Here is a 144,179-nt window from a genome sequence, read left to right as displayed (position 1 = left end):
TCCCGTTTTGTATCGCTTTGCTCGCCCTAAGTAGGCAGGGTATGCTCAGACGTGAGTCCTTTGCTCACTTGGCCACTGGATTCAAGATAGCCTGGCTAATGAGGATTATGAATCCGAAACGGGTCCCAGGATGCTTGTTTCCGGTCCAGGGAAGACATGGCTTGGCAGTTCGGGCTGGACTGTTCCCATGAGGCACAGGATCAGACTGATTTGCATATGGCCATGTCTGAACTGGGGTGGCTGAGTGAGCTAAAGAATGGTGATGGATTAAACCCAGATCAGTTGACTGGGGGTGAGTGTTTGATTTGCTCAATCGCTCCGTCCATCATCCCCTTTTGTATCGCTGTGTTTGCCCTAAGTTGGCAGGGTATGCTCAGACGTGAGTCCCTTGCTCACTTGGCCACTGGATTCAAGATAGCCTGGCTGATGAGGATTATGAATCCGAAACCAGTCCCAGGATACTTGTTTCCGGTCCAGGGAAGACATGGCTTGGCAGTTCGGGCTGGCCTTTTCCCATGAGGCACAGGATCAGACATATTAGCATATGGCCATGTCTGAACTGGGGTGGCTGAGTGAGCTAAAGAATGGTGATGGATTAAAGCCAGATCAGTTGACTGGGGGTGAGTGTTTGATTTGCTCAAACGCTCCGTCCATCATCCCCTTTTGTATCGCTTTGTTCGCCCTAAGTTGTCAGGGTATGCTCAGACGTGAGTCCCTTGCTCACTGGATTCAAGATAGCCTGGCTGATGAGGATTATGAATCCGAAACCGGTCCCAGGATGCTTGTTTCCATTCCAGGGAAGACATGGCTTGGCAGTTCAGGCTGGACTGTTCCCATGAGGCACAGGGTCAGACTGATTTGCATATGGCCATGTCTGATCTGGGGTGGCTGAGTGAGCTAAAGAATGGTGATGGATTAAACCCAGATCAGTTGACTGGGGGTGAGTGTTTGATTTGCTCAAACGCTCCGTCCATCATCCCCTTTTGTATCGCTTTGTTCGCCCTAAGTTGGCAAGATATGCTCAGACGTGAGTCCCTTGCTCACTTGGCCACTGGATTCAAGATAGTCTGGCTGATGAGGATTATGAATCCGAAACCGGTCCCAGGATGCTTGTTTCCGGTCCAAGGAAGGCATGGTTTGGCAGTTCGGGCTGGACTGTTCCCATGAGGCACAGGGTCAGACTGATTTGCACATGGCCATGTCTGAACTGGGGTGGCTGAGTGAGCTAAAGAATGGTGATGTATTAAACCCAGATCAGTTGACTGGGGGTGAGTGTTTGATTTGCTCAAACGCTCCGTCCATCATCCTCTTTTGTATCGCTTTGTTCGCCCTAAGTTGTCAGGGTATGCTCAGACGTGAGTCCCTTGCTCACTTTGCCACTGGATTCAAGATAGCCTGGCCGATGAGGATTATGAATCCGAAACCGGTCCCAGGATGCTTGTTTCCGGTCCAGGGAAGACATGGCTTTGCAGTTCGGGCTGGACTGTTCCCATGAGGCACAGGGTCAGACTGATTTGCATATGTCCATGTCTGAACTGGGGTGGCTGAGTGAGCTAAAGAATGGTGATGGATTAAACCCAGATCAGTTGACTGGTGGTGAGTGTTTGATTTGCTCAAACGCTCCGTCCATCATCCCCTTTTGTATCGCTTTGTTTGCCCTAAGTTGGCAGGGTATGCTCAGACGTGAGTCCCTTGCTCACTTGGCCACTGGATTCAAGATAGCCTGGCTGATGAGGATTATGAATCCGAAACCGGTCACAGGATGCTTGTTTCCGGTCCAGGGAAGACATGGCTTGGCAGTTCGGGCTGGACTGTTCCCAAGAGGCACAGGGTCAGACTGATTTGCATATGGCCATGTCTGAACTGGGGTGGCTGAGTGAGCTAAAGAATAGTGATGGATTAAACCCAGATCAGTTGATTGGGGGTGAGTGTTTGATTTGCTCAAACCCTCCGTCCATCATCCCCTTTTGTATCGCTTTGTTCGCCCTAAGTTGGCAGGGTATGCTCAGACGTGAGCCCCTTGCTCACTTGGCCACTGGATTCAAGATAGCCTGGCTGATGAGGATTATGAATCCGAAACCGGTCCCAGGATGCTTGTTTCCGGTCCAGGGAAGACATGGCTTGGCAGTTCAGGCTGGACTGTTCCCATGAGGCACAGGATCAGACTGATTTGCATATGGCCATGTCTGAACTGGGGTGGCTGAGTGAGCTAAAGAAGGGTGATGGATTAAACCCAGATCAGTTGACTGGGGGTGAGTGTTTGATTTGCTCAAACGCTCCGTCCATCATCCCCTTTTGTATCGCTTTGTTCGCCCTAAGTTGGCAGGGTATGCTCAGACGTGAGTCCCTTGCTCACTTGGCCACTGGATTCAAGATAGCCTGGCTGATGAGGATTATGAATCCAAAACCGGTCCCAGGATGCTTGTTTTCGGTCCAGGGAAGACATGGCTTGGCAGTTCGGGCTGGACTGTTCCCATGAGGCACAGGGTCAGACTGATTTGCATATGGCCATGTCTGAACTGGGGTGGCTGAGTGAGCTAAATAATGGTGATGGATTAAACCCAGATCAGTTGACTGGGGGTGAGTGTTTGATTTGCTCAAACGCTCCGTCCATCATCACCTTTTGTTTCGCTTTGTTCGCCCTAAGTAGGCAGGGTATGCTCAGACGTGAGTCCCTTGCTCACTTGGCCACTGGATTCAAGATAGCCTGGCTGATGAGGATTATGAATCCGAATCCGGTCCCAGGATGCTTGTTTCCGTTCCAGGGAAGACATGGCTTGGCAGTTCAGGCTGGACTGTTCCCATGAGGCACAGGGTCAGACTGATTTGCATATGGCCATGTCTGATCTGGGGTGGCTGAGTGAGCTAAAGAATGGTGATGGATTAAAACCAGATCAGTTGACTGGGGGTGAGTGTTTGATTTGCTCAAACGCTCCGTCCATCATCCTGTTTTGTATCGCTTTGCTCGCCCTAAGTAGGCAGGGTATGCTCAGACGTGAGTCCTTTGCTCACTTGGCCACTGGATTCAAGATAGCCTGGCTAATGAGGATTATGAATCCGAAACGGGTCCCAGGATGCTTGTTTCCGGTCCAGGGAAGACATGGCTTGGCAGTTCGGGCTGGACTGTTCCCATGAGGCACAGGATCAGACTGATTTGCATATGGCCATGTCTGAACTGGGGTGGCTGAGTGAGCTAAAGAATGGTGATGGATTAAACCCAGATCAGTTGACTGGGGGTGAGTGTTTGATTTGCTCAATCGCTCCGTCCATCATCCCCTTTTGTATCGCTGTGTTTGCCCTAAGTTGGCAGGGTATGCTCAGACGTGAGTCCCTTGCTCACTTGGCCACTGGATTCAAGATAGCCTGGCTGATGAGGATTATGAATCCGAAACCAGTCCCAGGATACTTGTTTCCGGTCCAGGGAAGACATGGCTTGGCAGTTCGGGCTGGCCTTTTCCCATGAGGCACAGGATCAGACATATTAGCATATGGCCATGTCTGAACTGGGGTGGCTGAGTGAGCTAAAGAATGGTGATGGATTAAAGCCAGATCAGTTGACTGGGGGTGAGTGTTTGATTTGCTCAAACGCTCCGTCCATCATCCCCTTTTGTATCGCTTTGTTCGCCCTAAGTTGTCAGGGTATGCTCAGACGTGAGTCCCTTGCTCACTGGATTCAAGATAGCCTGGCTGATGAGGATTATGAATCCGAAACCGGTCCCAGGATGCTTGTTTCCATTCCAGGGAAGACATGGCTTGGCAGTTCAGGCTGGACTGTTCCCATGAGGCACAGGGTCAGACTGATTTGCATATGGCCATGTCTGATCTGGGGTGGCTGAGTGAGCTAAAGAATGGTGATGGATTAAACCCAGATCAGTTGACTGGGGGTGAGTGTTTGATTTGCTCAAACGCTCCGTCCATCATCCCCTTTTGTATCGCTTTGTTCGCCCTAAGTTGGCAAGATATGCTCAGACGTGAGTCCCTTGCTCACTTGGCCACTGGATTCAAGATAGTCTGGCTGATGAGGATTATGAATCCGAAACCGGTCCCAGGATGCTTGTTTCCGGTCCAGGGAAGGCATGGTTTGGCAGTTCGGGCTGGACTGTTCCCATGAGGCACAGGGTCAGACTGATTTGCACATGGCCATGTCTGAACTGGGGTGGCTGAGTGAGCTAAAGAATGGTGATGGATTAAACCCAGATCCGTTGACTGGGGGTGAGTGTTTGATTTGCTCAAACGCTCCGTCCATCATCCTGTTTCGTATCGCTTTGTTCGCCCTAAGTTGGCAGGGTATGCTCAGACGTGAGTCTCTTGCTCACTTGGCCACTGGATTCAAGATAGCCTGGCTGATGAGGATTATGAATCCGAAACCGGTCCCAGGATGCTTGTTTCCGGTTCAGGGAAGACATGGCTTTGCAGTTCGGGCTGGCCTGTTCCCATGAGGCACAGGGTCAGACTGATTTGCATATGGCCATGTCTGAACTGGGGTGGCCGAGTGAGCTAAAAAATGGTGATGAATTAAACCCAGATCAGTTGACTGGGGGTGAGTGTTTGATTTGCTCAAACGCTCCGTCCATCATCCCGTTTTGTATCGCTTTGCTCGCCCTAAGTAGGCAGGGTATGCTCAGACGTGAGTCCTTTGCTCACTTGGCCACTGGATTCAAGATAGCCTGGCTAATGAGGATTATGAATCCGAAACGGGTCCCAGGATGCTTGTTTCCAGTCCAGGGAAGACATGGCTTGGCAGTTCGGGCTGGACTGTTCCCATGAGGCACAGGATCAGACTGATTTGCATATGGCCATGTCTGAACTGGGGTGGCTGAGTGAGCTAAAGAATGGTGATGGATTAAACCCAGATCAGTTGACTGGGGGTGAGTGTTTGATTTGCTCAATCGCTCCGTCCATCATCCCCTTTTGTATCGCTGTGTTTGCCCTAAGTTGGCAGGGTATGCTCAGACGTGAGTCCCTTGCTCACTTGGCCACTGGATTCAAGATAGCCTGGCTGATGAGGATTATGAATCCGAAACCAGTCCCAGGATACTTGTTTCCGGTCCAGGGAAGACATGGCTTGGCAGTTCGGGCTGGCCTTTTCCCATGAGGCACAGGATCAGACATATTAGCATATGGCCATGTCTGAACTGGGGTGGCTGAGTGAGCTAAAGAATGGTGATGGATTAAAGCCAGATCAGTTGACTGGGGGTGAGTGTTTGATTTGCTCAAACGCTCCGTCCATCATCCCCTTTTGTATCGCTTTGTTCGCCCTAAGTTGTCAGGGTATGCTCAGACGTGAGTCCCTTGCTCACTGGATTCAAGATAGCCTGGCTGATGAGGATTATGAATCCGAAACCGGTCCCAGGATGCTTGTTTCCATTCCAGGGAAGACATGGCTTGGCAGTTCAGGCTGGACTGTTCCCATGAGGCACAGGGTCAGACTGATTTGCATATGGCCATGTCTGATCTGGGGTGGCTGAGTGAGCTAAAGAATGGTGATGGATTAAACCCAGATCAGTTGACTGGGGGTGAGTGTTTGATTCGCTCAAACGCTCCGTCCATCATCCCCTTTTGTATCGCTTTGTTCGCCCTAAGTTGGCAAGATATGCTCAGACGTGAGTCCCTTGCTCACTTGGCCACTGGATTCAAGATAGTCTGGCTGATGAGGATTATGAATCCGAAACCGGTCCCAGGATGCTTGTTTCCGGTCCAGGGAAGGCATGGTTTGGCAGTTCGGGCTGGACTGTTCCCATGAGGCACAGGGTCAGACTGATTTGCACATGGCCATGTCTGAACTGGGGTGGCTGAGTGAGCTAAAGAATGGTGATGGATTAAACCCAGATCCGTTGACTGGGGGTGAGTGTTTGATTTGCTCAAACGCTCCGTCCATCATCCCGTTTCATATCGCTTTGTTCGCCCTAAGTTGGCAGGGTATGCTCAGACGTGAGTCTCTTGCTCACTTGGCCACTGGATTCAAGATAGCCTGGCTGATGAGGATTATGAATCCGAAACCGGTCCCAGGATGCTTGTTTCCGGTTCAGGGAAGACATGGCTTTGCAGTTCGGGCTGGCCTGTTCCCATGAGGCACAGGGTCAGACTGATTTGCATATGGCCATGTCTGAACTGGGGTGGCCGAGTGAGCTAAAAAATGGTGATGAATTAAACCCAGATCAGTTGACTGGGGGTGAGTGTTTGATTTGCTCAAACGCTCTGTCCATCATCCCCTTTTGTATCGCTTTGTTCGCCCTTAGTTGGCAGGGTATGCTCAGACGTGAGTTCCTTGCTCTTTTGGCCACTGGATTCAAGATAGCCTGGCTGATGAGGATTATGAATCCGAAACCAGTCCCACGATGCTTGTTTCCGGTCGAGGGAATACATGGCTTGGCAGTTCGGGATGGACTGTTCCCATGAGGCACAGGGTCAGACTGATTTGCATATGGCCATTTCTGAACTGGGTTGGCTGAGTGAGCTAAAGAATGGTGATGGTTAAACCCAGATCAGTTGACTGGGGGTGAGTGTTTGATTTGCTCAAACGCTCCGTCCATTATCCCTTTTGTATCGCTTTGTTCGCCCTAAGTTTGCAGGGTATGCTCAGACGTGAGTTCCTTGCTCACTTGGCCACTGGATTCAAGATAGCCTGGCTGATGAGGATTATGAATCCGAAACCGGTCCCAGGATGCTTGTTTCTGGTCCAGGGAAGACATGGCTTGGCAGTTCTGGCTGGACTGTTCCCATGAGGCACAGGGTCAGACTGATTTGCTTATGGCCATGTCTGAACTGGGGTGGCTGAGTGAGCTAAAGAATGGTGATGGATTAAACCCAGATCAGTTGACTGGGGGTGAGTGTTTGATTTGCTCAAACGCTCCATCCATCATCCTCTTTGGTATCGCTTCGTTCGCCCTAAGTTGTCAGGGTATGCTCAGACGTGAGTCCCTTGCTCACTTGGCCACTAGATTCAAGATAGCCTGGCTGATGAGGATTATGAATCCGAAACCGGTCCCAGGATGCTTGTTTCCGGTCCAGGGAAGACATGGCTTGGCAGTTCGGGCTGAACTGTTTTCCATGAGGCACAGGGTCACACTGATTTGCATATGGCCATGTCTGAGCTGGGGTGGCTGAGTGAGCTAAAGAATGGTGATGGATTAAACCCAGATCAGTTGACTGGGGTGAGTGTTTGATTTGCTCAAACGCTCCGTCCATCATCCCCTTTTGTATCACTTTGTGCTCCCTAGGTTGGCAGGGTATGCTCAGACGTGAGTCCCTTGCTCACTTGGCGACTGGAATCAAGATAGCCTGGCTGATGAGGATTATGAATCTGAAACCGGTCCCAGGATGCTTGTTTCCGGTCCAGGGAAGACATGGCTAGGCAGTTCGGGCTGGACTGTTCCCATGAGGCACAGGATCAGACTGATTTGCATATGGCCATGTCTGAACTGGGGTGGCTGAGTGAGCTAAAGAATGGTGATGGATTAAACCCAGATCAGTTGACTGGGGGTGAGTGTTTGATTTGCTCAAACGCTCCGTCCATCATCCTCTTTTGTATCGCTTTGTTCGCCCTAAGTTGTCAGGGTATGCTCAGACGTGAGTCCCTTGCTCACTTTGCCACTGGATTCAAGATAGCCTGGCTGATGAGGATTATGAATCCGAAACCGGTCCCAGGATGCTTGTTTCCGGTCCAGGGAAGACATGGCTTGGCAGTTCGGGCTGGACTGTTCCCATGAGGCACAGGGTCAGACTGATTTGCATATGTCCATGTCTGAACTGGGGTGGCTGAGTGAGCTAAAGAATGGTGATGGATTAAACCCAGATCAGTTGACTGGTGGTGAGTGTTTGATTTGCTCAAACGCTCCGTCCATCATCCCCTTTTGTATCGCTTTGTTTGCCCTAAGTTGGCAGGGTATGCTCAGACATGAGTCCCTTGCTCACTTGGCCACTGGATTCAAGATAGCCTGGCTGATGAGGATTATGAATCCGAAACCGGTCACAGGATGCTTGTTTCCGGTCCAGGGAAGACATGGCTTGGCAGTTCGGGCTGGACTGTTCCCAAGAGGCACAGGGTCAGACTGATTTGCATATGGCCATGTCTGAACTGGGGTGGCTGAGTGAGCTAAAGAATAGTGATGGATTAAACCCAGATCAGTTGATTGGGGGTGAGTGTTTGATTTGCTCAAACCCTCCGTCCATCATCCCCTTTTGTATCGCTTTGTTCGCCCTAAGTTGGCAGGGTATGCTCAGACGTGAGCCCCTTGCTCACTTGGCCACTGGATTCAAGATAGCCTGGCTGATGAGGATTATGAATCCGAAACCGGTCCCAGAATGCTTGTTTCCGGTCCAGGGAAGACATGGCTTGGCAGTTCGGGCTGGACTGTTCCCATGAGGCACAGGGTCAGACTGATTTGCATCTGGCCATGTCTGAACTGGGGTGGCTGAGTGAGCTAAAGAATGGTGATGGATTAAACCCAGATCAGTTGACTGGGGGTGAGTGTTTGATTTGCTCAAACGCTCCGTCCATCATCCCGTTTTGTATCGCTTTGTTCGCCCTAAGTTGGCAGGGTATGCTCAGACGTGAGTCCCTTGCTCACTTGGCCACTGGATTCAAGATAGCCTGGCTGATGAATGAATGAATGAATTACACATTTGTTACGCGCACAGCTACCCGTAGGCATCCCGGTGCCCTTTGCTCATTCATTCACAAAGTTAGGCAAACAGGTGAGTTTTAACTAGCCTCCTGAATTTTTGATGATTGGGTTCCAATCTAATGGAATCAGGAAGACTATTCCATAGTTTGGTTGCCTGTAGCGAAAAGCATCTCCCACCCGTACGTGTTCTTTTTGTTTTAGGGACCACTAACAGATTCTTGTTATTAGATCTGAGGGTCCGTTGATGGCAATAGGGGGAGAACATGGCTTGAATTAGTACGGGGCCAGTCTTATGGAAAGCTTTATGTACCGTGGTCACGGACTTAAACTCCTCTCTCCTTTGCACTGGAAGCCAGTGTAACTGGCGCAAACCAGATCTGGCGGAGGTCCATCGTGGGATGTCCAGTAACAGACGTGCGGCACAGTTTTGGACCATCTGGAGGATTTTAATAGCGCCTTGTGGAGCTCCCAGATAGAGTGCATTGGAGTAGTCAAGGCGCGATAATATCAGGGATTGTACCAGTATTCTCCTGGAACTGAACGGGAGGAGTTTAATGGTTTTCCTCAGTTGTCTCAGTAAGGCATAACAGATCGCTGCTACCTTGCGCACCTGTACTCCAAGATTAAGGGCAGGGTCGAGCCAGACCCCCAAGCTCTTGATTTGGCTTTTTGGTGGGGGGGGCTGTCCAAGGCAAGGTGGCCACCAGTTGTCAATGGTGGACGGAGGCTTCTGTCCCAGTAACATTACCTCTGTTTTCGCACCATTCAATTTAAGAAAGGATGTCTCCATCCATGCGTGGATATCCGTTAGACAAGAGGAGAGATTTTTATAGGGGGCATTCTGAGACGATAGTGAGATGATCAATTGCGTATCATCTGCATACGTCACCAGCTGTACTCCCCAGGGCAGAATCACCTCAGCCAAAGGCCTCATATAGATATTAAATAGGGTAGGGCTGAGGGAGGAGCCCTGGGGAACACCACACTGGAGACGCATTTGGGGTGAAAAAGCGTTATCCTCAAAGACCGTGAAGGACCTTTCCGTTAGAAAGGAACACAGCCAATTGAGCGCTTGCCCCCCAACCCCTACTTCTCTCAGCCTCTGCAGCAAGATGTTGTGATTCACGGTATTGAATGCCGCACTGAGGTCTAAGAGAAGTATGGCGGCATTGCAGCCGGTGTCAAGGATCTTCCTAGTCTCCTCTACCGCCGTAATAAGGGCGGTCTCTGTTCCCTGAAGGCTCCGAAAGGCTGTTTGCGTAGGTGCAGTACATTCCTTTCCTCCAGAAATGCAGAGAGCTGGGCATTTACATACTTTTCCGCAAGCTTACTGACTGTTGGCAGCAAGGATATAGGCCGATAATTTGCCCAGTCATCTGGGTTAAGGTTTGATTTTTTTAAAAGAGCCTTTACTCTGGCTTGTTTCCAGGAAGGGGGCACCGTGCCAGAGGCCAGTGAGGAGTTTATCACCTCCTGAATAAGTGGAGTCACCGTCTCCGATACCAGCTGTAAAATCGTAGGGGGTGCTGGATCCAATGGGGACCCGGATTTTAAGTTTTTAAGCAGTCCCTGAGTAGTCAAGACATCCATGGGAGGAAATTCTTTGAGCTCCGCCATGTCTTCACCCACAGGAGTAGCCGGTTCTGTGGGGGCGTGGGGGAAGGAGGAATAGATATTTATCACTTTTTCCGAGAAAAATGTGGCCAGCTCATTACAACGTAGTTGCGCTTTGTTGGGATCGGCCAATGAGGTCGGTGGTGTAATCAATGATTTAAAGATTTTAAACATTTCGCGGGGAGCGTTGGCTGAGGTATACATTTTTTCCTGGAAATACTTAGATTGTGTATTTTTAATTTCCCGTTTGTATTTCCTAAGAGCAATCTTATAGTTCTCCTTCGTATCTGGAGTGGAGTTCTTCCTCCACTTTCTTTCCTCCTGTTTACAACACCGCTTGAGTGCCTTTAATTCTTCGGTGTACCAAGGTTTCTTATTCTCCCCACGTCTGTGGGAGAGTTGGGATTTAGGGAGGGTAAGGTCTAGGGAATTTTCTACCCACTGGTTGAACTGGGCATTAGCTTCTATACGGTCATTCTTTAAGCTAGGTAGGGATTCCCTAAGATTAAGGTTCCAGTTATCCACTGGAAGCTTAGACCATATCCGGGTTATTCTCTTAGATGTTGTTGCAGGTCTGTTTTGTTCTGTCAAAGGCAGCGTGAAGAGTAGCAGATAATGGTCTGACCAGGGGACCCTGATTGAATTGGTAAATTTAAGGTTACCCAGATTAGTATAGCAGTGATCCAAGGTATGTCCTGCTTTATGAGTAGGGCCTAGTACCAGTTGAGTGAGCTGAAGTGCTTCCAAGCTAGAGGTTAATTTAAGACATGCGGATGAATCCGGTTCGTCTAAATGTATGTTAAAGTCACCTAAAATGGTGAAATTGGGGGAAGCACTCGCTAGGGTAATAGCGTTCGTAAATAAATCCTCACAGAATTGCCCATATGTGCCAGGGAGTCTGTAAACTAACAGCCCCGATAGTGTAGAAGTGGAGGAGAGGGTAATGGTAAACAAGAGACCTTCAGCTCCAGAAATGTTTACTTTCTCGATTCTAGCTGCCATTTCCCTCCTAAGGATAATACCAATAGCTCCACCTCATGTATCTACCCGATTCTGCCTCAGAAAGGTGTAATCAGGGGGGAGTGCCCGAACAATATCAGGGTCAGAGCTTTCGGAGGTCCATGTCTCCGTGAGAAATAGTACGTCGAGTGCTTGCTCCTCCACAAGAAGGTGGAGCTGAGTAGCATGTGCAGGAAGGGATCTGCAATTAAGTAGCCCTAAGGAGATTGGGCAGGAGGTGGTCTTATTATGGCCAGACGTCTCAGAAATTAAACGATACCTACATCCTGTGCAGGGAGGTGAAATTCTGGTGTGTACTCGTAGTTTGCTGCATTGCCCAGTTACACTCTTCCTTAACGCTAATAGAGCGTTGCGACTATACGTTAAGTGAGGGAGTTTGGACTTGGGCGACGCAGAGTGACTGGGCCCTGGGTCCGTCCTGGCCCGGACGGGCCCAGACGGGCTTACCTCAGGCGCACCTCCGGCGCAATTACGGCGCGTCCGCATAGCGCGTCCGCTTCGCGGAGGCAGAAGGGCGTGTTTAAGTAACAGCACGAGTGCCTGTGTGCTGATGAGCTAGAGCTCCAACTGACCAGGGGAATACCTCCCCAAGATGGCCGACGCCTAATTCCCCTCGCCTCCTAGTTCGAGGCTGGCTTGAGAACTTAGATCTGTCCCAAATGTCCCAATGGAATTGCGCTAGTAATTTTAAAAGTGCCACTAAGCAAAATGAATAATAACAGAATGATAAAATGCAATTTTTAAAAAACGATCTTTTCACTTTTTTAAAGCAATCTAATCAGGCTATCTACAATGTGTAGAGGAGTGAGGGAGTAAGTGTAGCTCTTCCGGCAGCCGCCTGCGAAGAGTGAGCAAATTATGATGAGGATTATGAATCCGAAACCTGTCCCAGGATGCTTGTATCCGGTCCAGGGAAGACATGGCTTGGCAGTTCAGGCTGGACTGTTCCCATGAGGCACAGGATCAGACTGATTTGCATATGGCCATGTCTGAACTGGGGTGGCTGAGTGAGCTAAAGAATGGTGATGGATTAAACCCAGATCAGTTGACTGGGGGTGAGTGTTTGATTTGCTCAAACGCTCCGTCCATCATCCCCTTTTGTATCGCTTTGTTCGCCCTAAGTTGGCAGGGTATGCTCAGACGTGAGTCCCTTGCTCACTTGGCCACTGGATTCAAGATAGCCTGGCTGATGAGGATTATGAATCCAAAACCGCTCCCAGGATGCTTGTTTTCGGTCCAGGGAAGACATGGCTTGGCAGTTCGGGCTGGACTGTTCCCATGAGGCACAGGGTCAGACTGATTTGCATATGGTCATGTCTGATCTGGGGTGGCTGAGTGAGCTAAAGAATGGTGATGGATTAAACCCAGATCAGTTGACTGGGGGTGAGTGTTTGATTTGCTCAAACGCTCCGTCCATCATCCCCTTTTGTATCGCTGTGTTTGCCCTAAGTTGGCAGGGTATGCTCAGGCGTGAGTCCCTTGCTCACTTGGCCACTGGATTCAAGATAGCCTGGCTAATGAGGATTATGAATCCGAAACCGGTCCCAGGATGCTTGTTTCCGGTCCAATGAAGACATGGCTTGGCAGTTCGGGCTGGACTGTTCCCATGAGGCACAGGATCAGACTGATTTGCATATGGCCACGTCTGAACTGGGGTGGCTGAGTGAGCTAAAGAATGGTGATGGATTAAACCCAGATCAGTTGACTGGGGGTGAGTGTTTGATTTGCTCAATCGCTCCGTCCATCATCCCCTTTTGTATCGCTGTGTTTGCCCTAAGTTGGCAGGGTATGCTCAGACGTGAGTCCCTTGCTCACTTGGCCACTGGATTCAAGATAGCCTGGCTGATGAGGATTATGAATCCGAAACCAGTCCCAGGATACTTGTTTCCGGTCCAGGGAAGACATGGCTTGGCAGTTCGGGCTGGCCTTTTCCCATGAGGCACAGGGTCAGACTGATTAGCATATGGCCATGTCTGAACTGGGGTGGCTGAGTGAGCTAAAGAATGGTGATGGATTAAACCCAGATCAGTTGACTGGGGGTGAGTGTTTGATTTGCTCAAACGCTCCGTCCATCATACCCTTTTGTATCGCTTTGTTTGCCCTAAGTTGGCAGGGTATGCTCAGACGTGAGTCCCTTGCTCACTGGATTCAAGATAGCCTGGCTGATGAGGATTATGAATCCGAAACCGGTCCCAGGATGCTTGTTTCCATTCCAGGGAAGACATGGCTTGGCAGTTCAGGCTAGACTGTTCCCATGAGGCACAGGGTCAGACTGATTTGCATATGGCCATGTCTGATCTGGGGTGGCTGAGTGAGCTAAAGAATGGTGATGGATTAAACCCAGATCAGTTGACTGGAGGTGAGTGTTTGATTTGCTCAAACGCTCCGCCCATCATCCCCTTTTGTATCGCTTTGTTCGCCCTAAGTTGGCAGGATATGCTCAGACGTGAGTCCCTTGCTCACTGGATTCAAGATAGCCTAGCTGATGAGGATTATGAATCCGAAACCGGTCCCAGGATGCTTGTTTCCATTCCAGGGAAGACATGGCTTGGCAGTTCAGGCTGGACTGTTCCCATGAGGCACAGGGTCAGACTGATTTGCATATGGCCATGTCTGAACTGGGGTGGCCGAGTGAGCTAAAGAATGGTGATGGATTAAACCCAGATCAGTTGACTGGGGGTGAGTGTTTCATTTGCTCAATCGCTCCGTCCATCATCCCCTTTTGTATCGCTGTGTTTGCCCTAAGTTGGCAGGGTATGCTCAGACGTGAGTCCCTTGCTCACTTGGCCACTGGATTCAAGATAGCCTGGCTGATGAGGATTATGAATCCGAAACCAGTCCCAGGATACTTTTTTCCGGTCCAGGGAAGGCATGGCTTGGCAGTTCGGGCTGGCCTTTTCCCATGAGGCACAGGGTCAGACTGATTAGCATATGGCCATGTCTGAACTGGGGTGGCTGAGTGAGCTAAAGAATGGTGATGGATTAAACCCAGATCAGTTGACTGGGGGTGAGTGTTTGATTTGCTCAAACGCTCCGTCCATCATACCCTTTTGTATCGCTTTGTTTGCCCTAAGTTGGCAGGGTATGCTCAGACGTGAGTCCCTTGCTCACTGGATTCAAGATAGCCTGGCTGATGAGGATTATGAATCCGAAACCGGTCCCAGGATGCTTGTTTCCATTCCAGGGAAGACATGGCTTGGCAGTTCAGGCTAGACTGTTCCCATGAGGCACAGGGTCAGACTGATTTGCATATGGCCATGTCTGATCTGGGGTGGCTGAGTGAGCTAAAGAATGGTGATGGATTAAAGCCAGATCAGTTGACTGGGGGTGAGTGTTTGATTTGCTCAAACGCTCCGTCCATCATCCCCTTTTGTATCGCTTTGTTCGCCCTAAGTTGTCAGGGTATGCTCAGACGTGAGTCCCTTGCTCACTGGATTCAAGATAGCCTGGCTGATGAGGATTATGAATCCGAAACCGGTCACAGGATGCTTGTTTCCGGTCCAGGGAAGACATGGCTTGGCAGTTCGGGCTGGACTGTTCCCAAGAGGCACAGGGTCAGACTGATTTGCATATGGCCATGTCTGAACTGGGGTGGCTGAGTGAGCTAAAGAATAGTGATGGATTAAACCCAGATCAGTTGATTGGGGGTGAGTGTTTGATTTGCTCAAACCCTCCGTCCATCATCCCCTTTTGTATCGCTTTGTTCGCCCTAAGTTGGCAGGGTATGCTCAGACGTGAGCCCCTTGCTCACTTGGCCACTGGATTCAAGATAGCCTGGCTGATGAGGATTATGAATCCGAAACCGGTCCCAGGATGCTTGTTTCCGGTCCAGGGAAGACATGGCTTGGCAGTTCAGGCTGGACTGTTCCCATGAGGCACAGGATCAGACTGATTTGCATATGGCCATGTCTGAACTGGGGTGGCTGAGTGAGCTAAAGAATGGTGATGGATTAAAACCAGATCAGTTGACTGGGGTGAGTGTTTGATTTGCTCAAACGCTCCGTCCATCATCCCCTTTTGTATCGCTTTGTTCGCCCTAAGTTGGCAGGGTATGCTCAGACGTGAGTCCCTTGCTCACTTGGCCACTGGATTCAAGATAGCCTGGCTGATGAGGATTATGAATCCAAAACCGGTCCCAGGATGCTTGTTTTCGGTCCAGGGAAGACATGGCTTGGCAGTTCGGGCTGGACTGTTCCCATGAGGCACAGGGTCAGACTGATTTGCATATGGCCATGTCTGAACTGGGGTGGCTGAGTGAGCTAAATAATGGTGATGGATTAAACCCAGATCAGTTGACTGGGGGTGAGTGTTTGATTTGCTCAAACGCTCCGTCCATCATCACCTTTTGTTTCGCTTTGTTCGCCCTAAGTAGGCAGGGTATGCTCAGACGTGAGTCCCTTGCTCACTTGGCCACTGGATTCAAGATAGCCTGGCTGATGAGGATTATGAATCCGAATCCGGTCCCAGGATGCTTGTTTCCGTTCCAGGGAAGACATGGCTTGGCAGTTCAGGCTGGACTGTTCCCATGAGGCACAGGGTCAGACTGATTTGCATATGGCCATGTCTGATCTGGGGTGGCTGAGTGAGCTAAAGAATGGTGATGGATTAAAACCAGATCAGTTGACTGGGGGTGAGTGTTTGATTTGCTCAAACGCTCCGTCCATCATCCCGTTTTGTATCGCTTTGCTCGCCCTAAGTAGGCAGGGTATGCTCAGACGTGAGTCCTTTGCTCACTTGGCCACTGGATTCAAGATAGCCTGGCTAATGAGGATTATGAATCCGAAACGGGTCCCAGGATGCTTGTTTCCGGTCCAGGGAAGACATGGCTTGGCAGTTCGGGCTGGACTGTTCCCATGAGGCACAGGATCAGACTGATTTGCATATGGCCATGTCTGAACTGGGGTGGCTGAGTGAGCTAAAGAATGGTGATGGATTAAACCCAGATCAGTTGACTGGGGGTGAGTGTTTGATTTGCTCAATCGCTCCGTCCATCATCCCCTTTTGTATCGCTGTGTTTGCCCTAAGTTGGCAGGGTATGCTCAGACGTGAGTCCCTTGCTCACTTGGCCACTGGATTCAAGATAGCCTGGCTGATGAGGATTATGAATCCGAAACCAGTCACAGGATACTTGTTTCCGGTCCAGGGAAGACATGGCTTGGCAGTTCGGGCTGGCCTTTCCCATGAGGCACAGGATCAGACATATTAGCATATGGCCATGTCTGAACTGGGGTGGCTGAGTGAGCTAAAGAATGGTGATGGATTAAAGCCAGATCAGTTGACTGGGGGTGAGTGTTTGATTTGCTCAAACGCTCCGTCCATCATCCCCTTTTGTATCGCTTTGTTCGCCCTAAGTTGTCAGGGTATGCTCAGACGTGAGTCCCTTGCTCACTGGATTCAAGATAGCCTGGCTGATGAGGATTATGAATCCGAAACCGGTCCCAGGATGCTTGTTTCCATTCCAGGGAAGACATGGCTTGGCAGTTCAGGCTGGACTGTTCCCATGAGGCACAGGGTCAGACTGATTTGCATATGGCCATGTCTGATCTGGGGTGGCTGAGTGAGCTAAAGAATGGTGATGGATTAAACCCAGATCAGTTGACTGGGGGTGAGTGTTTGATTTGCTCAAACGCTCCGTCCATCATCCCCTTTTGTATCGCTTTGTTCGCCCTAAGTTGGCAAGATATGCTCAGACGTGAGTCCCTTGCTCACTTGGCCACTGGATTCAAGATAGTCTGGCTGATGAGGATTATGAATCCGAAACCGGTCCCAGGATGCTTGTTTCCGGTCCAAGGAAGGCATGGTTTGGCAGTTCGGGCTGGACTGTTCCCATGAGGCACAGGGTCAGACTGATTTGCACATGGCCATGTCTGAACTGGGGTGGCTGAGTGAGCTAAAGAATGGTGATGGATTAAACCCAGATCCGTTGACTGGGGGTGAGTGTTTGATTTGCTCAAACGCTCCGTCCATCATCCTGTTTCGTATCGCTTTGTTCGCCCTAAGTTGGCAGGGTATGCTCAGACGTGAGTCTCTTGCTCACTTGGCCACTGGATTCAAGATAGCCTGGCTGATGAGGATTATGAATCCGAAACCGGTCCCAGGATGCTTGTTTCCGGTCCAATGAAGACATGGCTTGGCAGTTCGGGCTGGACTGTTCCCATGAGGCACAGGATCAGACTGATTTGCATATGGCCACGTCTGAACTGGGGTGGCTGAGTGAGCTAAAGAATGGTGATGGATTAAACCCAGATCAGTTGACTGGGGGTGAGTGTTTGATTTGCTCAATCGCTCCGTCCATCATCCCCTTTTGTATCGCTGTGTTTGCCCTAAGTTGGCAGGGTATGCTCAGACGTGAGTCCCTTGCTCACTTGGCCACTGGATTCAAGATAGCCTGGCTGATGAGGATTATGAATCCGAAACCAGTCCCAGGATACTTGTTTCCGGTCCAGGGAAGACATGGCTTGGCAGTTCGGGCTGGCCTTTTCCCATGAGGCACAGGGTCAGACTGATTAGCATATGGCCATGTCTGAACTGGGGTGGCTGAGTGAGCTAAAGAATGGTGATGGATTAAACCCAGATCAGTTGACTGGGGGTGAGTGTTTGATTTGCTCAAACGCTCCGTCCATCATACCCTTTTGTATCGCTTTGTTTGCCCTAAGTTGGCAGGGTATGCTCAGACGTGAGTCCCTTGCTCACTGGATTCAAGATAGCCTGGCTGATGAGGATTATGAATCCGAAACCGGTCCCAGGATGCTTGTTTCCATTCCAGGGAAGACATGGCTTGGCAGTTCAGGCTAGACTGTTCCCATGAGGCACAGGGTCAGACTGATTTGCATATGGCCATGTCTGATCTGGGGTGGCTGAGTGAGCTAAAGAATGGTGATGGATTAAACCCAGATCAGTTGACTGGAGGTGAGTGTTTGATTTGCTCAAACGCTCCGCCCATCATCCCCTTTTGTATCGCTTTGTTCGCCCTAAGTTGGCAGGATATGCTCAGACGTGAGTCCCTTGCTCACTGGATTCAAGATAGCCTAGCTGATGAGGATTATGAATCCGAAACCGGTCCCAGGATGCTTGTTTCCATTCCAGGGAAGACATGGCTTGGCAGTTCAGGCTGGACTGTTCCCATGAGGCACAGGGTCAGACTGATTTGCATATGGCCATGTCTGAACTGGGGTGGCCGAGTGAGCTAAAGAATGGTGATGGATTAAACCCAGATCAGTTGACTGGGGGTGAGTGTTTCATTTGCTCAATCGCTCCGTCCATCATCCCCTTTTGTATCGCTGTGTTTGCCCTAAGTTGGCAGGGTATGCTCAGACGTGAGTCCCTTGCTCACTTGGCCACTGGATTCAAGATAGCCTGGCTGATGAGGATTATGAATCCGAAACCAGTCCCAGGATACTTTTTTCCGGTCCAGGGAAGGCATGGCTTGGCAGTTCGGGCTGGCCTTTTCCCATGAGGCACAGGGTCAGACTGATTAGCATATGGCCATGTCTGAACTGGGGTGGCTGAGTGAGCTAAAGAATGGTGATGGATTAAACCCAGATCAGTTGACTGGGGGTGAGTGTTTGATTTGCTCAAACGCTCCGTCCATCATACCCTTTTGTATCGCTTTGTTTGCCCTAAGTTGGCAGGGTATGCTCAGACGTGAGTCCCTTGCTCACTGGATTCAAGATAGCCTGGCTGATGAGGATTATGAATCCGAAACCGGTCCCAGGATGCTTGTTTCCATTCCAGGGAAGACATGGCTTGGCAGTTCAGGCTAGACTGTTCCCATGAGGCACAGGGTCAGACTGATTTGCATATGGCCATGTCTGATCTGGGGTGGCTGAGTGAGCTAAAGAATGGTGATGGATTAAAGCCAGATCAGTTGACTGGGGGTGAGTGTTTGATTTGCTCAAACGCTCCGTCCATCATCCCCTTTTGTATCGCTTTGTTCGCCCTAAGTTGTCAGGGTATGCTCAGACGTGAGTCCCTTGCTCACTGGATTCAAGATAGCCTGGCTGATGAGGATTATGAATCCGAAACCGGTCACAGGATGCTTGTTTCCGGTCCAGGGAAGACATGGCTTGGCAGTTCGGGCTGGACTGTTCCCAAGAGGCACAGGGTCAGACTGATTTGCATATGGCCATGTCTGAACTGGGGTGGCTGAGTGAGCTAAAGAATAGTGATGGATTAAACCCAGATCAGTTGATTGGGGGTGAGTGTTTGATTTGCTCAAACCCTCCGTCCATCATCCCCTTTTGTATCGCTTTGTTCGCCCTAAGTTGGCAGGGTATGCTCAGACGTGAGCCCCTTGCTCACTTGGCCACTGGATTCAAGATAGCCTGGCTGATGAGGATTATGAATCCGAAACCGGTCCCAGGATGCTTGTTTCCGGTCCAGGGAAGACATGGCTTGGCAGTTCAGGCTGGACTGTTCCCATGAGGCACAGGATCAGACTGATTTGCATATGGCCATGTCTGAACTGGGGTGGCTGAGTGAGCTAAAGAATGGTGATGGATTAAAACCAGATCAGTTGACTGGGGGTGAGTGTTTGATTTGCTCAAACGCTCCGTCCATCATCCCCTTTTGTATCGCTTTGTTCGCCCTAAGTTGGCAGGGTATGCTCAGACGTGAGTCCCTTGCTCACTTGGCCACTGGATTCAAGATAGCCTGGCTGATGAGGATTATGAATCCAAAACCGGTCCCAGGATGCTTGTTTTCGGTCCAGGGAAGACATGGCTTGGCAGTTCGGGCTGGACTGTTCCCATGAGGCACAGGGTCAGACTGATTTGCATATGGCCATGTCTGAACTGGGGTGGCTGAGTGAGCTAAATAATGGTGATGGATTAAACCCAGATCAGTTGACTGGGGGTGAGTGTTTGATTTGCTCAAACGCTCCGTCCATCATCACCTTTTGTTTCGCTTTGTTCGCCCTAAGTAGGCAGGGTATGCTCAGACGTGAGTCCCTTGCTCACTTGGCCACTGGATTCAAGATAGCCTGGCTGATGAGGATTATGAATCCGAATCCGGTCCCAGGATGCTTGTTTCCGTTCCAGGGAAGACATGGCTTGGCAGTTCAGGCTGGACTGTTCCCATGAGGCACAGGGTCAGACTGATTTGCATATGGCCATGTCTGATCTGGGGTGGCTGAGTGAGCTAAAGAATGGTGATGGATTAAAACCAGATCAGTTGACTGGGGGTGAGTGTTTGATTTGCTCAAACGCTCCGTCCATCATCCCGTTTTGTATCGCTTTGCTCGCCCTAAGTAGGCAGGGTATGCTCAGACGTGAGTCCTTTGCTCACTTGGCCACTGGATTCAAGATAGCCTGGCTAATGAGGATTATGAATCCGAAACGGGTCCCAGGATGCTTGTTTCCGGTCCAGGGAAGACATGGCTTGGCAGTTCGGGCTGGACTGTTCCCATGAGGCACAGGATCAGACTGATTTGCATATGGCCATGTCTGAACTGGGGTGGCTGAGTGAGCTAAAGAATGGTGATGGATTAAACCCAGATCAGTTGACTGGGGGTGAGTGTTTGATTTGCTCAATCGCTCCGTCCATCATCCCCTTTTGTATCGCTGTGTTTGCCCTAAGTTGGCAGGGTATGCTCAGACGTGAGTCCCTTGCTCACTTGGCCACTGGATTCAAGATAGCCTGGCTGATGAGGATTATGAATCCGAAACCAGTCCCAGGATACTTGTTTCCGGTCCAGGGAAGACATGGCTTGGCAGTTCGGGCTGGCCTTTTCCCATGAGGCACAGGATCAGACATATTAGCATATGGCCATGTCTGAACTGGGGTGGCTGAGTGAGCTAAAGAATGGTGATGGATTAAAGCCAGATCAGTTGACTGGGGGTGAGTGTTTGATTTGCTCAAACGCTCCGTCCATCATCCCCTTTTGTATCGCTTTGTTCGCCCTAAGTTGTCAGGGTATGCTCAGACGTGAGTCCCTTGCTCACTGGATTCAAGATAGCCTGGCTGATGAGGATTATGAATCCGAAACCGGTCCCAGGATGCTTGTTTCCATTCCAGGGAAGACATGGCTTGGCAGTTCAGGCTGGACTGTTCCCATGAGGCACAGGGTCAGACTGATTTGCATATGGCCATGTCTGATCTGGGGTGGCTGAGTGAGCTAAAGAATGGTGATGGATTAAACCCAGATCAGTTGACTGGGGGTGAGTGTTTGATTTGCTCAAACGCTCCGTCCATCATCCCCTTTTGTATCGCTTTGTTCGCCCTAAGTTGGCAAGATATGCTCAGACGTGAGTCCCTTGCTCACTTGGCCACTGGATTCAAGATAGTCTGGCTGATGAGGATTATGAATCCGAAACCGGTCCCAGGATGCTTGTTTCCGGTCCAAGGAAGGCATGGTTTGGCAGTTCGGGCTGGACTGTTCCCATGAGGCACAGGGTCAGACTGATTTGCACATGGCCATGTCTGAACTGGGGTGGCTGAGTGAGCTAAAGAATGGTGATGGATTAAACCCAGATCCGTTGACTGGGGGTGAGTGTTTGATTTGCTCAAACGCTCCGTCCATCATCCTGTTTCGTATCGCTTTGTTCGCCCTAAGTTGGCAGGGTATGCTCAGACGTGGGTCTCTTGCTCACTTGGCCACTGGATTCAAGATAGCCTGGCTGATGAGGATTATGAATCCGAAACCGGTCCCAGGATGCTTGTTTCCGGTTCAGGGAAGACATGGCTTTGCAGTTCGGGCTGGCCTGTTCCCATGAGGCACAGGGTCAGACTGATTTGCATATGGCCATGTCTGAACTGGGGTGGCCGAGTGAGCTAAAAAATGGTGATGAATTAAACCCAGATCAGTTGACTGGGGGTGAGTGTTTGATTTGCTCAAACGCTCCGTCCATCATCCCGTTTTGTATCGCTTTGCTCGCCCTAAGTAGGCAGGGTATGCTCAGACGTGAGTCCTTTGCTCACTTGGCCACTGGATTCAAGATAGCCTGGCTAATGAGGATTATGAATCCGAAACGGGTCCCAGGATGCTTGTTTCCGGTCCAGGGAAGACATGGCTTGGCAGTTCGGGCTGGACTGTTCCCATGAGGCACAGGATCAGACTGATTTGCATATGGCCATGTCTGAACTGGGGTGGCTGAGTGAGCTAAAGAATGGTGATGGATTAAACCCAGATCAGTTGACTGGGGGTGAGTGTTTGATTTGCTCAATCGCTCCGTCCATCATCCCCTTTTGTATCGCTGTGTTTGCCCTAAGTTGGCAGGGTATGCTCAGACGTGAGTCCCTTGCTCACTTGGCCACTGGATTCAAGATAGCCTGGCTGATGAGGATTATGAATCCGAAACCAGTCCCAGGATACTTGTTTCCGGTCCAGGGAAGACATGGCTTGGCAGTTCGGGCTGGCCTTTTCCCATGAGGCACAGGATCAGACATATTAGCATATGGCCATGTCTGAACTGGGGTGGCTGAGTGAGCTAAAGAATGGTGATGGATTAAAGCCAGATCAGTTGACTGGGGGTGAGTGTTTGATTTGCTCAAACGCTCCGTCCATCATCCCCTTTTGTATCGCTTTGTTCGCCCTAAGTTGTCAGGGTATGCTCAGACGTGAGTCCCTTGCTCACTGGATTCAAGATAGCCTGACTGATGAGGATTATGAATCCGAAACCGGTCCCAGGATGCTTGTTTCCATTCCAGGGAAGACATGGCTTGGCAGTTCAGGCTGGACTGTTCCCATGAGGCACAGGGTCAGACTGATTTGCATATGGCCATGTCTGATCTGGGGTGGCTGAGTGAGCTAAAGAATGGTGATGGATTAAACCCAGATCAGTTGACTGGGGGTGAGTGTTTGATTTGCTCAAACGCTCCGTCCATCATCCCCTTTTGTATCGCTTTGTTCGCCCTAAGTTGGCAAGATATGCTCAGACGTGAGTCCCTTGCTCACTTGGCCACTGGATTCAAGATAGTCTGGCTGATGAGGATTATGAATCCGAAACCGGTCCCAGGATGCTTGTTTCCGGTCCAGGGAAGGCATGGTTTGGCAGTTCGGGCTGGACTGTTCCCATGAGGCACAGGGTCAGACTGATTTGCACATGGCCATGTCTGAACTGGGGTGGCTGAGTGAGCTAAAGAATGGTGATGGATTAAACCCAGATCCGTTGACTGGGGGTGAGTGTTTGATTTGCTCAAACGCTCCGTCCATCATCCCGTTTCGTATCGCTTTGTTCGCCCTAAGTTGGCAGGGTATGCTCAGACGTGAGTCTCTTGCTCACTTGGCCACTGGATTCAAGATAGCCTGGCTGATGAGGATTATGAATCCGAAACCGGTCCCAGGATGCTTGTTTCCGGTTCAGGGAAGACATGGCTTTGCAGTTCGGGCTGGCCTGTTCCCATGAGGCACAGGGTCAGACTGATTTGCATATGGCCATGTCTGAACTGGGGTGGCCGAGTGAGCTAAAAAATGGTGATGAATTAAACCCAGATCAGTTGACTGGGGGTGAGTGTTTGATTTGCTCAAACGCTCTGTCCATCATCCCCTTTTGTATCGCTTTGTTCGCCCTTAGTTGGCAGGGTATGCTCAGACGTGAGTTCCTTGCTCTTTTGGCCACTGGATTCAAGATAGCCTGGCTGATGAGGATTATGAATCCGAAACCAGTCCCACGATGCTTGTTTCCGGTCGAGGGAATACATGGCTTGGCAGTTCGGGATGGACTGTTCCCATGAGGCACAGGGTCAGACTGATTTGCATATGGCCATTTCTGAACTGGGTTGGCTGAGTGAGCTAAAGAATGGTGATGGTTAAACCCAGATCAGTTGACTGGGGGTGAGTGTTTGATTTGCTCAAACGCTCCGTCCATTATCCCTTTTGTATCGCTTTGTTCGCCCTAAGTTTGCAGGGTATGCTCAGACGTGAGTTCCTTGCTCACTTGGCCACTGGATTCAAGATAGCCTGGCTGATGAGGATTATGAATCCGAAACCGGTCCCAGGATGCTTGTTTCTGGTCCAGGGAAGACATGGCTTGGCAGTTCTGGCTGGACTGTTCCCATGAGGCACAGGGTCAGACTGATTTGCTTATGGCCATGTCTGAACTGGGGTGGCTGAGTGAGCTAAAGAATGGTGATGGATTAAACCCAGATCAGTTGACTGGGGGTGAGTGTTTGATTTGCTCAAACGCTCCATCCATCATCCTCTTTGGTATCGCTTCGTTCGCCCTAAGTTGTCAGGGTATGCTCAGACGTGAGTCCCTTGCTCACTTGGCCACTAGATTCAAGATAGCCTGGCTGATGAGGATTATGAATCCGAAACCGGTCCCAGGATGCTTGTTTCCGGTCCAGGGAAGACATGGCTTGGCAGTTCGGGCTGAACTGTTTTCCATGAGGCACAGGGTCAGACTGATTTGCATATGGCCATGTCTGAGCTGGGGTGGCTGAGTGAGCTAAAGAATGGTGATGGATTAAACCCAGATCAGTTGACTGGGGTGAGTGTTTGATTTGCTCAAACGCTCCGTCCATCATCCCCTTTTGTATCACTTTGTGCTCCCTAGGTTGGCAGGGTATGCTCAGACGTGAGTCCCTTGCTCACTTGGCGACTGGAATCAAGATAGCCTGGCTGATGAGGATTATGAATCTGAAACCGGTCCCAGGATGCTTGTTTCCGGTCCAGGGAAGACATGGCTAGGCAGTTCGGGCTGGACTGTTCCCATGAGGCACAGGATCAGACTGATTTGCATATGGCCATGTCTGAACTGGGGTGGCTGAGTGAGCTAAAGAATGGTGATGGATTAAACCCAGATCAGTTGACTGGGGGTGAGTGTTTGATTTGCTCAAACGCTCCGTCCATCATCCTCTTTTGTATCGCTTTGTTCGCCCTAAGTTGTCAGGGTATGCTCAGACGTGAGTCCCTTGCTCACTTTGCCACTGGATTCAAGATAGCCTGGCTGATGAGGATTATGAATCCAAAACCGGTCCCAGGATGCTTGTTTCCGGTCCAGGGAAGACATGGCTTGGCAGTTCGGGCTGGACTGTTCCCATGAGGCACAGGGTCAGACTGATTTGCATATGTCCATGTCTGAACTGGGGTGGCTGAGTGAGCTAAAGAATGGTGATGGATTAAACCCAGATCAGTTGACTGGTGGTGAGTGTTTGATTTGCTCAAACGCTCCGTCCATCATCCCCTTTTGTATCGCTTTGTTTGCCCTAAGTTGGCAGGGTATGCTCAGACGTGAGTCCCTTGCTCACTTGGCCACTGGATTCAAGATAGCCTGGCTGATGAGGATTATGAATCCGAAACCGGTCACAGGATGCTTGTTTCCGGTCCAGGGAAGACATGGCTTGGCAGTTCGGGCTGGACTGTTCCCAAGAGGCACAGGGTCAGACTGATTTGCATATGGCCATGTCTGAACTGGGGTGGCTGAGTGAGCTAAAGAATAGTGATGGATTAAACCCAGATCAGTTGATTGGGGGTGAGTGTTTGATTTGCTCAAACCCTCCGTCCATCATCCCCTTTTGTATCGCTTTGTTCGCCCTAAGTTGGCAGGGTATGCTCAGACGTGAGCCCCTTGCTCACTTGGCCACTGGATTCAAGATAGCCTGGCTGATGAGGATTATGAATCCGAAACCGGTCCCAGAATGCTTGTTTCCGGTCCAGGGAAGACATGGCTTGGCAGTTCGGGCTGGACTGTTCCCATGAGGCACAGGGTCAGACTGATTTGCATCTGGCCATGTCTGAACTGGGGTGGCTGAGTGAGCTAAAGAATGGTGATGGATTAAACCCAGATCAGTTGACTGGGGGTGAGTGTTTGATTTGCTCAAACGCTCCGTCCATCATCCCGTTTTGTATCGCTTTGTTCGCCCTAAGTTGGCAGGGTATGCTCAGACGTGAGTCCCTTGCTCACTTGGCCACTGGATTCAAGATAGCCTGGCTGATGAATGAATGAATGAATTACACATTTGTTACGCGCACAGCTACCCGTAGGCATCTCGGTGCCCTTTGCTCATTCATTCACAAAGTTAGGCAAACAGGTGAGTTTTAACTAGCCTCCTGAATTTTTGATGATTGGGTTCCAATCTAATGGAATCAGGAAGACTATTCCATAGTTTGGTTGCCTGTAGCGAAAAGCATCTCCCACCCGTACGTGTTCTTTTTGTTTTAGGGACCACTAACAGATTCTTGTTATTAGATCTGAGGGTCCGTTGAGGGCAATAGGGGGAGAACATGGCTTGAATTAGTACGGGGCCAGTCTTATGGAAAGCTTTATGTACCGTGGTCAAGGACTTAAACTCCTCTCTCCTTTGCACTGGAAGCCAGTGTAACTGGCGCAAACCAGATCTGGCGGAGGTCCATCGTGGGATGTCCAGTAACAGACGTGCGGCACAGTTTTGGACCATCTGGAGGATTTTAATAGCGCCTTGTGGAGCTCCCAGATAGAGTGCATTGGAGTAGTCAAGGCGCGATAATATCAGGGATTGTACCAGTATTCTCCTGGAACTGAACGGGAGGAGTTTAATGGTTTTCCTCAGTTGTCTCAGTAAGGCATAACAGATCGCTGCTACCTTGCGCACCTGTACTCCAAGATTAAGGGCAGGGTCGAGCCAGACCCCCAAGCTCTTGATTTGGCTTTTTGGTGGGGGGGGCTGTCCAAGGCAAGGTGGCCACCAGTTGTCAATGGTGGACGGAGGCTTCTGTCCCAGTAACATTACCTCTGTTTTCGCACCATTCAATTTAAGAAAGGCTGTCTCCATCCATGCGTGGATATCCGTTAGACAAGAGGAGAGATTTTTATAGGGGGCATTCTGAGACGATAGTGAGATGATCAATTGCGTATCATCTGCATACGTCACCAGCTGTACTCCCCAGGGCAGAATCACCTCAGCCAAAGGCCTCATATAGATATTAAATAGGGTAGGGCTGAGGGAGGAGCCCTGGGGAACACCACACTGGAGACGCATTTGGGGTGAAAAAGCGTTATCCTCAAAGACCGTGAAGGACCTTTCCGTTAGAAAGGAACACAGCCAATTGAGCGCTTGCCCCCCAACCCCTACTTCTCTCAGCCTCTGCAGCAAGATGTTGTGATTCACGGTATTGAATGCCGCACTGAGGTCTAAGAGAAGTATGGCGGCATTGCAGCCGGTGTCAAGGATCTTCCTAGTCTCCTCTACCGCCGTAATAAGGGCGGTCTCTGTTCCCTGAAGGCTCCGAAAGGCTGTTTGCGTAGGTGCAGTACATTCCTTTCCTCCAGAAAGGCAGAGAGCTGGGCATTTACATACTTTTCCGCAAGCTTACTGACTGTTGGCAGCAAGGATATAGGCCGATAATTTGCCCAGTCATCTGGGTTAAGGTTTGATTTTTTTAAAAGAGCCTTTACTCTGGCTTGTTTCCAGGAAGGGGGCACCGTGCCAGAGGCCAGTGAGGAGTTTATCACCTCCTGAATAAGTGGAGTCACCGTCTCCGATACCAGCTGTAAAATCGTAGGGGGTGCTGGATCCAATGGGGACCCGGATTTTAAGTTTTTAAGCAGTCCCTGAGTAGTCAAGACATCCATGGGAGGAAATTCTTTGAGCTCCGCCATGTCTTCACCCACAGGAGTAGCCGGTTCTGTGGGGGCGTGGGGGAAGGAGGAATAGATATTTATCACTTTTTCCGAGAAAAATGTGGCCAGCTCATTACAACGTAGTTGCGCTTTGTTGGGATCGGCCAATGAGGTCGGTGGTGTAATCAATGATTTAAAGATTTTAAACATTTCGCGGGGAGCGTTGGCTGAGGTATACATTTTTTCCTGGAAATACTTAGATTGTGTATTTTTAATTTCCCGTTTGTATTTCCTAAGAGCAATCTTATAGTTCTCCTTCGTATCTGGAGTGGAGTTCTTCCTCCACTTTCTTTCCTCCTGTTTACAACACCGCTTGAGTGCCTTTAATTCTTCGGTGTACCAAGGTTTCTTATTCTCCCCACGTCTGTGGGAGAGTTGGGATTTAGGGAGGGTAAGGTCTAGGGAATTTTCTACCCACTGGTTGAACTGGGCATTAGCTTCTATAGGGTCATTCTTTAAGCTAGGTAGGGATTCCCTAAGATTAAGGTTCCAGTTATCCACTGGAAGCTTAGACCATATCCGGGTTATTCTCTTAGATGTTGTTGCAGGTCTGTTTTGTTCTGTCAAAGGCAGCGTGAAGAGTAGCAGATAATGGTCTGACCAGGGGACCCTGATTGAATTGGTAAATTTAAGGTTACCCAGATTAGTATAGCAGTGATCCAAGGTATGTCCTGCTTTATGAGTAGGGCCTAGTACCAGTTGAGTGAGCTGAAGTGCTTCCAAGCTAGAGGTTAATTTAAGACATGCGGATGAATCCGGTTCGTCTAAATGTATGTTAAAGTCACCTAAAATGGTGAAATTGGGGGAAGCACTCGCTAGGGTAATAGCGTTCGTAAATAAATCCTCACAGAATTGCCCATATGTGCCAGGGAGTCTGTAAACTAACAGCCCCGATAGTGTAGAAGTGGAGGAGAGGGTAATGGTAAACAAGAGACCTTCAGCTCCAGAAATGTTTACTTTCTCGATTCTAGCTGCCATTTCCCTCCTAAGGATAATACCAATAGCTCCACCTCATGTATCTACCCGATTCTGCCTCAGAAAGGTGTAATCAGGGGGGAGTGCCCGAACAATATCAGGGTCAGAGCTTTCGGAGGTCCATGTCTCCGTGAGAAATAGTACGTCGAGTGCTTGCTCCTCCACAAGAAGGTGGAGCTGAGTAGCATGTGCAGGAAGGGATCTGCAATTAAGTAGCCCTAAGGAGATTGGGCAGGAGGTGGTCTTATTATGGCCAGACGTCTCAGAAATTAAACGATACCTACATCCTGTGCAGGGAGGTGAAATTCTGGTGTGTACTCGTAGTTTGCTGCATTGCCCAGTTACACTCTTCCTTAACGCTAATAGAGCGTTGCGACTATACGTTAAGTGAGGGAGTTTGGACTTGGGCGACGCAGAGTGACTGGGCCCTGGGTCCGTCCTGGCCCGGACGGGCCCAGACGGGCTTACCTCAGGCGCACCTCCGGCGCAATTACGGCGCGTCCGCATAGCGCGTCCGCTTCGCGGAGGCAGAAGGGCGTGTTTAAGTAACAGCACGAGTGCCTGTGTGCTGATGAGCTAGAGCTCCAACTGACCAGGGGAATACCTCCCCAAGATGGCCGACGCCTAATTCCCCTCGCCTCCTAGTTCGAGGCTGGCTTGAGAACTTAGATCTGTCCCAAATGTCCCAATGGAATTGCGCTAGTAATTTTAAAAGTGCCACTAAGCAAAATGAATAATAACAGAATGATAAAATGCAATTTTTAAAAAACGATCTTTTCACTTTTTTAAAGCAATCTAATCAGGCTATCTACAATGTGTAGAGGAGTGAGGGAGTAAGTGTAGCTCTTCCGGCAGCCGCCTGCGAAGAGTGAGCAAATTATGATGAGGATTATGAATCCGAAACCTGTCCCAGGATGCTTGTATCCGGTCCAGGGAAGACATGGCTTGGCAGTTCAGGCTGGACTGTTCCCATGAGGCACAGGATCAGACTGATTTGCATATGGCCATGTCTGAACTGGGGTGGCTGAGTGAGCTAAAGAATGGTGATGGATTAAACCCAGATCAGTTGACTGGGGGTGAGTGTTTGATTTGCTCAAACGCTCCGTCCATCATCCCCTTTTGTATCGCTTTGTTCGCCCTAAGTTGGCAGGGTATGCTCAGACGTGAGTCCCTTGCTCACTTTGCCACTGGATTCAAGATAGCCTGGCTGATGAGGATTATGAATCCAAAACCGCTCCCAGGATGCTTGTTTTCGGTCCAGGGAAGACATGGCTTGGCAGTTCGGGCTGGACTGTTCCCATGAGGCACAGGGTCAGACTGATTTGCATATGGTCATGTCTGATCTGGGGTGGCTGAGTGAGCTAAAGAATGGTGATGGATTAAACCCAGATCAGTTGACTGGGGGTGAGTGTTTGATTTGCTCAAACGCTCCGTCCATCATCCCCTTTTGTATCGCTGTGTTTGCCCTAAGTTGGCAGGGTATGCTCAGGCGTGAGTCCCTTGCTCACTTGGCCACTGGATTCAAGATAGCCTGGCTAATGAGGATTATGAATCCGAAACCGGTCCCAGGATGCTTGTTTCCGGTCCAATGAAGACATGGCTTGGCAGTTCGGGCTGGACTGTTCCCATGAGGCACAGGATCAGACTGATTTGCATATGGCCACGTCTGAACTGGGGTGGCTGAGTGAGCTAAAGAATGGTGATGGATTAAACCCAGATCAGTTGACTGGGGGTGAGTGTTTGATTTGCTCAATCGCTCCGTCCATCATCCCCTTTTGTATCGCTGTGTTTGCCCTAAGTTGGCAGGGTATGCTCAGACGTGAGTCCCTTGCTCACTTGGCCACTGGATTCAAGATAGCCTGGCTGATGAGGATTATGAATCCGAAACCAGTCCCAGGATACTTGTTTCCGGTCCAGGGAAGACATGGCTTGGCAGTTCGGGCTGGCCTTTTCCCATGAGGCACAGGGTCAGACTGATTAGCATATGGCCATGTCTGAACTGGGGTGGCTGAGTGAGCTAAAGAATGGTGATGGATTAAACCCAGATCAGTTGACTGGGGGTGAGTGTTTGATTTGCTCAAACGCTCCGTCCATCATACCCTTTTGTATCGCTTTGTTTGCCCTAAGTTGGCAGGGTATGCTCAGACGTGAGTCCCTTGCTCACTGGATTCAAGATAGCCTGGCTGATGAGGATTATGAATCCGAAACCGGTCCCAGGATGCTTGTTTCCATTCCAGGGAAGACATGGCTTGGCAGTTCAGGCTAGACTGTTCCCATGAGGCACAGGGTCAGACTGATTTGCATATGGCCATGTCTGATCTGGGGTGGCTGAGTGAGCTAAAGAATGGTGATGGATTAAACCCAGATCAGTTGACAGGAGGTGAGTGTTTGATTTGCTCAAACGCTCCGCCCATCATCCCCTTTTGTATCGCTTTGTTCGCCCTAAGTTGGCAGGATATGCTCAGACGTGAGTCCCTTGCTCAATGGATTCAAGATAGCCTAGCTGATGAGGATTATGAATCCGAAACCGGTCCCAGGATGCTTGTTTCCATTCCAGGGAAGACATGGCTTGGCAGTTCAGGCTGGACTGTTCCCATGAGGCACAGGGTCAGACTGATTTGCATATGGCCATGTCTGAACTGGGGTGGCCGAGTGAGCTAAAGAATGGTGATGGATTAAACCCAGATCAGTTGACTGGGGGTGAGTGTTTCATTTGCTCAATCGCTCCGTCCATCATCCCCTTTTGTATCGCTGTGTTTGCCCTAAGTTGGCAGGGTATGCTCAGACGTGAGTCCCTTGCTCACTTGGCCACTGGATTCAAGATAGCCTGGCTGATGAGGATTATGAATCCGAAACCAGTCCCAGGATACTTTTTTCCGGTCCAGGGAAGGCATGGCTTGGCAGTTCGGGCTGGCCTTTTCCCATGAGGCACAGGGTCAGACTGATTAGCATATGGCCATGTCTGAACTTGGGTGGCTGAGTGAGCTAAAGAATGGTGATGGATTAAACCCAGATCAGTTGACTGGGGGTGAGTGTTTGATTTGCTCAAACGCTCCGTCCATCATCCCCTTTTGTATCGCTTTGTTCGCCCTAAGTTGGCAGGGTATGCTCAGACGTGAGTCCCTTGCTCACTGGATTCAAGATAGCCTGGCTGATGAGGATTATGAATCCGAAACCGGTCCCAGGATGCTTGTTTCCATTCCAGGGAAGACATGGCTTGGCAGTTCAGGCTGGACTGTTCCCATGAGGCACAGGGTCAGACTGATTTGCATATGGCCATGTCTGATCTGGGGTGGCTGAGTGAGCTAAAGAATGGTGATGGATTAAACCCAGATCAGTTGACTGGGGGTGAGTGTTTGATTTGCTCAAACGCTCCGTCCATCATCCCCTTTTGTATCGCTTTGTTCGCCCTAAGTTGGCAGGATATGCTCAGACATGAGTCCCTTGCTCACTTGGCCACTGGATTCAAGATAGTCTGGCTGATGAGGATTATGAATCCGAAACCGGTCCCAGGATGCTTGTTTCCGGTCCAGGGAAGACATGGTTTGGCAGTTCGGGCTGGACTGTTCCCATGAGGCACAGGGTCAGACTGATTTGCATATGGCCATGTCTGAACTGGGGTGGCTGAGTGAGCTAAAGAATGGTGATGGATTAAACCCAGATCCGTTGACTGGGGCTGAGTGTTTGATTTGCTCAAACGCTCCGTCCATCATCCCGTTTCGTATCGCTTTGTTCGCCCTAAGTTGGCAGGGTATGCTCAGACGTGAGTCCCTTGCTCACTTGTCCACTGGATTCAAGATAGCCTGGTTGATGAGGATTATGAATCCGAAACCGGTCCCAGGATGCTTGTTTCCGGTCCAGGGAAGACATGGCTTTGCAGTTCGGGCTGGCCTGTTCCCATGAGGCACAGGGTCAGACTGATTTGCATATGGCCATGTCTGAACTGGGGTGGCCGAGTGAGCTAAAGAATGGTGATGGATTAAACCCAGATCAGTTGACTGGGGGTGAGTGTTTGATTTGCTCAAACGCTCTGTCCATCATCCCCTTTTGTATCGCTTTGTTCGCCCTTATTTGGCAGGGTATGCTCAGACGTCAGTTCCTTGCTCACTTGGCCACTGGATTCAAGATAGCCTGGCTGATGAGGATTATGAATCCGAAACCAGTCCCACGATGCTTGTTTCCGGTCGAGGGAAGACATGGCTTGGCAGTTCGGGATGGACTGTTCCCATGAGGCACAGGGTCAGACTGATTTGCATATGGCCATGTCTGAACTGGCGTGGCTGAGTGAGCTAAAGAATGGTGATGGTTAAACCCAGATCAGTTGACTGGGGGTGAGTGTTTGATTTGCTCAAACGCTCCGTCCATTATCTCCTTTTGTATCGCTTTGTTCGCCCTAAGTTGGCAGGGTATGCTCAGACATGAGTCCCTTGCTCACTTGGGCACTGGATTCAAGATAGCCTGGCTGATGAGGATTATGAATCCGAAACCGGTCCCAGGATGCTTGTTTCCGGTCCAGGGAAGACATGGCTTGGCAGTTCGGGCTGGACTGTTCCCATGAGGCACAGGGTCAGACTGAATTGCATATGGCCATGTCTGAACTGGGGTGGCTGAGTGAGCTAAAGAATGGTGATGGATTAAACCCAGATCAGTTGACTGGGGGTGAGTGTTTGATTTGCTCAAACGCTCCGTCCATCATCCCTTTTTGTATCGCTTTGTTCGCCCTAAGTTTGCAGGGTATGCTCAGACGTGAGTTCCTTGCTCACTTGGCCACTGGATTCAAGATAGCCTGGCTGATGAGGATTATGAATCCGAAACCGGTCCCAGGATGCTTGTTTCTGGTCCAGGGAAGACATGGCTTGGCAGTTCGGGCTGGACTGTTCCCATGAGGCACAGGGTCAGACTGATTTGCTTATGGCGATGTCTGAACTGGGGTGGCTGAGTGAGCTAAAGAATGGTGATGGATTAAACCCAGATCAGTTGACTGGGGGTGAGTGTTTGATTTGCTCAAACGCTCCGTCCATCATCCTCTTTGGTATCACTTTGTTCGCCCTAAGTTGTCAGGGTATGCTCAGACGTGAGTCCCTTGCTCACTTGGCCACTAGATTCAAGATAGCCTGGCTGATGAGGATTATGAATCCGAAACTGGTCCCAGGATGCTTGTTTCCGGTCCAGGGAAGACATGGCTTGGCAATTCGGGCTGAACTGTTCCCATGAGGCACAGGGTCAGACTGATTTGCATAAGGCCATGTCTGAACTGGGGTGGCTGAGTGAGCTAAAGAATGGTGATGGATTAAACCCAGATCAGTTGACTGGGGGTGAGTGTTTGATTTGCTCAAACGCTCCGTCCATCATCCCCTTTTGTATCACTTTGTGCTCCCTAAATTGGCAGGGTATGCTCAGACGTGAGTCCCTTGCTCACTTGGCGACTGGATTCAAGATAGCCTGGCTGATGAGGATTATGAATCTGAAACCGGTCCCAGGATGCTTGTTTCCGGTCCAGGGAAGACATGGCTTGGCAGTTCGGGCTGGACTGTTCCCATGAGGCACAGGGTCAGACTGATTTGCATATGGCCATGTCTGAACTGGGGTGGCTGAGTGAGCTAAAGAATGGTGATGGATTAAACCCAGATCAGTTGACTGGGGGTGAGTGTTTGATTTGCTCAAACGCTCCGTCCATCATCCTCTTTTGTATCGCTTTGTTTGCCTAAGTTGACAGGGTATGCTCAGACGTGAGTCCCTTGCTCACTTTGCCACTGGATTCAAGATAGCCTGGCTGATGAGGATTATGAATCAGAAACCGGTCCCAGGATGCTTGTTTTCGGTCCAGGGAAGACATGGCTTGGCAGTTCGGGCTGGACTGTTCCCATGAGGCACAGGGTCAGACTGATTTGCATATGTCCATGTCTGAACTGGGGTGGCTGAGTGAGCTAAAGAATGGTGATGGATTAAACCCAGATCAGTTGACTGGTGGTGAGTGTTTGATTTGCTCAAACGCTCCGTCCATCATCCCCTTTTGTATCGCTTTGTTTGCCCTAAGTTGGCAGGGTATGCTCAGACGTGAGTCCCTTGCTCACTTGGCCACTGGATTCAAGATAGCCTGGCTGATGAGGATTATGAATCCGAAACCGGTCACAGGATGCTTGTTTCCGGTCCAGGGAAGACATGGCTTGGCAGTTCGGGCTGGACTGTTCCCAAGAGGCACAGGGTCAGACTGATTTGCATATGGCCATGTCTGAACTGGGGTGGCTGAGTGAGCTAAAGAATAGTGATGGATTAAACCCAGATCAGATGATTGGGGGTGAGTGTTTGATTTGCTCAAACCCTCCGTCCATCATCCGCTTTTGTATCGCTTTGTTCGCCCTAAGTTGGCAGGGTATGCTCAGACGTGAGCCCATTGCTCACTTGGCCACTGGATTCAAGATAGCCTGGCTGATGAGGATTATGAATCCCAAACCGGTCCCAGAATGCTTGTTTCCGGTCCAGGGAAGACATGGCTTGGCAGTTCGGGCTGGACTGTTCCCATGAGGCACAGGGTCAGACTGATTTGCATCTGGCCATGTCTGAACTGGGGTGGCTGAGTGAGCTAAAGAATGGTGATGGATTAAACCCAGATCAGTTGACTGGGGGTGAGTGTTTGATTTGCTCAAACGCTCCGTCCATCATCCCCTTTTGTATCGACCAATTCTGATGACGGCATTCATTAAGATCTCACAGACGCAAATTGCTGCTGCTGAGGTATGAGAGGAAACAACAGGCACGCAGGTAACATCCGATACGAACAATGCTGATGCGACCAATGCTGAAGGCGATAGTTCACATCTATGTGCAGTTAATCTTCTAAACGAGGTATTCTAACTTTCAACTACAACGGTAGACAACTTTTTGTCTACAGGACTAGACAATTTCATGTTTTCTCCAAGCCCTAATTCTGACTTTTGATTTTGGCACACAGTGTACTGAGAGACTCTGAATTTGGCCTTCGGTTTTTTCAAAACAAGGGACTAACTTTGGAACTTTTTTCCTATGATTATTTTTTTTTCTCCAAATTTGTATTTTACATTTTTGGCACAAGTAATCTGCTTATAGTAGAACTATTCATAGAGAACAGAATTATTTGAATACTCCCAGAGACAATAGGTAACCTTGTCCACAAACTAATTGATTTATGGAATCTGACATGAAATGGTTTCAGCCCTTTTTCTTCTGTATTTATGAGCCATTTCATTAATGTATATTTCATGGTTCATTCATTTAGCATTCAAATGTCAACATATGCTAAAAAAAAAGCATTGCTTTAATGTGTACAGCAACACTTTTAAATGCAATTTTTAGAAATATGTTTTTCGACATGTTTTTAGCAAATCATTTTAGATATGTTTAACATGATTAGGATTTAGTAATGTCATTCATGCGAAAGTGGCGTGGGTGTTGTGTGTCAATTTAGATACCGTATATAGATTTCCATAATCGTGCCCTTATATAGGTACAATTCACGTTGCCCTTATTTAGGCATAGAAATCCAGCCCTTATTTAGGCATTGCTCATGCTAACCAAATTCAGGCATGGTCAACTACATCCGTTCATCTTCGTCACAACGAGTTCTTGGAAAACCAGACTCTTAAGCCTTTAGGACTTCCTTTTGCCTTGATATTGATTTTTCCAAGAACTAATTTATTATGCATGAACATCTATCCTTTGGGGGTTCATTCATGAAGTTCTTATGCCCAACTTGTATGTCAATACCGGCATTCCTAAACATCTTCAAGGTATAAATATACCTTCACTTGCCATGGCAAACTACTGTGAAGTTTGTCTACCTACTTCCAGAATGCGACTCACCACAGCAAGTTCGGAAGGAAGCCAAGTCCCCAACTGACGCACTGACCAGACGCTGTCATCCTCCTTGCAGAGAATCCAGCTCCAGTGTTTCTGTCTCCCCTTGCGGGGTATTAGAGATCGAGTCCCGGGAAAGAGATACCAACCTCTCTCATTCTAAGGTATGGAGCAGACTAGAACCTAGAGAAACTTTTGGCAACTCTTGGCAAAACTAAACTTAAACTAAACTGGACTTTAGCTAAACAGCAGCTACTTCTTCCCTCGTTCTACACTTAGGTTAGGTACACTGGGGTAGGATTATTTTAGAAGCACCATTTGAGTATTTTAGCCTGTGCTATTTATGTATTTATTTTTATGTCATAGCTACAGACCATGCTATTGCAGTATTATTTTATCTTACTGATAACGCTGTATGTATTTTACTTCGCATTCTCTCTTACGATTGTAGCAGTTCATATCTCTTGCCTGAGAACTAAGACTGTTCAATAAACCCTTTTATTGAAACGCCCGTCTCTCTATTTCTGTGCAACTCTGTAGAAACAAAGCATGCACGATTGACTGAGTGAAACTGTTATTTATTGTTTCCACAATTCTGAGAATGTTCCGATTCTAAAGAGAAACAAAGTTGTCATGTTTATGCAGTTGTCAGAAACTAATCCCTTCTTGTTCATTCGAGAAGTTTCTAGTGACCTCCGAGTTAGCTGGCACACACAAGTAATAAAGTTTAATATACTCGATAGAGACATACTGGCCTCAGTCTATGTCAAAACTATAGTGTGAATTATTCCAATGAGCAGAGTCTATCAGGGATATAGGAACTACACTACAAGTTATGCAGTGATTGTTCAGGAGCACTGCAGGATCCTGCCTTGGGGATGGGTCGGACAGTGGTGGTTCCGAAGTGGAGTTGCAGGGAGATGTGTTGTGCTGCATCGGTTCTGCCCAAAACATCCCAGCATAGCAGGCAGAGCACCTTCAGGCCCACTACCAGGGTCCAGGACTAGCTTGGCACCACTTGAGGTACAAGATTCACAGCAGGCACAGTCAAAGTGCAGGGTTCAAGGTGGTTGGATCCTTTTCTGTCCCTGAGGCTTTGATAAGGACACCAGCCAACAACCCATTGGAGTCATTCTAGTGACCCTGGGTTCAAGATGCAGGTCCAGTCCTTCTCACTCAGGCAGCATGGCAGCAGAGTAGCAGTCCTTCTTGAAGTGGAGGAGCAGATCAGTCCTTCTTCTGAATCTTCCACAGGTTCATATGTGAACTGAAGGTTGGGCCTGAGGGCCCACAATTTATAGCAGGTGCCAGTTCTAAAGTTTGGGAAGCTTCTAGAATACTCTTCCTACAGAGGTGTCTGGAATTTCCTGCCTCACTGTCCGGGCCCCAGCTTGTCTAGGGACACAAAAGACGTGTGCGGTAGATGACAGCCCTGCCCCCCATCAAGTCAGAGATGGCCCATCCTGCCACCATCTATTCCCGTTTTTGTCTCAGTGTCTGGGAGCAATGCACAAAGACCAACTGCCAGGTACAGCTAGTCATGTGATCAAGGACACAGGCTGTAGGCACCGAATGGTTGGGACAAGAAAATGTCAACTTTCTAAAAGTGACATTTTCAAAATGTATCTTAAAATCCAACTTTACTAGTAAAGAGGGATATAAATTGCAATTTTTAGAGACTAAACTCGACCTTCCCATTTGTTCCCAACTGAAAATCGCTTATTGAATGTAATAAGGTGACCCAATGTTATTTATGGGCGAGGCAGGCCTTGCTTTGGTGTAAAATAAATTAAAGAGGTTTTCTCTACCAAGACATGTAAAAGTTAAAAGTACCTGTCCCTCTTTTTAAATAACACTGCACACTGCATTATGGGCTGTTTAGGCCTTTCCTAGGGGTGACTTGTATGCATTAAAAAGGAATTTTTAGGCCTGGAAAATGGTTTATTTTGGCAGTTTGAAAAGGCCTGCAACATGTTTAAAAGGGCTGTGCTAATGGGTAGCACTATGAATGCCACAGGCCCACTTGTAGTATTCAATATATAGGTCCTACGTTTATATAGTGCCACTTTTCTGGGAACCTACAAGTAAACTATATGTGCCGATTGGATATAGGCCAATGGTAAAATTGTTTTAGGTAGAGAGCACAAGTGCTTTAGCACTGGATAGTAGTAAGGTGTGGAGAGTCCTAGGGTCAGCAAAAACGAATTCAGCAAAAACAGTAGAATTGAAGGTACAACTCTGGGGGAAAGCCACGCCAATGTTGTCCCGTTCAAAAGAAGGCCTTAGTATTGAGACCCAAAATATAATGAAAATAAGTATATATAGGAAAGTATTGGTTTAATGTGCTTAACTGTATATATATTAACCATGGCAATATAAATGTCTACGGTATGTTGAGGTGGACAAAAGAAGAGTAAACATATTCTCACCTATGTGCACTTACCGTCTGAATATTTTAGCTCCACGCCATTTTTCTATTAGTTATTTTGACAAAGAATAACACAAACCTGTGTATCATATTCTAGACATAATTGTCCTGAATTCACAATGCAACCGCTTGCGTGTATGCTTCTTCTCTTTAAACTCATCCTAAGAGAAACTACACATGGACAAGACAAAGGCAGAGAAGCGAACAAAAGCTGCATGCGTGGCATCAATCAGTGTTATTTGAGTGGGGCATGCTGTGCTGCTGGTGATACACTTATACAGTAAGTGATAAGCCATAACATATGGTATTCATTTACTTTCGATTCTGAAAGCAATACAGTCAAGGAAATGAATGTTCCTGTTTGTTCTCTGACCTACTCTTTGCAGGTTAAGCAGCATGCTTTATCTGCGTTTGTCAGTTTTTACAGGCATCCAGTTCCTGGACTAGAGTATTGACGAATACTTAAAAATGGAGTTTTTAATAATGCATGGCGCATTAAACATGCAACCATTTTACTTGGCAAGAAAGGAGTGTTATATGTTTTCTCTGTTGTAGCTCTTTTATTTACAAACATATTTGTCAAGTCCTCCGCTAAGAATAATGCCAGGATGCAGTTCCACATCATTCTTGTTAATGGGGCTGTCTTAGTGTTACAGTAAACAACTATAACTCTTGTGTATCCGTCATCCTGAACATGGTTAGTTTTCCCAGCATCAAATTAGGGGAGCCTTAGATTTTTTATCTAGAGGCAACGGCAGTACCCACCCCGCTGAACACACCGAGCTTCAGGAAGTAGGGATTAGAGTGTTGAATAGCAGTATACCATGTGACGTGTTTGGGTGTTTTTATTGCACAACAGTCAATCGTTTAAACCCCCACCTTTCATAGGCAGAGAATGTTATTTCGAATAAATGACTTTCAAACGGAAATACGAATTTCAGTAGACCTGCCAAATGCAAACTCCATCTGATTGGACGCCTATTTACTGCCTGGTTTACTTACTTCAAGCAAATTAGTATTTCTGGATTTTAGTGTATTAGGATAAGGACTGACACGAATCATACTGCTAAGGTTTCCCATTGTCCTTCTTCACTTGTCCAATGAAAAGTAAAAGAACATTTAAAATTCTACTTTCAATCGATGGAAATAGTTAGCTCTACCTTAAGAGAACAGCTTCAAATATCGCACTTCAACAATCTTAAATCGCATACTAAATACAAACCTCACTTATCACCTTTGATATGACAGCTACAAATATACATGGCTTAAAACATTTTGCAAGCGATTACATTACCATTAATTCTGTCAATGAGACGGGTATTAATATAGGTTTAATTATTGGTTTCAGTGTGTGTTGTTCCATAATGGTCTTTTAATTTTGGGGCTTATTTACAAGCCGATTGCGCCACCCGTACATCACTTTTCCCATGTTAAAAATAATGCAAAAGTGGCGCAAGAGGCTTGTAAATAAGCCTCTTTGTATTTATTTATTGGTATGAATTTTGTGAGCTTATAATCATTGTATTTGACGGGGTTGTTTTGGTTTGCATGCTATTCTGGCAGTTATGTATTGAAAAGCTAACCATAACTGGCAAATTTCTTTTCAGAATTCTTTTCAGAATTGAGCCACAACCATGACTATACTTTAAGAGTATGTGTATGGAAATTTGAGTGACTGTATAAACAAACAATAAAGTGTTTTAACCAAAGCTTACCATAACTATATATTAAATTGCATTTATTCTATTCTTTTTGATAATATACTACATCCAGTTTGCAACCCACATTAATATACTGATGTGGAAAACCCTATGTTCAACAGCAACTGTGTATGGTCTTTGGACATTCACAACAGGGTTTGGTCGCACACTTTGCCCAATAGTTGCTTTGACTACCTCCTTCCAAACTTCAGTAGTACAAAGCCTTTGGGTGCTGCAGAGAAGAGTTGACAATGCCCGCTGCACTCAACCTTTGACCGAGTACAACTGAGGTTTGCCACAAAGCCTGACCAATAGCAAGAATGATCCAATTATCTACAAAAAACGTATTCTTTATACATAAAGTAGACATTTAAAATGCACAAAATATATATTATTTCAGGTCGAATTTTATGTTGAAATACTATTTATTATTGATGTATTGAAGATTGTAAAATGTATTAATTATAAATTCTCTTATAGTTAAAATACCATCCCTGTTATATCTACAATAGGAATCATTCAAACATAATATTGTCACTTTCTAGGGCCAACTAACAATATCAAAATAATATCCACAATATGGGGCATATTTAAAAACTGTAGATTGTAGTATCACAGATAATTTACACAAAGAGGCTGAGGCACTAAATCATTGCAGAAGCGTGGCTCAATGGTTAGAGCGGCAGACCCTGATGCAGAGGTCTGGCCCAGGACCAGGGTTTAATTCCCGCCTCGGCGGTTCTTGGACACAATTTCCCCGGACCTGATAATTCTCGCCTCGGTGCCTAGTCTAATCATGGGTCCCACTCTGTGACTCTGGGCAATAGCTTGCTTAATCTCCACAACGGCCCCAGGAGCGCTTGGATGCCTGGCTTCACCTTGGGGGTGCCCAGGAGTGGACATTTCTCAGGAAAGCCAGGAAGGGTTCCACAGCGGTATGAATACAGCGCTACGAGACCTCAGGGTAGAAGGCGCTATATAAATACAAACACATTTACATTTACATTGCACCTCCCACTTTATCGAGTAGAAATCACAATAGATCATATTGGTCCACAGACTGGGAAAGCCAGCCCCTTTTTCCTCTCTTTCAGGAAAAAACCAAACTTTTCCTTACACAAATTACAATTTTTCAATGGTCAAGCACAACACTTCAGCATACATTGTGTACAATTCCACACAATTTCACTTAATTGATTAACACAATGCACAGACTCCATATATTTGGTCTGAAGAAATTTCTTTATTCATGATCCTCTTCTTTTTTGTTAAATGTCTCTTCTTTAGTTCAAATGTAGCCAACGTGTTTCATCACAAAGAATTCTTCAAGGCTACAACAACATATATGAAATACAATTTTATAAAACCTATACATAGAATTTTGTTTTTTTAGAAATACAATAATCATATTTAGAATAGAAAAAAGAAGTGACAAGAGAACATTTAAAACACATTTACCATAAACAGTGAATATTACACACATTTAGTGACCAGCGTACTACAATACCCTAGACAACTGCCATGTAATTTGATTTGATGCTACCCCAATCTCTAATTAAACTATCACTGTGCATTAGAGTATAGCCAGAAACCAAAAAATGTTATACTCAAAGTTATATATTGTCATCATGGGGCCATTCTCCTCAGTATAATTATCAATACATGCTCAGTGTTTACAACCATCTATGTGTTATTCTAATTCATTCTGTATCTTGTTTGGCCTACAGGTTCCATTTAGGGTAACCATAGGGTTAGCCCCAAGATTGCATATCGTGTCATCATATGGTATAACAAACCTACCTTCATATGAAAGTTCTTCCGGATCGAAATAGAACAATGCAAACTTAAATATTTTTTATATTTGCCACTGCTTGTATATGTTGAATTAATCTTGACCTGAAATGTATAGAAAAGCATGTTTTACCTAAGTTTGAATATCAAGAAGCAGCATGGACTTTTTATATTAATGACAGCCGAAACAAAAACCGGGCACAAGTCATATCTCTATACCCAATGATACACGAGCCCCTCTGTACACAGAATCCAGCGCTAAATAGCTTTCTGGTTATAAATCCTACATAAAAATTTGACTGTGATAGTTTGCATTACATGGATCCCCAAAGCTGTCCTTATGTGGATCTTAGTGTCACTATACAGAAAATTAATTAAGTAAAATAATATGTCTATCTCAATTCTAAAATCAATAATTTTGATATCTCATATTTAGTTTATATTGCTTAATAGCACCCTCCAATGTCTTATTATCCTTAACTCAGTTTATTTAGTCAGGTTGGCCAGCATCTGGAGCTAATGTACGTTACAACTTTTATTCAAGAACAGCATTCTTTACATATAGAGGGAGGATTACTCAAAACTATTTCAATCCACATGTGATTCCACAGTGTTAATTTCAACATTATTATTCTCGATTAAACATTGAATTTTTACTTAATCATATGCTGCAATGCCATTTCACTAAGTGGATTTCTAGTGGTAGAACCCAAGACCTCAACTTATACACTTAGGATTTAAAAAACATATGTTGTTCTTGATAAAGAACAGAAATTTAACAAAAAAAGATGATCATGAATAATTACATTTCTTCAGAACAAATCTATGGAGTCTGTGCATCATGTTAATCAATTAAGTTGAACTGTGTGGAATCGTATACATTGTATGCTGAAGTATTGTGCTGGACCATTGAAAATTTGCATATGGTAGTACATTTAAGTAGTACTACTCATCTACTACAAATGGTATTCACAGAACTACATGTGAAGGTCACTGCCACCCCTTCCCCTATCTTTTATTTGTGGAGATCTCCACAATGACCGTGGATACTTCAGCACATGAAGATATTACATTTTAGTAACAAATAGGGGAGTAAAGGGTGGGGGAATGCTGGTAAATGGTGAATATTTATAACTTCTTTAGAGGGGTTTAGGGGCAAGGAAGAATGGGCTAAGTGAGCGCCAGGGATGGACTTAGGGAGGATTATGCACCCACCCACAAGAGAATAAGCCCATTCCTATTCACACACTGCACATCTATATTTACAACATTCAAAAAAGGATCCACAAGTCATGAATATACTACAGTTCAGACCTAGAGCATTACTAGGATTATGCATGTCCAACTACTGGTACTTCAACACCCTCCCTTTGAATAATATTCAAGGTAGGGATTAAATACAACCCCATAGAAAATATTGTTTCTATCAATAAGTTATTTTCTACTTCTTAAAAAGTATATGTACATTTAATGCTAAACAATTATATATCAATAAGACACACAGGGTATTTTATTTTAAAACATTTTAATATTCCTATTTCAGTTAAAAATGAAACGTGATTTTTTAAAATTATGAATATACATTAAAATAATTCTAAACATATATTTGATTATTTGAATACATAACATATAACTATAAGCATTTTACTTTAGCTACAATAAACAAATTAATACCTCTTTAAAAATAATTGAAACTTAATTTAATACATATATTTAATAAACTAAGCTGATGCAATGTTTCAGTACTCAAAGTTCTTTTTGTTCACATTCCTCATATCAAACGCATTTATATATAAATAGTCTTTACACAGAACATTCCTCTGAATGTTTCCACAGTAAAACTCATAACAATAAATCATAAGCCATGTTAATAAAACATCCCAACACTGACTTCATATTTCATAACACGTAGATTGCTATTTTGTGTATATGGGTACCTTGAGTTGGTAGCTAGAACTCATGAATGGTAATGTATTTATATTTATACCCAGTTAAACCTCATTCCTCCTATCTCATGTATATTCTCTACAAGGATACCTGTCAGTATTTTGTACAACCAACATAACCATTACTTTTAATTGTCCTCACATTCAAATTATATGTCATTGTTATTTTTACTTATAGTCTTTAGACACTTGAATAAATTCCTTAATATTATTTTACTAATGTTTCTTATTCTACCGAAATGTAAACATGGAAGAATTCCCATCTTCTCTGATCAAGGTCTTCTCCCATCCCATTTATATTATCTACAAAGATACCTCCCAATATTTTGTTCAACCACCATTTCCATTACTTTGAATTGTCTTCTCAATCTAATTATAGGTCATTGCAATTTGAGATTAGATACTTTCAACACTTAATTTAATTCCTTACTATTTTATACCAATCTTTCTCCTTCTATTGAAATGGAAATATAAAAGAAGTAACTTCTACGCTGTTCAATATCTCAATTTGGTACATATTATAATAATAGAAACATATTTGTACAGCTCACTAAGACCGTATGTCCTATTTAAGTTGATAGCTTTGAGGCATTTGTCACCATTATTTCATCTATTTTGGGAACATGCATGATTTAAAGACCTCAATGCTTATCAGTGTAGCATCTATGCAACCTACCAATTTCAAAAAGGGCATTTGATTTTTGTTAGTCTTGATAATTGCAGTCGAAAAAATGAGTTGGTCCATTCTTTCTTGCTAGCCCTCACTCGGTGGAAGATTTAAAATAAAACCTATGATGTGTTAATTTTTCCTTCTCCGATCATAGCATGCTCACCCACCAATTTGTCACTGCAGCCCAGGGCTTAATTTGTGACGGTGCTTTCCGGTGCTTAGCGCCGGCACTTACTTGACAGGGCCGGGTCTACGAGGCGCACCGTGCACATCACATTTCTCAATTAAATTTATTGCTGAACACTCGCTTCTGTACTGTCCTCTCCTGTCTCTTGTGCAGCTGCATCGTGTTTTTCACATCTCCCAAGCAGCCGGTGTTTAATAGTGCTGCTGAGTGTGGGACACTTAATGCCCCGCTCCAGCCCAGAGGAGATTCATATTCATCAAATATAAATGTTAATGGCGGCACGGCACTGCGCGCCTCGGGGCCTTTGCCTGTGGTTGGCGGGCCGGAGACACTGGTTTGGGCTGGATTTTTGTTATGATGGGGTATGGGCGGGCTGTGTGGCAACGTGCGCATTGCGCAGATTTATTTCACATTGCCAATTTGCCACGCCCCAGCATATCGGTTAACCACCATTCAGCAGGCAGCTCAGCACGAGTCATCGTGTTGTGGCGCTGTGAGAGCATCGATCAGTTAAGTTAATTTTATATCAAAATGTATTGACATTTCAGCAACCCATATCCTCCTCAGAGAGAGCCATGGAATGCTATCTGTGCATTACCAGGGGGCCGTACTTTAAGGGGGACTGCTTCTACTTTCTAAAGTGTTGGGCCCACAAGCAACAGTTTACATCTGCGTGCATTTGTTCATCAGCTCTGTTATCAATAGCCTTTCTGTTTTCAGCTCTACAAACAGCGAGGGAAAAAAAGCAATATTTTGGCAAGTTGGATATTCACTTCGCAGAGCTGTCTCCCTTGTCCGGATATTTATTATGCAGAAAGACAGTTATTCGTGCGACGCAGAGTTTCCCCCTGAGAAAAGATAAATACGTTAATATGTGGTTTTTCATTTGAATATTGAGAAAAGGCGCTGACGTTGGACAGCGTAGCCACATCCACTTGAGTACTGTGTCTGCTAGTATTAAGCAGCACCAGGCAGGCCTAATCAGTAATTAAAGAAAGGCCGTGCGACGTGCGTGCGCCGTGAAACCAGTGTGAGTGTGTCCCGAGTCAGTCCCTACCGGCCGGCCCACCACAGGTAACGGTAAGTTAAGACTTACTTAGTAGTACTCTGTACTGTACTAGAAAGTAGCTGCTACTAGCAATGCCAATATGCCATGATCATTGCCATAATAACCAACGCTGCTTGTTTTCAATTTGGAGTGTGGTGGTGGGGGTGGTGTGACGGCCGTGACGACCCGTCCGACGGTCACCAGATCACCGTAGTAGTAGGGGTGGCGGCCTGGTGGGGCAGATAGCCTCCGTCGGCCCGACATTAAAGATTTGATTATTTTACACACAGCAGGCTACAGGACCAGGCAAAACTCCTTCAACAATATTTAGTCCTTTCCTGCGCATGCTAGGGCCTCTGAACGTCGAGTAAGGGAGGGGGTGCCAGTCACATGACCGTACATTTATCTGTGTGTGAGAGATGAGTTCATCAATCACACTGAGTACATACTTGACAACACTTCAATAATATTGTGTGCATACTATATACCTGACTGATTTGTTGTGTGTTCACCTTTTATCAATTGTGCTGTCCTGTATCTATACAACATATCTCTTCGGCATGTTAGGTGCATGTTGGATTCCTAATTGATCATACCGTATATACAGGGGACGCACAACTTTTCATATGGTGTGCATGTTGCGTATCTCAATCATAATACTGTATACACACTAGTTCCCTACTCATCCATACTGTGTGCACACTAGATAGCATGGAAGCACGCTGTCTGCATGCTAGACACCTTGTCTATCAAGGATTCACCTGATGATTATATTGTTGCACACTAGGTACTCCATTGATCACAATGTGCAGAGTGGCTTCTTTGAAGCCCATTTTGCGTGAACGCTTGCTATCTCATTGATGACACTTTGTGCAATCTTCATTGTTGATTAATAGCGGGCGCTAAGAAGAGTTTAGAAGGGCCACCCTCAGTACTAATGGTGTTAGACCTCAAGTCGCTTTTGCGTCCAAGGATGGACATGTTGGAGGCTGGGGGTTGGTACAGGAGCTGGTATTGATTCAAAGGAGATCCGCCTGTGGATGGAGCCAACTTTATCACTGAAAGTCAGATATGTATTTTCCGGACTTGTCAAAATTCATATAGATTTGGAGACATTTTTGGACTGGTGTGCATGTTCGTGAAAACACATCTGTATTGATTGCAATCTCATGCACTGCGACAAAGGCTCGCCATTTTTGTTTAGTAACCAACCCTGATACCCACTTCTTCCTCTCACCTGTAGACTGTTTAGGGCAAGCATAAGGCCTTCTGTTTCCTACAGTTTCTTCAGAACACCTAACGGTGATGGGTGTACTCTTGGTTTCACAGTCTCACTCGTGGACAGTCTCAACTGCCCAATGACTTTAATGACTTTAATTAAGTTTTAAAGAACAAAGAAACCTTAAGGTGCACCCACAACAATCAACAGCAGGCCGTTCAGAATGCTCCTTTATTTGATATGTGTTTGGGGGCCTGCAACATGTTAAGCCGTTACCAGAGGTCCCCTTTTACATGTACACCTGTCAAGCAAGTCCAGGCGCTCTTGTTCGTTTCCACCCGACAGATGGGTGTAAGAACGGCTTCCTAGTCCCTACTATGATGAGCGAACAGGAATAGCCTGTGGCTTAAACAATCTATTTTTCAACACCAAGTTGAGCAGCTTGTGGTTTACTCACTGTTCCTACAGCACTGGCAGGTCTTTCTCTCTTCCATAGCCTGTGGTAACATTATTTGCTGGTTCTGCTTCACATATTCTGCTCCGTTTTACTGACAGGGACAACTTTGTTTTTCGGTGTGGTGTGTCCATAGGTGCGCCAAGGCATTGCCCCTTTGCACGCCTTCAGTTGTGCATATAATATATATATATATATATATATGCAGAATTAAGGTGAATTTTATTATGACACGGCCCAGCAGGGACTTCTATCACCACGGTGATGCCCGAGGACGTAATGTGGACTGTTCTGAGCAAAATGATTGGTAGCCACCGCCGCAGCAATGACCACTGCTCTACGCATTGTCTTGCTGTCATTCTGTTGGAATGTAGATAGAAGCTTTGTTGTTCAAAGGAGTAGAGGTCTGGGGTATTGGGCATGCAGAAAGAAGTGTCACCTTAGGAGCATGGTGTGCTTTTTATGACAAAATTAGTGCGCATCAGTGGTTGGGAAGGTAGAAAGGGGAATTACAGCAGAGGATTGAGAAGGTAGGTGTGCGTACCTAAGGGATCAGTGCATAGTGTCTGGTGGAGTAGCAAGCATAAGAAAGCAGGCTGCCTAGCTTGTGGTGAGATCCTTTACATTTAAGTTTCCAAGGTACCTGGCAGGAAATACAAAGATGTCTGCATTGCATCAAGTATCAGGTCCGGTTCTGGTTTAGATATTAGACTAGGTTGGGAACCACATTTAGGGATGCTGAAAGCTCTAATTTGCTGTGGTGTCTATTGGTCCTCAGTGTTCGACATGTGGGTGCTGGAAACAAAAAAAATACTTATGTTTGGTAACTTCTTTTTTATGATTGATACTCTGTCTTCCACAGCAGAACAGATGCATGGTAGCAAGAGGGAGGTGAGGTGAGGAATAACCTAGAAGATGCCAGTAGGGAGGAAAGGGTAGGAAGCAGAAAGAGAGGCAGAGGTATTAAAGAGGGGTGAGCCGTGTGGTCACATACCAAGAGAGAGATGACAGAGTTAGATATGGGTGAGGAGAGAAGGAAAGATATATAGAAAGGGTGTTGATGGAGGGATAGGTAGACTAAAGAGAAACTAAAGTAAAGACAATCAGAGTTAGAGGTAGACAAGGGGGCGTGGCGGTGACATTCAGAGAGTAAAATAGAAGCAAGAAGAGAGAGAATAGTGGGGACTCTGCTACATTATGCTCCCAAACAGGGCGTTACACATCTGTGATTGTTCAACAACTTTGAGTGATGTTTTAATATATGAGACAACAAGTTTATGGTAAAAATCTGACTTCACAGTGCCAGTTGAGGAAGTGGGTGATGCCAGTGTAGGACGTAGATGGAGCCATAGAAAAGTAGGTGTGGCCTTCGACATAGATTTGAGCACCTGCACTTCAAATTTTACAAATTAAGCACTGCTGCAGCCCAAATTAATCAATGAATCTTTTATAGTCCAAAGCAATAAAATATTTTAAAAGTAAACATATAAGGGGTCTGTTAGACTCAACATTTTTCTATGTCATTCCTTTAGTTAAATAAATCCATTACATGAACATTGAAAAATATAATATATTAGAAAAATATAAAATTATAATTATTCCATTAGATTGTCCAATTAAAAAGACTAACAAGAGAACAATAGGAAGGTCTCGATACAGATCCCAGACAAATGATTTTTTCCTTGCTGCTCTTAGCCTGAAATAGATTTTTTTTCCAAAGGCTCCTTGTCTTTCAATAGTTTGTTTCATTAGGCCAAACTCTAGTCATATTTGTGCAGGGATCAATGTATCAGTAGGCAAACTACCTTCTGGTAAACATGAATTATTAGGAGTTTGACCTCACTTTCATACTTGATTTCAGAGCCATAGGCAATTGCCAGGAGCAGCTTTGTGGGAATAACTGTTACGATTAGGTCAATGTAGCCCCCCAAACCTTTTTGTGGATGCTTAATAAAGCAATGCATGCAGCAAGGAAGAGCGTTTTGCTTTTATACATTTTTAAAGGGAGATGAATGACCCTCAACTGTCAGTTAATACTCTCGGATATTTCCATTCGGACAATTCTTTTAACTTGTATAACATTCAAGTGCTATGTTCCAGCTTCTTCATCTTTTTGCCACTGAACATGACGTTAGTTTTGTTCAGATTAACAGTTAATCCATTTGTTTTGCCGTATTCATTTAGCTTATTTAGTAGTCGCTGCACACCAATCTATTTTATACATAATAGTAGTTAATCATAGGCATAAAGAGGGCTTCTGATCGAGTAGCCTCCGAATTTGGAGGGTGCGTTTTAACCTTCTGATAAAAGCAGTTAATCCAATGAGAAGTTGGAGTTGTAGAGTAGCTTTAATGTACAACCATCAACAGGAGACAGAATCAGCAAACTGACATCTCAGTATTGGAATGTCATCATTCTAACAGTGATGTAATCAAGCAGGAGGAAGTCTTAAAGATACAGTGAACATAACACATCCCCCATTCATAGTAAAAGAAATAAATGGAAAAACAATGTAGAACATCCATGGAAAGAGAACACAGGAAAAGATTAACCTATAACACAGAAAACAATTAAACTAACGCAGAACATAATCATTGAACTTCCTAGGAAGCTGTATGGACCTCCTTGGGGCAGCTCTCTGGTGGCTAGTAGAAGGAGCAGAACTAGGATCAGTGGAGAGACTGGAATTGTTATTGAAATGATGTTTGACATCATTGCATTTGGCTAATTTGGACATGTTCCACGTGCAACCATTATCTAATGTGACAACATTTTTTCTAATGGAGACAATGGTGAAAGGCCCTGTGAAATTTGAAATACCTTTGTGACCAAATCTCGGTTTTTTAACTAGAACACTGTCACCTACATTCCATTTCCTAAGTTTGACAACCATCTTAGCATCATAGCGTTGTTTATATCTCTGCTGATAGTTAGTCAAAGCTTCTCTCCTTCATGCTGCCTTTTCAACACTGTCATCACCCCCTTTCTCTGGAAGCCATGCGGGATTGAGCTTAGAGCAAGCCAATCTTCCCCTCAAAGCTTCAAAAGGCGATCTCTGCATGACAGCATTGGGAGTCGTGCGATGTGCCCACCACGTCTCCCTCAAGACACTGGTAAAAGAAACTTTGGACTCTAAAGCCCTCTGTGCACAACTCTTCACCACTCTATTCATCCTCTCTGTGAGACCATTCGCTTGAGGAGAGTAAAGAGCTGTCTTCTGATGTATGATTCCCAAACCATTCAAAAAACAACTCATCTCATTGGAGGTGAACTGTACCCCGTTATCAGTGAGTAAAAACTTAGGCACTCCTTCAGATACAATTACTTCTTTCAAAAATTCAATCACAGTCTTAGAATTAACAACACCCATGCACTTTGATACCACCCACTTGGAAGTGTAATCCACCAACAACACAACAAATCTCTCATGAGAAGGCATCAGTTCAAACGGACCTGCAATATCCTGTCCTAACTTGGTCCAAACAGTAGTTGGCACCTCAACAGGAGAAAGCGGAGCCTGACTGGTGGTGTGTGACTTGTCATTGACAGCACATAGGTGGCAATCTTTGACTACGGACTCTACCATTCGGTCCATTCCAGGCCACCAGTATCCTTCTCTCAACCGGGCCTTCGTGAGATTACTACCCAGATGCCCTTCGTGAGCAAGATTAACCACCCTATCTCTCAAACCACTTGGAGACACAATTCTGTCACCTCTCAAAAAATTACTCTCGAAAAACGACAATTCATCCTTCACAGTCCAATAAGGCTTCAAAACAGACTCAAGGATATCATAACTTGGCCACCCGTTCATGACCACACTTTTCAACAAGCGAAACACATCGTCATTCTCAACACATTGAAACCATTCCTCCTTGGATATGCTAGACTCCAATACCCAATTTATACATGTTGTGACATCATCAACAACACAATCACTTTTGATGGGAAGACGTGATAAACAATCAGCAGGTTTATTATTCTGGCCAGGAATATACTGCACCCTGAAGTTGTACTCATGCAAACCTTCACTCCATCTTTTTAACCTAGGTGTCATATGATCACTCTGATGACAAGAGAAAATTTGGACTAAAGGACGATGATCAGATTTAACAATGAACGGTATTCCCCACAAGTAAAACTTAAAGTGGAGTACAGACCAAAATACTGCTAACGCCTCCCTCTCAATACATGAATAGTTAAACTCAGCTTCCCTCAAAGCTCTTGAAGCAAAAGCCACCACAACCTCTTCACCATTCACGACCTGAGAAAGCACAGCACCCAGACCCTTGAGGCTGGCATCAGTAGTCAAAATGGTCTTAAGCTTAGCGTCAAAATGACCCAAAGTGGGCATTTTGCCAATTTCTCTTTTTACCAATTAAAAAGCCTTGTCACAATCAACAGACCACAAAAAATCAACACCCTTCTTTAATAGAGATCTTATGGGTTCAACCAGACTAGCAAAATTTTTAACAAATTTGGAATAAAATTCCGCCATTCCTAAGAAGGATTTAACTTGTTCCTTATCCACGGGTGTATGTGCGTTCACAATGCTTTCCGCCAATTCTAACTTAGGCTGAATCCCATTCCCAGAGATAACATGTCCCAAGTACGTGACTGACTTCAAACCAATACGACATTTTTCTCTTTTGACAGTAAGTCCACTAACATTTAGCTTATCCAACACTGATCTTAAAACCCTGTCATGCTCACACTCATCCACCCCATGAACTAGAATGTCGTCTTGAAAAAACATTACGTTGGAGGTTGTGGATGCCTGTCCCCAATCAGGCCTTGACCCTCGTCGCCAGTGATAAAAGCAGTTAATCCAATGAGAAGTTGGAGTTGTAGAGTAGCTTTAATGTACAACCATCAACAGGAGACAGAATCAGCAAACTGACATCTCAGTATTGGAATGTCATCATTCTAACAGTGATGATATCAAGCAGGAGGAAGTCTTAAAGATACAGTGAACATAACACCTTCACCAATTCTGATGATAGGCCTGCTATAAATAAGTTGAATAATATGGGGTCCATTACACAGCCTTGTTTTAAGCCTGCCCCAGTATAAATGTTTCTTGTAACTGTACATCCATCCCTAATTTTGGCACAAAGCCATGTGTTGGTGGATAATACCATGATACGTCCAAATAGGATTTGGCATATTATATATTTCTTGGAATGGAATCAAAAGCTGCTTCGAAATCCACAAAGCAAAAGTATAACATGGATTTGGCTGCATTTGTTTTGTCCAAATGCATTGAGAGAGCCATACAATTTGCTGATGTTCCTATCCTTTCTCTAAAACCAGTTTCATGAGTGGGACTGTCCCCTGCTCGGTTGCCCATGACTCCATGTCTTTTAATAGATGCCCGCAAAATGTTTTGCTCGTTATCCAGAAGAGATATTACGTGTTAATTTGTTGGTTTGATGTTTTTACAATCTTTCAAAATCTGGTGGATAATTGCCCCACACCACAAGTCTGGTATTTGTTCAGTTGTCATAATATGATTGAATATTGGTGTTACAGCAGCACAGAGCTCAGGGTCTGATTTGAACAGTGTCTGGGGTAAACCGTTTAGGCCAGGAGTTCCATCATTGTGGCTGTTTAGGCAGGCCAATCAAACATGCACTGTTAGTTTTCTCCAACCCAGCTGTATGCACAGCCAGATTGGACAAACAGCACAGACTCCCTGTGACAGAGCTAGCGTTTTACCAGCCCATTCAGACCAATCTCTGTGCTGCTCTCATGCTTGGTAATAGCATGGGGATTGCACAAGGAGTCTCTGATGCAGTCTCAGTGTCTGCTGGGAACAGGAAGCAGATGAACAACGAGGCATGAGGTGGCCAGCAGCTTCAGGTAAGTCTTATTTTTAATATTATTAACCGCCTGCACTACTTCTCCCGCACTGCTCCCAAGTATCCTCCACCCGCCCGCCACTTTTTGTTTATGTCTGCCGCCACTGTTCTATATATTTATAGGAGGGGAAGCTGAGCACAGTGAAATCTAGAATCGCTTTAGATTTTGTTGAAATATGAGTGCGGTTAGGTGGTTGATTCTCATTAATCCTCCTTTTTCAATTCAATTCAATCTTTATTTGGATAAAAGAAATCCATAAAAGCACAATTCAATCACAGTCGAACTGAAATTTCCACGGTAAACATTGTATAAAAAAGCACAATAAAATGAGCACTGTCATATTAAAAGGTTGGCAAATAAATAGACCGATAGGGTAACATTTAAAAACAGTTGGACGGACATTCAAAAACAACATAGTGTAATAAAGTGCAAAAAAGTGTAAACAGTTTTGACCACGTAGTGCACATATGGTTAAGTATAAATACCAGCAGCAACATCATGTTAATATAAAGTGCAATATGATTGTGAACAATGTCCGCAACATAGTGCAGGATAGTTAATTTTACTTACGCCTCCACACCTAAAGGGTGCAGCCTTAGTAAATACTCAGATGGGGATATAATATTAGCTAAGTATGCCTAGACATTATTGAGTGCGTTTCTCGCATTATAAGTCACCCATAGAGGCGCGTGAGCGCACTGCCGCCACTAAAAACGAGCTTACTCTGTGGATCAAATCATCACTTCTCAGTTGTAAGATTTCAAGGTACGCTGTTTTGTGATCAGTGATGCTTGCTTCCTTAAAATACGGGATCAGATATTGTTTTGTATATTTACCATAGTAATTACAGAACAATAGGAAATGTACCACTGTTTGGTTACTGCCGGTGCCACACGGGCAAGACATCTGCCCAAGATTTTTATTAAATCCCAAAGGGAAACAAAGTGAGTATTTTATTGAACCATCTTTGAGGCGGAAAAGTAGACTCCTTTTCCAACGCCCAATGCTATTCAAAAGATATTTCGTTAGCAAGGGATTTTGGGGGCCGATTGCCTCCCTAAGGGGCATGTACCTGACTACTGATGGTTTGATGGACTCAGTGGCATGTCTTTCATTGTTATATAATTTATATAATGCTTCCATGAGTGATCTTTTATTCATACCCTCAGTTGCTAGTGGATGTAAGAAAACATGTCCAAAGTTCACACTAGTTAAACTTTTTTGTGACAGCGGAGAGCCAGGGTATACAGCCACCCTTGTCGCACTTAAGGCAGTCAGTGATAATCTCTCTTGCCGGGTTCAGCCATACTTTTAACCAGAATATGGCATGGTGCGACCTAATAAAATCTTCTATATAAAACAAGTTAAGTTCCCTGTGACATACATATGAAGGTGAGGAGATTTGAGCCCCCAAAATATTTCTGCAAAATCAATTTTCTTCCCTTTGAACCCCGCTGAAGTTTGTGAATCCCCAAACATCTGCACAATATGTGGCTGTCGGGATACACTGTAGTTTATATATCTTCGTTAAAGGTGAGACCACCTCTGCCTGTTTCGGCTGCTGAAGGCACAGGATAGAATTGATCACTTTTGAAAGTTTACTTCTACTGTGGGCAGCGTAATCTTGCCAAGATTCTTTTTCTGAAAACACTAGGTCCAAATAGGGGAAAGTGGGAGTGCATAATAGGGATTCAGTGCCAGATCTTATAGAATTGATACAGTATTTTTTCGGGCCACAACTCATTATGTACGTTTTTTTAAAATTAGTGCGGAGCTCCAAATCTGCCATGAAGGACACAAAACCCTTAACTAAAGTGTGGATTGAATTGGGGGTGCAGCCCATAATGACCGCATCATCTGCATATAGAAGGGCGGGGACTATATTGCCATTCATTTTTGGGATGTCGTTGGTCAATTTTGACAGGGTGTTGTGCAAATCGTTTATGTAAAGAAGAAAAATTAGGGGGGCGAGTACACATCCCTGTCTAATCCCTCTACCGATAACAATCTCCCCAGAGACCTCCCCATCATTGCTAATCCTGACCCATGCCTTCAAATCCCTATGTAAGTATGCCAGGAAATAAACCAGGTCCACGTCCAACCCATAATTTAAAAGGACCGACCATAAGCGTGACCTAGTAACAAAATCAAATGCAGATGTGAGGTCCATAAAACCCAAATAAATAGGTGAGTTTTGTGCAAACGTATATTTACCAAGAATTAGATTTAAATTCAGACACTGCTCGACTGTACCCAATTTACTCCTAAACCCAGCTGGCATTGGTTTAAATTTTGGTCCTTCTCCGCCCAGGTCCAGATTTTATTAAACACGCCCCTTCCTAGGATTTTCAGAGTGTTATTTATTAAAGAGATAGGTCGATAACAACTAGGGTCGGATCGGGCACCTTTTTTGAAAATGGGCACAATAATGCTGGTGGACCAAGTGCTCGGAATGGTTGTTTTAGACAAATTGTTAAAAACGTTACATAAAAGAGGTGCCCAAAATTCCGGTTCTTGTTTAATAAGATCGATATAAAGCCCATCAGGGCCTAGGGCTTTGTTCCCTATACTTTGATATAAGGCATCCTCTACTTTTGTCACTGATATGGATACCTTGGTGGATGGGGGGCTAATGCTAATATTCGCGATCGTTGATGATGCTGTATAGATCCTGATAGTGTGCCTCCCATGATTTGCTCGTTATATTACAGCTTATGGGGGTGATATTTAAACCCATCGATCTCATTGCTTTTACTGATGCCCAAAATCCGTTTCCAACATTCAGTATAGCACCACAGGCAAGGTTGTCCCAGCGTTCTTTTAGAATTTCTTCTTTTCGCAACCTGGTCACTTTCTTGTAACAAGATCTTAATGATCTGACAAGAGTTACATCCCTGGGTGAAGCCGCTAATGCTGCATGTAGTTCTCTATTAGCCCGCGAGCAGATGCCATCGAACCATTTGGGTTTTGTATTAGTTTTTAGAGCTGGTCTTGAGATCAAGTGTTTAATGCCTACGCATAAGCTACTAAACCTATCGATGATCTCTGCGCCAGAAACGCAGCATGACAGACAAGTTCTAATAAGTAGTGGATAAGATTTTATCATTTTGGCAAATAGAGCTTTATAATTACTCTTAGCTTATCAGTAGATGCCACTAAGTTGGTTGCCCCTGATTCTATCACGGGGTTAGGTTTGAGGGAGAAGCTAAAGGATGTTAAGATTGGGTTGTGTTCACCCAAAGTGGTACATAAAACCTCTGCCTTTACTAACAGATCCTCCAATGAGGCTGATATAAAAACATAATCAATTACAGAGGAGCATCCTCGGCCCCTGTAAGTGGGTATTATGCGGTTCTTGTTTTGATTTACATCAACTCTTTCCATTACATTATTTAGGTTGCAGGTGGATAAATGGTCCACTAGTTCCGCTCCTCTCTTACACGTAGGCTCCATGGCCAAGGAAATAGCAGATAGGCCAGTGTCGCTTGAAAGTCCTGCGTTAAAATCACCGCCTAAACAAATTCCAACCAGTTTATCATGCCCATTATAATTTTGTAAGTTGACGACAAACTCAAACAAATTAGTAAAATTCCTGTTTGGCAGAGTTGTGAAATCATTGTTATAAAAATTGATAAAGAAAATAGAAGCCTCACATGTATAAATTGTTCCTTGAAAGTTATCATTGTTTGTTGCCAGGGTTTTTATACTCCCCCCCTGCTGAAATATTTATCCAGGTCGAAAGACAACCGGATGGGAGACCCACCTTAGGACTAGGTACAATACTAATTTTGCACACGAAACCTTCTAAAAACAATTCCTTTGTACACCATGTTTCTTGAAACATTAAAATATCATGTTTTTTGACTAGGTCAACCCGCTTTGTCGAATTTAGTTTAGAAGCTAGACCAGCAACTTTCCAACTAAGCACGTCTAAGTTTAAATTAAGCAGTTCTGAGCCTGCGGCAATGGTAGGATCTAATAAAGGTCCATTATGCGCAGGAACGACAAGTGATGGACAAGGTGTTGGTCAATCTAAGCTCTCTAAGCCAGACAGTGCAGAAAACCGGTTATGCAAGGTGTATGTATGAATGGCAAAGGTATGAAAGTCTTGGGGTGGTTTATAGAAGAACCCCAAAGGTAATGACCAAATGAAGGTTGGAAAATTGTTATTAAATACCTGTGCTGACAATAACCATTTTACCAGCAATGGGCATCTAAAATTTACAGCGATGCAGTCACCTTTGATATTCTTTTGGGAGGAGCCAACCCAACCCACCCTGCGCACCATTAATATCTCATTGACGTTTACCATCTTTAAACCTTTGTGTTTGGCCATCCAGTCCGCACTCTTGTTCCTAAGTTGCTCCCATGACTCAGTTTGATCTTTCTTTAAGGGAGGGGCGCCCACTAAAACTAAAACATAAGGGAACGCTTCAGGGGGTAAATTAAGAACAACTGTGGATGGCAAGATGCCTTGGTTGTCTAAATTATGATTCATGATAGCGGTGTTAATGATTTTTGGTGGTGTGGGGTGCAAATTTCTAAGGTTTGCCGCTTCAAGATTACAAGGCAAGCTGTTACTTAAATTATTAATGCTGTTGTGGCTGGGCACTATGCCCGTTGAAAGGACCTTGCTAGGGATTGGTTTGGAAAGTAAGCTAGTGTTTTGATTGCCACACTTTACACAGGCGTTGTTACAAGGAATGGGCGTGGGATCAAAGGTCTGCTGGGAGGTGTTTAAATTGACTGTTCTCGGTGACTTTATAGGCATACCATCCCCAGTTTTGCCAATAGCACTAGATGAGCCTCTTTGTGTAGCAGGTTTCTTAATCAAGTTCTTCAACCGGTCTTAGCATTTCGAGAGGGCATTAAAATGCTTCTCAACCAGGTTTTTCAAGTGTTCATACACAGAGTCCACTATAGTGTCAATTGAAATGTCATCAGGTCTAGTCCGGGAAGTTAGAGTTATTGTATGCTCGGTTTAGGTCTGGATGGAGTAGACAGGGTGAGCTGTGGCTTCTGATACAGTTAGATCCACAGTGGTGTCAGTTGTTGTGACAATGGGTCCCGCAGGTATGGCCGTTGTGCCTTGTATCTAGGAGCTCAAGGCTGTGGGCTGTAGATTAGAACTAGGTGGGTGTTTTCTCTTGGTGGTGATTGGTTTTGCCACAGGTCTTTTCCTTTTAGCCCCTGTTAGGGACAACACTTTGGGCAAAGTCCTTGATGTAATTCGGAGATTGCCAGTCTGTTAAGACTTCAGTGATCTCATTACCCTCGGAGTCCATCGGCTCAGGGACAACTGGCTGGATTTGTGGATAACTCACTGTGCTGACTATGACATTGGGTGACAAGGGTATCAAGGAAGGGTCGCTAAAGTTTCCCCGCTCTTCTCCTTCCAACAGGGTGGAGTAGGGTACAGATAGTCCACAGAAAGTCTCCTCTCCGTTAACTCAATCTCTGTGGAGACAATACTGACTGCTCTCTCAAGCATACTATCAATGGTGGTAGTAGGCCGTAGGCCTGAGGTGGCCGTACGTCTTCCCATACTTCGGTCGTTGGTTAACCACTCACCTTTCTCATGTGGCACTTTTCAGGGGGATAGCCCGGCCCAGACTCCTCTGGCCTTTGACGGGCGCAGACCGGCCCGGCCCAGGCATGCTCGCGTGCGTCCCATGATGCAGGAGGGCCGGGCCGATTAAGAGGGCCTTTGGCGCCCTCCGGCAGCATCACGGGCTCTGCGCCTCGCAGGGCCCTCTGAGGGTTGTGGTTCAGGCCAGCCATTCCTCTCATGGATGCGCTGGTGGCTCTGAGAGTGCAACAACAACAGCAGCATCCCGCGCTAGCTCCCGCAGGCTCCCACAACAGTAGGTGGTGTTGGCCGTTCCGCTCACTGCGACTTCAAGCTGTGGAGTGTCCCGTGCTGCGGGAGGGCCGTGCTGATTAAGAGGGCCTCTGGCACCCTCCGGCAGCGTCACGGGTTCTGTGCCTCGCAGGGCCCTCTGGGGGTTGTGGGTCAGTCCAGCCGTTCTCCTCATGGCTACTCTGGTGGCTCTGAGAGCGTGACAACAACAGCTGCGTCCCGTGCTGGCTCCCACAACAGTAGGTGGTGCTGGCTGTTCCCTTCATGGCGACTTCAAGCTGTGGATCGTCCCTTTTATGAAACATAGCCCCACTTGGCACGAATTTCCCCCAAACCATTTCTTCTAGAATGTCTTGCCTTTTGGTGTCGGGAGTCAATAAGTGTGGCATATTTCACTATCCATCTTGTAGCACACAGTGTTATCCTTATAGGGAGCATGGAATACATTCAAATTGAAGTCAAAAGTTAGTAATATATTAGATGCAATCATAATTTTGGTGAGGTCAGTAATTGATGCTTGCAGTTGTGGTATAATTGCTTATTTCTGAGATGGAGCAGCTGTGATGTAAATGTTCACAATAATGAGAGTTGCCTTGTTGTCCGGTGCCCATGATTCTTTAATGTCTATTAGGTTAATATTTAGCTATAGATTGCCATTTCCCCTATAGAGATGCCTTTTTTCTTGATGTTCAATGCTGTGGTAATAGATAAAATGAAGCCAAATAATGGAATTGATCTGTCGCTCCATCTTTGTTGCAGGATGATCATATTGTATTGCTGCCAATAAGAAATACCGTCTGGATCATTTATTAGATGACCTAATCCTCCCGCATTCCACAAGCATATTTGTAGGCTAGTTGTGGTGGTGTTGATCTTTGCTCAATTGACATTCCCTTTCTGATCCTGAAGGATAGTGCAGTTGGTAACCAGGAATAGTCACACCAATTACATGTGATTGTTAGTTTATATGCATTCCCCAATGTCAGATATTCTCAAGAACCATGCAACAATCATCGCCAAAATCGGTTAACGCAATATTTCATATCGCCATCTATCGCAGGAAAATAACTCTGTGTTAACTTCCTATTCACAACATGCCGTCCCAATAACGCATCAAATGTCTGCAATAAAATCACCAGGATGGCGATACAAATCTAAACCTGAACGTGAAAAAAGTTACGATGGGCCCAACTGAGATAAAAAATGCAGTGATAAGCTCCATGCCTGCAAGTCAGGCGGGAACAATCACTCTAAAGGTATCAACAAAAAACACAAACAAAACACATACAACTGCAAAACACCATGGAGGTAGACAGGAGCAAGTACAAAGGACAACCAGAACCTCACAACCCCCACGGAAGACCAGCCGGGGGCCATCATTGGGGAGACGGTGGCAGGAGTTGGGAGACCGGACACTGCACAACATGACCTGAGCCAACAGCAACAGGGTGAGTAATGACCAGGGACTGGGAGGACGGGGGAGATGGGCACATGGGCACACATGCATAAGTAAGTATAGCACGTCTGCGGACAAACCATGCCCAAGAGTCACAACTCCGACCAAGAGCCCAATTTGCGCAAGTCTGCAACATCTCAGCACTGTATGAGCATAAAAGTGAAAGGCACCAAGCCTGAAAGGGATAAGGGCCATCCAAATCAGAGCCAAAGGGGCAACACACTCACAATGCAGCACTCACACATAAGATGCATAGCACCTCAACATTGACTGCTATGTGGTACAAACTGCAACAATTTCACAACAGAACAGAGGACACAAATGCTGCAGCTGGTGTTTAGAACATGGTCATTCACATTTGGCATAGCAGGAAACTGTGAGGTGACAATGTACGACTACAACCTCACATCACTGTGTGGTTCTCAAAAATCCGGACCCTGGTGTTTTCCCGATATCGAGGTCCAATACCCGTGTCACAAAACCTCAACACACCAAGACGATTTTGGTATCTATGAACCGATAATAATTAGGACATCATTTCTATGTATTTGCTTCACAATCGAGGGTTGCCAACACCCCAAAATCGTAGTTTCCGTCCCCATCCCTTAAACTCCATTTTGTGAACGGCATCCATCTTGCATCTTGCCCTCATGTTAAGTCAATTAAAGGTCGAGCTTGATCAAGAGGGACACGTCCACCTTTCCGTGACTTCCCCCTGACCTGTCCCAACTGACTCCATTGCCTTAGGCCAAACCTGTTTGGGCAGCTCCTCGCCCAGTGGCCGAATACGATAGCATCAATACATAACATTCCACAAACCATTCACTACATACAGACCATGCTTTCTGCAAACATGCACCTGTCCACATTCCTTGTTTATGGCCAGTTTTATGACTGGGTTGTACCTTTCTTTATTAAGGTTTCATCGATATCTGATGGGAGTTCCAGGCCTAACTGGGTAATCTATCAACAAACTGGACATCTAAAATATGGGCTTGCTTACATGACTCCGCTCTTTGTATTATTGTAGAAATATGTGTATAGCCATATCATAAACTCAGGAATTCTTGCTTGCAGCTATTATTTTTGTATATAAGGAGACGGCTGGGTCTGTAAAAACGAACAGTCTCCCGAGAACCTACTCTCCGTGTGGTGTACTTCTGGGACACGTGTTACTTGGTAGCTACCAATAAAACTTGATCTTTGACGGTAACTAGAAGACTCCGTGTTTCTGTGGTCCGGAACAAGGGAGAACTCAGAGGTCCTCGGGTGCTACCCCCTGGCACCACCGGGTTCCTAAAAAACCCGGCACCTCAGTTGGCGCCCAACTCGGGGCGATATCAAGCGGTGACGGTCCAAGCCAGATGTTCGTGAGGAGCTTCGTGTGAAAATTCCGGAGGACGGCCAGCCACTTCAGCGACCCCTGTATGTCGACGTGGTTCCGAAGGTCTTTGCTGCGAGGTTCCCCGTGTCCCGACGGCTACGAAGGACTGCTGCCCTGACTATCGCCTTGTTTTGGACCCAGTGATCCTTGGTAGAGCGAAACGATAGACGAGTCTTCTAGCGACTTCACAGATCTTCAAATACTTCAGTTAAGTATAAGTGGAGCGTCTCCCAGTCCTTAGTTTGTCCTTAGTTTTTGGTATCCTTGAGATACGCTTTGATTTGGTACTTGCAAGCCCCAAAGCCGAAGGACTCGTGTATTCACGAGATATATCGTAACAGATAATCCTTTGAAGTTTGAAGCTAGACTAGTGAGCGAAGATGCCTGGTTTTAGCAGACTTGGCAACTTGTTTTGTCTTGGTTGTAATAAGGACTCCCGATTAGAGGAATCTTGTCCGGTTCCTCCAATTGGAACTCCAACGTATGAGCTATATGTAAAGCACGGCGTAGGTCCTATAACATATAACGAAGTATGGATAAAATACACCCGCAAGGATGGTGTTTTAAAATGGCCCCAATATGGTAGTTTGGACTCAGAAGTTTTAGATAACCTAGAGGTCAAACTATTCAAGAAGAAAGCCCGACCGGCGATGTTTGACTCTTTCCGCTTATGGCGTAAAGAGGCCAAACAGAAGGAAATTAAATTAGAAAAGAAGAATAAGAGGGAAAGAGGTATTTCAGTAATGCAAGCCGCAATAAAATTTAAAGACAACGAAGAGGATCGAATAAGTGAGCAGTTGCACAGGCAACGTAAAATGGCAATAGATAAATGCTATCCCGTTTTGCCATCTCTTCAGCGAGAGACAGTAAAAGAGCATGAGAAAGATCCATTAATGGCTCATTTGCTAAGTTCGCCACCACCCTATGCACAAAATGCCACAGCACCTCCGCAACCTTTAGTTGCACCTCTGATAGCTGTTATACAGGCTCCTTTACCGCACTCACCGGCTACTCTTCAGCTGGCTCCTGTTTCTCTGGCGCAGCCTCCTCAAGGCTCACCGATCACATCTACTTCTCCTACTGTTCCTTCTAAAATTTCGCCTAGCACACTTTCTAGTCTCTCCGATACTCGTTCTACGAACATTTCTGTTTCTACTTTGCGTGACTCTGTTCTACCACCAGTTATTCCCCCACTTTCACCTTCCGTCTGGCATAAAATGGCCAGCTTTGTTACTAACTTTCCTTCACCACTTTTTCGGTCGCCTAAAACGACCCCTAACACGGAACGAAGACAATTACGAAGCCAAATGCCCGATTATCAGGAAAGGGAATCATTGAATAAGTTAGCACGAAATTGGGCTATGGACACCGCAAGATATGATGTAGAGTCTGTCATGAACGTTTTCCGTCAATGGGATGAACCAACGCAAAGATACGTCTTTGAGCAGATGTGTGTTTTCCTGTGTGAGGATTTGGTAGATAATGGTCAGAAGACCAACGAGCAAGAGTTGTGTAGTGTACGATTTAAATTTGGGGAGGGTATGATAGTTGGTCCCGACGTTGAAAAAGCAGTTGAGATATTATTATCACATAGAAGTACGGGTGGTAATTCTGGGTCATCCTCTGACAGTGGTACATCCAGCAGGAAAAGAGCGAGACAGTACCCCATGAGAGAGGTTCCTCCGGTCTGGAGGGAAGGTGACGCAACTGCCGTTCCACCGGTTCTGCCTCATTTCCAGCGTGTATGGGTACATGTCCCCTGGAAAAGATCCGAAGTTTTAGCACTCAAGCAGACACTACCCGATCCCCGTAAAAACCCGACTGGGTATTATAAGGAGTTGTCCCAAACTGCCAGCTCATGTATAATGAATTTAGTGGATATAGACATGTTGTTTGGGAACGTTGTTCCACATCCTTTATGGAGTAAGATACGTCATACAGATCATGACCAAGAATTAGGTGACTCGTAGGCAAACATTGCGACTACAGATGCTAGACAAGTCGGTGGTTTCAAGCCTGAGCCGTTGATAGCTGAACTTCCCGGTAGAATTATTGCATACATGAAGACAATTATGCCTGAAGTACGCGTAAACTGGGACAAGCTATCCGCGTGCAAGCAGAAGAAAGACGAGAATGTGTCTGACTTTTTCACGAGATTTGAGGAAACTTTCACTGACCATAGTGGTCAGGATATGGCTACCGAGGGTGGCCAAAGATTGTTTGTAGACAAGTTTGTACACAATCTGCTTCCCGAACTGTGTGCTAAACTAAAAGATTCAGAGAGTGCTTGGGCTGTCTCTACGTCAGCGCAGATTCTAGCAACAGCTCAGTACTACGAAAACAGGCGCAAAGACGAGCTAGACAAGGCAGACAAAAAGACGAAAGATTTAAAAACTAAAGTTCTTCTCCAACAGGCCTATCCGCCTCGTATGGCTAGCCAGCCCAATTATGAACAGAATAAGCAGTATTCTAGAGACGCGCAAGGAAACGAGTCTTCCCACCAGCGTGTTCCGTATGGCCGAATCAATGTGCGTATTGCAAGGAAGAGGGTCATTTTAGGAATAATTGTCCGGCTCTTGCGCGACGCTTAAACGGTGTTTCAGGTGTAAGAGGGAGAGGTGTTCAACATGCCCCCAGAGGTAGGGGCCGTGGAAATTTCTCCCAGAACACAGTTTCTTTTTCGCCTCAGAATTCCATGAATAGCTTTGACCAACAGAATAACGCATCGTCTAGGTCAGCTCAGTTCTATGCTGACGACTATTACACCGAACACGACAATGAGGGTAACTATCGCTAGGACAGCCATGGACAAAGAGAGGGAGTTGTTTCAGTTCCAGTAGACCGGGATGGACCTTATGTCGAGGTAATTACCTCAGGAGTGTCAGAGCCATTTCTGCTGGATACTGGTGCTACAAAAAGTTCTATTATGCACTCAAAACTTCCTGGCGCACCTTTGTCTGGCGAAATGAATGTCTCAGTAGGCTTCTCTGGCGCCCCTGTTAGAAACCCGATCTCTAGTCCTATATCCCTTTCTGTTGGCCCCTGTGAATTGGAAGCACCCCTCATTCTTACAACAGGTTGCGGTGAAAATTTGTTAGGATTGGATTTGCTAAAAAGGTTGTATGCGACTTTGTACTGTTCTCCCTCGGGAGTACAACTTACCTTAGGGAAAAAAGTCATTTCTCCAATGTATTTGTCGAAAGAAGGTATTCCAACCGAATTGTCATCACTTCCTGATATACTGTGGGCTAATGGTTCCAATGACGTAGGTCGTTTGGAGATAACACCGTATGTCATAACTTTGAAAGCCAACGTCGGATTGCCACGTATTCCCCAATACAAAATATCTAACGAATGCGAGAAGGCGTTGTTAACGATCATTTATGATTTGATCGATAAAGATGTTATTGAAGAAACAACAGGGAACGTTTGTAACAGTCCAGTTTTACCGGTCTTAAAACGTACTGATCCTTCACAGCCCCCTGTGTATAGGTTTGTGATTGACCTCAGAGAGGTAAATAAGGTAGTTATCCCACAGTTTCCAGTTGTCCCCGACATTACTGCTTTATTGACAATGGTTCCGGCTTCAGCAGACTGGTTCTCGGTGATTGACCTGAAGAACGCTTTCTTCAGCATCCAGATCGCCGAAGAGAGTAGAGACCTTTTCGGCTTCAATTTAGGAGGACGAAGCTTCCGCTTCAAATGCGCTCCTCAAGGCTACTGCGAAAGCCCATCTATATTCAGTCAGGCACTGAAAACACAACTAGACACGGTTGTGCTGCCAGATGGGTCAACTTTGATCCAGTACGTAGACGATCTACTGATCGCCGCAGACACTGAGGAGATTTGCAAACAAGCCACGTTGTTATTATTGCGTCACTTATGTGACATGAAGCACAAAGTCTCCCTTTCAAAGCTGAAATTTTGTCGACAAGAAGTAACCTACCTAGGTCACATCTTATCGAAGGAGGGAAGGAGACTGACACCAGAAAGAATACAGGCAATTACAGAACTAAGTGCCCCAAGGACTTAGAGAGAGGTTCGAGCCTTCTTGGGCATTACATCGTACTGTAGACAATGGATACCGAATTTCTCACTACTAGCCAAGCCCTTGCTGGCACTACTCCGCAAAGACACGCCTAATCCTATGCCTTGGTCTGAAGATTGTCAGACGAGTTTCCACGAGTTGCGTGATGCATTGTGTTCGGCCCCTGTGTTGGGAAACCCCAACTACAGTAAGCCTTTTACATTGTATGTCCACGAAAAGGAAGGTTGTGCATTATCAGTCTTAACGCAACACTTTGGGGACAAACAGCGCCCATGCGCGTATTTTTCGGCAACTCTGGATCCAGTGGCTAAGGCACTGCCAAATTGTCTAAGAGCAACCGCCGCAGCAGCTGTCTGCATTCGACAGTCTGCTGGATTAGTCATGAATAACACTCTGATCGTTATGGTTCCGCATGCAGTTGACATTTTGCTAAATAGGACCAAGACACAACATCTTACTAGCGCTCGACTATCCAGTTACGAACTTACCCTGCTAGCAAGTCACATCCACATAAAGAGGTGTGATACACTCAACCCCGCTACGTTATTACCCATCCCGACAGAGACAGACAAGATTGACAAACATGACTGCTGTTTCAGGACAGAAGAAGAGACAAAAGGGAGAGTAGACTTACAGGACACTCCCCTTCCCGAATGCAATGATACTTTATGGGTTGATGGTTCATGTTTCAAGTTGCCGAATGGTGATACGACCACAGCATACGCCGTAACGACATTACACACCATTGTAGAGACTGCACGCATTTCCCACAATTCTGCACAAGCTGCAGAGCTGATTGCGCTTACTAGAGCATGTGTGTTGGCGAAAGGAAAGCGAGTGAATGTGTACACTGACAGCCAATATGCCTTTGGTGTGGCTCACAGTTTTGGGAGATTGTGGCGTGAACGTGGGTTCCTTACGTCCCATGGTGCAAAGATACAACATGGCCAGCTAGTTAATGAGCTCCTTGAGTCACTCACCTTGCCCCTACAAGTCGCCATTATAAAATGCAGTGCACACAAAAAGATTCAGGATGATGTTGGCCGCGGGAATGCATTTGCAGACGAGGTTGCAAAAGAAACTGCAAGGAACACAATGAGTCGGATGTATGTTATGGGTCCCGCTAGATGGACTGCTGATGTGGGAATGTGTGAGGACACCATTGAAAGTGTAAAATCGATACAAGCCGAGGCCACTGAGAACGAGGTGAATGAATGGAGAGAAAGCACAGGTAGATTGGATGCGAATGGTTGTTGGGTCGAACTATCAGAACACCAGTGATGGCTATTACCTAATGCATACGTACTTGCAGTAGTAACGATGGCTCACGGAATTGCGCACATCAGTTTGAAAGAAATCTGTAAACTATTGGCCCCAGTATGGCAGAATAGCAATATCCCAAAATATGCAAAGAATGTGGTTAAAAAGTGTGTGGTGTGTTTGAAGTACAATCCCGGTAGGGGAACCCCAACTCCAGCTGGTCATTTTGCGCCCCCAACGTACCCGTTCGAGGTTTTACAGCTCGACTTCATCCACATGGAGAGGTGCAACAACCTAAAGTATGTGCTCGTTGTTGTCTGCGCCTTTTCAAGGTGGGTGGAAGCGTACCCCCTTAAGGACAATACCGCTTTATCAACTGCCAAAGCACTCGTCAAAGAGTTCTTTCCGAGGTTCGGTATGCCTAGAATTGTCTGGAGTGATAACGGAAGTGAATTCGTAGGATGCGTGATGAAGAGAGTGTGTGAGTGTTTAGGCATCCACCAAAAATTCCACGCTGCAAATCACCCCCAATCAGCTGGATTAGTAGAGTGCTACAATGGCACTCTAAAACTCAAACTAGCCAAGATCCAAGCCAGTACAGGTCTTAAATGGCCTGACGCCCTGCCTCTAGCGCTTTTGTCAACCAGGATGACTGTCCACTCCAGATTAGGACTTAGCCCCCATGAGATGGTGTTTGGCCGCCCAGCCAACGTCTGGGGCGTGCCAAGACCCAAGAAACTAAGTGAGATAGAACACCCCGTACTACTTGACTATTTGTGCGAATTGACAACTAAATTGCGTGTTTTACACCAACAGGTTCACAGTTCCTCTCCACCAGCCTCTGACGATCCAGGTCACCTCATCGAGCCCGGCTCGCGGATTTTGGTGCGGAATTTCCAGCGCACCAACAACGGACAGCCGAGGTGGACCGGACCGCACCTAGTGCTGTTTTCAACGAGATCTGCTGTTCGGGTGGAAGGCAAGAAGAATTGGGTACATGGGACCCACTGCAAACGGGTCCCTCTACCCCTTCCATACGACCGGTGGGTCAACAAAGGACTTGCCGACTCCGAGACCGAATCCGTACCTCGCTTCATCCCTTTCAGCGATGCACGTTTGAAAGAAACTAGTACCGAAAAGGAGAGTGATCATATTTTACAAAGACTTGTGTCGCCGTCTATGCAATTGGACACTACCGAACCTGAGACGCTGTTTGAAGACCACACCATACCTGGGAAACAATGGTACGACCTGCGGTCTAAACAAAGAGACTAATAAACGATTGACCTAATGTGATTTCCCTTTTCCCCTAAGAACTATTTTTTGATTTTTCGGCTCTCTCGTCCCAGGGGAACTAGCTCATTTTTGATTTTTCGAACCGCCATCCGGTTCTGCTGCTAGGGTCGCGGTTGAAGTCTGGGGAGTGCAACTGGGAAGTTCTAGGTCCACGGTTCTGATTGGTCCACGGGAGTTACCCCGGACTGAGCAGAGCGCGCTCCCTGGGAGAATCAATCAACCACCGCGGGCAGCAACTAGAGGATGGAGTTTCCAAGGGTAGAGAGACCTATCAGACTCACGAACTTTGGAAAACAGTTATGCACAATACTGTCCAAAAGAAGATTCCTGATACTATGTGTTTTAATGTTATGTAGCATACTTGTGTTTTTTACTGGTTATACTCTATTCGTATTTAAAGTTACCTTTTCGAATGACACCCAGCCACCATCTCCTCCCACTATTTCTCCACACTACTTTCACCCTCTACCTGAACACGAGTCTGCCCGAAGACTCGAATTTGTAAACAATTCTTTCATTCAGCTCCTACACCAACACCAGTCCGTAATGAAAATATCAAACTGTTGGATATGCGGACTTATGCCACACACAACCGATAAGGGGATCCCATACTTCATTTTGCCATTCAGCTACTATGGTTCTCTGTGGGCTTTCCAGCCCATGTTCCTATTCGCCCTAGAACCATACCCGACCCGTTCCACTACGAGCGATTCCAATAACAAGGCACTAATTGCAGGGATAAGAAATATGAGTAGGGATATCGACACATATCTGACAATGCCCAAAGATGAACTCAGTCCCTACACCCGTTGGAACGTGACTAAAACATGGGGTTTACCTGGTCAAGAGCCAGGCAGCAAAGAAATCCCGCCCAGTTTGGATAGTGCCCCACCGACGTCACTTATGCTTACAGGGTATTGGTAGGGACCCCACAGCACAGTTAGGAAAGAGCATTTGCACGGAAACATATGTATTTGCTTCCCGAACTTCCCCTATACTTTTGGCAGCCAAAGGCACGTATTTCGTTTGCCACGACCAAGCCTACACGTGGTTGACCCCTGATTTCTCAGGTACATGTTTTATCTCATTTCTGCTGCCTCCCACCTACACGGCCAGAGCAGATTACCATCGGACAAGGACAGCCAGGGGTGTCGTGAGTAAAGACGACACCGCGGGTCAGGAATTCGCTGACTTCGCAAAGGGTTTTCTGCCATTTTGGGGGCCTATGGTGAACAGCAGAAATATTCGCCAGTTATCGAGGATAGTTGAATCCGCCGTGACTACGACGGCCGGAGCACTTGGCAATCTGACAACCGAGCTTCAGTCGGATCGACTTATGACCCTTCAGAACCGAATTGCCTTAGACATCATACTCGCCGATCGTGGTGGTGTGTGTAGAGTCATCCAATCCAGTTGTTGCATATTCATCCCTGATAACGCACCGACAGTATACCAGGCCATCTCCAAACTACACGAAATATCTGGTTCCCTTCACGTTGAGAAAGGGGATTGGTCCCTGCTGGGGTGGTTCTGGGAGCTGATCACTGCCTGGGGATGGAACATTTTGATCTTCATTGGGATGACCTTGGCACTTCTGTTCATGTTTTGCCTATGTATACAGTGTGCTCCTGCACTATGTGGCCTCTGTGCTACCTCGTGTGTACGGAAGCCTGTGTCACAGGACGAGCTGAGTAACAGAATGATGCTACAGCAACATCTCCACGAATTTCTTCATACCGATTTGGACTCAGATTAGCATGAGTTATTGCCTTATATGAGGGCAAAAGGAGGGTCTGTGGTTCTCAAAAATCCGGACCCTGGTGTTTTCCCGATATCGAGGTCCAATACCCGTGTCACAAAACCTCAACACACCAAGACGATTTTGGTATCTATGAACCGATAATAATTAGGACATCATTCCTATGTATTTGCGTCACAATCGAGGGTTGCCAACACCCCAAAATCGTAGTTTCCGTCCCCATCCCTTAAACTCCATTTTGTGAACGGCATCCATCTTGCATCTTGCCCTCATGTTAAGTCAATTAAAGGTCGAGCTTGATCAAGAGGGACACGTCCACCTTTCCGTGACTTCCCCCTGACCTGTCCCAACTGACTCCATTGCCTTAGGCCAAACCTGTTTGGGCAGCTCCTCGCCCAGTGGCCGAATACGATAGCATCAATACATAACATTCCACAAACCATTCACTACATACAGACCATGCTTTCTGCAAACATGCACCTGTCCACATTCCTTGTTTATGGCCAGTTTTATGACTGGGTTGTACCTTTCTTTATTAAGGTTTCATCGATATCTGATGGGAGTTCCAGGCCTAACTGGGTAATCTATCAACAAACTGGACATCTAAAATATGGGCTTGCTTATATGACTCCGCTCTTTGTATTATTGTAGAAATATGTGTATAGCCATATCATAAACTCAGGAATTCTTGGTTGCAGCTATTATTTTTGTATATAAGGAGACGGCTGGTTCTGTAAAAACGAAGTCTCCCGAGAACCTACTCTCCGTGTGGTGTACTTCTGGGACACGTGTTACTTGGTAGCTACCAATAAAACTTGATCTTTGACGGTAACTAGAAGACTCCGTGTTTCTGTGGTCCGGAACAAGGGAGAACTCAGAGGTCCTCGGGTGCTACCCCCTGGCACCACCGGGTTCCTAAAAACCCGGCACCTCAACTGATGGCGTAGAAATGCCAAGTGTCCCGCTTCAAATAGGTGTCTCCTCATAAACAGCCAGAATGTACATTGCCATGCAGTCTGTCAGTAAACTTGTACAATGCGTGAACATACATGTGAACTCAATGTCAATCTGCATTTCCCCTTCACATTGCAGAGGGAGAATCAGCACCTCCTGCAGAGCAGACCCAACAACTCAGCACTGATGATGAAGAGGACCTCCCAAACATCTACACCGACGCACTCCAACAGCTCAGAGACAGCTCTGGCACCCCACCTCCAGGAGCAGGGCAGCACAGCTGCATCCATGAGACCCCACCCCCAGCACATACCACACAGCAGGAAGCACCCACCACCACAGCTGTCTCCCAGGACCCCCAACCAACACATGGCCTTCCAACACCGTGTGTCAGGGTACCAGGAGGAGATGTTGGACCGGATGGGAGTTGGGTTGGACCTCATGGCAGTCAAACTAGATGCCATACGTGGGTGTCTAAGTCCCATCAGGGACCACTCACAGTCCGTAACAGACACGCACTGTCCACTCCTTGCTTTACAACAAGCCATGGCTGACATCACTGGAGTCATGACTCTAAGCCAAGAACAACTGTCTAATCAGAGTGGCCCCAGCAATGTCAGCAAGGAGATGGGTCACATACAAATGACCATGCAGAACATGGAGCGGATGCAAGCCTCACAAATGGCTGTCATTGCTGCACACCAGCAAGATGTAGCTGTTATCTTCCATGCCCTGCAGATCCTCATCATTGCATTGCCAAGACAAGGCCTGGCGCGGATGGATGCTTGTGCTACCACTCCATCCACATCTCCTCCACCTGAAGTGTCAGTGCCACACAGTGTGTCAGACATTCCACCACTGGCCCTTGATGTGTCACTGCCATACATTGATGCAGACAAAACACCACCACCCGCGTGTGAGGCACCTGACACATCAGAGGATGAAGATTACTTTGTGGTAAGAATTAAGTGGTGCATTCATCTCCACCAGGTGGCCGGGTTCAGCTTGGTTCTGCTCTCTGCATCATGACCTGGAATAACACCTCCCACTGTCCCGCTGTACACTAAGCGATACTCAACTTGGAGCTCGACATTGACTGCCATATTTAGTTTGGTTACCAATGACACAGCTATCACACTGCATACTGTAGTCTTCCACTTCCTATGAACTTGTCAATCCCGAAAGTACTCTGGCTGGCTCTCCACGGGCCAACAATGTAAAGTGGGGTTTGCATGACCCTGTACTGGTCCAGCTTAAACATTCCACTGAATGCAAATAAAAGATTCCAATTCACACAGATGTGTCATGGCCATGATCAATCAAGAATGAAAGTATGGATGAAAGTAGGGACAGTGATTCCACAAAAAGGTACTCGCTGCGTAATGCTATCAATGCGCATGTATGACTGTGACCCAGAATAGGATTGAGACACACATTGTCATTCAAATCAACACTCATCACAGTTGAATACAAGTGAAGGTGCATAGACTTTATTAGCATATGCGTGTCAGTACGGGCAAGATAAGTGCCACAACATGCAGCAGTATGTCAGAATGAGGAACGTTGCCAAGCGCTGCTGTCTACTCCGGGGGAGTGCCTCACCTTTCACAGGTGTGTGTTAAGCTGCGTTGTTGTCCGCTCATGTATTCGGAGTCCAGACGAATGCAGCCATGTCCACTGTTGTCGTGGGAAATGTGACCTGATCTCCAAGATACAACAAGGTGTCGGAACATGTGCAATGTGTTCCAAACTGTTGTGGCTGCAGGTACGTAGTTACTTGTCCATGAAAGCGATTGCTGCTTTGTAGGCTAATATGCCCAACATAAGGTTGTTGTTGACTTCATCAAACAGGACGGCAAGTCCATCCATTAGCAGGCCCAGACAGATGTGCTGCGTCCATCCCCTTTCACCAACTTGCACTACAGCCCAATAGGGGAGTGGTTCAATGTGGTCACTGCACACGAGGATTTGTGCAATCTCCCAGGTCCAGCTGCCAGCATGTATGCCAAGTATCAAGGCATCCCATAAACGGGTATCACAGTGACATTCCTGGTAGTGTGCCACCAGGGGGAGCACACACATGTCAAAATCCAGTTAATCTACTATCCTGTTGGAAAGGCAGACAACCATGCACCACTCGAATATGCACGATCGACAATGCAAAACAGACTGAATGCAGGTGACGTTGGCAAGGTGGGTGCTAGCCAGCAACTGATCTGCATCACTGCCAATGGCAGTGCCCCCAGTAAATGCATCATACGTGCACAGTACAGTTCCACGTGACAGGGGATGTTCTGCCATTGCGTCAGTGACTCTGGCTGAAGTGGCACTGTTCTGACCTGCACGAGTTCTGTGGATGAAATGCCACAGCTCGGATCAATGAGTTGTTTTAGTATGCAACGGTTGTACACCTGGGGTGGTGTGGGGATAAGTGTGAAGGCCATTCAATGCAAGATAACTTCGAGCAAGGACTTCTGTCTGTGGGATGTGTATATGTTGTTCCTTCGTCGGGCTGTGCAAAGTGTGGGAGTCATCATCAATTGCTATGGTATCAGTCAGGGGGTGGGAGGCACATGCAATTCTGAGGCCGGAGCTGCAGATGTGCCTGATAGTTCAAACAAAGGAGCTTTCATCCCTAATGTTAGTTTGTCATCTGCTTGCATTCTGGAAATGTAATGTGGCTGGTTGAGGGTGGGGTTTGGGATGTGTGTGACTTTGGAATTCATGTTTGACATGTCTTGGATGTGGCAATTGAGCGGCATCACTGTGTGTTACGTTGCCTCACAGCAGTTCCTCCCTCCCCCGATCCCATATACTTATATACGCTGCGCGATTGCATCACTTGCACTCCTACGGCACAGTATTGTCATGCCTGTTTGCGCATGTCCACAAGCCTGACAATGACACTCTGATGTTGGCTGTTGAAGGTGGTCGGCCATGTGAGTTTAGGCCTATGGTAAGGATAGGGCGGACACAGGTGTAGAGTACATGCCTGGCTGAACTGGCGCTGCTAATGTGGCTAGGCATTTGGCTCATGCTACGGCAATACAGATAGACACAGAACTTGGCATGTATGATCCTTGACCTGAGCAGTCTTGTGCTCCTTCATTACTCCGTTCGTGTGAGCCCGCCCTCCGGGTGCACGCAACATTGCAACATTGTCGCTTACTGGGGGGGACAACTTATCTACATGTTCAAGCTCTTACCCACTGCCTGAGGTGACATGGCTGTGTCCGCTGTCCACAGCAGAATGCAATGTGGTAGGGCCCGGGGCCATCATTCATACATAATGACCACACGGACACACTTGGATAGGTGGATAGGTAGTGGAACTGGCTATGGGAACGTGCAACCGGCCCCTTTTTATTAACAGGTTCACATATCCAGTGATGCCTGTGCTGGATGGGTGTGGGGTGAGTGTGAGACAGCCCTCAGGGAGTGGTTGGTGCTGGCAACAACTTGAACAGTGATCACTATTAAAGCAGAAACTGAAAACACAAACATAACACAAACAACTGCGAAGCATCATGGAGGTAGCCAGAGCAGGTACAGAGGTCACCCAATATTCAATCAGAAGGGGCCATGACTTGTGGTGCACTGAGGTAGGGGCACCAGAGCTGAGCGTGCTCATGTGAAGAAATTATCAATGATTGTGTCCCTTCGGGATATTCCTGCTGCTCCTGCAGTGGAGTGTGTTACACCTGCCTCATCTTCATCATCATTGTCCCAGGTCTTCTCCACTGCCTGAGGTGATATTGTTGCTTCCGCAGTATGTAACCCAATCATAAAGGGTCCATGGGTTGTGACTCACAGAGTTAGTGGCACCTGAAGCGCACAGGAAGTGTGCAGCCAGCGATGATGCTTACGCTTACAGGGGGACGACACAGCTACATGACCGAGGTCTTCCCCACTGCCTGAGGTAACATTGTTGCGTCCACTGTCCACAACACTGCAAGCACCAGCAGTATATGTCCACATGGACAGGTCTGTGCTCTGCATACTCAGGTCTGTCCAGCACATCACCACCTCACTTGGCATTGAGTGCATTCTTTTCCTTGGGTGACTTGGCTCCTTCACACATATTTGGTTCCCACCTCTCTCACATTCTGCTATTGAGTGGCTGAGAGGCCATGTCATTTTCAGAACGTATGCTGTCCTGTTCTGCGCTGCCTCGTGGTTCACTGATTAGCTACCCCTAAAACATCACTGGTGGAACACCCGATCAGTGAGATTTAAAGGACAGGCCATAACACAACTCCTCCACTATAGCAGTTAAGCAAAACTACAAAGTGTTCCGGGGGGGTGTCCTGGGGGTGTCCTGGGGTAGTGGCAGTGGGTGTTGTGGCCCTCTTGGGTCTCAGAGCTGCATGATCAGTGTCTCCATGCATGTGTTTGGTCTTCAGATGTGACTCTGGGCTGGGCTCCCTTTCATACTGTAGGCAGTTGTTCTGCTGTACACAAGTAAAAGGCTGTTGTTAAATCCCTGCTGCTAACTCGCCTTGTTGCCTGTCTTTGGACTGCACCACAGATCTGGCTGGTCATTGAAAATATCGCGAAGCGGTGTTTTCGGGCTTTTTTGCATGAGAACCCCTACTCTGCCTATCGTTAGCGTTAGTTGTCGCTCTCATCGGCTTGCAGAAGCTGTCGCTGGAAAACGGGCGATATTGGCAGTTTACACCAGCTTGAGAATGGGGCGATAATTCTTTTGCCACTTTTGCTGCGTTAAAGTGCCAATAACTTGTCGATAAGTCCTTGAGAATATACCCCTACCTTTTTCTATCCGCACCAGAGATGTGTACCACTATATTACCCGTATTTGTCTGCGAACTCAGTGATATCTTGCAAATACTGTGCTTTGGTTTAAGGGCTGTCTGAGACAAAACGAAAGTAGAAATTTGCATATGCCTTAATATAGGTTTGGACTCCTTGATCATTAGGTGAGTTTACGTTCCTTACTTGAATGATTGGCTGAAGACATTTAGGGCCCTAGTTAGGAGGCTTACCAACACTTTTCCTCCACCAGAGAGACATTTTTCCGCTGCCAGTGCGTCACTTTTTGTGACGCATCAGCAGCATTAAAAATGCGCCTTGTTGCACCCTATTTACAAAGTGACGCATCTAGGCATTATACTTGGCACCTTATACATGTGCCAGGTATAATGTAGGCAGGGTGGGCGTTCCCCCACAAAATGCCTCGCAGAAGTGGCACATTGAAATCTGTAATATTTGAGTGCGCAATTTCTTGGATGCCATTGCCTCAATGTCTTACGCCTGCCTCACAGCAGGCGTAAGACTGACGCAGGCCCTTTCACATAGGGCTTGCTACATGTGAAAGGACCCATTGGTGGAGTTGCCTTTGTTTTCAGACACACCCCAGCAATTCTCCTCTTTTGCGCCTACAGATACATCAGAAATACTAACATAATTGTAACTCCTTGCAAAATGGAGCGCCATACATTAAATACAGTGCATCCATCCTGTTGCAAGGAGGGCACAGTGAAAACTGTGTACTTCATTGTCTTGAAAGACATCTTACTTGGTCACTCGGCCAAACATGATTTACATTAAAGTTCATTAGCTGGCAAATGATGTCTGTCTTGAGAGTTCACTGAGTTTCCTGGTGATGGAAGATCAACAAGTTGCTACTCGTTCGTTGATGTCTTTCCAAGAGTACACTGGCAAGTGATAATCAGTTTTGCTAAACCTAGGCCAGCAACTTCCTTGTCGATGCCTAGTTTAGAGGCCGTGTTAAAGGGTGCATCCACTTGGGGTGTCCTCATTTAACACCTGGATGCTGCTCCTACTTTTGAAAAGGGGTGTTGGTTTGGGCAGACTGTCCATAGCAGTGAGGGTCATATTTTCATTGTGCTGGTGTAGTGATTGAATTGCTGGATTTAATGTCAGTGCCTGTATCATGGGGATTAGAAGTGTTCAATCTATTTGCTAATGACTCTTTCTTTATTTAAAATAGGGGGTGCAATTTTGACTTGTTTTGATGATGACTACACTTGGCTGATTAAGGTTTTAATTTATTGCCTGTCTGTGTCTATTGGTTCACATTTTTTAAGGAGTTTTTGTGGTCCTGATGTTGTTGCTCATTCCTTAACTGTGTTGGGCTTTTTAACTCATGACCAGATGTAGCTTGTGCATAATTTTGTTGCTCATGTGGTAATTGATTTGGACTTTTTCAATCAGGAAGTAATTCAGACTTGTCAGACGAATTAATCTTAGCATTAAAAACAGTAAAGCAGTGTTTAGTTTAATTTCCATTCAACCCTTTTTGGACTTGTCATTTTATGAACTCCTTTGCTGACTTCAAAAGAGGTAATGGATGTGTCAGCGGTCATTTGCCTTTCTAGCGGATCCTCATCTGGCTGTTTACTTGATGGTGAGAGGTGTGCAATTTGTTTTTTTAAACCTGTGGCAATTGAGGATAATGCTTGCAGCAGTGAACTGAGTTTATTGATTATGAGGAAGCACTCACATGTTCCTGCGTTGTGACTCTTTGACCCTAATTCTGCCACATAAGTCGCCTGGGCTAGGATAAATGTTTAGATATTGAAGCTTGGAATCGACCCCCAAAGCAAGCAACACTAAGGTGTTTGAGAGGTAGACATACACCTCTAATTTATTGTAGTGGAATTTTAATGATTCTACCGTGGCTTGCAGAGTAGTTAATAACATCAGCCAGCATTCATCGGCTGTAAATTTCGAGATGTCCATCCTATCTTCCTCCATGTTTGCTCTGTAAAAGTTTGAGCTATGACTATGAATGCAGTTCATCAACTGTTTTATTTATAATCCTACAGTGAGAAGAATTGTGACCCTGAGCTGAGAAGTCTTTGATTTAATTTTCCTGATCCATTTTTACAGGGAAGTTTCTTTTTTAGTTTTCGCCTACATAGTTCTTGTGCTGTGCTTGCGAAGTCTTTTGTATTTAAAAAGAAAAATCTTAAAAGGGGATTAGAACCTGCCCCTTGCTTACTTGAACTCACCATTGGTCGCTGCCCAGCATGTTGTCTGCTTTAAGTTCCTGCTCTGCTTTTCCCGTTCATGCCATCACATGGAGCTTTGACCAAGTACACCTTCCAGTCACCGGCCACTGGGTACTGGTCAGTGTTCTTCCTCTGCGATAAGATGAGAGGCTGGAGAGCAAAGGTGAGTTCAAGTCCTTATTCCACCAACAGAAACACAGTGTTATGCTCCAACAGCAGTCCCAACCCCTCCACAACATTCTACCCCAGTTGATTAGGTATCCCTAAAACATCACTGGTGGAACACCTGATCAGTGAGATTTAAAGGACAGGCAATAACGCAACTCCTCCTCTATACCGGTTAAGCAAAACTACAAAGGAAAGCTGGTTCCCAAAACTAGGATTAGTTTCAAAAGAACTGGAAAATAAGCATAAAGGAATCATTTATACATATGCTTTTTATCAAATATCCACAAAAGCTTTAACACATTCTAAGTTCAATTAAAATACACCAACGAAAGTTACAGCTGTAATAAATGCACACAAAAAATGTTCTGCTCTAATATCCCTTTTAACTACTTGTCACTCAAATCATAGTCCAACAAGTAGAAACGTGCTTTCTGACTTGGGATTGTTGCAGGGCCAAACTGGCCATAGCAGGCACTGGGCATTTTCTTGGTAGGCGGCTAGGGTGGGGGCCGCTTTTGGGCCCCTGAGGGGCCATTTTTGTTAATGGGGTCGGCAATATCAGCCGCCTGTAATAGAATCGTCCGAAACCGACCCTCGCAAACTGCTCAGCAGGCCACCCCCTGGGTTGTGGGGGAGTGCAGCCAAGCAGTCTGCCAGGACTGATTTCTGTTCCCAGTCAGGCCCTGGATTGTTGCTATGTTTAACTCTTTCATCACCCCTTGGCAGCCTGGACACACTCCAAACACTACCGTCACACAAGACAACTACATTCCTCTTCACCCAAACAACATGCTTCGGACCTCAATATTTAGATCTTCCTTTGGGTGTCCATCATGGGCTCTTCACAAAAACATAATCAGCCACATGCCACTCTCACTCACACACATTGTGTTTATCATCATAGCACTGATTGTACTTCACCTGATATCTCTCCACCTCACTTGCATCAACCTGCTTCATCTTCTCCTCACACTTCAACCAAACAGGATTAAGTTTGGACCCCACAACCCTTCCCCTCAAGCACTGGAAAGGTGATAAGTTGTTCAACACAATGGGTGGATTGCTGTGTGTTTACAGTTTCTCCCTGAGCATAGCCCTTAGTGAAATTCTTCTCTCCACTGCTAAATGGGTGGATGTTTTAGCCAAACTGTTCATGAATTCAACCAGGTCATTAGCCTGTGGTGAGTAGAATGCTGTGTGTAAATAAATGATACCTAGTTCCTCCAAAAATGCCTTTATCTCAGCAGAAACAAATTGGACACCGTTGTCCATGACAATAGTCTTGGGAATCCTCTTTGAAGCAAAAACATCTCTTCCGAACTCCAAAACTATTCTGGTCATCACCGTGCTCACACAACAGGCTGCAACCTCGTTCTCTGACTCTTGCTTTGGTCAGGTTCCTCCCTAAGAGGCCTTCGTGCACAAGATTAACAATCTTGTCTCACAAACCTAATGGAGAACCATATGGCTTACTCGGAAAAGTAGATCCTCTTCAATACAAAGTTCCTCCCAAGCATTCAAAAACCTCCTTGCTTTCACCACAAGATTTATTTAATGTAGCCATCCAGACACCACCATGTTGTTGACTGTCTCTCTCACCTCATCTTTGGCAACTTCACAGTCCCGCTCATCCTTGCCAATCGCTGCTTCCTATAACTACATGATGGTTTCCATCATCATTTCTCTCCCGGGTAAACATCTGGTGGGTGACCAGGTGATATCCAAGACTGACACCCAATGCTCATCCTCTTTAGGTCTAGGTGTAGAGTGGCACTTACATCCTGAGATGTATGGCCCCTCGTCATAATTCCCGCTGTCACTAAGCCCTAATAGAGCTGGCTCACTCTGTTATACTCGGTGCGGAAGCAGGTCGCATATGATTCCCTTCCCCTCCTTGGCTTAAGTTTCCTCATTTTGATGTACCCTATGTCCACAGTCTGCCCTAAAATGCACCATGTCCAAACTGTGCAAAAGGTGTCCAGTGGTCAGTCTATTGGGCTCCGCCACTCTCTCCATACAGACACTGTCATGAGTCTCCTTTTAATACCTGTTGAACAGTTTGATACTGGATATTGTAACATTAGCAAGTAACTATACATGGTACACATGCATTGTTCTGGTTCCATGCTTAACATGCGAAAAATTTCAATAAAAACGATTTAAGCAAAAAAAGTATGCTGGAACATTATTTATACCTGGCAAATATCTAACCTGGAAATTAAACTTCATTAAACCTTATACCCACCTACTTATACATGGATAAACATTATCCACACTCTTACATGCCGGCAGTTGTATATGAGGTCTATGATCTGTACTGATAATTATTGGCGAACCTCACAGAAAAAACGTAAAATGGTGGATCACCCATGTGCAAGCTAAAGCCTCACGCTCAAAAACCAAGTATCCATCTTCAGTGCCTTTAAGCAAACATGAAGCAAAAATCATCACCTTCTCCCTACCATACTTCACTTGTGACACCACCACACCCAGACATTTTTCAAACTGGCATCAGTAGTTAAAAACGTTTTTTATATGACATCAAAGTGAGCTATAGTTGGCATTCTTGTGATCTAACCCTTTACAAGTTTGAAGGCCTCCTCCACAACCAATGTCCACTCAAACAGGACTCCCTTTTCAAGCTGCAATCAGATGGGATGCCCCACACTAGCAAAGTTCATTGCAAATTTGGAGTAATACTCCACCTTGCCCAAAAGCGTTCTGATCTGGTCGTCATTGGATAGATACAGTGCATCAATAAAAGAGCTAGCCAACTCAAATCAAAAATCAAATCAAAACCAACTTTATTCGGTTTTTCATAGAAATACCATAAAAGTTCATAAAATACATTGTTTATACACTTTCTTAATCAAAAATCAATTAAAATTAGATGTTAATTTTTACTATACAATAAAACGCAGTTTACATATAAATCACAGTTCATAGAAGATGTGGCCATGACATGACGTTCAGTTTTAACAATGGTTTCATCAGCCCTCTAATGTGTAAAATAGAAGATTGTTCTTGTCAAAGGTTCAAGCGGTGACGGATACAAAATTTAAGAAAGCACGCCATCGCTTTTGCTACTATTTCATCTTCAAGGTACTGAAGTGCCAAATATGCTGGACGGCATTGGCGCAACCCCCAGTTTCTCAATATGGGCAGTATCCAACGGCTTCGTGGTAAAGTGTAAAACTTGCAAAAAAGAGTTACGTGTATGGTAGATTGAGCCGAAACAGAATCACAAGGGCATGGGAACGATTTTAATGTCCAATCGTTTTGAGAGGGAAAAGATACCATTCGATGAAACAAATTGAGTCTGAAACGTGTCAACAACAATTTTTCAAACTGACTTAATCTGTGCAACAAGTAAGGTTCAATAGAAAAAGCAGTCTGAACTAATAAACCGTGTTGCACAGAAGGTTTCCCTATCTCCTTTAGCAAGCGCACCTGCCCCAGGTGAGCCTGGCATGCTTTCTTCAAATCTGCCTTTGAAATCTCTGCTATTGTTAGTGGTTCAATAATTTTTTTTCCATATCCTAGGTCTGTTAATAGAGCCTTAACATATGCCAGCCATTTTATCTTCCCACAGTGGTTGAGTGTCTTAATATCTTGCACAATTGCTCTTGTTAAGTGACATTATTCGGTTACCTAAATGCAACGCCACAACATTACTGGTTGAATTTTTATGATGTCTGAGATATAGTCTATCCCCAGCTCTAGGTGACACACATATAGGGAGGAACTCTTTGGTACTGCAAGTAAATATCTTATGAAGGAATTTTCAATTTTTTGCAGTTCATCTATGTTTGCGAGTCCCCATAGCCCTGCCCCGTACGTGGCAGTGCTGACACACTTTGCATTGTATATTTTCAATAGTTCTAATGGAGGTCTCTTGCCCAATTTTGGTGCGAATGATTTTAGTGCTGATGTTGCCCTTAAAAAAGCCAGCTTTCTTGCATTGATTGCTGCTTTCCACTTATATTTTTCGTCAATTACAATTCCTAGATATGGATATGTTGCAGTCCTGACAAGTGCCTCCCCATTCACATGAATACTTTTGATCTTTGCATTTTTTTTCCCACATACATTGTGTATGTTTTTTTTACATTCAAGCTAAGGTTTAAACTCAACATAAAGGCACAGTATCGGTCTAATGCTCGCTGCAACTCAACTGGTGTTCTTGCTAGGATAACCACGTCGTCGGCATACAACAGAGCTGGTATCTGCCGACGACCGATTATAGGGAGATCTTTACTTCCCTCGAGCATAGCAATCTCCAGCCCATTTGTGTATAGAGTGAATAAGAAGGGGGCCAGCACACATCCTTGTCTGACCCCCTTCTCCACCCTGAAACTTTCCGTAAGTTGCCCCTTAGTCCCAAATCTCACTCTTCCCGTTGTTCCTGTGTATAATTCCCGTAGGAAATCCACAACTGGGGGGTCCACACCCGTTTTTAAAATGATTTTCCACAGCATCGAGTGTAAAACACAATCGAAGGCTGCGGATAAATCAACAAACACCATATTCAGCGCACTCCCCTTGGCCTCCACATATTTTCCTGCCAGCAGAGACAGGTTTAATGCTTGGTTTACTGTGCCTAGCCCCTCTCGAAACCCATTTTGTATTACAGAAATAATATTTTGACTAGTTGCCCACTCCTGGAGTCGGTCGAGAAGAATCCGACCTGCCATCTTCCCGAGCGAATCCAGGAGCGAGATAGGTCGGTAGCAAGATGGGCTGTTTCGGTCCCCTTTTTTAAATATAGGGACCAATATTGAGGTTGACCAGGATTCTATTAAACCCTCGTCTATAGTGGCATTTAGAACGTTTTTCAATAGCGGGGACCAGACATCTACGTCATATTTAAAAATGTCCACTGGGACCCCGTCTGGACCTGGAGCTTTACCTGATTTTGAGGATTTTATTGCTTTTACTACCTCGTCATGTGTGAATTGCAATGCTATTGGGTAGTTGACCTGAGTCAGGGGATCTAGATAATCCATACCCCATGCGCTATCATTGCTAAAAACTTTGGAGAAATAGTTCACCCAATCTCTGTCATTGATCGCAACATCTATGGATGGTAAATCTTTTCTATCTATTAAAAAAGTTGATCTGACTATTTGCCAGAAGGCTGCGCTGTCTTTTAATTCTGAGCTTTTACTTAGTTGGTCCCATAGGTCAGCTTTTAGCTCCGTCTTTCTTGTTCTTAAGGCTAGCGCATATTCCTTTCTTAGTCTAACAACCTCCCCTCTATCTCTCTCTCCCCTTGTTAGGGCCTTCTTTAGCCGCGAGTACGCTTTGGTGCAAGCCGGGCTGAACCAGCCCTTTTTCCCCTGACTTTTTCGCTTCTGTGTTCTGGTGAGTTCTTTCTTTATGTTTTGAGAAATGGTATTGAAACTAGCCAGGACCTGTTTAGATATTTTCCCGGAGTCAAGACAGTTTATTATATCTGTCTGACTTTGCCTGACTATTTTTGCGGTAGTTACTCCCTAGTCGATTTTTCCCCATTTTAATGTGTAGCCATTTAAAGAACCTAGTTCCAGCACTTTCTGGTCTAGAATGTTCATTATTTCGGGATCTTTATGAGCTTTTGATTCATATAGAGCAATGGTGTTTGGGAAATGGTCGCTCAGTGGGTTTTTTATTACTTTGAAGACTTCGATGTTTGGCCCCTTACATAATGATACCAGGACATAGTCTATCAGGCTTGCTTGTCCTCTACCATTGAATGTTGAAACAAAGGCTACTGGGATGGTCTTTATCTCGTTAGCAAAACCCAATTCCAATTCCATCATAGTCTCATTCATGTTTTCACCCTCAATCGAATTGGAAAAATGTGTTATGCTATTGCCATCGTCCTCTTTAATCCCACAATTATCAGCGTTGTTGTTTCTGCATAAATGAAGGTTGAAATTACCACCCCATAATAATGTGCATGACTTCTTTATATACTTCGCTCGAAGATCTTGCAATATTGAAGAGATCTCCGACAAAAGGTTGATTAAGTCACTTACATTCAGATTGTTATAGAAATTTACTATTACATAGATCTTTTTTCTAGTTCTCTGTAGAACTATTAGCTGGTAATTCTCTTCTAGCTTCAGGGGAAAGATATCCTCACAATGTAGAATATTTGAAATGTACGTGATTAAACAACCCTTACTTCTACCAGAAGCCGATTTCTTTGCTGCAGAAAAATAAGTCCTATACCCAGTTATGTGTATAGGATCAATAGCCCAGGTCTCCTCGAGGCAGATAATGTTGCTCTGATTTATCTGATTCAGGAAGTTATTATTTGTCTGTTTTGCAGATAAGCCAGCTATGTTCCAGTAGGTGAAATGTACTTGGGAGGTAGATGAATTAGGACTGGGCAGGAGAGATTGGGCCATAAAGTTATTTGTTGGCCTAGGTTTAGTGGGGACAATTGGTAATTTATCCAGGACGCCCGGCAGATGTTGAAAAGAAAGAGTAGAAATATGTTTACCAGGAGTAAGTATTACAATTTTGTTCTCTATAACTGGATGTTTTCCTATTGGGAATTCTCCTATATTTGAAGTATACACATTTTCTCCCGTGGACTGGTCATGATTCAGTCAATCATTATAGTCCAGCCCAGACAATGCACTTTATCTGTTGTGAGTGGGGATACTGTAGGAATTACCTGGTGCTGCTGCGACTTGACGCCAACGGATGTCTCTATGCTTGTACTGAGGCGTTGTGGACAAGTAAGGATGGTGTGTCGAATATGGGTGGATTTGGCCCTGATGCCACTGTGCTGGACCGCGCGGGTAAGTAAATTGTGGGTTCTGATGGAAAAAAGGAGAATTATTTTTGGTTGATAAGTATTGGTCATGAAAAGGAATAGTCAGATTGTTTGCCATGATAGAGTTCGAACTGATCAGGTGTCTATAAAAATAACCCAGAGGCAGAAGGGTGGTATTGAATTCCCAGGTAGAGGGGGAAGGAGCTCTGGCCAGAGTTTTTTCAGCCCATTGGGGATTTTTAAAATTGACAGTTATACAATCCCCCTCAAACTTTTTCTTCAATGGGCCTATTCATCCGACTCTCTGGGTGTGTATGATCTCTCCAGACCTTTCCATTGGGAAATTGCAGTTAGCAATTAACCAATGTAGTGTCTTGTTCTTGAGTGAGGAAGGAGTTTCATCTTGGTCGTTCCTAAGTTTGGGGACATTAACCAAAACCAACACATAGGCCCCGCATTCAGGTGGCAGACTGTTGCGTGGAGGTATCTGCCTTGAGTTATAAACTACATCGTGGATTGACCGGGCCCTTTAAAAATTTGGGGCGGGGTCGCTAGTTTGGTTTAATGCCTTTCCTTTGCTTTGGGTAGTTGTTTGCGTCTTCCCTAGCTGTGTGTTTGAAGTGTGACTGTTCATGTCACTGTTATGAGTAGTGCTACTAGTTACTACTGATTTATTTATAACAGTTTCTTTACATGGAGGAATAGTGAGTTTTGGTTTTGTAATAGTATCTGAGGCTGGGGAAACCTTAGTTTTAGACAACGTTGGTTTACTGAAACTTGTCTTGGAACCTGCATTAATTTGTAGGCCATCACCAGAAACTTTTTTATTATAGGCTGTTAGTTCCTGTAACTGCTTTTCTATACGGACAAGCCTGAATTCTATCGGGGACAGAAAGATGCAAAGGAGGTCACCCATTCTTTCAAGCAGTTTGTCGTTTGCAATATTTGCATCAGGCTTGTCCACAGACGCGTACGGGATCCCCTGAGAGTCTCCACTTAATATCTCTATGAATGGGCTTATACCATTAGCATTTAAGTGCATAATTGTGCCTTTCCTAGGTTGTCCTTTTTTGCAATGCGTTTTCTAACAGCAGGCGTGATAGAGTGAGCCGTGTGTTTAGTTTGCTTTCGGATTGCACCCTCTTGCCTGCCTCTTCGCTGTCTCTCACTATGTTCCACTACCTTTTCTGGTATGAGATCTATATGTAGGTCCTTTCCAATTCTCTACTAGATTCTAGATCAGAGTCAATTAAGGGATTTGATGCTGATAGGTTAACCTCGTTAGGTATACTGTGGAGGTCAACTCGGGTTTCGTTTGTACAACCTATGTGAAGATTTTTAGCGCTAACTGGGGTTCTTGCTGATGTAATGCTCCCGAGGGGGGATCGTTTTGCAATTGCTAGATCTTGCGAGACCCTGCGCTGAAGGAGGGAAATGCTATGTTCAATCGCATCGTTAGTCCTTGTTATAAAATTGTCTATTGGTCCAATCACGGGTATCCCTCCTGCAGCTGTCTTACTTCGACTACCTCTGGTAGACATAATGGAATAGGTGAAGTTATATGTGTTGAGACGGATGTTACAGGAACCCAGTAAACAATGGACGTTGTCGTATGGGGCCAGCAGCCTCCTGGTATCCCCGCGTAATGAAAACAGTAACAAAACCTGAAAGGTGTAACAATACAGTCGTTATGGGTATGCACATGTCTAGACCTCTTCAACCTCGGAGGGCCTCAGAGGGCCCGCCCTTTGCCCGGGCTTCCCCCCGGGCGCTCCTGCGAGCACCCGCGCGCTCCCACAACGCGGGGGCTGCAGCGTTTATCAAGGGCCTCCGGGCGCGGCCTCGCTACTTCCCCCTTCTGGTGCTGGCACTAGGGATCCTGGGGATTGTAGTCTCCCTCCGCTCTGCGGCCGCAAGATGACAAGTTGCGGCGGCGGGAGGGAGACAGGGCAGCAAGCAGCAATGGTGATGAGTCTATCCACTTCGAATGCCCCCAAGTAGTGGAAGAAAGGTCACCCGCTCCACCGGGGCTGCAGCGTTTATCAAGCGCCTCCGGGCGCGGCCTCTCTACTTCCCCCTTCCGGTGCTGGCGCTAGGGATCCTGGGGATTGTAGTCTCCTTCCGCTCTGCGGCCGCAAGATGACAAGTTGCGGCGGCGGGAGGGAGACAGGGCAGCCAGCAGCAATGGTGATGAGTCTATCCACTTCGAATGCCCCCAAGTAGTGGAAGAAAGGTCACCCAACTCAATCTTGGGGTACTGATTCCTTCCAGTTATGGAGTGCTCCATATACTCAACAGACTCTACCCCAAACCTGCACTTTTCCTTCCTCAGATTCAACCCTTTGTCCTTCAACTTGGCCTGAAATCTTCATCATGCTTCTACCTATCCCTCACATGCAAAAGGATATCATCCTAAAAATACATTATCAACTCAATGCCGTTTAACACCACCTTCATTAACCTCTGGAAACATGCTGCCGCAGAGGCCTCGTTCTGTGGATCGAGTGCATGCACTTTCTGATAAGGCAAAGACTGACAAGCTGTGAGTTGACAAGGTGCCAAGTGGCATCCCTCAGACATCAGGGGGGAGTGATGATGCTGTTGGACCTGGAGTAGGGAGGTATTCCAAATTCAAATGCTTTGAATTTGGTAGTCCCTAACACCACTCGGATTGTCCGCAATGTATATCCTACAATTTAGTATGTTGTAGTTGTGGGAAGAAGGGGTATTTTGCCTGAGTTTGCAAAAGTGCAAAGGTGATCAAAGTGTTGGATATGCTTGAGGAGAGTCATAGTGTGATTTTGCGCATAGGATCTTCACTCGCTGTTGACAGTGGTCCCATTACAATGCCTGGATGTGAGTTCAGCATAAGTGGAAAGAGGCCATTGTTTTGGCTGGCACTGGGTCTGCGTTCACATTGGTGGTGGACAAAAATTGGGTAAAGGTATATGGCACAAGTGGTATTTCATTATTACAATCGTACACCAGTCCTGAAGGATATGGAGGCATGAAGATAGATCTAGTAGGTTACATGGTGATGTTGATATATCGCCATGGCCAAGATGGGGAAATTACTTGTTGGGATGGAGGCACCAGAGTGATTTGGGTATTGTCTTGAACCGCAATTTTCCCATTTATGTTTTTATGTTTTAATGATGCCCATTCTCGGAGAAGACATTGATTGAGTGAATGACATCCTAGAAGTTTTTAATGATGGGTTGTAGCTGCTCAAAGGTTTTGAGCACAAAATTATATTAAAAAAGGTTGCTAATCCATTGTGCTTGGCACTGTTGGGTTTGAATCCCATCTGTGTCGCCACTGATAAGATGACAGGCTGGACAACAAAGATCAATTCTTTATCCCACCAACAGAGACACAGTCTTATGCTTCCTTCTGCTCCAACAGCTGTCCCAAGTCCTCCTCATCATTACTCCCCAGTTACCTAGGTGACACTAGACAATCGCTGTTGGAACACCCAATCAGTGACATTCCAAGGACAAGCCACAACACACTGGCTATTTCAGTCTGTAGGTACTTCTTTTTATTTATGAAGAAGCATGTCATCTGCACTCCTGCCCTCCTACCCCTCTCTGTTGTGTATTTCCCTGTGTTTGCTATCTTATCCAGTGTCCCCTCACACATCAGGGCCACCATGCAAGCTACACACCATGGTTTGCACAGCATAGCACCATGCATGCAAGTGGCCAAATCTCTAGAGCCCAGCAAATCCTGTGAACGATAATGGGCAGGCTGCACATTTGCATCCTAGCCAGGAGGGATTTTTGCTGCACTTTATTTCACATCATCTGCTGCATTATAAAAGTGTGCACTCCTAAAAACAAACAGGAAAAAAATAAAAAATGATTTAAGGTTCTCCCAGCTCAGTGGGAGAGCCGAAACTATTATAATATTTAATGCACTTTAGAGAAGTGCCTCATAATGCCCTCCAGGCCGGACCATTTTGACCACATTTTTGGATATTTCTTTCTTTGTGCTGGCCCCAGCACAATGGTGTCACCATCAATGGCATCAGGAAAGTGCAGCCTTTCCCCACAATGGATTTCAAGAGTTTCCACCCTAATTTGGGGGGGACCCCAAAAAATTTAGTACCCCAGGACTTTCCTTACATTTTCAAACACTTCCAAGGCTGGAGCTTTTACTTTACTTTACAGCTGGGAGTGCTATGTTATCTAAGGGCTATTATTATGGTTATATATTACAGTCTATAACGCTGAAAGGTGGCTAAAAGCAGTACTACATGAAGTGCTCTCTAGGGGCCATGTTTGTGGTTGCAATGCAGTGTCAAACAAGATTCATATAATGCGGATAATCACCTTTGTGGGTATCAAGGTCAGTATCATTACATTCTAATGTCCTCTGGGGCTACTTTTTAACTGCAGTTTGGTTAAAAATGTATTAATAATACTCAAACACAGTTTTTGTTCATTATAAATACAGTAGGGTAGATTCACAATGGTAAACGTAAACCAAAAGTCTAAGTTTATGACTTTCAATATACACAAAGTTAAACTTCGGATATTGACAAAGGGCATTTGCGAGTAGTAATTGTATGTCTACACTTGGGGCGGAATCTAAGCACTTGGGGCGGTATCTTCACACCTGGTTCGGAATCTCCACAGTTAGGGTGGAATCTTCGCAGTCATAGCAAAATCTCAGCAGTCAGGGCGGAGGAAATTTGCTTTCACTTGACGCACTTGTGTCAGTTGTTACCAACATCGACCAGCTCCAGGGGAAACTCTTTAGCCCAACATGCAATCCCAGCCTGAAAATCAAGGGGTGGACATACTACACTCAGTCCGGAGTAAATGTAATTACATAAACCTGCAAACTATCAGCACCACCTGCAATCCCAGCACTACAAACCACATAAAAGCAGCACCCTTTCAAGGCCTTGGTTTAGCCACAAAGAGTTTTTGCCTGCCTGTTCTGTAGCTTGACTCCAACGTGGTACCATTGAAGAAGAATTATAGTGAGGAGGAGACCACCATGATAATCAAGTTCATAGTGAGGAACCACAAAAGAATGCTGGCTCTACCAGACGGCTGAAATGCCAGAAACTGGTCCTAGGAAGCTTGTTTCCGGTCCAGGGAAAGCATGGCTTGGAAGTTCGGGCTGGACTGTTCCCATGAGGCACAGGGTCAGACTGATTTGCATATGGCCATGTCTGAACTGGGGTGGCAGAGTGGGCTAAAGAACGGTGATGGATTAAACCCAGATCTGTTGACTGGGTGTGAGTGTTTGATTGGTTCAGATGCTCTGTCCATCACCACCCCCTTTTGTACCGCTTTGTTCGCCATAAGTTGGCAGGGTATGCTCAGACGTGAGTCCCTTGCTCACTTTGCCACTGGATTCAAGCAAGCCTGGCTGAAGATGGCGGAAATGCCAGAAACCGATCCTAGGAAGCTTGTTTCCGGTCCAGGGAAGGCATGGCTTGGCAGTTTGGGCTGGACTGTTCCCATGAGGCACAGGGTCAGACTGATTTGCATATGGCCATGTCTGAACTGGGGTGGCAGAGTGGGCTAAAAAACGCTGATGGATTAAACACAGATCTGTTGACTGGGTGTGAGTGTTTGATTGGTTCAGATGCTCCGTCCATCACCACCCCCTTTTGTACCGCTTTGTACGCCATACGTTGGCATTGTATGCTCAGACGTGAGTCCCTTGCTCACTTTGCCACTGGATTCAAGCAAGCCTGGCTGAAGACGGCTGAAATGCCAGAAACCGGTCCTAAGAAGCTTGTTTCCAGTCCAGGGAAGGCATGGCTTGGTAGTTTGGGCTGGACTGGTCCCATGAGGCACAGGGTCAGTCCAGGGAAGGCATGGCTTGCCAGTTTTTGGCTGGACTGGTCCCATGAGGCACAGGGTCAGATTGATTTGCATATGGCCATGTATGAACTGGGGTGGCAGAGTGGGCTAAAGAACGGTGATGGATTAAACCCAGATCTGTTGACAGGGTGTGAGTGTTTGATTGGTTCAGTTGCTCCGTCCATCACCACCCCTTTTGTACCGCTTTGTTTGCCATAAGTTGGCAGGGTATGCTCATACGTGAGTCCCTTGCTCACTTTGCCGCTGGATTCAAGCAAGCTTGGCTGAAGACGGCTGAAATGCCAGAAACCAGTCCTAGGAAGCTTGTTTCCGGTCCAGGGAAGGCATGGCTTGGCAGTTCGGGCTGGACTGTTCCCATGAGGCACAGGGTCAGACTGGTTTTCATATGGCCATGTCTGAACTGGGGTGGCAGAGTGGGCTAAAGAGCGGAGATGGATTAAACCCAGATCTGTTGACTGGGTGTGAGTGTTTGAATGGTTCAGATGCTCCGTCCATCACCACCCCCTTTTGTACAGCTTTGTTTGCCATAAGTCTGCAGGGTATGCTCAGATGTGAGTCCTTTGCTCACTTTGCCACTGGATTCAAGCAAGCCTGGCTGAAGATGGCTGAAATGCCAGAAACCGGTCCTAGGAAGCTTGTTTCCGGTCCAGGGAAGGCATGGCTTGGCAGTTCGGGCTGGACTGTTCCCATGAGCAACAGGGTCAGACTGATTTGCATATGGCCATGTCTGAACTGGGGTGACTGGGTTAAAGAACGGTGATGGATTAAACCCAGATCTGTTGACTGGGTATGAGTGTTTGATTGGTTCAGATGCTCCGTCCATCACCACCCCCCTTTTGTACGGCTCTACCCCCTACAGGAGTAGTGCTACACAGAAGGCAACCTTATGGCACCATTTGGCTACTGAAGTCACTGCATTGGGGGAGGATGTCTGTACTGTCACAGACATCAAAAATAAGTGCCAGAATGAGAAGAGGTGGGTGAAGGAGAAGTACAGCAGGAAAGAGGTGACCAGATCTCTTCATGGTGGCCAACCTGGACCTGCCTCTATCGCATATCACTCGAGAGGGATGTCCTCCCCACCATTTATGTTGAAGGATCACGTTTTACCATATAATTTTCCAACATAGCATTTTTGCTCGACCCATGTAGAATGAAGGTTTCTGCATAGGCCCTGCATGCTAAAATCTGGAAATGTGCTGTCTGGCCCATTTTCACCATACACAGTCAGTAAGTGAAATCCCACACATCCCTTGACCCCCGTGCATATAGGCCCAAGCCAAAGCCCACTGCCTCATGTTACCATCTTTTGATGATAAAATCTACTAGGGCCCGATGTTCTTGAACATGCATTTCTTTTGTGCTGAACACGGCAAGGCAGCTTGGGCAACCACAGAACTTCAGAAACTTTCTACAATTGCAAGACCAGCTGGTACATCTTTAACATTTCATAGGTACCATTTGCTTCATATTTTATTATGAAACGTTCCAAGCTTGCTCAAATGAAACCCACAACAGCATCTTGCAACAATAAAACTTGTTTTTGAGTTCTGCTCTCTCATATATTTTTTGAGATATATACGCCACAAATGTTCTTTGTTTATATATTGCAGTCATATAAATTACAAGGGGGAACCCAATTAACCAGCAGGCATCTGGGAGAACAATACATAAAGTAATAAATGTGATGCCTACGTAACCTTTACGCACATACCTTCTGGGAACAGATACCATTAATTATCTCTTCCTAAATAATATTATTCTTTTTGAAATGAATCGTAAGTTTCTTTAACACTCCTCCAACTAACTGGCAATGCACAAAATTAATTTCAACTTATTGGTTTATATATTTTATTTAATAAACCATTTCTTTCTCAAAGGATTAATTGTATGTCATTTGTTACTCTATTTTACACATATATATATATACACAACTCCTACATATATATATACACAATATACAAACACATTTATTTATGTACAAACAAACAAACAATAACATTTTTGAACCTTTTTTAGGGTTCTTTGCCCACAATAATATCAAAAGGATGTTTTTCAATCAATTATAAAAGAACATTCCTTCTAAATAGGTCCCCAGAACGAAATAGGAGCATCCAAGGTATAATTTTTTAACCTCTCATTACTTTTGTACTCCTTTCAGTTCATTTTATATGTTCAAACATTTTTACACAGGTGCCTTCAAATGAACTGTCGACACGTTTCAGCCTTTCAAAATTTCAGGCATCATCAGGACTTTAGGGCAAACAAGGTTCTGCCTAGGGAGTCAAATATATCATGTTTACATATTTATATATATACATCTTGGGGATATCATTCTAATTATACACAGCTAATTATACATCTTTAAACAAAGGAAAAATCAAAGAGAAAATCATTCTGAACGATATGTCTAGTTTATCGAGGTGAAAGGCATAATGATGTTAAACATGTAAACACCCCTACATGTGCAAGAGAATCTCTTAACTAATTCATACCAGAGTTAAAGCAAAACTAATCCAGTGAACCTATGTCCATATTAATCCCAAAGAAAAGTATCCATGGTGCGAGTGGACTAACTAACTAAGCACATGTGAAGACAAAGAGTGAACGTCATCAATCAACACTTAAAAAACTCCATACCGTCATGTCATGCATTCATATGCAGTCTCGATATTAGGGTCTCATTTCGATCCCAAGTAGACCACTTGACATTACTGTAGAAATAATTAAACAAAGGACCAAGTTTGCAAAATTAAGCTTCCAATTAATCAATCTATATACTACTGATAATTCTTTCTAGTGCATACCCTCCATCGGCAAATTCGGAGCTCTCACTTTTCTCTACTCGTTGGAACCGGTATTCCTAAAAGTTAATATACTGGCATTACTCTCTGTTTTGGCTCTCAAGACAAACAAATATAACGACAAAAGAGAATATCTTAGAACTACGCAATTAGGCTGAATTACCTTAAGGGCATTTAAAGTCAAGCATACTCCCGGGCCGCCATGACGATCTCAAGTTAGACTAGGTCTCACATACCGCAATATTTGTAATTGTAGGCATTTCCGTAATAAACACAAACGCAGGACTAAGTATATCAACACTATCCTTTCCAGAAACATACCACGATGTTAGTAATCGTAGGAATTTCCGTAATGAACATCAACGCAGGACTAGGTATAACAACAAAGCCCTTTCCTAGAGACGATCTAAGTACCGCCAAGGAGAAAAGACTATTTGGCAGTAAAGCATCAAAGGTCTAAGGTATCCTTGCCAATTATAATGCTGAAGGCGGGAGGTCCTTACTCTTATTAAGTATAACTTTATAAAGGGAAATTATAAAAAACTGCTTTAATAATAAGTGAAATTATATTAATAATGACACAAAAAGGTCCACATATAGCCAATACACCACCTTATCGCCCTGTATTATGCCAACAACTCTCACAATCTTTTCCAGTTTGTTAATGGTCAGGAACAATAACATTCTTCATAATGCATGTATGAATAAGGATAACAGATAGAACATTCATTGTAATAACGCCCAAATCTCGTCTCTGTCATTGAGGCCTGTCCTTGCTGTCTGACATTTTTCAATTAGTCTCGCCTCTAGTCGGTTAAGTCTGATCTCTGCCTTTCCTCTACCTGTATTAGCCACTATACACAATACCGACCACTCTATATCTTTTTCTAAGTGATTGTTCATTTGATAATGATTCACCAGAGGGGCCCCTGGTGTTTTACATTTTACCCTCGACTTATGCTGCAGAATTTGTTTTTTTACGGCTTGAATGGTCTGCCCTATATAAAACTTATTGCAAGGGCACTTGATACAATATTTTGAATATTTTGAATTGCAGTTGGAGAACGATCTCTGATAGTGGATTTTCCCATTTATCTCAATTTCTTTCGAATCTTTTGTCAAGCCACATGCCAAACAATTGTGACACCTAAAGTGTCCGATTATAGGGGCAGCTTAAGAAGGTTTCGAATATCTCTTGGTGGGGGCACTGTTTTAGATGCCGCTTTCACTAGTTGGTTTCGAATATTTTTACCTTTTCTAAAAGCGAAAAGAGGTTTTGGTATCCCTAAGTTTTCTATCAATTTCCAATTTTTTGGGATCAATTTCTTTACTCTGTTGGCTCTTGGATCGTACGTCAGTACACATGTAAGTGGAGTATTCTTTTCCTGTGTCTTGGGTACAAATAATGTCTCTCTCGGAGTATACCAAGCCATTTTGAGGGCCACTTTTACTAATCTTTTAGAGTAACCCAGAGTCAAAAGTTTTTCTTTCAATTTTTCTCCATGGAAAAAATAATCTTCCTTGGTGTTGCAATTCCTCCTAACACGGAGGAATTGGCCGTAAGGTAGATTTTCTTTTAAGGTACGGGGATGGCTGCTGGTAAAGTGCAGTAGTGTGTTTCGGTCTGTGGGTTTGGTATACAGACTAACAAATAGGTGACCTCCCTCATGTTGGACATAAACATCCAAAAAATTAATCTTATCTTGGTCACTCGAAACTGTAAAGTTGAATTCTAGAGTACGACAGTTAAGCCAATTGTGGAATTCTGTTAACTGCGTTTCGTCCCCGTTCCAAATCATGAAAATGTCGTCTATATAAATTGCAGTCAAGCATGGTCGACTACTCGCTCAAACACCTGACCCAATGGGTCACCACTTCTGTGTCCTAGGGTTGCAGCAACACCACTGTAGGCACGAGGTCAACCACCTGCACCAGTATGACTCCAGTACCTACGTCAATGCGGTTTAACCGTTCTGCTTTGAACAGGTATATAGGTCTTGCACCCCACTTGAAGCTCAAAACTAAGCCTACTCTCAGGTGGTACATCCCGATTTATATAACATTTTTTTTTCTACCTTTTGATCTCTTCATTTATTCTCAGTTCTCACCCAATTCATTGCATTTAATTTATCTTCAAATTGTAATTCTTTCATGGTTGTCTTTCTCATTTAATGTTTGCCTCCTAGGCTCTTGCGCATTATAAATGTATACATGAGTTTTAATTCTGGTGGATTGAAGTCAGGTTTCCTACAAGCTAATGATTTAATGAATAAAAGTGCTACTTCAACGATATTTCTTCGTCTCACATTTGTTGGGGAGGATGTTTGCAGCTAGTAAGGTGGGTGTAGAGGAAGTGAAGCACAGACATGCGCATCTTGAAACCAGGAAAGGTCGGGAATCACCCCTGCTTCTCCACATGATCTAATTGTGTGATCCTAGTCAAAAGTTGATTTTCACTCTGCCTCCTATTCCACCGTACCCACACATGATCTAATCTTGAAATACCTGACTTCAGGATGTCTACTGTACAACACCTTATCAATGGGCATTGTTGTCCCGGGGGAATGGGGTACTGTTACCCAAATGTTTGTTGATATTTATGCATGTCAACATTTTACTCTCCAATGCACTGATGATATGATGTGGGAAGGTGAAACAGGCCAGCATGCTTAGGATCACTCCTTTAGATTATTGAAGACACCACATCATACTTATGAAGCATGATACCCATAAAAACAAAGGTGTGTCCTAAGGTAGGCAGTACAAGTCGCCCTAGTTACTACCTTCCTTTAACTATCAGGAACCTACAATGACACAATTCACTGTAAATGTTATATCTGATTTTTGTCAGTGCTGGGTTGAGTGAACACCTGATCAGAGGCCTGCATGTAAAGGTTAGGAGGGTCACATGTGGCCCCACACCCATACAGTGCATATAAAATATACATGTGAAATTATTAACATAATCCTTTGCACTTAAATATTGACATGTATGTCACATAACAGCTATTATAGATTATCCTACTGACAGGACTATCTAAGTGATCCAGATGACAACATCCAGGGGTGTGAGAGACATCCGGGCAGTAGTAGTCAAACCCAGTGCCATCCATCCATCAGGTACACATGCCATATAGTGTTGTAAACAATTGATTCCCAAATAAAGCACAATAACCATGTCCCTGTGGAAGGACATTGACTGATATAGTGACTTCTGCATAACATCTGAAATTGGTGTTTAAAAAGTTCCCAACATATTCACTTGACGTGTGCGTCAAGTGTGCATGTTCACATATAATCCATGCAGTATAGTGCCATTTCCTTCTCCAGCTACTGGATTGTGGCAGACATTTTCTGCTACACATTTGAGGACCCAGGTTCAGCAGCTGACATCATGGGGATCTCAATACCACATAGAGCTGTGGTTGGAGCTGGTGTGTTTGCTTTTTCATTGCACATCTGCATTCACCACCTAAATGCTATGGTGTGAGTTGTCATGTGTAGGTGTACCCAAACCAGATTACGTGTGAAAAATCCATTGACGCTAAGATCATTTGACTCAACCCTAGTGTTACACCACCTGGTATGGTAAGGCAAATACTTATTCTGCTGCAACCTCTGTCTTTCAGGTGCTGAGGGTGAGGAGTCACTTCAGGATGAAAGATAATTCACCAGTGGTGGGCAACAGGCAATACAAGGGGAGAACACACTCATCTTACATGCGGCCTTGTGAGCTGCCAGTAATGCACAAAAGGAGGAAGAAGACATAGAGGAGGGCAAGAAGGAAAGAGAGAAGGATGCAGAAGATTTGGTGTTGCCTGAAGAGGATGATAAGGCTGACTCCCTGTCCACCATTGATGGCCCACTGGGTAAAACATCTAAGCACACACCTGCTCAGCCCAGCATAGTGCCTCCCCCTCTACCCAGAAGATTGCCCATTCCCAAGAGCCATCCAACCAGCCACTGCTTTTACTAACCCCAACACAGCCACCAACCCCTAACAGCCCCCATGTCCAGGTCACAAGTGTTGGTTCCCATATACCCTACTCCCATGACAGTGCATCCCAGCCTGCTCTCCACCATCTGAGGGACCTACCACCCCTGGTGATGATCAGGTACCCCTAGGCACCAATCTCCTGCCCACAGCCTCCCACCTGCCCCATAACCCTACAGGTGGACCTGATGGTTGTATCCCAGGCCATCTCATGCAGAGGGGGATGGCAGATGGTGTGGTGGCTAGTGGGAGGATGATTTTTCCAACAGCAGGCTGATGTGAGGCGGGACATTCATGCCATAGGGGTGACTCTCTCCGACATGTTGGACTCAATACAGGACTTGCGCCACGTCCTGCAGATGGTAGACAGACTGACACAGATTTTGGACACGATGGAGAAATCTTGGTTAGACATGTGAAAGAAGATAAATGACATCATATCCAACCATAGAGAAGAGAGTGCCAGATATCATGCCTTGTCCATGAAGATGATGAAGGGCTCTAGTGCTTCACTCTGGCTTGCTGAAACGGTTCCAAAATCATGATCTACAGTCAATGCATGAAGCCAAGCAAACACATCTATCTGTAACATCATACCCAGAGAACCATACCACAACCTGTAACGGCACCATAAACTTAAAAAGCATCACCCCCTTGCACATGCCCCTCACTGTGCAGTCACATCCCCTGTATGCCCAGTCACATCCCCCACTTAGCAGCCACCATCATCCAGTGTCCGTGCAACAACCCTTTATACAAGCATCCACAGTCCCTGTCCAGGTACCGCCCCCACTGGTACATGCACCCTCGTCTCCTTTCAGGCACTTCTCCCACCTGTACAGGAACCAACATCCTCTGTCCAGGCACCTCCCCATCTGTACAGGTAGATGCACAGCACTCACCTGCACCACCAACACAGTAAACTCAATTACTCACTGCGATTCTCACTACAACAATTGCGAAGTTGCAAGCGAGAGACCCCATGAATCACTGTAAAATGTTGCCCACAATGTATGTCAATAAAAATATATTCATCACAAGTCACTACTGAGTTGTGCATCATGGGATGATGGCCATTGGTAACGCTGGTGGTAGGCCATAGATGGGATGATAATTGTGTGTGAGTGAGACAGCTAGAGTTGTAGGACTATCTGTGTAACAAGTTATCATGTGGAAAGAATAGCAAAACTGCTCCCAATGTACACTTCCCTTCTTTGAACCCAGCATATATCATGACATATACAAGACAGAGATGATGTTTTAAATAAATACTTTAGATATGTTTGAAAAAAATGCAATTAAATTACAGTCCATTGGAAAGGGAGAAAGGAAATCATTAAATAGCCTTCATACAGAAGGAGAAAAAAATCCCTAGCACACGTTTTAAATTAAATGTTGTTACAATGTACAAGTGTTTCCACCATTCGTTAGACATGCAATCAAAAATAATTCTCGTCCTTGAGGTCCAGTAAATTCTTTTGTAGTTTATTTCTGGAATTTCACAGCCGACACGTGTTTCATCGTGTTGGGAATGTAACCCACGACTTTCTCAAGGCTGTACATGTAAAAGAAAAGAACATAAATGGTATCGTTTAAGGACTTCTGACACCGTCCATTAATTTGTGCAAAACATTCAAAAAAGGAAGGTAAATTATTACCCACACCACGTCATCATTATGCATTAGTACTGTGGTCTAGAGATCTTGGCGGTGGTGAGAAAGAAAAAAAACAAAGAAAAATAGATACAAGTACATTAACAAACAGTTACCCGGTTACATGTTTGAAGTTTAACATTTAATGCACCTCTGAAAATCAGTAGGTCTATGACCCTATTATAGAACGGAGAGACCAAGTGTCGATTTATTATTAACCGTGGATAGTGCTCTGTGGAAAATTCATTATAGGTAAGGATAGTGGTATTTCTTGGTGGAGCGCCGCATGCACTATATGATCAGGTTTTTAAAAAATTACGTGCAAATACCTATGTCCAGTTCAGATCAGTTGTATCTGTAACAAATGGTTTAGGGAAAACTGTTGTAGTCAATATATAAAACTGACATAAGTGCGTCGAATCTAGGTATAGTGCGTTTAATTCCACTTCCCCAATGCGGTGATAATTCCAACCCTCATTGGGGTTCTCTGGGGGCGCCTGTTGTATGTAATTCCTATTGGGTAAAGGCTGCCTATATATGGCTTCCAATTTAGTAAAGGTGGCTGTGGGAATAATGTAATAGCTTTATTTAGACCCACTGGTCAATGCGCGTAAGTTGGTCAAAGAATATTAATTTCGGCATTTATACTAACAACCCTTGTCTCTAAGACTCAATTTTGAATTATTCTTCATTAGTTTAATGTAATGATGGTTTCAAAATAACAAATATATGAGGCGCTGTAGCCATAGATAGTCGACATTCCAGTTGCATATAAAAGCCATAATAGCCTCTACGCCGAAGTTCACGTTTGCTCACAGTCACGTGAGCGTGTTCTTGCGATTTTTCCCAAACACCTAGTGTTTGTTGTGGAAGTAGCTATTCGAATAGGTGACTGCGGCGGCCATTTTGCAGTTCCCTGCATGTATTGTGATACTTAGTTCATGTGCGTGTTGGTTGAGTTTAGACACGGTAAATGCAAACTTTGCAGCGCATCCTAATATAAATATTAGATATTAAGTTGTTGATGTTATTATAAGTATTATTTCGGTAGAGACACTCTATCCGAAACCAAAATAGTAATCAAGTATCATTTGTTCATGATTAAAGATTTTGTGCAATATAGGATGATATAATGTGTTCAATTCTTAGTCTTCTCAACAGTGTGTAGACTCAGATCACCAATCTCATAAGCTCGCGCAATAACCATTGCTGTTTAAGCAAAAGAAAAAGCAGCGTATACATATTTACATATTTTACATATTTTACAGAACAATTTACAGCCATTCATGCCTTATTGTGGTAAGTTGGCCTCTATTGTGTCAAAGATGTGTTAAGCTGGGGTAATAACACTCATAAAAGATGATATTTTATGTTTATTAGGTACCTAAGAAGTGGTGTAACTCATGGTCTATGTTTAGGCACTGATCTACACTTCGCAATTTAAGTATCCAATTTGCCTCCCTCCTTCTTAGTGATAGTTCTCTGTTTCCTCCTCTTGGGTGTCTCGGTATATGTCTCGGTATATTTGCAAGCAGTACAGTGACCGCAACTGAAGAATCCTAGTGTATGTTTGTTCAGCCATGTGTCATTTGTTTTGGATGTTGGGTAGCTAGGGCTTAGTATATTTCTTAGTGTTGTTCCTTTCCTGTAAGTTATAGTTGGTCTATCTGTTATGTATTTCTTGAGTGATTGTTAAGGCTCTTCCGCACGCCGCAGCTGCAGCAGGGATGGTGAATTCGAGATCCACAAAAAAGGGGTCCTTAAAAGATTTGAGAATAGGGAATACAATAAAAAATTCCTCAAGAAGGCAGAACAAAGAATTGACACAGTCAAACGGGTGGATACATTGAAAGATCTACCTAAAGACAAGAACAGAGATGACAAAATCAGAATAGTGACAGGCTTTAACAACTGGGCAGTAATACTGCGGAAGAGCCTTAACAAGCTTTGGCACTTATTGTAGACGGATTCATCACTCAAGAAATACATAACAGATAGACAAACTATAACTTACAGGAAAGGAACAACACTAAGAAATATACTAAGCCCTAGCTACCCAACATCCAAAACAAATGACACATGGCTGAACAAACATACACTGGGATTCTTCAGTTGCGGTCACTGAGTTGCTTGCAAATGGGCATGCAAGAGGAAGACAGAATTTGAAGGACCGGACAAGCGAAAATACCGTATCTACACAAACATCAACTTCCTAAGCAAATTTGTAGTCTATGCTTTGGACTGCAAATGCGGTAAGAGATATGTGGGTAGTACGATTCGAACAACGAGTGAAAGGATTAATGAGCACATAAGGGTGGTGAAACAAGGGGACATGAGGTATCCAGTAGCTGCACACATGTCGATTTGCCAAGCCCAAACGTCCAACCGCTCTTTTGAGTTTTTTGGTATAGAACATATACCCTCTAAATGCTCCTCTCACATTCCGGATGCCGATTCATCAACATGTAGCGGTACTGGATCGATAAAACACGTCCCAAATTCGTTTATTGACCTCCTGATCCCATCTGCATTTGCTGCTTAGGTACAGGACTTCCGCCCCGTAAAAAAAATTGCGGAGGTATCATGGCACACACAGCAATGCATTATGCTGAGATGTATGGGAGATGTAGTCACATGAACAGTGAAGTGGTGCATTTTCACCCAGCCAGACCCCAATAGCATGTGCAAGTCAGGAAAGGAAAGTACTGAACACATGTAACCCCAAACAGTGAAATGTATTAATTGCCAAGTGCAAGTGAGAACAGTTAATAAATGTGTGCATTTACGTCCACAGCAGCATCTGGAACACAGCCTACAAGCAATGGGACACTGGCCGAAAGTCCAAACGTAGAAGATGCAGGGCATGAGGAGGACACAGAGGAGGAGGACAGCCCCGTCATCCCTCCGAAGCAAAGCAGGAGACTTGTAGTCAGACCACTATCCACATTGGGGGCAAGGCCCAGGACAGCGATGTCAATGTGCACCCGAGTCAACACAGCCACAGCAACAAGTCCGTGCACGTGCTGACCAATTCCCACAAGGCACAACCAGGCGCAGGTCTCGCACACCCACCAGTGCTGCAGATCCAGGGAGGAAACAGTCTTTACCGGCCTGGAGATGCATATGTTGCAGGTGCAGCACCTGCAAGCAAAAAAACATGAAATGTTTACAGAGAGAAGTGAAGTCAGGCTTCAGGTGCATGGCGGGTGAACTGACGGGTGCCCTGCAGGCACTTTGTGAAGAACTAAGAGCAGACCGTGCTGCTAGGCGCAGAGAGATGCAGCGCCTGGACCTCTACACACGGGGGGTGAACCGCCTGGCCTCTGCCACCAATGTACTCTCCAGGCGCAGCATATACATGCAGCGCGAGGTGGCACACGGTAGCCAGGACGTAGCTAGGGCACTGGTACAGGTTACAGCAGCAGTAGACGAGCTGCGGGCAGTTCGCACTACTGTGCCAGGAGTCCTAACTCCCACTGAAGAGGACGCACTGTCAGGGCGGAGCAGCACCACCCTCCCAGCCATCATGGAGAGGCGCCGTAGTGGCCGAAACAGTCGGCCTACCATGCCTAATGAGGAGGCCACTGTGCAACCACCAACAGGGGCTTCATCTCGCCAGCACCGCATGTGAGGTGCAAAGTTTGTGACCACTGGAAGGGGGCAGCTAGCCACTTGACTTGTACACTACCTCCTGTTTACAGACTTGCACTGTGACAATAACATGTGCAGGAAATATGGAGTGTGATTGGGTGGCATTCAGGCTGTGTGGCATAATTGATCCTGCAGTTAAGGAATTAAACACAGTCGCACACATAATGTCTGGCATTGTGTCATATTTTCTTACCTAGAAATAGTTGTGTGTAATCTCATCTCGCCTCTGGCACCCAGCTGCCGCACCAACTACACCGGCTGGCATACGTCCTGGGCCAGGCCCCTCCACGTCTGAGGAATCCAATTCACTGACCTCCACTGGTGTGCCTTTCCTGGTGGCGATGTTGTGCAGCATGGCACATGCTACCACTATCTTGCAACAGGTCTGGGGGCTGTATTGTAGTGCACATCCACTCTCGTGTAGGCATCTGAATCTGCTCTTCAGTATCCCAAATGTGCGCTCAATGGTGCCTCTAGTTGCTATGTGTGCTCTGTTGTATCTAAGCATGGGCGTAAAATCCGCTCCGATCGCGGATTTTTCGGATTTTCGGCAAATTCGCAATCCGCGAACTCTCGCGAACTTGTCGAAAATCCGTGAATCCGCTCGCGGCTGATTTTTTGCTTGGTTGCGGCGCGCGGCGTGGTGCACGGCGTTCACTTTCCGTCATTAAGCGTTTGCCGAGTTGTTTTTCTCGATCATATTTTGCGAGTGCCGCGCCATTTTGGATCTTGCTGCGTGATCCCGCGGGAGTTTGGCGCCCGCGAATTCGTAATCGCGGCTTGCCACCTTGCACAGCACACCTCGCGAGAGTTCGCAATTGCGAACACGTAGTTGCGGCGGAAAGGAACAATCTCGCACTCGCGAAATAGAGATTTTGCAATTCTGCACAAGAAAATCACCAGCAAACAGGATAAACCTTCAGAAAATTATGATTTTTATCAGAATCACTCCTCAGGTTGACATTTGCATGGCCTTTTTTTTTGCAAGGAGTCCATTTTTTGGGGGGGGGGGGGAAGTAAGTGCCCCACAGTCTCCAACTTCCTGTTCCTGTCCAGCAGGCTCCTCCCAGTGCTTTGTCCATCTCCTGGTCACTTTCATTTGGATCTGGAGCTGGAAGGATTACTTTTTGTGGGTGCTGCTGGATATTTGGATTTGAGGCCTTTTTGACTGTCTTTGGATCACTTTTGGATTAGAAATCAACTTTCACAAGTAAGTTTGTTTGGGGCATTACAGTTGCTGCAACTACAATTTTGGAACTTTTTCAGAACATTAAATAAATTAAATTGTGGGTAGCCACAGTATCCAGTAGGACCAGGGTTGGTTATGGGTGTATGATACAACTGTTTTGTTGAATTTAAACACCATTGAGGCCATGGATGGGCTGGGATTGTGCTGATTTTTGTCGTTTTTTTGGGCCTGCTGGTGGGGCCCTTTGCCCAGGGGTGGTGAGTGTTGCATGGGCCTAGTCTTTCTGTGGGGTGTCTTCTTAAATTTAAACATCATTGAGGCCATGGATGGGCTGGGATTGTGCTTATTTTATTGTTTTTTGTCGTTTTTTTGGGGCTGCGGTGGGGCCCTTTGCCTAGGGGTGGTGAGTGTTGCATTTGCATGGGCCTAGTCTTTCTGTGGGGTGTCCTCTTGAATTTAAACACCATTGAGGCCATGGATGGGCTGGGATTGTGCTGTTTTTTGTTGTTTTTGTTGTTTTTTTGGGGCTGCTGGTGTGGCCTTTTGCCCAGGGGTAGTGGTGCATGGACTGAGTGTGCCTGTAGTGTGGTCTCACTCTCTTTAATGTAAACATCCTGGATGGCATTGGATTGTGGTGATTTTTGGCTGTTTTTCTGTTTTTTTGGGCGTACTGTTGATGTGGACTGGCTTGGGGTGTAAGGGGCCATTTTGAAGAGAGGCAGTGTCTGAGGCCTGCACTTATTTTGCCTACTTTTCATCCATTATGCCCAGGGGTAGTGAGTGTTGCATGGGCCTAGTCTTTCTGTGGGGTGTCTTCTTGAATTTAAACACCATTGAGGCCATGGATGGGCTGGGATTGTGCTTATTTTATTGTTTCTTGTCGTTTTTTTGGGGCTGCTGGTGTGGCCTTTTGCCCAGGGGTAGTGGTGCATGGACTGAGTATGCCTGTAGTGTGGTCTCACTCTCTTTAATGTAAACATCCTGGATGGCATTGGTTTGTGGTGATTTTTGGCTGTTTTTCTGTTTTTTTGGGGTGTACTGTTGATGTGGACTGGCCATGTGGGTGGTGGTGGTGGCCATCTTGAGTGCTGGCTGGTACAGGCAACATGTGCTTGGGGTGCAAGGGGCCATTTTGAAGAGAGGCAGTGTCTGAGGTCTGCACTTATTTTGCCTACCTTTCATCCATTATGCCCAGGGGTAGTGAGTGTTGCATGGGCCTAGTGTTTCTGAGGGGTGTCTTCTTGAATTTCAAACACCATTGAGGCCATGGATGGGCTGGGATTGTGCTGATTTTATTGTTTTTTGTCGTTTTTTTGGGGCTGCTGGTGGGGCCCTTTGCCCAGTGGTGGTGAGTGTTGCATGGGCCTAGTCTTTCTGTGGGGTGTCCTCTTGAATTTAAACACCATTGAGGCCATGGATGGGCTGGGATTGTGCTGTTTTTTGTTGTTTTTGTCGTTTTTTGGGGGCTGCTGGTGTGGCCTTTTGCCCAGGGGTAGTGGTGCATGGACTGAGTGTGCCTGTAGTGTGGTCTCACTCTCTTTAATGTAAACATCCTGGATGGCATTGGATTGTGGTGATTTTTGGCTGTTTTTCTGTTTTTTTGGGGTGTACTGTTGATGTGGACTGGCTTGGGGTGTAAGGGCCATTTTGAAGAGAGGCAGTGTCTGAGGCCTGCACTTATTTTGCCTACTTTTCATCCATTATGCCCAGGGGTAGTGAGTGTTGCATACTTGCATGGCCCTAGTCTTTCTGTGGGGTGTCTTCAATGTAAACATCATGGATGGCATGGGATTGTGCTGATTTTTCTGTGTTTTGTCGATTTTTTGGGGTGTATAACTGAACTGATGTTCCTCTGTCTTCCATTGCTTTTAGGTGCACAAGACTCAAGAGAACCACCAGTGCCAGGAAGAAGTCCTGCAGCGGTGTGTGTGTGCAGCATAACGTCACGCGACGTCACGTCTGGACACAGACAACTCTGCAACTCGTGCAACTGCTGCCTGCTGTTCTGACCTGCTCTGAAGAAGATGGCCCCAAAAAAAGTTACCCGTAGCTCCTCTAGCAAGAAAGGTGCCAGTAAGGAGCAGAAGAAGCAAGTTACCAAGGAGACTGGTGTGCCGCCCGCCCCTTTTTTTGGGAGTAAAAAAAAAAGTATGCCTGCAGCAGCAGTGGGATCTGCTGGGGACCAAGCTGGCAGCAGCATCCCCGCTCCATTGGGCTCAGTGCCACCACCACCACCACGCCAACTTAAGTCCAAGCCCTTGAGTGCTGCAGAGGCAGCCAGTATAGTTCTTCAATCACCATCGACCAGTGATGTTGGCTCATCGCAAGAAAGCAGCAGCAATGTCCCTCAATCAACACAGGTTGTTGTAGCTCATCTGACGAGTGTTGAACAACCACAGCCGCAACAACAATCACATGTGCAAGTACAAGCCCAAGTACATGTGGAAGGAGAGGCAGCGCAAGGAGATGTGCAAGCAGAGGTGCATGGAGGGTCACAAGTGCCCACAATAGTTGTTCCTCCCGAAGTAGGGGCACATCAGGCAATCGACAATCAAGGCGAGGTATCATTTGAGGAAGACACTCCTCCTGATGATCATTCATTGTCTTCCACACCCCTAGCAAGGAAGAGATCAAGGGTGGTGTCTACATCTTCTTCAAGCACACCTCCTTCTGATGATACGGATCAAAATTGGGAACCAGCACCACTGCCTGAGAGTGAGGCACACCATGATCTGACAAAGGTAGTTAAGCGTAAAAGGAAGCTCGTCCAAAGTCTCAGAGTTATGGAGTGTGATGATGAGGCTCAACAAGAAGTGGCGGATACTGCTGCTGATGAAGACTCTGACAACAACGACCCAGTCATCATAAAGGTCACTGCAGCTCCAGCGGGCATGCAGCAAACAGACATTTTGACCCTAGCCCGAAAAGCTGCTGAGCGTGATGATGATGATGTTGTCGACGAGGAGGCAGTGGAAACACCACCACAATCATTGGAGTTAAGTAGTACACCAACTCGTACCGCTTCCATATTTCTTTCTGGCAAGAAGAGACCTCCATCCACCTCGACCTTAATTAGTGGTGGTGAAAGTGCACAACGTACAAAAGTTGGGCAATCCAGATCCTCCACTTCATCTGGCATTAGCATCATGACCACCACCACCAGTATCGCCGCCTCCTCCAGGCCCCACAGACACTTCAAGTCCTCAGTTTGGGACTTCTTTACTGTTTGCCAAAAAAGTCCAAAGTTTGCCATTTGTACCCTTTGTAAACTTGCAGTTAGTCGTGGTAAGTCAGGTACCAACTATGGTACCGGAGGCCAGAGAGGTCATCTTGAGAGAAAGCACACTGTCAAATGGTTTGCGCACCTAGATGCGATCAAGGAAGCCCGAATTGGAAGTCAAGAAAACGTTGATGTTGCATCTGATGATGACGGGGAGGAAGAAGACGTGTCAAACACTTCCCTTACACCCCGTACCCCTGTCAGCAGCACACCCAATGTGAGGCACCCTAAGAGTGTTGGAGCGAGTGAGACACCAACGCGCAAAAGTTCACCAGCGAGCAAAATTGGGTCAACGAAGTCATTATCATCCCGTAAATGCTTGGTCCAGGGCAACATTAGAACCATGTTTTCTTCAGACGTGCCATATGAACGCAACCACCCACTGACGCGTCTGTATAACACTAAGCTGGCTAAAATGCTAGCTGTGGACCTTCTCCCTTTTTCTTTTGTAGAAGCGGTAGGTTTTCTAGAATTAGTGGCAACGCTCTGCCCTAAATGGAAGGTTCCTAGCCGGTTCTATTTTGCCAGAGTTGCGGTTCCAGCACTACATGAAGATGTGCTGGAGGCGATTGGGGCAGCTTTGCAGAAGAGTGCTGTTCACACAATACATCTGACAACAGACATGTGGACCAGTGGCGCAGGCGCTGATTACATGTGCATCACTGCACACTGGGTCTCTTTTTCAGGTGTTAAAGCAAAGCTAAACGCAGGTGTTGACCCGGACCAAGTTTTTAAAGCTGCTCGGAAACATGCAACACTAGCCATGTTTGGCTTGGAGAAAAGTCACACATCCCAAAACATTTTGGACGAGTTTAACAAAAAGGTCTTGAAAATGCTATTCCCAAAAAAACGCCAGATTGGTTATGTTTCCACGGATAATGGCGCCAATGTAGTTAAGGCCATGGTGCTGGGTGGCTATTTCAGAGTGCCGTGTTTGGCACACTGTATCAACCTGGTAGTTCAAAAATTCTTGAGTGATAGAGACAGTGCAGCGTTCGCGGTAATGGCCACCTGCCGCAAAATGTGCAACCATTTCAGCCATTCTTTTAAGGCCCGGAAGCATCTGAGGAGGCTGCTACTTCAAAGTCGAATACCAGTGAAAGCACTCATCCAGGAGGTGGCAACACGTTGGAACTCAACCTTCTACATGCATGAGCGTCTGTATGAGCAGTATACGGTACTCGATCACTATTTCTTAACAGAGGGTACAACTCAGAAGGAGGACCTGCGGATGGGTGCGGCGCAATGGGACATAGTTAAAAGCCTGACAGACATGCTTCGTCCTTTTGAGTTCTTCACGCGTGCAGTCAGCCAGGAGGACTGTAATTTGGGAAAAGCTATCCCATTGTTGTGCATGCTGGAGCACCAACTGATGGCGGTGTCTTCTGAGTTTGAAAAAGATGTAAAAAAAAAGACCCTTTTATTTTGTCTGAGAAATTATTAGAGCGCCTACGTGGTGATGAACGTCTTCAAAAGATCAAGTCAGAACAGCATTACATTTGTGCTACTATTCTGATCCACGCTACAAAAAGGCGCTGGCAGGCGAAGCATTCTTTCCTTTTGCTGATGAAGATTTTCAAAAGTACAAACATTGGCTAGCCTGGTCAGCCAAGAGGTTTGAAAAAGAACGGCAGGTTATTGAAGGAGAAGGCAGTACATCAGCACCAGCATCAGCAGGCCATCCCCAGTCACAAGAATCCACTTCTGCACCTGTGGCTGGGGCACAAGTGACCTCTCAGCCGTTAAAGACACCGGCAACTGGATCATCTGCACCACACACAACAGTAACAGTGGCTGCTGTAGAGGATTGGCTAAGTTTGCTTGGGTATGGTTCTCGAAAAAATGTCACAGGCACAGCAAAAAGTAAGCAAAGTGGAGGAACCGTTGATGACCTTGAGTCGATGGTGCAGGACTATCTGAATGACTCAACAGAGGTCTTTCTTAATGATGAGCCATTGCAGTATTGGCATGGCAAAAAACAATTGTGGCCACAGCTCTCCAACCTGGCTATAAACTATTTGTCTTGCCCACTCGCAAGTGTGTCTTCTGAACGTGTTTTCAGTGCTGCTGGTGGCATTGTAACTCCCAAACGGAGCCGCCTCTCGCCCAAAAATGTGGAGCGGCTGACAATGATCAAGATGAATCAGCACCTCATACCACCAGATTACAAAGTACGAGAAAGCACGCCGCATGAAGACGAGGAGGACGGCAACGTAGATGAGGGGATTTGTTCTCTGTTCGGTGGCACTGACCTCATCCTGCCTGAATTCGCAGAGTATGATGACGAAATCTTCTTCTTATTCCCTGACACCGAGCCCTGAAAATGAGACAATGAATCAATAACTTTCTTTTTCGTCCTTATTCACTTTTATTCCTGTGTGTCTGTCTTTCTTTGTTTTGCACAGTTAATTTAATTCAAACTTTAATCACCTAATCCCAAAAACAAGACCATCAGCAGAACTGTCTTCACTTGTTTGCTTATTGATTTGAAGGTGCCGCAGTCTACATTCCTCAGGTTCACAAGTTCTGAAGAACATGCTCCTCTATCCTCCTCCTCCAGACTGCGATTTCCCTCAAAGCAGAGTGCTGGATTACGCCCAATGAAGAAAGACTCAGCACTTGTGGGGGTGTTCTACTTCTTTGCGGGTGAGTTGACGGCTTTGGGCCCATTGCTGTGAAGCTCTAATAATGGATAAAAGTGTTTTGGACCAAATATGAGGTGGCAATTTCTTGCAGTTTTTGCTGACTTGCTTGCCTTTGAGGTGCTCTTTGGCGGGGTTCCGGGTGTTTGTGGGTGAGTTTTGGGGTCTGGGAGCACTGCTGCGACAGTCTAATCTTGATTGCATTTGCTTTTCAGGAAATCCGTGGTGGAAAACAGGAGTTATGATGATGACCTAGCTGCACAGCGCGTTTGGACCGAAGGCCGAGAGATATTGTAAGTATGAGATTTAGCTTTTTCGCTGTTTGGGGGTGTTGTCGCGTGCTTTTTTGTGGGTGGGTTGGCGGGTCATGGCTGGGGCATTCCTGGGAAGGTCTAATATCGGATAGAAGTGTTTTGGACAAAATCCTTAAGGAAAAGCCTTTTTTTTGCTATTTCTTCTGACATCTTGCTCAATGTAGCGTTTTGGGGGGCTTCCTGCTGTTCGTGGGTGGGTTGCGGGGTCTCTGTCGAAGCACTGCTGCGACAGTCTAATCTTGATTGCATTTGCTTTTCAGGAAATCCGTGGTGGAAAACAGGAGTTATGATGATGACCTAGCTGCACAGCGCGTTTGGACCGAAGGCCGAGAGATATTGTAAGTATGAGATTTAGCTTTTTCGCTGTTTGGGGGTTTTGTCGCGTGCTTTTTTGCGGGTGGGTTGGCGGGTCTTGGCTGGGGCATTCCTGGGAAGGTCTAATACCGGATAGAAGTGTTTTGGACAAAATCCATAAGGAAAAACCTTTTGGCACTTTTTGTAAGTTAGGGTTCGTTAGGGTTAGCCCTAGCAGCAGGATTGCATGTGTTTCGGGGTGTTCTATTGCAACGCAGTTCTGGGGTTTTAGAGCACTCTTGGAGCGATGCTGGCTATGGATACTTTTGCTTGCTTGCAAGTGGTTTGAATACAATCCACGGTCGGTAAGGGTGTATTTGGGCCTACTGTTACTTTCAAAATACGTTTTGTCACCATTTTTCTGCTAGGCATCGTTTTTGGAGATCTGATTGGGGGTCTTCTACATTTTTGCGACTGGCTTTAGTAAGGGTCTTGGTGGGAGCATTGCTGGGAAGGTCAAATTTTGTTCTAAAACACAGTTTACAGTACACCTACCTTGAGGGGAAAGATCCGCTATAATATTTTGGCCATACTTATTTATCCTTAAAAAGGTGACTCAGACAGAGCACGCAATTTCAAAAATATTGTACTGTCTATTAGGGAAATCAAAGTGTGACTTTTTGCACCACACAGCGTACATACCTTATATTTATTTATCAGTGGTATTGTAATAGCACTTCCTGTTTTCCGTTCAATAATTACAGGCCGGGTTTCAGTCAACATCCGCCAGGCAGGCAGTGGACAGGGTGTCTTCTGTCAGTGGTCACCAACATTGATGGACGAAGCGTCAGCTGGAATGGAGGAGTGCCGCTAATAAGAGGAATTGTTTGCTGCATGCAACTTACTTACCAAATTCAACAGGACAACTCCAACAACATACAGAATACAGATACAGTATCCATTGTTTTCTTCTATGAGTGTGACTGCATGTGGTTAGCTTTAGTTTGTACCCAAAGATTTCTTTATCTTCAATTATTGTTTGTCCAGGCTGTGCTTTTTTTTTCTTCTCTCAACAAAACCTACCCAAAAAGAAACCCCCATTCCCATCCATTTTCCAAACCCTAACCCTCTTCCCTCGGGCTGTGTTGTTTTGCTTGATGTCTGACTAAAATGACATCAATAATTCCACACACTTGCTGGGGAGGATAAGGTCATAGCAACAGGCTGGTGAAGGAATACGAGGATATCTTCTAGACTTACTCAGCTTCAGTACTATTTCTTCTAGTAGTAGGAGCCAATGTCAAATAAATTCAACGCAAGTACTAGTTATACTTGCAAGCAAATACTTTACCATTTGTTAGGCTACATTGTGGCACTGTTCTAGTGTACTGTCACCTGCTATATTCTCGATCGTACCGTAACCGTTGTAATGCTACAGTAAGGGCAAACCAGGTTTCGTTTTTTTTTTTTCCATAGGCATGCAACTGCCACTGTGTCACACCACTAGTACCACCGCAATGAGGAAATTTCACCCGCCCAGGATTGCCAACGTTAATCCCCATTTCACGTGGAGCCAGCCCTGGGCCTAGCCCTAATTTCTAACACAAATTACAGGTAAGATAAGCGTTTGGTGGGAGGTAGTATGATGGAGTATGAGGACTAGACGAGAGATTGACGGTAGTACTACTAAAGTCCTACGACTGTTCAGGAAAACAAACTTACTGTTACACCCCCGTCCCCCACCCACCAGACTGAAAAGCAGTAAAAACACAGGTATGGTCAGATAAAGTTTAAAAATGTATATTTATGTAGCCCTAACAAAATAATCTCCCTCAAGACCCTCCCTAACCCCAACGATTGTCTTTGAAAAGTCCCAAAAAGAACCCAACTCCCAAATCCCACCCCCCAAAAGTCTCTAAAAAAAGGGCAAGGGACACTCCACTACTGGAGGGTGCTGGTGCATTTTGCGGCATGGGCATCATACTCCTTGCGGAGGGTGGCAAGCTCGAAGCGGAGGCCCTCCACCAAGTTCTTATAGTTATGGACCTCCTGCTCCAGGTAGGACATTCGGACTCCTAGGCGGCGTTGGCGTGCCTTGCAGCTCCTGTGGGGGGCAGCTGGTCTTTCTGCTGCTTGGCGGTGGCGGTTGGCTTTGTTAGCCCGGCTCCGTACCGCTGGAGCACTGCGCATGCTGGCGGCCCGTGGGGTCACGGAGGAGGATGCAGCTGTCCCAGTCGAGGATGTTGTGGTTGCACTGGTCGACTGCGTGTCCTCCTCCTCCTCCAGGGCCACCAGCCGCCGATATTCGGCGACAGTGGCATCCAGCCTCCGTTGCCGGGCCATTCGAGCCTGCTCCCTCCGTGATGTCGATTTGGAAGGAGCAACTATATGAAGAAAGAAAGACATAGTCTGTAACCAATGCTCCTTAACATTAATAACACAAAGTGATTGAGCCTAAAGTTGGGTCACAGTACAAGTAGCAAATTGAAAGCACAGTACATAACTATTGAGGACAGTATCTATGTAACCTCCCACTTCTGCATCCTTGCTCTAACATTAGTGGTAGTTTAATGAACAAATTCTACGACCACTATGGACTTCCTTTACAGTCGACTATGACAGTACACCAGTCTTATTCTTCTTCTTCTCTCTTGTTTAGGAAAATTGGTACGTTATCTTATGCAAGCCGGCAGAATGGCAGCGCAGTGAACTTGCACCCGAGAAAAACAGACGCACACCATGATGAGTGAGACAGACTTGCGTTACTGTACCGGTCCAGTACATGCAGGTGGTGAAGCTATTACTTTTCTATTACGGGTGGCACTGAGAATACTCTCTTACAAGGGCTACTGCTTAATTAATTTACCTTTCACCCTACAGTGCAAATGAGTACTAGAAAAGGAAAATGAAGAAGCTAAATAATTAGATTATCTATCACTTCACATGGGATGTATTTGATGACATATGGGATGACTTTAGGTGCTTTGCTTATTATTGAGTGAACAGTCATACACCCACACATGAATGACGTACTACTACTAAACTAAAGTTATTTAGAGAGGTACGGAGTGTCCACAGTAATAACCGGATATATGCTGTGCTTGCAGTTGCAATACAAACTATTTCTACTATTCATGGTAGTATTGGACAAATTTACAATTTCTTTTCCTTGCCTTCCCTACACTGGAACGGACGTGCGGGTGCGGTGTTACATGCTCTTCAAGGTAACACTTAGTTCATCCAGTGACCATCTACTCTCTCTAGATACACATGTGCTATCTAAGAGTCAGATAATACCATGCTTCAGGCATCCATCCTTTCAAAGTATATGCACACATACAGTTTATGTTTCACCCACCCAGGCTGTTGTCCTTCCACCCATCCTTGCTTCATCATTGACCCAGCCATGCACCATACCATATTCTTTCCTTCCCAGCCACCTCGGAGGCCAAGCAAACACATATCATTCTTCTTTGCCAGCCATCATAAAATTTCTCGTTCTTTCACACTTACACCCTTCTTTCGCTTTTCGAATATATAGCTTACCTGTGCCCGCCACCACCGTGTCAACCCTCACAGGCACATTGGTGTCGTCCGGCCCTCGCACCGCCTCCTCCCCAGAAGTGTTGTCCTCCTCATCCACCACCTCCGCGCTGGCCCCGCCACCAGATGTTCCACCTAAAAAGTACATTTAAGAATGTTAGAATACACCACTCACTACTATATAATATTTGGTCTAGGAGGAATAAAGAAAGTAAAAAAAAACGAAATACAATGTAATAATTTGTAACTGTATACTCTACAGTAAAAATGTCCCTTTTTCCAGGGAAGGCTGTTGTCTTGCTGCACTTTTTGGCACAACTGATGAATGCTTGCTTTTTATTTTTAACACACAACACTTTTTCTCCTAACAGAAGTTTGACTTCTAAGAACACGATCAGGGTCAAGCTGAAGTTCAAACCAGGTGAGAGCTCAGCTCGACCACAAGAAATGTGTCCAATTAATCGTTAGCACTAAGCACTTTTCCATTTTCAGTTAAACGGTTACTTTTATGACAAAGTTGATTTTAATAAATATGTTTAGTTTTAATAAAGCTTTTAAACTTAAATAGACTCTGTGGTTTTTGGTCCTCCAGACTAGAGTGGATGAGCTAAAGGTTTTGGAATTTTTGCAAGCATGAGTGCCTCTGACACTTCTTGACTGTGACTCCGTACTCTTGCCCTGCGTAGGATAATCTAATGATCATTGGGGATCAATCATCGGTGACTTAGGGAGCTAAATGACTCTGCCACACTATCTAGTCAGTAAGGAGATTGGGGGTTCTTCAAAGTCTGATATCACTGAGGTATGTGGAAAGAAAGTCTACCTGCGCCTATTATAATTGATAAACAATGCACTATTTAGTGTTCATAGTTCGGTTTGTGCAGATTTGTCCCTGCAACAGTAGTAGAATGGATTGTCCTCCTATCCAAACCAAAAGTAAAGTAGTATCTTATTCTTTCTTGGTGGTCATTCACCTTTTTATTGTTGGCAATTGTCAAAGCATAAACATTTAGAAGACTTGAAAAGACATTATGGACAATCCCAGAGGACTGCACTCAGTGCATAGAGCTATTGCTGACTAGAATGGGAGTCCAATGGAATTGCCAAATGTGCAATCTTAGTTAGCTACACACACAGACTAATAAGAATAATCTAGTAATACCACAGGGAGTCATAGTCGAGGCAGGATAAGAATTTAGATCCAGTCTACAAGAAGATCAAAGACGATTTAGAAAAAATCGAATGAGGAACGCTAGGAAAAAATAGGTACTCTTTATTAAAATTAAAACTTACTGGGGCCAGCAAAGGAGCCCTCGCCTGCCCGATCCTGGCCTGCATCCTGCTGAACAGCACCCTCCTCCTGTGTCCTCTTGCCCTTGGGGGGAGCTGATGTACAACATGAAAGAAAGAAAGACCAGAAAACATGGATGAGATTTGTCAACCAAATCAAACATTTCAAAAGAACTATAACAAAATATTTTTGAGAAATAGCAAATAGATAGACAACTATTCCACGGGATATATTGACCTATCTCATGTGGTATACTACGTTATTCGTATGGCCTGATTTGCGGACCGTTGACTTTCAAAGTTCCTATGTAACTCAATAAACAGACTACTAACAAGGTTTGCCTAGGCCTGGCAGGCAGCAGTCCGCAGCACGCAAAGTGACAGACAAAGTCCATCCTGCTTGCAGATCAGTGAATACTCAAACTATCAATCCACCGACCACCACCACTATTTCTTCTTATAGCCATGTGTCTAAAGGAAGGACTGGACTTCAGTCTGTTGGGGCTGATTTAGAAGTCCCTTGCGGCTCATTTTCCTCCATTGTTGCGTGACTTTTGTGACGCAGCGGCAGAACAAAAGAGTCGCCATGGTGCGACGTATATATTAAAAAAAAACGCATATGGGAGATGCATCACGTTGCAAAGCCCTGCGCCATCAGGGGGCGTTCCGGCGCAAGGGAGGGCGTTCCTGCACAGGAACGAATCCTAAAAGTGGGTGAGGGAAATCTACAAGATGTCAATCAGTCACTTTTAGGACAATGATGCGTGACTCAAACCCTGCACCTGCTTGAAGCCGACGTACGGCTTGATGCAGCATTGGGGAGATAGGGCACCCCAGACCATTGCTGGAGCTGCGCCATCGTTGGCACGCAACTCCAGCAATGCGACGCCTTTACGGCACAGATGCGTAAGGCTTCTGTGACATTTTGGGCCAATGGGTGGTGGTGGCATGGCGCACAATTACTGCCGCATCCCTGCTACTTTGCAGGGATGCGCCGGTAATTGAAAATATGACCCTTAGTGTCTAGCATTACGCAGTTCTTATCTTTACACTACACTCATACATAATTTCTCAGGCCAATGAAATGAACACAAAATACAAAACAAATAAGCATAGTAGCAAGCCAGGCTACTGAGAAGGAGAGCAGTGCACCTGAAATGCATAGAAGATTTTGAAATATAATTTACCTACAATGTAATCGGCAGCATTATTGCTCTTGGTAAAGAACAAAGATTTGCAAATAACAGAGCCGGATAAAACAGAGTAGTGATGAATAGCTACTACTACTCACCAAGCCCGGGGACCTCTACGCCGAGCGCGTCCAGCAAGTCCCGTTCCTGGTCCATGACATCCGTCCAGCGGTGGGTGGCCTGGTTATAGGTGCGCCGGACCCCAGAGAGCTTAAACATGGCCCGGCACACCTTCTCCCACCGCTTCCGGCGCTCCCGGATGCCATAGCTGGTTGCGATCTTGCCGCCTCCCAGGATGGTCTTGGGGAGGCGGCGCTGGACGTAGAAGATTAGTGCGGCCACCTCCTCCGCGCTAAAGATCTCCCGTGGCACCACTTGCTCCCCCCTCAAACGCCCGCACGGGAGCCGGGCACGGGGTGCGGGACCCTTCCCCTTCTCAGGGTGCTTCCCGGCTCCCTTTACCATGGTCTGGGCAGAAATAAAGTTAAATGATAAAGAAGAAATAGAATAGTGAAGAAGAAAAGAAAAGAGTTTAAAAAAGTAGTTTAAAATTAACTAAAAGTAGCAGAAAACACAAAAATATAGAGCTAGAAAAATAGAGGGATAGATAATAAGTAAAATAGATCAAATAAACTTCAAACAAGCAAAGGATGGCAGAGATTCAGAGAGGATACAGAAAGCATGCCCAAAACCATAGCAATGAATGAGAAACAAGATGGCCGCGCCCATTCACGACCGCGTGGGTAAGTTCGCGCGAGATTTTCCTCGCGATCACGTGCGAAATTGTACTAGCGAGCAGCACACTTTGCGAGATTACACATAGCGGCCGGAAACGGAATTACGTCACGCAAACAAGATGGCCGCGCCCGTGTACGACCGCGTGGGTAAGTTCGCAAACGTATCACTACAAGCGCCTTGCGAACATGCAAAAAATCACGCGAACATACACGCCGCAAACAAAAAAATAATGTATTCGCACGCATTCGCGGCTTCCGAAATCGATCTCGCACGGATTGCGCCCCGCGAATAGCGCGAAATTGCAGAAAAACGATTTTTGCTAAACTGAAAGCAATCACCAGGTGCAAAAGTTCAAACTTAACATTAGTAACCATTCACTCTAGTGCTTCCTATGGGGCCCCTCCAGAGTTCAGTTGCCTATTTGCAACTATTCTATGACCCTGCTATGACCCAAAAAGCAGGCTCATAGAATAGCTACAAGTAGACCATAAAGGTCCTGTGAAAAAAAATTAGCACTGCAACAGAAAGCAAATTACAGATAAGGAAGGAAGCAGGTGCCAGCCAGACTGAAAGTTTCAAAATTACTGACACATTAATCACCCCCAAATTAATTCATGGCAGTTGAAGAAGGGCAGGTGTGCTTGCTTTCACTGCAACAGAAAGCAAATTACAGATAAGGAAGGAAGCAGGTGCCAGCCAGACTGGAAGTTTCAAAATAACTGACACATTAATCACCCCCAAATTAATTCATGGCAGTTGAAGCAGGGCAGGTGTGCTTGCTTTTTTTCACCCCCATAATATACAGTGATAAACAAACCTAATGGGTGGCAGTGAGGATGTACCAGAGGGTGGCATGGGTGTACCAGAGGGTGGCAGTGGTGAAACAGAGGGTTCTGTGAACCTGTGATGATAAACCAGACGTAGAAACAACATAGTCACGGCCGTTGCGAGCCGAAAAGTAAGTTCGCAATTGCGAAATGGTCCACAAATCCTCGCGAACGCGCGCCAACAGAAAAAACTTTAAAATCCGCTAATCCGCGAGAGTTCGCGTATTTTTGCGGACTGCGAATCCGTAAATACACAAATTCGCGTACGCGAGATCCGCTAGATCCGCCCATGCTTAGTTGTATCGCCGCTCCCCTGCGTTGGCAGGATTCAGGTAGGGCGTCAGTACGAAATCCCGGACAGCATATGCACTGTCATCTGTGGGGTGGGATGGATATGGTTAGTCACTGTACTGCACATGCTAGTCTGAACAAATGTGGCCTCTGTTGAAATGCATTTACCTTGTAGATATCCCTCGCCAAACTGCCCACTTGTGAGTCTACGGTATATTTACGATTCCTGAACACGTACTCATTCTGGGAGGGAGGGGACATTGCAACATGTGTCCCATCTATGCATCCTATGATGTGGGAGAATTGGGCTATTTGGTAGAAGTCCTGCTTGGTCTGATCTAGTGCCTGTGGGGTGCTGGGGAAGTGAATGTGGTGTTGCATCCTCTGTACCATGGCATCAAGGAACGCCTGGAAAGAGCGGGATAGTGCACTTTGCGACACCCCTCCTGCTGAGGCTATCACCCCGTGGAAACTACCTGATGCCAAGAGGTGTAGTGAGCACAGGACCTGGATGTGAGTAGGGATGGAATGTGTCCTGCGTGTGGGGTGCTCAAGGAAAGGGTTGAGTTCCTCAATTAAATCATGGATACTCTCGTCATCCAGTCTGTAGTGTGTGTAGATGTCCTCCTCAGTGCGCTGGTAGATGGTAATGCGCGCATGGAGTATCCTCTCCTGGAGTCTCCTCCTCTGTGCAGCAGCTCTGAGTCGCATCCTCCTGGCTATCACGTACAGCCCAGCCATTGTGGAAAACAGTCTGTTGCATTCTGGTACTCCTTGAATAGTTTGCACCTGGTTACCACCTGCTCCTACTTGGTGGTAATTGCGATTCTGTAAATTGCGAATTTCCGGAATTCGCAATTTGCGATTTTTTCATACATTCCATTGTGATTACCTGATTTGCGATTTCCCGTTTGCGAATTTTGCACACTTAGAAATCGCAAAATGAGAAATCACTAGGAAATTCGCAGAATTGTGATGCTTGCAAAATAAGGAATCGCATTTTTTGCGATTTCTCATTTTGCGAGGCACTTTTGCTTCATACATTGGAAATAGCAAATTTTCATTCGCAAACGCTGTTTTTTGCGATTCACAGCGTTTGCAAATGAAAATTGGCTTGATACATATGGCCCTAAGCTCGTTATGACAAATATATTGTGAAACATAAATAGGCACAGACAAAAGTTTTCTATGAAATATGTTTTCCTCACTCTGTATTGCCTTGCAATTCGAAAAGCCCCAAATCTCAGGCCCAACCATGGCGATGAGTAGACATTGTGCCTTATGAATCTGCAAGAATGGCTTAAGAGAGCCAACCCCCACAGGTTGGGAAAGGCTACACAAGGAGCCATTAGCCATTGCAAATTTCATGCTACGGTGCGCAATATTAGCCGTCCAAGACCCTCCAGCTGAAAAAATCATGCCAAGATATAGAAAAGTGCTGGTGTGGCTCAAATGCTGCGAACCATTCTACATATTTGATATGTTTTAAATTTCAAGTTTAATTTATTTGCATAGTTAATTAAAACCATTGCAATACAATTCCCAAATCATATACTCAGAGTGTTCGCAGACCCCTTGCATTTATACAAGTGCTATTTCTGGTTAGGTTCTTATTGTCGGTATTTCTGGCATCATGCTGCCGCACAGTCTCAGATATTTTACTGTTCTGCAGTTCAATTGTGGGTCGCTCGGTTCAAAACATGTTAGCAGAGCTTGCCTCCTGGTGCGGATCCCTCGTTGATTGAAAGGTTGTTTCAGAAATTTATTTCGTTCCATTGTAAGTTCTCTACAGTAGCATAGTAGGTGCAGCATGTCTTCCTGAGCCGATCCACATAGGCGGCACGCAGAGCCAGCTTGGATCCGAAGCCAGGGAGGGAGATGCTCGGCGCAAGGGAGCAGTCCGAGCCTATATCTCATAAAAGCAATTTTTATATTTTTATCATAACCCAAGTTGAAGTAGGTTTGTATGCCCGGCTTCGTGTATGTATTCAGGATCATCCAACCGTGGGATCAATTTGATAGTGCATTTTTGTCCTCCAGCCATGAAAGGAGTTTCAGTCTTCCACACTAATTTTTTGAAAGTAGGGGTGGTTGTCGGTGTTTCCCAAAGCTGGTTTAGCCCCAAATTATGTAGACTGCTATGTAGAAATTCCGCGGCTGGTAATGCGGGGTGCGATTGTAGCTCCTTTCACATCTGTCCGTTTAGCGTGCCACATTTTGCTCTTCGCACTTTGTCCCAAGTGATGATAAAGGCCTCTTGTCTAGCAAGTGATTGCTTCAGAACGCCAAATTCAAGTCTGATTTGGGCGGGTGAGGTGTATTTCGGCAGCCCAAAGATGACCCTATATGCCGTTGTTACTGTGGCATCGAGTGTTTTCGCGTCCTTCCCTTTCTGTGCCCCGCTGCCATATGTGATTGTTGGCAGGAGTTTTGCCCGAACAACCTCGACGAGTGGTAGGATCGATGGGCCTCTTAATTTGGAGTTTATTGTTTTTAGGGAAATTGCTAGTGCTAGACCTTTGTGCCTTATGCTCTTCTTCTGTGCCACAAACCGGCCACCTGTATCCAACTTCACGCCTAGATATTTGTATTCAGTTGTGTCCTCTATTCTGGTCTTACCCCAGAACCAGGCAGCAGTTTGATGCCTTTTTCTCCTGACTGTCATGGTTCTTGTTTTGCCAAGGTTAATCGTCAGGTCATTTGCTTTGGAAAAATCCTGCGTTGTGTTTAAGAGATGTTGTAGCCCTACTTTTGTTTTGCTGATCAGGACTATGTCATCTGCATAGAGGAGACAAGGTAATGAAATATCTACTAATTTCGGGGCATGTGAGTTGCAGCTGGTTAGTAGCAGGACTAAATAAGCAATGTACAGATTGAAAAGGGTGGGTGCTAAAACACAGCCCTGTTTTAACCCTTTTTCCGTGGGGATGCGCCTTGACAGATGCCTTCCATTTCCCAGCTTCACCTGTGGCCACGTGTGAGTATGCAGATTCATTATTAATTTGAGTAAAACTGTGGAAGCCCCCAGCTGTGTAGTTTGGACCACAGTCTGGTGCGGTTGACATGATCGAAGGCGGCTTTGTAATCAATGAAGCATAGAAATAGAGACGACCGTGTGGCCTCAGCCTTATCCATAAGCATAGCCATGCTTAGTGTGTTTGTCGTTTTCCTGACCGATTTTTATGAAGCCATTCTGTTGTAGGGGAATTACGGATTTTTCTTCTGCCCATGCCTGGAGATCCTCCAATAACAAACCAGCATAAAATTTAGCTTCATTGTCTAATAATGCCACTAATCTGTAATTTTGTGGATCCGACTTCTCGCCGGATTAATGGATTGGGGAGATGATTGAGCCTCTCCATGGGCTATAGCAACGCCGGGACAGCGCTTCAATCGCCGACTTGGATTCACGGCGGAAGATTGATTCTCCGCCTCCTCTGAGGTTACACCCAGAGTCGTTCTGACCACGTGTAGAACCATTGCATTTTCCAGCTTGATTGACTCTCCGCCTCCTCTGTGGTTACGCCCAGATTTGCTGTGACCACTCTAAAAACCACCGCATTTTTAAGCTTGAAATCGAGGGATTCCAGGATGTCACTTGGTAACTCATCACCTACCTGCACCTGATTGCCCTATTGATCCCCATTATCTTGGGCACAATTCAGCTACCTGACGCACTGCGTCCAGCCCCACAGTCCTGATGATGATCCCAATTACCAGGGATCGAAACGCCGTCAACTTCCCAGCGATAATTTAGGCGCCCTCTATCCAGTGGCTGTCAGAAAACAGAGAAATTGTGAAATTGAACTGTTTGAATTTTATACTGTTTTCATGCACTGTATATAATTCTTCACATTTCACCCTGCGCCGTCCACGCTGCTTGTTCACTGTCACTTGTGTCGCCGTAGTGCCACCCACCTTTGCACTCGTGCACCTAGTACAACCCTGGGCTGTTATTTGTTATTTGTTATTGAATAATTGCAGTGCTGTTATTAACTGTAATTGCCATTGTCTTCTAATCCCCCCCTTTTTGATAAACTAATATGAATGATGTTTTGAATACATATGATATACTGAATCGAGTCTCCTTGTTTCCTTTGGATAATACTGTATAGATATCCTAATTAATTGTCTACAAATAATACCAGTTGGGATATTGCTTTTGTATATATCCTCATACCCCAATCCCAGCAAGGTTGATGGGTTTGTTGCTCCTGTTCTCTTCACACTCTCCATGGGCTAGGCAGAGTATTCAACATTCTAATTTCTCTGAAGAGTGGATCCAGAGCTTCTGCCCAGAAGGTTGCCTCCTGTTTATTCAATGCTGGTGGTAGCCCGTTTGGGCCAGGGGCGCCTTCTCTTCTCGCTTTTCTTATCTGCCGTTTGATGGCACCTATATAGTTAGTTTTGGGGTCCTCGGTAGGTGTGTCTGTTACTGAGATCTCAGAGTCGGCGAGATAGTTTTTGACCCAGGACTTATGTGTCGTTTGACAATCTACTTCGTTTTAATCTGCTTGATCATGGTCTCTCTGGTCGCTGCCTCGGTGGAAATGGGACCTGAGATAGTTTGCCCAGACTTCCTCAGAGATGTAGGAGCAGATTCCATCATGATTGTTATTGATAAATTGATTTATGTTCATATTTGATATGGAAATAGCTTTGGTCCGTATGACATAATGTGAGATTTAGTAAAAACATCTGCATATCGAGTAGGACCATGAAATCAACAAAAGCCTGCACCAGATGATGGGGTGTCCTGGGCGTACGTGCCATGAGTACTTTGTCATTGGCATATAATAGTGTTGGTAGTGGCTTCCCCATGATTTTTAGAGCATCTTGTGTTGACTGCACCAAAAACTGATGAAGCTCATTTATAAAGAAAATAAAAAAATGGGGAGCCAGTAGTCACCCTTGTCTTACTCCCTGATATACCTCATCGTCTTCAGATACCTCACCTCATGTTCTCAAGCGAACCCTTGCCCTCATATCATGGTGTAAGAACAATTTCTAAACCACGAGCTAATCGCAATGACCATAATTTTGTCCGATTTACACAGTCAAAAGCTGATGAGAGGTCCATGAACACTAAATAAAGAGGGAACTTTTTAGCAACCGTATACTTCCCTAAGACCAGATTCGGGTTAAGGCATTGTTCAATAGTTCCCACTTTGCACCTGAATCCATAATGACAGGGATATTAGACAGACTCATTGGCCCATTCTCTAATCCTGTTATAAATTGGTGTCCCCAGAATTTTAACAGTGGTGCCAAATAAGTAAATAGGGTGGTAGCAATGTGGGGTTGATCTTTCGCCTTTCTTAAAAATAGGCACAATAATTGATGTACCCCATGTAACAGGAAGTGAAGACTATGCAAGATTTTTAAAAAACATTCTAAGGAGAGGGGCCCAAAAGGAAAATATTACTCTTCATCAAGTTAATGGGGACACCATCATGCCCTAGTGCCTTAGCTCCAACACTTTAATTAATAGCTTCTTCCACTTCTGGCAAGGTTACCTAATACTGTTTAACAAGGCAAAGATCCATGTCAAAAGTTGTTGTCATTGGTGGTGCAGCATGTATTTTGCAAAAATGCTCCTCCCACAATTCGCTAGAAATATGACAGGAGATTGTACTGAGGGGTCTGTTTTTTGCTTCAATTCGGTTGTTATGAGTCAAAAACATCTGCTGTTTTTCAACACTGACGCCTGTATTAGTGCCTTCCTTATCTCATAATTCCCTCCTGCCTTTTTATGGATGTAATTTCTTTATACTGCTTGTGCATTATTTGCACTTGGGCCGAATCCCTATGTTTTGAAGCCAAGGCTGCCCTCAATGCCTTATAAGCCACTGAACACTTCGTATTAAGCCATCTAGGGGGGTTCTGCAAAGGTCGTACCGGCTTTAATAGAGCTGTCCTAATTCTATTGTATAATGTGACATAGGCATCCACCACTAATCCCTCACCGGCCTCTATAGTTGAATATTGGTCCACCACCTTCTGATGTTCTAATTATAGTCTTAAAAAAATTATCAGTTTCCCGTAATCTCTATGGCAGCCTCAAGCTATCTGTTGTCAGTTGTAAATCACGGGTAAATCACGGGCTCCCACTTCTAATAATGAGATCTCAAAAGGCTCACTTAATATAGAAGGGACCACTGAGCCACAGGCACGTAAGTCCTCCAAACTACGGGTATAAAAACGTAATCAATTATGATGGAACTCCCTCTACCACGGAAAGTGGGAATTATGCATTCACTCTGCACAACAAACTCTAAAACATTAACCAGGTCAATGGGGGTAAGAAATGCTGCTAGCTCTATGCCCAACATACTACTATTGACAATCATGTCACCACAAATCATCTTACCACATGTTACATTCAGCCAAGGAAGACAGACATTAAAATCCCCTGTCAAACAGAGATATGTGGTATGCCCTGAGTGTGCCAAATCATCTAATCCTTTAGAAACAAAATTGAATAATGGAGGAATGTTCGTGTTTGGAAACCCAATAAAAACATTATTATAAAAATTCACAATCTGCAGACTCAACCAATCCTCAACACTATTGCTTAAAAATTACTATCTGCAGTCTCCAATACTTTAACATTTCTACCTCTGGCAACCTTTATCCATATTGCTGAAGTCCCTGATGCACGCCCACTTCGTGATGGAGTGGCTGGAACACTAAAACATTGAAATACATCCACTATTGTGGGAAATATAACCCACGTTTCCTGAAATGGGATAATATCATAGCTCCTTACTAGGTTTAGCCTTTCAGGTATATTAAGCTTTGCCCGTAGACTGGCCACATTCCAAGTTAACATTGTAAGAAGTCATTTATGCCCATCTGTGGCAGAAATTATTGGATCAATTGCAGAAATATATGCTATAGACTCAACATTGAGCGTGCCACTGGGCATGCCATATAGGAAAGGCACTGGGGTCCCAGGGTGTTACCCTATAAAGGGTCCCCTTAATACAGGGGTAATTGACCCCCAAAATTCTTTTCCTGCCGTTTACCCCCTTACATGAAAATCACTGTGTATGACAAATCACTGGCATTAGCAGTGCAGTGCAGCTCAAATAGGTCATGATAATGTCAGTCCACATTTCCCAGGCTACTAAGTGCTGAAAACTTGTTAGTGCAGGGTATATTAAACAGTGTTATTTCTGGCACACACATATACAAAAAAGTGAAGGATTGAATTCTTAAATTAATCTCAACCACTGGTAATTACTCAGGGCACATCCCAATCCATCGGTATTTTAAATATCATGTCATTTCAGTTTGGGCCCGGTTATATGCAAACCAGTTTTGACCCTTCTCCAATCGGAACAGTCCAGTCAGGAATGCCAAGGCTGGTTCTTCCTTAACTAGAACACAAGCAACCCAAAACTGGTTTTGCCCCAGTCATGGGCTCATCAGACAGTTACAGCTTGGTTCCAATAACAAAGTGTGCACAATACCTAGTTCTGGACATACCCGTTCGTCTTAGGGTGACTCACTAAAGTATACAAACTACAAGTAAGGAAGCCTTTAATCGCACCATTTTTATTTAAAAATGTCTTAAAATTTGTGCGATTCAACCCATATTGGCACGCCTTACATTTAAAGCACTTTTTAAACCCCATCTTTTGTTGGATCCAAGTAGCGGTTCCTTTTTTCCTTTCCTGAAACTCGCTCTTTACCATCAGATCTTCCAATGATTTTGATTTCCTAAACGGTATATCTGGATGTTTACTCATTTTCGGGCCCAAGATCGGATCATCCCTCACCAAATGCCAATGTTTATTTAGGATTGATCTGATTTCTTTATGTTCAGTGTTAAAAGTTGTTATGAATCTCTGACCATCTGATCCCTTGTTCAATTTCTTCACCTGGGTTTTTGATGGTCAAATAACACTTTTTGTCTTTCTAGCTTCCTTGCTTTCATGGCTACCCCATTAATAACACTAGCTGAATAACCCCTTTTGATAAAACTAGTGGTCCTTCCTGTTCTATTTTAGAGTATTCATCCAGATTACTGCACGCTCTTCTAGCCCTACAGAATTCCCCAAAAGGTATATTCCTTATTAATGGTGCGGGTGAGAGCTATGAGCGTGAAGGATGGTGTTCCCAGCTTTCGGTTTTCTAAAAACAGTGGTCTCCAGTTTATCACCCTGTGGCGTAACTATAATGTCCAGGAACTCTATAGTTGCTCGACTCGAATGTCCCACAAACTTCAGGGTATTCTGGCTCAGGTCATTTATAAACAGTTCTACCTCATTTTCCGTGCCCTGCCACAGCAGGAAAATGTCGTTTATAAACCTGACCCACAATAGTATATATTCCGACCAATCAATCAATCAAGATACTTATAAAGCGCACTACATACCTGTGAGGGTCTCAAGGTGCTGTGGGGGTGCTGCTACTGATCGAAGAGCCAGGTCTTGAGGAGTCTTCTGAATGCCAGTAGGTCTTGGGTCTGCAGTAGGTTGGTGGGGAGGGTGTTCCAGGTCTTGGTGGAGAGGTGGTAGAAGGATCTGCCGCTGGTGGTTGTTCTTCGCATGCGTGGGACTGTGGCAAGGCCGGTGGAGTGGAGCTGGTGGGTGGGGATGGAGAAGCTGAGTCGTCTGTTGAGGTATGCTGGGCCGGTGTTGTGAAGAGCTTTGTGCGCATGGAGGAGGAGCTTGAAGGTTACCCTCTTGTTGACGGTGAGCCAATGCAGGTCTCTCAGGTCTCTCAGGTGGGGTATGATGTGGCTGTGGCAGGGGATGTCCAGGATCAGGTGTGCAGAGGCGTTCTGGATGTGTTGCTGCCGTCTAAGGAGCTTGGCCGATGTTCCAGCATCGAGGGCGTTTCCGTAGTCCAGCCTGCTGGTGACGAGGGCCTGGGTGACTGTTTTTCTCGTTTTGGTGGGGATCCACTTGAAGATCCTGCGGAGCATTTGGAGGGTGTTGAAGCAGGATGAGGAGACAGCGTTGACCTGCTTAGATATGGAGAGGGTGGAGTCGAGGATGACCCCTAGGTTGCGTGCGTGGTCAGTGGGTGTCGGGGATGTTCCCAGTGTTGTCAGCCACCAAGAGTCATCCCAGGCTGAGGAGGTGGGGCCGAGGATGAGCATCTTGTCTGAATTCAGTTTCAGTTGGCTGTTCTTCATCCATTCGGTGACTCCTTCATTCCTTCGTGGAGTTTGGTTTTGGTGGTGTGAGGGTCTTTAGTGAGGGAGAGGATCAACTGGGTGTCGTCAGTGTAGGAGATGATGTTGAGGTTGTGCTGATGGGCTACGTGGGCGAGGGTTACCATGTAGATGTTGGACAGTGTCAGGCTGAGGGAGGAGCCCTGGGGTATGCCGAAGATGATCTCGGTGGCCTTGGAGTGAAAGGGGGGCGCTCTGGGTTCTGTCGGAGAGAAAGGATGTGGTAAAATCCAGGGCCTTCTCTTGGATGTCGGCATCATGTAGGCGTGTTCGTAGTGTGTGGTGGCACACCATGTCGAAGGCGGCTGACAGGTCCAAGAGAATGAGGTTCGCTGTTTCTCCGTTGTCGAGCAGCGTCCTGACGTCATGGGTGGCGGCGATAAGGATGGTTTCGGTGCTGTGGTTGCTGTGGAAACCGGACTGGGATGGGTCCAGGATGTTGTTCTCCTCAAGGTCAGTGTCTTGTTGACGATTTTCTCTGTGACCTTTGCTGGGAACGGGAGCAGGGAGATGGGTCAGATGTTCTTGAGGTCCTTCAGGTCCACCTTGGGTTTCTTGAGTAAGGCGTTGATCTTGGCGTGCTTCCAGCTTTCCGGGAAGGTTGCTGTCTTGAAGGAGTTGTTGATTATTCTCCAGAGATGGGGTGCGATGGCTGTGCTGTCTTTATTGAAGATGTGGTGAGGGCATGGGTCTAATGGGGATCCGGAGTGGATGGTGTTCATGATCTTGCTGGTGTCCTCGTCGTTGACGCTGACCCAGGAGACCAGGTGGTTGGTGCAGGTGGTGGTCATGGGCGTGGTGGTTATCGGGCCTGTTGTGGCGCTGAAGCTGTCGTGGATTTCGATGATCTTGAGGTGGAAGAAGGTGGCCAGTGAGTCGCACAGGTCTTGCGAAGGCAGGATATCGTTTGTGTTTGCGCTGGGTTGGAGAGTTCCTTCACGATGTTGAACAGCTCTGCTGGTAAGTGCGTTGTTATCTAGGCAGTCCTTGAAGGAGGCCCTCTCGGCTGCTCTGATGAGTTGATGGTGTCTGAGGGTGGCGTTCTTGTGGGCTGTGTGGCTGTCCGTTGAACGTTCGCGGAGCCAGATCGTCTCTAATTTCGGCATGTTCGTTTGGAGGCCTGGAGGTCTTCGGTGAACCAGGTGGCTTTCTTGCTGGTGTGGAAATGGGAGGCTGACTTGAGCGGGGCAAGGATGTTGGTGCAGTCGTCAATCCACTGTCTGAGATTGCGTGCGGCGGTGTCGGAATTGGTGCAGTCTGCGGGTGTGTTCTGGATGAGGGTGGTGGTTAGCTGGTCTTCGGTTATGTTGCCCCAGCCGCGTTGAGGCATCTGTTGAGTGTGGTGGTGCGTGGTGGGCTTCCTGAAGGTGAAGTGGATGCAGTAGTTGTAACCAGATTCCACTCACCTGAAGACCAGGTACCGCAGGAACGAAGAGAGCCTTCCCTCTCCTCTACGAAACAAGCCTCCACACCGAAGAATCAGTGTGGGCGATTGATTCTCAGGGGAAGGGGGAGAAGACACCTTACTAAATAAGGTGAGGAGGCAAGATGATGGGAGAAGGTTCACGGGGTCAATCAAGGGGAAGGAACCACAGGGGGCATCGGGAAATTACCTTCAGTCTGGTCTGGAAAAGACAAAAGAAATAATAGACAAATATAGCATGTGGGTACGTGGACTCCAAAGAAAAAAGAAAGAAAGAAAATACTTCAGCTTTGCAATTCAAAAAATAATCACACAAGGTCTTCTTACCCCATCAAGGAGATTTTCTGGTCCTACACGGAAGGTCCACAGGAAAGTCAAGGTGTCCGTTAGTTACAATATCCACCAACGCTACCTCATACCAAGTCTCGCGATTCTAAACGATGAAGGCAGAGCCGCCGGCTCCTGCCGTGTGCCTATAAAGCGTCAAACTAGAAACTCAAAAAGGGATATGGAGGAGGCAGTGCTGCCGGCTCCTGCCGTGCGCCTCAAAATTCAATGAAACAATATAGGAGCATCCTGCTTCTTCATTTGTAGAATTCGGATAAATCAGGGAGTAGCACCAATCTCCAGGAAAGAAATAAACAGAAAGAAACACCTCCTTTGGTGTAGTATTTATCATGTGGCGATTAAACGTTTTGCGTTTCTTTATCGCTTTATTTTGCTTTGGATTTTCAAGTGCCTTAATGTCCCCCACGGCGTTTGCCTTGTTGCACTGGCGGGTGATACTATGTTTCATCTGCGGCTGTTGCCGCGTTGGTAATGGCGGCGTCTGCCGTTTTGCACAGGCACAGTTACTGTGTTTCATCTGCGGCTGTTGCCACGTTGGTAATGGCGGCGTCTGCCGCTTTGCACAGGCGGTGGTTGCCGCTTTTAATAATGGTGGCTGCTGCCGCTTTTATTTCGTCAGTGGTTGCCGCGTCTCACTAGCGGCTGCTGACGCTTTTCATCGGCGGCAGTTGGCGCATTGTCAAGGCTGTTGCTGCTTTTCTTCGGCGGAGGTTACCGCTCCTATCAAGCGGCAGGCGCTGCAGCTTTCCTCAGCGGCAGTGGTCGTATCGTATTGGCGGGGGCTGCCACGATTCCATCGGTGGTTGCCGCGTATCACTGAGACGGAGATTGTCCTGCACGGTGCTCAGCTGGATACGCTGGGGTGAATGGCTGAATGAGTCGAGTACCCGGCAGAAGGGAAAAGAGGCAATCAGGGATTCCCTCTTGAAAGGTGGAGAAGTTTGCATAGAACGCTCCTGCGTTCTGTCCAGGGCTAGGGGTCCATAGAAGGCCAGTAAGCCAAGCTCCCGTTTCTAGTAGGGGAGGTGCTTATGTAGAGCTTCCTCTCATTAGCACCTGGTTTCCATAAAAAATCAAGAAGAAAAAAATATATAACAAAAGGAGCCCAAGAAAGATAAAGACAAGGAAGGGAATAGAAGGTCCCCTATCCTATTGGACCCAAGAAAGTGGTAACATTACTTCCCCCTTACAGCTTTTCTTACCAAGCGAGGTTTAGTGGGGTGACTACTGTGGAATCTTTTTACCAATTTTGGAGCATGTACGTATTCTGCAGGTTCCCAAGAACGCTCCTCGGGAGAATACCCCTTCCAGTCTATTAAGTAATACAATCTTCCGCCTCTTCTCCGTGAATCTAGGATACGATGTACTTCGTATTCTTCTTGATCATTGATTAGCAAAGGAGGGGGAGGCATCATGCTATGTGTGGAAGAGGTGAAAGGTTTTAGGAGGGAAGTATGAAACACAGGGTGTATGCAGTACTCTTCTGGAAGGGACAGTTTCATGGTCACAGGATTAATAACCTGTTTTATTTCAAAGGGTCCTACAAAACGAGGTTGTAACTTTTTTGGGCCTGGTAACTTCAGGTTTTTTGAGGACAGCCATACTTTATCCCGTATGTCATACTTGGGTGCAGGATGACGATGTTTATCAGCAGCTTGTTTCATCTTGTCTTTGGTTACTTTTAATTGAACGGATGCTGCCTTCCATTTATCCTTTAACTTGGTGCATAAAGTGTCTATAGCCGGGACTTTGAGTGTGGGTTGTACAGGTACAGTTCTAGGATGAAATCCCATGGAACAGTAAAATGGTGACATTCCTAAGGCAGAGTGGACACTGTTATTGTACGCAAACTCTGCGATGGGTAAGGCTTTAACCCAATTACAGGTTAAAGTGGCTAACAAACAGTGTAAATACTTCCAAAAAAGTGACAAAGTCTGAAGGTAAAAGATCTTCACTCTGACCTCATCCAGTGGCTTCCTGATGATGATGATGCCTCCTTTGTGGACACTGCCTACTGCCTTGCCCCCTGAAATATACATTCTCAGGACCTTTTGTTTGAAATTTCTTTAAAGTCCAAAGGTAAGACCAGAGCTTGTGTAAACGAACTGTGCCCTATTGCAGTCGGTCTCATCTTTTGACGTTGCTCCAGTCTTGCGCAACTAGATACCTGTGGTTGCTGCTTTGATCTTTTCGTGCTATTTTGTAATAAGCATTTTAAACATGTTTATCTCAGTCTATTGACTGGATTTTTATTAAATTTCTTGTCATTTTATTCATTACATTTTACTCTACTTTTCTAAATTGTTTTGTGGTTTTTTTTGTGTTATGATTTCACTTTGTTACTGTTGGTGTGCTGCAAAAAATACTTGCTTTTAAAGCTACCAGAGAGTTATGCATAGGTTAATTTAATGACTTTTTGTGGTTCACCCCAACAAGGATTGTGGTTGTTTGCTGAGGTGTGCCTCCACCCTCTCAAACAATGACTCTATTTCCTAACTGGACAAAATCCAATCAATGGTGACCAGTCTGTAAAGGACATTATAATAATAAAAATTAGCAGGAATTTACTAACCTGTGGTCCCGTTCAATTATCATAATTTCGGGCCTTATTACAAGTATGACCCCCAAACTCATAATCAGGCCTTAAATCTGGACTCCTGTCCCCGAGTTAGTGTGTAAACTACTTAACATGTTTTTTGCTACATGTAAATGAAATATAGCACCATATCATATGAAGTGAACACTATAAGTGCCTATTTAAGACAGATTTCTACCAGAGTTTTGGACTGACTCGTGTTTTAAGTAGATAAGGAGGTTGTGCAAAGCTAACTTACCATCTAAGAGAGTGGTAAATGATTCATTGTCACAGGAACTTTAAAGGTATGTGCTGCAGTTGGTTTGAATACGGTAACTTTTGTTGATATCTCTTTAAGTAAACAGCATAGCCTAATACAATATTCATAAAGTAAAATAACAGCACAACTGAAACTCAGTCGGGCATATAGCAAAATGGCATAAGTGAAATGGCAATCCAAACACGGTGCAACACAATACAATAAACATTGCAATAAAGGCACAAAAAACAATGCTGCACTTCACACCCAAAACCAAAAGCTGAAAAGCAAATATATTCCACTCACGAATTTACTATCTCCAGTAATCAACTGTCTGGGTAGGGCAGTGAAAGGTGTTTGCACCAAGCGCTGCTTTAACTAGACAAAATGTTTTATGATCCGTCCTTAGAATCGGAGAGCAAGATAAAGAAGAAAAGCCCAGACTAGACTAGACTCAATCATTTGGTTCATCAGCGCATTTCAGATTTATGCACACACTGCATATCTCAGCTCTTAATGTGGAAGTAGATGTGATTCATCATCAAGAGAAATGCAATTTTAATGTGTCTGCACTCACAAATTATGGATCCCCTGAAAAGCAAGAGAAGATGTGTAATTGAGGACAGATTCAAGATTAATTTTCAACACGATGATGCATTCCATATTCTGCACACTGTTACAGAATTCCTTGTAACAATGCCACCTGTTGCACATTGTAAGTGGTTTGAATAAATGCTTTTTGACAAGCAAGTCAGATACCAGAAGAGCCGTTCGTGATCAGTGTACCTTACGTGTTTCCATAGAAGATTACAAATGTTCCCTTTCATCTCTAATAATTGCTACACCAATGAAAGAACACATCTCCTTCCCAGTCCCAGGGCAGGCTATGAGCATTTGCTCCTACTAACAACAGCTCCAAGTTTTACCATGATGTCTTTGGGCTGACGAAAGTGGTGTCTATAGCGATTCATTTGAAATACAAGTAATTGACATTACTGGGTAAAGTTTTTGGTTTATTTCACTGTGATTTACATTATTTTTTACCCGTCATGATCATCCTAAATGATAATATTTGTTCTGTATAACACAAGATCGTTAACATTAACTCTCGATGTGGTTGTTTTCCATGCCACGTTATAAAGAATTGTAAAAGTTGTTCACATTGAAATGGTCCATAAAGTTCCTTATTAAAATGCCAAAAATCCCTCATTCAGTCAGACACTCCTATTTAACTCCTTGCTTCTATGTAATGTTTGTTTTAAACAAATGTCTTTGGAATTATCAGATAGAACAAGCATAGTCAATCCCAATAGGTCTGGAAAATAAAAGAAAAAGCAAACCATATCTGATTTGAGGGTTGGAAATGTTAATATGGTCGTGTACTTTCCTAGGTCCCCTATGACTTCCACCAAGATACCACAGCCCGGAGGTTCAGGATACATCCCCCTCCCTCTGAGTCGCACAGGATTGGGAACCACACTGAGTTTGGTATAAAACATTTGGATGAGGGGGGTGTAACCCCCCGGCCGTATTTATTAACATTTAAACACACAGTTACGTTTGATGAACTTTTCATTAACAAAATTACGCAGAAAGTACATTACATTGATAAACACACGTTGTTCCGGAGGCTAACCTTAACACAGTCTAATACAGAAGGCACTCCTAACGTAAATCTAACAATGCATGATTTTACTTTTTGCGTGTCCCTTCTAGAGCCTACGGCAAAGTCAATGTCTGGCAGCTTCCTACCGTCCCAGGTACTATTCCCCATACTACTCCCGGAGCAAGGTTACGCAGGGGGTACATCTTATCGGACGGATACTATCCCCTGCCCCCCCCTACGCCTTGGGCCTTGTACTCCCTTAAGGGGGTTGCAGACTTCTGCATAGCAGCGCCTTGATGCGAATGCACGTGCGGGGGTGGCCCCAGGCCCACTGGGAAGGACGACTCCCCCGGCCCCGCACCCCGACCGCCTACTTATCAGCTGTCAGTACCGCTGGAGTTACACGGTTCTGACCGCTAGGACCGCAGACTAGGCTTACCAGTGTTGACCTTACCACCACAGGCCAGCATAGTTGATCGACTATCTGGCCTCCCCCTCACTCACTAGAAAGGTCCCGTACCGCACCTCAAGCTCTCAACCCAGGCTAAGACGTCATCCATAAAAGCGTGATTCCCCTTATGCGAGAGGTGCACCCCATCCTGTAGGAAGAACTGCTCCCTTCTGATATACCTGTGCCCTATGGTTTTAAGTCTCGGGGTCCTGAACAGCTCATCAAATTTATTGTTGAGCCGCTTTACTGCATGATTCAACGCCCTGACGGATTCACCCCCACTCCAATGGAACCTCGGAACCATGCGAGACCAGGCAATAACTGACCGGGGACACTGCTTTGCTAACCACCCAACCTCCGTGAGCAACTCCTCCATCAGCACTCGCCTACCCAGTCGCGCCAAATCATTGCCCCCAAAGTGCAGGATCCAGATCGCTGGTGGGGCCGTGCTTGTTATCAAAGCGTGGTTCACCAGTTCCCTGAATTGCCCCATGCACAAACCGCCCTGTCCAGTCGACGAACATATGAATGCCCTACCACCCAGATCTCCTGGTTTTGTTGGTGGGAAGAGTGAACTTCTGCCACCATCTTCAATGTTCGACCGCTGCCCGCCGTTCCCTTTTCCATCGATCCGTTCCTCCGGTTGCGCGCAGTAGGTGCGGACCTCTCACCTGAGTCACAGGATGAAGAAGCTGAAAGCAACGTGGAAAAAGAGCAGAGTCAATGCTGTGTCCTGCTGGCCTCCACGCGTAACTACTACAATTGCACGAAATTACTGTCAATTTAGTGCCCGCCCTCCCCTGCCCCTGAATAACAGGATAAACAGGGGGCCACCGCCACTCGCGCCACCTGATATTTACGCCTGGGCTTAGAGCATGTGCAGCCGCACATACCTCTTGTAACAATTGGAGGACCACCTCCTAATCCTTTTGACATGTTCACCACCCTGCCCCATTGCTGCAGCTTCGGTGGCTGCACCTATCCTGAATGAATGGGTGCCAAATTCCCTGCCGTCCAACCCTGCATCACTCTCTTGAACTGAAACACCATGAGCGGTAGCCCATCTCCGAGTATCAACAGTGGTCCCCGCGAGGCCTTAAATCTCTGGGCCATGAAGACCTCCAAACTGTAAACTGGACAGCACGCTGCTTCCCCCGCCCTGCGTAGCACTACACTGTCCCCTCTACCTTCCTGATAACTTTTTGATTGAACGAGGGATATCATTACAGAATCTTTCCCTATCTTTACGTGCCCTGCCTGGAGACCGCCTAGCCAATCCCTCTTGTTCTTCGCAACCAGTTCAGTTACTCTGAATGCGCCATAGAAAGCCAGACAGAAAGCCGCTTGAAAAAGGACTGCCTCACTGCGCGATGCACAAACCATTGGCAATGCCCCCAACAACTTGCCCAATGTCTCTAAACCTATGGGTCTCCTGACATCAGGACACCCTCCTTGCAAGCGCTGCCAACCCTTAAGTACCTGGCGAACTACAAAGTGCTTTATAGGGTCCCTGTCACCACTAATCTTCACAAAACATGATATATGCCATGATATGTCTCCTCGCACTTGCCACCGTGTGCCCTTGCTCCCACATGAAAGCCAAGTATGTCTCCGCTTATTCGTAGTCCTGCCATTTGATTTCCCACTCTTCCCCTAAGAAAAGACAAAAAGCACCAAACGCCCCTTCGTAGGCAGTCCTGGTTCTCGGCGCTAAAATTGCTGCCACGAGGTGCGATAGTCTTGGGCACCAAGCAGCCAAAGCTGTTCTGGGAAGGGTGTAGGATGGGCCGCCGCTGCTGGGATGTGTGTTATGAATGACTGCATTTTAAAACGAGATAATGCATCAGCTGCATGGTTCAACACTCCCGGGACATGTTTGGCTCTGAATAGAACATTCAATCTCATGCACTGTAACACAATCTCTTTCAGCAGGTGGACTAACATACTGCATTTCGCAGTTTGGTTGTTGATGCATTCCACAACCGCCATATTGTCCAACCAGAATATCACTGACTGATTTCTCAATGCCTCCGTCCATACGGACAGTGCCACTAAGATTGGGAAAAGCCCGAGGAAACTTATGTTATTGGTAAGGCCGGAACCTCTCCACCAGTCGGGCCAGCGCTGCGCCACCCAATCGCACCCCAAAATGGCCCCGAAACCTTCGCTGCCAGCAGCGTCGGTCATCAGTCCCAACTCTGGGCTGGACACGGTTGGGACGGGCCATACCACCCTGCCATTAAAATCGCGCAAGAATGCCTTCCAGATCCACATATCTTGCCTCACCTCGCTGGACAGTCTGGTGCGGTGATGTTTCTCTCTAAGGCCCGACATGGCGTGTGCGATGGAGCGAGAAAAGGGGCGCACCATTGGGATAATACGCAAAGCAAAATTTTACTGCCCTACCACTTGCTGCAACTGGTGTAGTGCAACTTTTGGTTTGGTAAGGCAATGCTCCAGTGCAGCCCCAAAGTCCCTGACTTTGTCGCTCGGCAATCTAGACACCCCCTGCACCGAATCCAACTCAATGCCCAGGAATTCGATCGTGGTGGTTGGGCCCACTGTCTTACCAGGCGCCACTGGTACCCCAAATTCTTGCATGACGGAGCAGAAATCTTCCAGGGCCTTCCCGCATTCTTCAGAACCCGGAGTCCCCAAAAACAGAAAATCATCGAAATAATGGAGCACCCACTGATGGCCTGAGACCCTCCTGAAAGCCCACTCCAAAAAGGTGCTGAATTTCTCAAAGTAAACACAAGATACTGAGCAACCCATTGGCATACACTTGTCTAGGTAGTATTTGCCCTGAAACTGAAAACCGAGCAGGTGGAAATCGGCGGGGTGGACAGGCAGTAACCTGAAAGCGGATTCAATGTCAGACTTTGCTAGCATAGCCCCTCGCCCTAACATCGTAAGCATGCCCACCGCCTGGTCAAAGGATGCGTATTTCACACTACACAGAGCGTCCGCGATGGCATCGTTCACGAACTGCCCCTTGGTGCGGATAGATTGGGAATCAATCTGAATTCCCCAGGCGCCTTTTTAGGTACCACCCCGAGGGAGGAACATACAAAGTCTTCCATTGGGATCTCTGCGAACGGTCCTGCCACCCTCCCCAGCCTCACCTCCTTTTGAATCTTCGACATTGCTATGTTCAAGTTGGACCTAACAGACAGCTGATTCCTACAGTGTTGCACTCCGCTGTGTCCCTGTGGTGGTATCCTGAAACTCTCGACAAAACCTTCCCTGATGGTCCTGGCTGTCTCAGTGCAATTGTACTGCTCCAACCAAGGGATCATGGCGTAAACGTTAACTGGAGAACCGGCCTTCCTCAATGCTGACTCGTTAATCCTGCTTCTTTCCCCCCCTTATCCCTGGATTTCTTGTTACACTTGGACTCTGGGTGAGATTCATTTCCACAGTACCCACATGAGTGCTTGAATTTACATGTGCCAGGTGCCATGCTGCAAGTGCGTTTGTTGAAGTCAAAACAGACTTCCTTTTTTCCGCTGGTCCCTGACTTGGCTGTATTCCCCCCCACTACCGGTGGGGTTTGCTCTAAAGGGCTGAGACTGTCCGCCGTCCGCAATTGGACCCCGCACATTGTCGGCCTGGCCCTGCACCAAGTGTTTCAAATGGATGAACATGTCCGTCTGGTTCCATCTTAACGTTGGGTTCTGTGCTTTTGCCCTCCTAAAATCTTTGTCATAGTCTTTCCACCCTTCGCCGCCTTTTGTCGCATGGGCGAGCGTAATCCTATTCTGATAGGTAGCCAATTGTGGGCCCATCTCTGGAAAACATTCCAGCATGACCGCCATGAAGGTGGAAAACCACTGTATCCAATTAGCCAAGCTCTCTTCTACCCTATATTTCAGTAGGATGTTGGCCCATTCCCTGTGGTGAGTCCACTCCTTGTTTTTCCTGGCCTCCTCCCTCATCAATCAGGAGGGAAAACATATTAACATATTTCCCCTTCCATATTTTCTACTTAGTCTCTGTGGAGAGATGCCTCCCCAAACGTTCCCGCCCTGAGCGAAGCTCGCCAACACCCAGAGGCGCTAAAATGATATGTGTACCTGCTGGTGCGGCCACATCAGCCTTCTTGGACGCCTCCGGGTCCTTTTCACAGCCGCTCGCTACCGGGTTGCTTTTGCCACTGGGTGCCGGTCTAGGCTCCAAGGGTTCACCCCTGACGGGCCCGCTATGTCACTGGGAATCGGGATTATGGGTGCCGGCGTCGCGTTCCCCGCCGGTACTGCCGGCACCACTGTGCCAACATCGCTGGGAACCGGTGCTGCAAGTGCGGGTAACGTGTTCCCTACCGGTATTGCCGGTGCCTCCTTTGGTAGGCCAGTGCCCAATTCCACCAGCAACCTCCATGCCCTCTCTGTCGCATCCCCAGAGGATGCCCCTGCTGCGTGCGGCCAGTTCCCCACCTTTTCCAGCCACAGCAAGACTGCCGCCAGGTTTACTGCCATGTCTGGATTTGGGATAGTCGCCCCCAACCCTTGTGGGGGCACAGCAACTATGGCCGAAACCTCAGGAAGGTCAATGGGCCTCCCCCCCTGGGGGTGCACGGGCGGTATAGTCTGGACCTCTGAGGGGACGACCAATGCCGATTTGCTCCCTTTCCCATTCGCTCTGCGCCGGTTCCGCTTTGGCGGTGGCGGCGAATAGTGCCTTGGCGGCACACTAGGCCGACGCTGCCTTTCCCCCAGCACCTCAGGACCCTCAACTTTATCCGGTAGCCTGCTCAAGACCTGCCCCATGGCCTGCACTTGTTGCACCAAAGCCTCAAGCATCACCTCGGTATAAGAGCGCTTCACATTCCGCCGCACCTTATGGTCCATAGAGAAAACCCCACCCTGCTACCTGGGCCTGACCGTGTGAGACCTACCACACCAGAGCACCCCCGTCGGTGACCCAGTCACCTCTTACCTCCAAGTAGCAGCAGCCTCCGGCCAACCACTGCAGTCACGCAACCAGAGCCAAGACCCACTGGTTAGTCCAGCGGGCTCAGGTGAGCCGCCCGCTCAAACCTTCTATGGCTCCCAGAAGCGATAAACTGCTGGTGGTCCGGGGCCACCGAGTCGGTCCTTCCACTGCTCGCCAACCTACTTTCTTATGCGAGGAAGAGTGACGTTCCCCGTCAAGCCGTGTGCTGGGTGTGGAAGAAAAGAAACAAGGTTTTGGAGCGCGGTTTCAGCCAAAAAACGCGGTACACCCTGTGAGACGCTAGCGCAGATCACACCCTCTTGTCCCACTGCGCTGCACCCGCCGCAGCTGTCCAAGCGAGACCCCTTTTCACCTCTTCAGCTGCCTGGGAGTCAGGGTCCTTGAACCCATCCAATGCACCTCTACCAGGCACTGTGCGCACCCGTCTCGCAGCACCCACGACTTCCCCTATCATGCGCGCTTCCCCCTACACATTAACAACTGGGGACCCCCCCGGCCCTCTTAATTGCTAAAAAAAGGCCGCAAATGGCGAGGGCAGATCAATTACGACCTGGTTGCACCCAGGGCCTCTGCCTAGGTGTGCCTCCCCGCCTACACAAGCTGATTCGCCTGATTCTGCCTCACTACCGGCTCCCAGTGAAGCTCCAACTACTGAGCCACACCCCCCTCCTTGGTCGAGCGCGCACCACCACGCATGCCCCAACTCAGAGCGAGGTAGCACCACAAGGACTCCACACCGGGTACGAACCAGAGGACCTTGGGAACCAAGCAGCTCTACGCTTCTTTCAAGTGCACCACGAGCCGCCCACAATGCTGCCGCTCCTACTGGTTCCCGCGCTCCTCAGCGCGCTGCCTGTATGAGGATGACAAAAAGAACACTTTCTCTCCGCTACAGCCACCCGCGATGCTGCCGGTACTGCCGCTCCGCCTCCGCTTCCAATAGCCGCTCCAAAAACAACCTACACAGAGGAAACAAAAGAAATTTGGCATTAAAGGGCCGCAGCCGGCCCCGACGTGCACCGAGCTGGGGGAGCTGGAACAAGAGGCTGCAACGCCCCCCAGCGCCGCCTTTTATTCCCCGTGTTGCCCCGGTAGCACATAAGGGCTTCCGGTTCACGCGGGTTATGGGGTGGGATTGCTGTGGATTGGCCCGCCGCGCGGGGGGAGTACCGCGTCATTGCTTCCCCCCCTCCCACAACAATGCCGGGGACTAGGGCGACCGCCATAATGGCGGCCCATCCCATGCTGTTCCGAGCCTTCTCCGGATGTGCCTCAGCAGCGATAGGATTTAAAATAAGAGAGGGAGAGGGAATAAGGGGATGAGAGAATGAAGGCAAATGAGGTGGATGGAAGGAGGAGTGGTGGTACGAATATATGAGGAGTAAGTGATGTGCAGCAGCAGAAATGTCGTTCTCCATAATCATAATGATTCATATGTTGCTCTGTGTGTTAAACTATGAATTTGTATGTTACCAGCTGTAAGCATAGACACATAAAGAAGACACATTCAACATAGTTATAGTATAATCATTAGCTGAAGCTGTATGTATGGTAATAGAATGCCTTTCTAACATAGACCTAACTAGAGCTAGGCCTCAGCTATCCAAAGGTTTTTAAATTGTATCTCTAATAATAATTCTAAAATGTTTTCATGTTTCTTTCTATTCAATTCGTTGCCTTACAATCTACTCTTTGTTAGGGGAACAACTCATTGTTTGCTTTAGAAATATTAACTTAGAAAATACTTAATACTTGTGATTTACAATGTGTGTTAGGATGGGAAAGAGCCTTCCATACCAGGTAAACTGGACTGTTGCTGTCTTCAAGGCAGTGCAGCTCCCTCCATTAACCCTTTTTGGTGATGGAAATGTATTGAGTCTATGTTTTCTCAGACGCCATCAACCCCATGATTGGCTCCAAGCATGGGGAGTCGCTGGAAGATGTTTCAAAGAGAATGGAATTAGTGTTGTTTAATTGTCTGTTGAGAATTGCTTAACAGATCCTAACCTGAAGTTGCTGAGGGAAGATCTACCTTAACTCTGCTGATACTCCAATCTTTGATCCTTGAGCTTGTCTTTTGAATATGTCTGCTTTTTGCCATGAACTTTAATTTGGTTCATTTAAAACTGATACCAACCCTTAGATTTTTCCTCACCATTATTGATGATTGTTTTGGATAGGGAAGTTCCTTTATGGAACTGATACTGACTTTGTTCCACATTCTTTACTTTGTGATGATTTACATTGCTATCTGCATTATATTTAGCTTCAGGCTGAATAATCGGTTTGATATACATGCTTACTTGATAAATTGATTTACTAGATGACTAAAGTTTGTAACTTTGATGAATCTGCTAATAAACATCATACTCGACCACCATCCTCTTTGCCTTGTTGTACTTGTGGAGCCCAATGGTTTCACTGCAAAGTAACTTGTTGTACTAATGTTTGCTCCTCCAAAACACTAGGCTAGGAGTTTTTTTGTTACTGAAGAGTATGGAGCTAGAAATATAGAAGTTCTGGAACTTTCCCAAGTCCACCCCAGATACCTGAAGTCTATGGCCCAGTTTGGAGTATTGGAGGTGTTGCAGTGATACTGAAAGCAGTTGCAGTGTCAGAAGGGTGACTGCATTATGGTGTGGTGTCCACTTTGAGTCTGAAAAAGCTGCAAAACTGAACAGAAGTATTAATGTGCTTATTTATGTATATTGCTTGACTTTGTAAATGCACATGTGCTTGTTGCTGAGGCATTGAAGTTGTTATCAGACTCGTTGCAGTCCAGGATCCCAGGATAGAGAAGTATATTGTGAGTTAGCTTGCCTGTTAGGGTTTGTGGTGTTGATCTGTGAGGCACTATTCAGTGCAAGATTAAGATAGGGAACTATTAAACTACTGTTCTGTTAGTGTATTAAAAGAGATTGGTGTTTGTAAATGAATTTGTGAAGAGAAGAAACAACTACTACTAGTCAGTGTGACTTCCCACTGGTTGAGTTTTGCTTGTGCCTGTGATCACATCTGGAAAGCGCTATTCCCATCTATGGGCTTGCATGAGTAGTACTTTGATTTTCTTTAGTGTAATAGATTAAAGTTAATTGTTTTTTGCTTTCCTTTGTGGAGCTTTGCTACGTCATCAGGTGCAGTGCTAGTGTTGGTCAGTTGGTGTGTGTGTCATTCTTGTTTTGATCCTTAAATTATCAGGCACCACGCTGTGAAAGGCCAGTATTGAGAGTCCCATGCTTGGATTAACAGTGAGATTTTATGTATTATGTTGTGATTTGAGGAGCTATTGCTTGTTAAATTGAATTCTTGGTTCTCTGAGGTGCCAAATCTGCAGTAAAAATGAGATGTGAAAGTATGTTGAGAGATTTCTTTAGAGGTGATGTACAGGTGTCTGTTTGTGAAGGCAAGGAGGCTCCTTCTGAGGTTACACCCAGTCATTGCGTGGAAGTGATTGTCAAGCCTCACGGATGGGTTTGACTTAAACAATGGAACAAGATCACTAAGAAAGACAGGGCCTTGCAACTCTTTCAATATTGAACCTTCATTTGAATATAATAGAAACTTTGAGGCAAGCATTTTATGACAAGAAGTCCCACCTAGACCAACACAGCGAGGCTTTCAATGAATGGGAACATGTTGCACAAGTGAAAGACAAACAGAAACATCAACCCTGAGATAAAGGAATAGTTAGAAGTTGATTGGATACTAAGTGGGATGCTGAGCAACAAGTGTGGAGGAGAGATATGATTCAGGGAGTTAGGGTTTATCCTGTGTTAATGGATAACAAAATGAAAAAGAAGACATCGCGAAAGACAAGGATGCCCAGTATGAAGCAAACATAGGCAAACATAGGTATATATTCTAGTGATGATTTCTCGGAGGAGTTGCTGTATTTCTGACCACCTCTGTAATTTCACTACCCGGGGATAAGCTACAAGATAACCAAATTAATGCAACTGTACCTGCTA

Source organism: Lissotriton helveticus, chromosome 10 (genome assembly GCF_964261635.1).
Source record: "Lissotriton helveticus chromosome 10, aLisHel1.1, whole genome shotgun sequence".
NCBI lineage: Eukaryota > Metazoa > Chordata > Amphibia > Caudata > Salamandridae > Lissotriton > Lissotriton helveticus.
Note: the sequence above shows the minus strand (reverse complement) of the source record.